General features: G+C 40.4%; 1 protein-coding gene and 1 long non-coding RNA gene across 6 annotated transcripts; both read left to right on the forward strand.

The window, feature by feature from the left end:
• The first annotated feature begins 20,844 nt into the window (after nucleotides 1-20,844).
• On the forward strand, nucleotides 20,845-23,623 carry LOC128443093 (uncharacterized). 3 transcript variants are annotated; one of them, XR_008338942.1, is made up of 6 exons: nucleotides 20,845-20,939; nucleotides 21,348-21,530; nucleotides 22,150-22,236; nucleotides 22,364-22,428; nucleotides 22,997-23,144; nucleotides 23,375-23,623. It is a non-coding gene; the product is annotated as an uncharacterized LOC128443093 (long non-coding RNA). The 3 variants fall into 3 exon arrangements; XR_008338941.1 differs by having other exon boundaries at nucleotides 22,364-23,144; XR_008338940.1 differs by having other exon boundaries at nucleotides 22,150-23,144.
• Nucleotides 23,624-32,673: 9,050 nt separating this feature from the next.
• LOC128442388 (paired box protein Pax-7-like) lies at nucleotides 32,674-95,635 on the forward strand. 3 transcript variants are annotated; one of them, XM_053424821.1, is made up of 9 exons: nucleotides 32,674-32,758; nucleotides 33,287-33,522; nucleotides 33,726-33,870; nucleotides 34,087-34,215; nucleotides 60,128-60,327; nucleotides 64,086-64,251; nucleotides 66,538-66,737; nucleotides 85,722-85,998; nucleotides 95,520-95,635. In XM_053424821.1, exons 1-9 carry the CDS (start codon nucleotides 32,674-32,676, stop codon nucleotides 95,633-95,635), a joined length of 1,554 nt encoding a protein of 517 aa, XP_053280796.1. The 3 variants fall into 3 exon arrangements, with proteins under 3 accessions (XP_053280796.1, XP_053280797.1, XP_053280798.1); XM_053424822.1 differs by having other exon boundaries at nucleotides 85,722-85,992; XM_053424823.1 differs by having other exon boundaries at nucleotides 33,726-33,855; nucleotides 85,722-85,992.
• Nucleotides 95,636-125,300: the final 29,665 nt, after the last annotated feature.

Below are 125,300 nucleotides of genomic sequence, written 5' to 3' on the forward strand. Positions count from 1 at the left end.
AATTGGATTAGGGTTTGAGCTAACGTTTGTGTTTCACTTGTTTAGTGAGACCTCCATGCTTTATGAGAAAAGCTAATTAAGCAGCATCTATGTGAGTCAGAAACAACCATTCAAATGCAAGAGAGGAGGAGAAGTCCCAACCTGACACATCTTGTTTGTGTCAAGTTCAAACTGACTCTCAGGAATACTGAGGGTACCGGAGCCCTGCAGCTCAATGGCCTGTTGCTAAGCATTGTTCCTTTTTCCATTTACTTTAAAGTGCTGCAACATATGAAAAGTAAACGTATAAACCAACACTTTTAATTCCTCCTGACTGAGAGTGTTGTAAAATTGATATAAACATTCAATGACAGACATACGTTCTCTGCTCTAAAGAAGATACTTGTTATCATTTTTCAGTTGTCTGGAGCAGACTGGACTGGGACTTTTAAACTGGGGCACTGTGGGGCTTCAGACACATCACTTTTCATGGCTCAGTTACAAAGCACGATTAAGTGAAACCAATCGACACACTCTGCGGTAAATGGGGGCTGCTACTTTCAAGTTGATCACACTGACTCTTTTCTTTTTGACATTTGTGAAGGCAAGCCTCATCTAACTGATTAAGACAAAAACAAGCAGCCAGCCCATCACATGATATGGAGGCTGCAGGACAGTACACTCTGCTGTCAGCTGAATCTCATCAGTGTTTACTGTTCAACTTTGTAACCTTTAGGTTGTAGAGAGAAACATCTGTTTTAAAGTTGAAAATTATATTGTACTTTCTAAAAATCTCCTCACCATTATTTTCTGCTTTTGTGTTTCTTATAGTGGTAGTGCTTTGTCTTCACCACACACCTTTAAACTGAACGTTGCTGCTGTCAGGATATACCAATAAGAAAATACAGAGAGTTCTCAGCCTCTGTGGTTTCTCAAAGTAAAATCCTATTGTCAACAGTTACATACACCTGTTATATACTTTTTTTTATATTTCAACTAGTTATCTGAAGAAACATTATTGTTTAACAAATAAACAATGGTAGAGGAACATTAGAATTGAATGCAGTAAATGTTTATTTACCAATTTTTGTAAACAAACTGATGTAGCCTGCATTAAAAATGTAGCCTCATTGTAACTGACAACTTTCATTTCGTTTGCATTTTCAGTGAGTTGTTTTAGGTCTCGCACCCCTGTCGTTTTCCACAGTACCTCCATGCTGAGACTTAGAAATAACAAAACAGGGGAAGCAGTAAAAAACCTAACTAACACCTTATCCATTTAGTGAACTCTTTTTCTCATAACAAGCGAGAGAAACTCCTGGTGTAAGCTCGTCCTCATCACTTGCTGCTGAATCTGTAAATCAGATCGGCCCAGACGAAATTCCTTTATCCTCTTTATTTATTGTTAAGGTGTTGTTGTAAAGAAATCTCCGGATTTGCCCCAGGTCCTCCTGAAGCCGGTCAGCGCGCAGCGGACGTAACTCTGTGAGTTTCAGGACCCAAATTCACCTCCACTTGGCCAGCGCCCTGCACCAGGAATTATTATGTATTTAGACAGAAATTAACAAAATACAATTTGAAAACAACTTATTTTGAATGCTCATAGGCACTTACGGTCTACCAGGAGCATCGTAAGTGTCTATTTTTATATAATTAAATTATGTTTAACACATTTATACAGGGGGCAATGCACAGCATGCCATTTTAAGCAGCTGCTACTGGTCAAGGTAATGAAACACTCTGTGTCCACAAGATATAACTTCCAAACGGCAGTAGTCTGCTGGATTTGTCAGATGATCCATATCACGATCAACAGAAGTTGTCCAAGTGTACGTAGGCAACTGGCGTTGCTTGTGTTTCTTGAAGACGTTTCACCTCTCATCCAAGAGACTTCTTGGGGGCGCTGGCTGCACTGTATGAATGTGTGTGAATCACACACACACATATATTGTGGATGAATGGCAAAAATGGCAAAAATTTGTACTGTAAAGTGCGTTGAGCGGTCATCAAGAATAGAAAAGGGCTATTTAAATACAGACAATTTACCATTCTCCATTTCTGACTGATTAATGGTAAGTTTATCAACTCTCAACACAGGTAAGGTATGAAAAAGCTCACTAAACAATCGGACATGTTTCCAGCAAGGCCCACTTTTTTGCTGACTTTTTTCATGGGGGCTGTACACCTGGGACTGGTCTGCGTCCCAAAATGTATTTGGTGAAGTATACTGAAAAAAGAGAGGAATTCATCACTACCTGGGTCACCTGTTCGACAGCCCATCCTCTGATTGGTGTTCCCTATTTACAACTACTCTCTAGAACGCAGTTGCAGAGAACCTGGTGAATGGTAGCATTACTGCATACCACCTTAAAGGTCAGTGGCTTGTGTGAAGGGTTTCAACCCTTCATGAAGGCCTTTTAGGAGATTTTGCCTGCAACACCACAGCTCCCAAGTCTGAAACACATCTAGAGACCACACTCCTCTTTCGATTGGTGGATCAGGAACTAAACAGTATTTGATTTGTTTGTGTCAGTCCAGCCCCTTGCATTTCGCCTCTGAGGGAGCTTTCACTAACCAGTGACAGGTCGTCTGTCCCTTTGCGTCCCCCCTGGAGAGTGTCCGCACCCACCCAGGACACTCACTTTGAGAAGCATTGGTATAGGGGAATGACCTATTCAATTTAAGTGTAGCTCAAAGGCCTGTAAAGGCATGTTTTATCACCTTCTTTAACATTGGATGAAAGTTTTTCTTACATTTTCACAAATTTCTTAGTGAATCATTCATAGATCTTGATAAACCAACAGACAGAGTACTCAACAGTGCGACACAAAGTCTCAAAATGCAGCACAGAAAACAGTTAAGGCTAAGGTATCCAAATTAGTAAGCAAAGATGAAGTTGAAAAACAGAACATAATTAAAAAACACAAAGTAGGGGAGAGCGGGGTAATGTGAGACATTTTTTACATTTGCTCCTCTCTAGGCGAGCTAAAATGATATATCAGTAAATTTACACATTTCCCATTAATTCAGGATGTTTTCTTGCAATGGAAATGATCAGAATGTCTTCAGGACAAAGGGCAGTGAAAATATGATTGTTTAAAAAAAAAGTGGTCTTGTGTCTCACTTTACCCCAGCTACGGGGTAAAAAAAAACGATATATATATATATATATATATGTGGGGCAGTTTCCACCTTCCTTCTTTCATAAAATATTTAAAAGAAACACTGTTTCCCTCTTGTTCTTTCCTTCAAATTGTCTGTGTGGAAAGGTTTAAAGATCTGTCACCCTCTAGTGTCAAACTCAGCACTTATCATGCATATTCTTACAGTGCTGCAACATTTGCATGTCTGAAAAAGCAGCTCACTTAACAAGGTGTGACATCTTCTGCCCTTAAGACTCAAAAAGAGTTTGGAAAACTACAAAACAAATCCCTTTTAACGGGTTAAAAAGAACGTAGAAACCACATGTGAGGGATCCCTCTCCCAGGACGGACAGAAGTGCAATAGATGCCACGTGTAATGGAGAACATGAATACCATTTACAACATTGTATAAAAAAAAAACATTTTGTAGCATAATGGAAGGTAATTGAATTGATGAATTAATGTCAGTAATCAGAGTATCTGAGCAGACATAAATTGTAATCTAAGTCCATGGTCAGCAGCCACCACGATCAGGATCCACCATCACAATCGGATGCCACTACAGTCCACAATCATGATCCCCTGCCTCCACCGGGATCCACCATCAGCTGCCACCTTGATCGTGGTCCACCACCACTATCAGATGACAACACGATACAGGATCCACCATTACGATCACGATCTCTGATATGTGATCCACCATCGTAATCCACAATGACAATTAGGCAAAGGAGCTCTGGGGAACTCCGGGGAAGTATCGAACTGCCAACCTGAAGGTTGGCAGTTCGATCCCCAGTCATCCCCATCTGCATGCCGAAGTGTCCTTGGGCTAGATGCTGAACCCCGAATTGCCCCTCATAGAACAAGAAAGTGCTGCTTATAGATGCGATGTATGAATGAATGAGATGTGTGAATTAAAAAATTGTACTGGAAAGAGCTTTGAGTTGTCATCAAGACTAGAAAAGCGCTATATAAATACTTATATATAGCGCTAAAAAATGTTTTTACCATTTAACCAGAAGCCAGTTAGGTGAAGCTATACAGAAAAATGTGGTCTCTTTTCCCTGTTATTGTCAGGACAACCCAGTCTCATCAGAAAACGTGGAGTGGCAACGTTGGTCAACTTGGAAAGACGTTCCCATCTCACAATCTTGCCTCTCAGATTGTGAGATGGGAAGGTCTCTGTCCGCCCATTGTTTTGCATTGCCGTGTTCTCACGTCACGTGACTCCCAAGTTCCCGTCTGCGGAAAGGAAAACATGGCGGAGATGCCTTGTTATTTCAGATAAAAATATAATTTTGTAACTTAGTTTGGTCATAAAAAAATATATATTATATTATATATTATTATTAAAATATTTTAATAGTTATCACAAATGTTTTTAACGTTGCTATGATGGTTGCTATGAACGCTGCCATGTTGAAAACCATGTCGTAGCGTGCTGTTTAAATCATCGTTCCTGCGTTGTGTCATTCAGTGATCTTGAATGTAATTCACGTTATATAAATTTAATATTTGATGATAGATTAAACCTCTAACTCGAAAGATTCCAGAAATCCGTGCGACTCCGTTCATTTAATACACAGCTGCGTCATAAAGCTGGAGCGCTTGGAAGACAAAGACGTTATCTTCCATCTGTCAGGTAAGTAGTTTATTGTTTTTAAAGATTGTTACGATCTAGGTTTACAGTCCGAGTGCTGAGACAGCGAATCCGGAGTCCGTCGATACACACAATGGACGCTATTCATCAGCTAATATTCCGTTGTTTTCAGGCTGCAGCCCGAGGTAGACTGTGTTACCTGGGATTTTAATAAATGGTTCATGAAACTAGTTCAAGATGCTTAGCTCATTATTGATTTCGTTTTCTCAAATTAAGGATGGTTTATGATTTAACTTTGATTTATGAATGCTTTAGATTAACAAGGAGTGTATTTGTCTACCATTACTCCACAATATCAGATCAATATGGTTTAAATTTATAGTATGCAATATGACAAAAATGTTTTCATGTTAGGGAGTTGCGATTCATTTCATAAAACAATTGCTATGTTCTGTTTTTTAATCAAGGAGGATCCAAATGAAGCTACAGGAGTTTCAGCAACATCAAAAACTTGGACCGAACAGTTTGTTTTGCTTGATGAGGAGCAGGAAGGGCAGACTGGAGAGAAAGAGAAGCCGGGTTGAGCCCACTACCACCATCCACATACATCGAGGAAGATGAGGGAGAGAAATTATCCTACCATTAAAGAGGTACTTTTAAGTTACATACCAGAAACACCATTTTATATAATATATCAAATAGAAATTGTATTAAATCCCCAAAGTACGCTCGGTGAAATAAAAGTTAATATCACACTGAAAGAATTTTGATCAATCAAAAATAACTTTCTCCAGAGCTGCCCCATCCCTCTGAAACCCCCCTCTCCCAAACACTATTTGTGTCGTTTTTTAAGTCTTTTTTGCATGAGAATTGTTGATCATATCATTTCCAGCAGATGCCTTAATGTAATGTTTATGCACAATAAATGACATTGATCATAACATATTTGGATTTCCTTGCACTTCTACACCATGTTATTGGCTGATAAGATGCTGATTACATTAAAGCAGTGAATGCTCTGCTTTAAACTAAATAAACACACAGTGATCCAATCGATTTGAAGTAGAATGGGCACAGTACATTCTGTAGAGAGTACCTCAGTTATGGTAGTCAGAAAATTACTTTCTTTATCTGAGGTTCCAGTCATTTATAGTCACACCAAAGCACACAGGTCTGGTTGTCTAAGTGGCGCCCATATAAGTTCTGTCACTCCAGGTCTGCTGCTTGGTGTGATGGAGACAGGAGCTTAGAATCAGGAGCGGAGAATGCAGGAGGGAATGTGGAGCTGGAGCACAGTGGTACAGCTTCACTTGAGAAGAACTGAAGGACACAAACAAAGCATAGAGTTAAATAGTGAAGATGGTTCCCTCTGATTTAAAAAAAAAAAAAACATAAACGTCAGAAAGGCCGCTAAAGACTAAATATGTTAAAGCTAACAGCTACCCAACACCAAGCTAATGCCTTCCTTAGGCTGCCAGGGAGTAGCAACAGTAGCAGTACAGCAACAGAGTTTACCTAAGCACAGTTCTTCATCAGTGGAGAAGTACCTCGCCATGTTTTCCTCTTCAGAGGAGGAGTCATCCAAAGACATTGTTGACGTTCCGGAATGGGTCAGACCTGCTGCAGCCTGCAGAGCTTGAACTCTGTGCAATCTTCTCTTTAGCATGCAGAGTAGGCCCTCACGTCCCGTCTCCGTAAATGCCTCAGTACTCCCTGAGAATATATGATAAAAAACAAAAAGTTTTAATAGTGCGTTTGTGTGTATGTATATATATACACATACAAGGCTTTCTTTTCTACAGAAATCTTTTTCCTGAGTTGATGTCTCTGCTTATTGCCATCTAGAATGTGAAACCAAATATATTTTTTTGTGTACCCATACAAGATGTCCAATGTAACACCAATAAAATCCAGTCTACTACACTAACATTTTAATGCCTCTGCAATAGCAAGTCGCCGGAGGCCTTACTGTATGTTTTCGGGTTGTCCAAATGACTATTTGCCTTAAAGTCAAACGTTCAAGGCCACACTGACCTCATCTTATGGTTTCAGTTGTCAAGAGGTTACAGTGACATTTATATGAGAGAAAATATGTAGAAATATGTAGACAGACACTGCACTGGTTAGCGGAGTCATACAACGCAGTGCGGTAATTCTAGTGTAGTTTTTTAATAAATGGGTTATCTATTTTTACAATCTACAAAAAGTTATCGATACATTTGGTCACAGAATGTAACACAAAGAAATTGGCATTAAAGTTGGCATCTTGCTGTCTCACCAGTCTGACGATGCAGCTGAAGCGTCCATCAAGGGTGTTCTGCAGGTAATTTGGATTGTTTGTTTCTTGTGAAGAGGAGAATAACATGAATTCATACCAATATCAGTTTACAATCAAACATTTTTGTGTTGACCTTGTGTAAACAGAGTCAAAGGACATTGTGCAACAATGACACACATTATTTCCACAGTACCTGTCGTCCACTACTGAACTTCTGACACCCATTACTGGACTGTGTCTTCCTGTAGAGTGGTGATGTTCTCAAGGTCCTTGCACAGTTTGTGGAAACAAAATTAGAGTTACAAAATGTTAATGCCCCACAACCCATTGCAGATATGGTTAGTATTTGCACACCACATCGGAGAAAAACAAAACTGCAGTCTGTGAAACAAGCAGTTTTTGTAGATATAAGGGAAATGCAAATATTTCTGCATGAAACATATTCAGTCCCTTAAGCAAAATAATATTGATGGCAGATGGCAACCTCAACGCCTTCGTCTACTTTGGTTACAGACTAGTTTGCGGAGTCTCCTGCTGCCGCCCACTGACCGATACATCATCGCTCTTTTCTGAAACTAATGAAGGCAAATTCACACACAATTAAAAGGTGTAAATATTGCTAACATTATGTTTGATGGGGGGTCATCATTATACATAACAGAGGAAAACTTTGCACATGTATTTCGTGAGACAGGCGACAGGTGCGTTGGCTCTTAAAGCCACATAGTTTACGGATCCCATCCACTGCAAAAGCTAACATGGAGGGTGTGCACGCAGTGCACTGAATGCTGCACCTGAAACAGCCCCTCAACTTCAAATATGGCATGGATCTATTCCAGTAATGCATTTAGCATGGTATCCCCGCATATCTTAACAATCTGCTAGAAAAAGACATAAAAATCAAACACTATATTACAGTAAATATATGGGAAACATATTGCACGCAGTGGGTAATTACTTCCATTTTATACTCACCGGCCTAAGACTTTTGTGCGATGTTCAGGCATTCTAACAAAAGCTTGACATGACATTCCAGAGCTGCAGTCTTGAGATCCTCATATATAGTGAACCATCCACAGCATACAAGATTTTCAACGAGACCAGCAATGTCCACTGAAAAGTATATGATTGTATCACCCTGAAATTCAAAGACAAAAGCAATTCTTTCAATGCACAAGCAATCTTAAATGATAATACTGCATACATGTTTTTCCCAAAGAACATTTAGATTCCTTCGAATCAAATTTACTTGCCTTCCTGTGGAAAAAGTTGTTTTCCCAGTTGAACAATCACAGTAGGGAAGGATGATTGATAAAAATTCTTTCAGTGTGATATTAACTTGTATTTCACCCAGCGTACTTTGGGGATTTAATAAAAAATTATATTTGGTATATTATATAAAATGCTGTTTCTGGTATGTAACTTAAAAGTACCTCTTTAATGGTAGGATAATTTCTCTCCATCATCTTCCTCGATGTATGTGGATGGTGGAGTGGCCTAAACCCGGCTTCTCTTTCTCTCCAGTCTGCCCTTCCTGCTCCTCATCAAGCAAAACAAACTGTTCGGTCCAAGATTTTGACGTTGCTGAAACTCTTGTAGCTTCACTTGACTCCTCCTTGATTAAAAAACAGAACATAGCAATTGTTTTATGAAATGAATCGCAATTAATTTGCATACTATAAATTAAACCAAATTGATCTGATATTGTGGAGTAATGGTAGACAAATACACTACTTGTTAATCCAAAGCATTCATAAATCAAAGTTAAATCATAAACCATCCTTAATTTGAGAAAACGAAATCAAACTAAATAGAATCAATGATGAGCTAAGGGTTTTGAACTGGTTTCACGAAAAATGTATTCACATCCCAGGTAACACAGGCTACCGTGGGCCGCAGCCGGAAAACAACAGAATATTAGCTGATGAATAGCGTCCATTGTGTGTATCGACGGACTCCGGATTCGCTGTCTCAGCACTCAGACTGTAAACCTAGATCGTAACATCTTTAAAAACAATAAGCTACTTACCTGACAGATGGAAGATAACATCGTCGTCTTCAAAACGGTCCAGCTTTATGACGCAGCTGTGTGTTAAATGGACAGGATGTTTGCAAAAACTTTTTTTATGACAGCCACAAGGCAGGTCCACTCGTGCATTCCCACTCGGGCACGCCTCGTTATGAACGGAGTCGCACGGACTTCTGGAATCCTTCGAATTAGAGGTGTAATCTATCATCAAATATTAATTTTATATAACGTGAATAACATTCACGATCACTGAACGACACAACGCAGGGACGATGATTTAAACACCACGCTACGACATGGTTTTCGGCATGGCAGCGTTCATACCAACCATCATAGCAACGGTAAAAACATTCGTGATAACTATTAAAATATATATCATAAGCATGAACTGGCTGAAGACTGTGGAAGCAAAGAGCACATTTCTTGCTAGAAATGGTGTCAGAATGTATTTTTTATGCCCAAACTGAGTTACAAAATTACATTTTTATCTGAAAAAAAAAGGAATTTCCGCCATGTTTTCCTTTCCGCAGACGTGACTTGAGAACACGCCAATGCAAAACAATGGTCGGACAGAAACGTTCCCATCTCACAATCTGAGAAGACAGATTGTGAGATGGGAATGTCTCTCCAAGTGGACCAACGTTGCCACTACACGTGTTTGATGAGACTGGGTTGGTTAGGACACTGTATTTATCAGCAGTAAGTCGTTGAAGACTCTACAGGTCTTTCCACCGGAAACAGTTAAGCTCACCCCGCATACCGGGAAGTTGAGAGACGCCATCTTGTGCACCGGGCACATTGGCAGCTACTCATTCACCCAGTTACCAACAGTCATGGGCATAAGTTAAAATATTAACGTTGTTGTTTTTATAAAGGATTTAAGTGATTGCTGTCATGTCAAAGAGAAAGGCTGCCGGGGATATTCTGAGGTCTTTGGGCCTCTAAAAACAAGAAATATGAGTTGAGAACAGTGTGGAAATGAGTACCAGTATGATTCTTGATGTAACTTTAACAATCATTGCTATTCAGATCAGAAATTTTAAATGATTCATTCCGGAACATAATTGCAAAAAACACCACATCTTTACTCATAAATAAATATTTCTTTCATGTTCAATGTGTTGCGTTCAGAGTAAAAAGAGAGAGAGAGAGAATGACAGAATGAGGATGCTGTTAAGGCAGGGAGAGCCGGTGACATGGAGGTGAGTGAGAAAAGGTTCCTGTTGATGATTATAACCAAACAAGGACACCATACTAGTCTAATCCGAATGTACACACTTCGCCCACATGTATTTGTATTTCAATATTTTATGTAGTTAGTAGTTTTTAATAACAGCCAGTACACAATTACAGTAGGGGAGAGCGGGGTAATGTGGGACATTTTTTACATTTGCTCCCCTCTAGGCGAGCTAAACTGATATATCAGTAAAATTTACACATTTCCCATTAATTCAGGATGTCTTCAGGACAAAGGGCAGTGAAAATATGATTATTTTAAAAAAAGTGGTCTTGTGTCCCACTTTACCCCAGCTACGGGGTAAAGTGGTCCACTTACTTTTTCCACGTCAAAACTACCATAACAACACATGTTGTAATAGTTAAAATCCCGACAGCTAGATTGACAACCACTAATATCGGACTAGTAACAGAATCATGGGGATTGGTCAATTAAGCACATTTATGATTATTATGATTCATGTGATCTCTTGCACACACCAGCTTACCTGCACATTGTTTCTCTGTCCAATTGGTAGGGACAGGGATATTGATTTTCTCTGCGTATTCAAATGCCAGTTCATCTACTGCACCCCAGGCTACTGATTTTACTTCCCCTTTCTCTTTTTTCTTTATGAATCTTTTGAGGGTTGTCTTATCAATATTTCTATCCCTTCCAGCTTTTCTTAAGGAGGTCTTTCCTTGCATGACCTCAGCGGCTGCACTCTCCATCTCTGCGAGGGGTGTTTGGCCCCAGGTTGTCTTCCTGGTGTAGTTTCTTGGCATGATGGCTTTTCTACAATTTTCATGACATTAAAAATAAAACATATATAATAATAATAATAATAATACATTTTATTTATAAGGCGCCTTTCAGGATACTCAAGGTCGCCGTACAACAGTCAACAATACAGTTAATTTAAAAAATTTAAATGCACAAAGCAGAGCAGCAGCAGAACAACAGCTTCAGCGGACAGGAACATTAAAAGTTATATGCCTGCCTAAACAGGTGGGTTTTAATGCAAGATTTAAAAAGAGTGATTGAATTTGGTATAATGTTCCTGATGTCAGGGGGGAGGGAGTTCCAGAGGTGAGGGTCAGAGTGGCTGAAGGCTCTAGATCCCATGGTGGACAGATGGACTCGGGGGACGGTCAGGCTGATGGAGGAAGCAGACCTGAGCGACCGGGTAGGGGCATTGATATGGAGGAGGGCCGAAAGGTATGGAGGAGCGAGGTTATGGATGGCCTTAAATGTATGGAGGAGGATTTTATAGTCAATGCGGTGTTTAATAGGAAGCCAGTGAAGTTGATGTAGAACGGAGGTGATGTGACTGATGGATGGTGTTCTAGTGACGATACGGGCAGCAGCATTCTGTACCAGTTGAAGTTTATGGAGGAGTTTGTGTGGGAGACCAAAGAGAAGGGAATTGCAGTAATCCAAATAATAATAATGTAATATAACACTAAAATATATTTAAGACTAAACAACTTATGCTTCATGGTGGGGTAAAGTGAGACACTGTCCCACTTTACCCCACAGCATTTGTCCCACTTTACCCCGAAGCCACAATTTTAGAAAAACAACATCTTTTATCATTTCAGGCTAATCTTCAGCTAGCATCAATCACATGGTTTTATATGTTGGAACTTGGAAGTTCATCAACATGTATGATATAATTTTTTCTACCTGAATCAATTTGTTTTGACACAACAGTTGATTAAGTTCAAAGCAAGAAAATTTACTTTTACATGCAAAAAACACATTTTTGTGAAAAAACATACTTTCCACAGCACCTGCACCAACTTCTCCTTCATGGCAAGGGGGGAATGGGAGGGTCTTTTAAACATAATAGTCACATGACCACAAATGTGTTCCGTTGCCTAGATACATTGGGTGTTTCACATCACCCGATGTCCCACATTACCCCGCTCTCCCCTACCAGTCAAAAGTTTGGACACACCTTCTCATTCAATGGTTATTCCTTCTTTCTACATTGCAGATTAATATTGAAGACATCAAAACTATGAAGGAACACATACGGAATTATGCGGTAAACATTTTTTTTTTTAAATAAACCAGATTATGTTTCATTTAGATTCTTCAAAGTAGCCAGCTTTTGGTTTGATGACAGCTTTGCTGCTCTTGGCCTTCTTTCAATCAGCTTCATGAGGTAGTCACCTGGAATGGTTTACAATTAACAGGTTTGCCTTGTCAAGAGTTAATTTGTGGAATTCCTTAGCTTCTTAATGTGTTTGAGACCATCAGTTGTGTTGTGCAGAGGCAGGGTTGGTGCACAGTTCTATACAGTGAAAAGGCCTATTCGACTACAGTTCTAATCCATATTATGGCAAGAACCACTCAACTAAGTAAAGAGAAACGACAGTCCATCATTACTTCAATACAGGAAGGTCAGTAAATCTGGAAAATTTCAAGAAGTTTGAATGTTTCCTCAAGTTCAGTCCAAATTTTTTATTTTTGGTTCCAACCGCCATGTCTTTGTAAGACGCGGAAAAGGTGAGTGGATGGTCTCTACATGTGTGGTTCCCACCGTGAAGCATGGCGGAGGATGTGTGATGGTGTGGGGGGGCTTTGCTGGTGATAGGGGAGAGCGGGGTAATGTGGGACATTTTTTACATTTGCTCCCCTCTAGGCGAGCATAAATTATATATCAGTAAAATGTACACATTTTCCATTAATTCAGGATGTTTTCAAGAAATGGAAATGAACAGAATGTCTTCAGGACAAAGGGCAGTGAAAATATGATTGTTTTTAAAAAAGTGGTCTTTTGTCCCACGGGGTAAAGTGATCCACTTACTTTTTCCACTTTAAAACTACCATAACAACACATGTTTTAATAGTTAAAATCCCGACAGCTAGATTGACAACTACTAATATCGGACTAGTAACAGAATCATGGGGATTGGTCAATTAAGCACATTTATGATTATTATGATTCATGTGATCTCTTGCACACCCTAGCTTATCTGCACATTGTTTCTCTGTCCAATCGGCAGGGTCAGGGATATTGTTTTTCTCTGCGTATTCAAATGCCAGTTCGCGGCTCTTAACTGGAGCAAGGCCATGGAACTGGTCAGCTAGTTGTTTCAAGTGTTTGGCAAGCTCCTCCTCCATCTCATCTGTGAATATTCTCTTTACCTCAGCTACTGCACCCCAGGCTACTGATTTTACTTTCCCTTTCTCTTTTTTCTTTATGAATCTTTTGAGGGTTGTCTTATCAATATTTCGATCCCTTCCAACTTTGCTTAAGGACTTCTTTCCTTCCTACTTCTTTGACCTTAGCGGCTGCACTCTCCATCTCGTCTTCCTGGTGTATAGTTATGATGGTTTTTCTACAATGTTTATGACATTAAAAATAAAACATATATAATGTAACACTAAAATATGTTTAAGACTAAACTTAACTTACGCTTCATGGTTGGGTAAAGTGAGACACTGTCCCACTTTACCCCACAGCATTTGTCCCACTTTACCCCACAGCCACCGTTTTAGATAAAACAACATCTCTTAGCAATTCAGGCTAATCTTCAGCTAGCATCAATCACATGGTTTTATATGTTGGAAGTTCACCAACATGTATGATATAAGTTTTTCTACCTGATTCAATTTGTTTTGACACAACAGATGATTAAGTTCAATGCAAGAAAACATTTTTGTGAAAAAACATACTTTCCACAGCACCAGCACCAACTTCTCCTTCATGGCAAGGGGGGAATGGGAGGGGCTTGAAAACCTAATGGTCACATGACCACAAATGTGTTCCATTGCCTAGATGTCACATTACCCGATGTCCCACATTACCCCACTCTCCCCTACTGTTGGTGATTTATTCAAAATTCAAGGCATACTTAACCATCATGGCTACCAGAGCATTCTGCAGAGACATGCAGTGTTGCCAACCTCGCTAAATCTGGCGACTTTCCAAACCCTCATGGCGACTTTTTTTGTCCAAATCTAGTGACTTTTTCTGGTGACATTGGAGACTTTCTGGTGTTTGGAGACTGACGTGAAAGCACGTATCGTTCTTCACAAACTGTCTTCAACGAGCAGCGGGTGCTGCCGTGAGCCCCTTCGCCGTCCCAACGCACTCACAGGCGGTCAGTCTCCCTTGCGCAGGAGTCCCAGCTGCAGTCAGAGCAGAGAAGAGACCCACGCTCCACGTCCTCCAGACTGCAAATGAATCGCGAGTGCGCAAAGCCACCGCTGATCTGGCAATTCCGCCCCACTTAACAGCCTTTTGATTAAATTTGATATTCTTACATTTAACAATACAGGACAAAATTGATTTATGTATGTGGGTCTAGATACAGCATTAAAGTCATGAAGTTATTTTGAGAAGTGATGGCCTATTTCAGGGGTCTTCAACGTTTTTCAGGCCAAGGACCCCAAAACTGCTGGAGAGATGGAGCAGGGACCCCAAACTATATATATTGTATGAAATTGTGTTTTATATTAAACTGGGCCTAGTGCCATGTATAAACATAGCTACCAGGTTATTGTGCATTCAATACTAAACTATTCAAATATAACACGGGTTCATATATTCATATTTTTTATTTAAACACGTGCAAGGTACAGGGTGACCATGCCAAAAAAATTGGTTGATAATTTTCTTTTGTCAACCTAAAATTTCGCGACCCCCCTGCAGTACCTCCACGGACCCCCTAGGGGTCGCGGACCCCCTGTTGAAGACCTCTGGCCTATTTAAATGGCAATATAAAAAAAAAAAAAAAGAATCAACAGAAGAATACGGAAGCGTATTGCATTCACTAGAAAAAAAAAAGTTATGGTTTTTTAATTTATTGAAACAACAGAAATACACTGTTCAAATGAACAGATTTTGTTTCTCAAGTGAATGCAATACGCTTCAGTAGAAGAAAGCTCATTTTTAGTTCTAAACATATTTAGGGTGTTTTTTTCTCACTTTTTGTACGTCCTACAGTGACCATTACATTATGCAAATTATGCGATGATGTCAACCAGCGACTTCTAGCAACTTTGAGGACAGCCAATAGCTACTTTCCTTACTGAGGAGTTGGCAACACTGGCGACATGCCATCCCACCTGGTTTGCGCTTATTGGGACCAGCATTTGGATTTCAACAGGACAATGACCCCAAACACACCTCCAGGCTATGTAAGGGCTATTTGACCGAGAAGCAGAGTGATGGAGTGCTGCGTCAGATGACCTGGCCTCCACAACCACCCGACCTAAACCGAAATTATATGATCTGGGATGAGTTGGACTGCAGATTGAAGGCAAAGCAGCCATCAACTGCTCAGCACCTCTGGGAACACTTCAAGACTGTTGGAAAACCATTTCAGGGGAATAGCTGATGAAGCTGATTGAAAGGCCAAGAGTGTGCAAAGACGTCATCAAAGCAAAAGGTGGCTACTTTGAAGAATATAAAATATAAAACTAGAGCTGTGAAAAATAACGCGTTAACGCGTTATGATTAAATTACAGGATTAATTCGGTTTTTTTTTTTAACGCATTTAACGCATGCGCAGAAGGACCTTCCAATTCCGCCGCCTCTGCACTAGTTGCCGCTCTAACGCCGGGTTCACACCAGACGCGGAAGCGACGCCGAAGCGTGGCGTAAAGGCAGAATAGTCCCGCGACTGCAACCGCGGAAGGCAACGCAGCTGCATCGACGGACTCGTTTTGGTTTATACTTCTCTAACGTGCTCTCTTTTTATCTTTATGACTGCTTGTGTGGCTGTAGTGGATGGGCAGAGGGGGACATTAAACAGAGCTGCCACCTCTCACGCTTCCGCCATGTGACACACGCTTTTGCATGTTTTCACACGCACTCACGCCACACATCCAATTTCTCACGCCAAAAAAAAACTGGATCTTTTAAGTGAAGCGCATGACTAAATCTATTTTAACTTGTTGACGAGACGAGACGAAAATGTTGGTGGTTGACTAAGTCACGATCATTTTTTAAAACATCATCGTATCAGGCCGTCATGAAGTACCAGGAGCGGGCGAGTGTGTGTGTGTGTGTGTGCCCCAGATAGCGCACCGGTCCCGAGGCTCCGCCCCCCGCCCCGCGCACTCGCTCAGAGACACAAGACCAGAGCTCCTTCACGTGAAGGAGCTGGTCACTGACTCACCGGCTGCTCAGTGGAAACAGTGAAAACACAGAGTTTCTCTGGTCTCAGCTGATCAGAGCTCAGCGTCTTGATCAGAGCAGAAGCTGCAGTTGGTTTCTACCGAGCTGCAGTTTCTGTGTCCGCCTCCAGCCTGACCTGCTCTCACTTTTCGTTTAAATATTTCGCCAACTAAAATATATATGTTTAAGCTATTAGGCTGCAGCTATATGTTTTTATTTATTTAAAAATAGGGTACTTCTTATTTCATACATTTTCCACAAATACGGGGAGGACTCAAATAACCCTACAAAGGTCTGTGTTTAATTTATTTCAAAGTAGGCCGACACTTGCCTGTGTATTTTCTTCTCTTCATAAGCGTTTGGTTTTTCCTTTGTTGTAACAGGTAAAAATATCAATCAAATGTCAACAGTTTTCTTTATTGTTGTTCGATAATTTCATAAATGCAACAAACCATAGTTTAGTATAGTATAACTTTATATAAAACTTTATTAGCTTTGTTATCAAATATGTTTTGCGGCTCCAGACAAATTTTATTTTGGGGAAGAGGGTCCATTGTGTTGCTTAAAAAGGCTACTGTTTAAGCACTTTATTTGTTGCACTTTTTTGTCTGATGGAAAGTGTGGTGGGAGGCGAACATAAATCATTAACTGCTCTTAAGAATACAATTATTTAAAATATAGGTTAGGTTTCAGTTCAGAATTAGTTGAAAACCATTGTAATCAAAATGTCAATCAACCTACCTTGGTCAAATCTTAAACAAAGGTCTATTAATTAGGCTATATTGTGGTCATTGAGGCACAACAATAGTTTTCTGGTTGAATGTTCAGCTCAAGGCTAGAAGGCCCTACAAGTCATGATCAGAGAAACATGAATCAGAAGAAGTTCAGGTATTGCACATCTTTAGCATACCACCCAAAAATCCACTAGAATGCAGGAAACAACATCTACTTAAACCAACATTTCCTGGGGGCGGACCTTCAGCTATGTCTTTGCGTCACAAAATGTAACCAATGTTGTCCATCTCCAGTCGGCCGCTCCTATCAACGACTTCGGGCCCCAAAGGCCACCAGAATGCAGCGAACAACATGGATACAACGCCAAATTCCAACAATTCCCTGATATTTGAGCCACCAACGTGTGTGGCTGTGTGCGCGGCAAAATGTTGGTCACCCCCGACAAAATCTCACTCCAAGGTTTTTTGAAAAGTTGGCAGCTCTGCATTAAATAATGTGGTTGGTAAAAGTGGTAAAATTAAAACTCCAAGACAACAGAACGTGAATACAAAGTATGGGATGCATATTTGATCATTTATATCATATAAAATATGTCATCTATATCGTTTAAAATCATTTTTCAGTGTGTTTCCTGTCGCGATACGCTCGCGTCAAGCTGAAAAAATAGACTCGACGCCGAAACGATCGCTTCACGGCGCTAGGCAGCCGCGGCACAACGCTACGCTTCAGCCTCCGGTGTGTTCAGCGCTGCGGTTTAACATTGGAGTGGATGGGAGCCAGAGGATTGGCGCTGCGCTTATGCCTCGCTTCGGCGTCGCTTCCGCGTCCGGTGTGAACCCGGCGTAATGCAGTCAGACGGCAGCTGCCATTCAAACAAACAAACAACATGGATAATTCTGATGAACCTGAGGACCTTCTGGACGGGAAGATCGTGTTCCAAAAAAACAAAGATCGAACATTCAGTAAAACCAAGGTGATATGCACACTCTGCGAGAAGTTATCGTTTCGACGTAGCAATACCCGCCTAACCACCGCAACGCGAAGCATGTGTTGGTCGGCGAGGGGCGTTCAAGTGGAATGCGCCAAACCGGACTCACTCGCCGGACACATTGTGCAAAAGAAGCGGTCAGCTTTACTGTCAGAGAATTTGAACAAGTTAGTTTGCCTCACCAACTGGCTAAAGAACGAGTAGCTAAGAGGGCCTTTATAGGCATTAGATTGTATCATGGTGTGGTTAATGGTTGTGTGACAAAAACTATAAAAAATGTCAACCATCCTATGGCTAAGAAGCTCAAATAATTTCTGTTTGATTTAAAAAAAAAAGTTTTATTCAACCACACAATGGCTAAGGAGACCGAATATTGTTTAGGATGAAGATTATATTAATGTTCCATATGGAAAAGCAATGATAACTGCTGAAGAACTGTTGAGTTGCAGCACAAAAGAAAAGTTAAATGTCATAAATCTTGTTTTCACAAAAATATTCCGAGAAAATCGGTAATGTGATTAATCATGATTAATCCATAGAAACCTGTGATTAATTTGATTAAAAATTTTAATCATTTCACAGCTCTATATAAAACATATTTTGGTTTGTTGAGCATTTTTTGTTTACCACATAATTCCATATGTGTTCCTACATAGTTTTGATGTCTTCAATATTAATCTGCAATGCAGAAAGAAAGAAAAATAAAGAAAAACAATTGAATGAGAAGGTGTGTCCAAACTTTTGACTGGTACTGAATATATTCTAGTGAAGCCCAACAACCCTAAAAACCTGTCCCATTTAGTTAACTGTCAACAGATATTAAATACTGAATGTCAAATAATTTCTTTCAATTGAACTCTGACAAAACTGAAGTCACATTATTGGCCTAGATCACTTACATTCCCAAATACAATCGTCTCTGAGTCCGCTATCCAACAATGTTAGGTCATAGGCCAAAAACCTTGGTGTCATATTTAATCCCAGCCTACGCTTTGAAAGCCATGTTAACAAACTTGTTCAGACATGTTTTTACCATTTCAGGAATATATCAAGGATCAGATCAATCTTGAGTTATAAAGACACTGAAATCCTCGTATATGCTTTTATTTCTTCACAGCTTGATTATTGTAATGTTGTTTTAACATGTCTTAAGTAAAACAACTCCAAATTGTTCAGAACACTTCTGTTACTAAATCCAGGAGAAGAGAGCATATCACTCTGTTTAAGGATTGATTTTAAGATTTTATTGATAACTTTCAGCAAGCTCAGGCTTGCTAAATCAGTGTCTTCTTTTAAAACACTTCTTTAAATGCATTTTATTCGTAAGCGATTCCATAATTTAAATATTTGATGTTGTCTTTAATTTTCTTGGTGTTTTAATTTCAACTGCATTTTAAATGTTTTATTCTGTCGCCAATTTTTTGGTTATTTTTTCTCTCTTTTATGTAAAGCAGTTTTGAAAGGTGCTTTATAAAGAAAGTTTATTATTATTATTGTATTCCATTCATATTCACTGTAGTGCGTTCAGAGTAAAGAGAGAGAGGAAGCGGGAGATAACTTGGTTGCTGCAGGGAGAGCAGGTGACATGGAGGTGAGTGAGACAAGGAACCAATGTTGATGATTATAACCAGATCACACCAGTATAATCCAAATATACAGACTTGGCCTACATGTATTTGTATTAGGGTTGTCAACTGATTAAAATATTTAATCGCGATTAATCACATGATTGTCCATAGTTAACTTGGTATTAATCGCAAATTAATTAAAATGTTTGTATCTGTTCTAAATGTACCTTAAAGGGATATTTTTCTAGTTTGTAATACCCTTATCAACATGGTAGTGGATAAATACAACATGTATGTATATTATTTTTGTTACAATCCAAAACAAATACAAATACTCCAGAGTATTCTACAGAATACCCTAAAAGGTACTGCATGCTCAAAAAAACTATTCTGAATGCATAACATGGCAAACTCAAGCCCAACAAGAAACAACAGATGGGAATATTGACAATGTTAATCATTCTGCAAGCTGAGGCAACCCATTTAGCTATCGCTGTTAAAAGTTTGTTGCTTCTGGAGTTGTCTATGCGTCTCCGTTGCAAACAACCCAGTCTCATCAGAAAATGTTCAATGGCAACGTTGGTCCACTTGGACCGACGTTACCATCTCACAATCTGGCCTCTCAGATTGTGAGATGGTAACATTTAGTCCTCCCATTGTTTTGCATTGGCGTGTTCTCACGTCACGTGACTCTCAAGCTCCCGTCTGCGGAGAGGAAAACATGGCGGAGATTCCTTGTTTTTTCAGATAAAAATATAATTTTGTAACTTAGTTTGGGCATAAAAATACATTCTGACACCATTTCTAGCGAGAAATGTGGTCTTTGCTTCCACAGTCTTCAGCCAGTTCGTGCTTATGATAAATATTTTAATAGTTATCACGCATGTTTTTATCGTTGCTATGATGGTTGCCATGGCACCACGGGCGCAGCTTGGTGTTTAAATCACAGTCCCTGCGTAGTGTCCTTCAGTGATCGTGAATGTTATTCATGTTATATAATAGTAATATTTGAGGCTAGATTACATCTCTAATGAGAAGGATCATGCGAGTCTGTTTATACCGAGGCCGGCCCGAGTGCGCGACCGGCCCGAGTCCGCGAGCCGAGCGGCCCGAGCGGCGCGAGCGCGCGAGCGGCCCGAGCGCGCGAGCGGACATGACGTGTGGCTGTCGTAAAAACCCTATTTGTAAACAACCAGACCTTTAACTCAGCGCTACGTCATAAACACGGCGCGCTTGGAAGACCACGATGTCATCTTCCTTCTGTCAGGTAAGTCGTTTATTGTTTTTAAAGATCGTTACGATCTAGGTTTACAGTCCGAGTGCGGAGAGAGTCCGTCAATCCACACTATGGACGCTGTTCATCAGCTAATACGCCATTGTTAGCCACATGCTTCAGCCCACGGTAGCCTGTGCTACCTGGGAGGTGAATACATGGTTGTTGAAAGCAGTTCAAGACGCTTAGCTCATCATTGAGGGACGCTACAATATAAATATAAACATGAATTTGATTTATGAATGCTTTAGATTAATAAGGAGTGTATTTGTCTACCATTACTCCACAATATCAGGTCAATTTGGTTTAATGTATAGTATGCACTATGACAATAATGTTTCCATGTTATGGAGTTGCGATTCATTTTATAAAACAATTGCTATGTTCTGTTTTTTAATCAAGGAGGATCAAAGTGAAGCTACAGGAGTTTCATTAACGTCAACAACTTGGACCAAACAGTTTGTTTTGCTTGATGAAGAGCAGGAAGGGCAGCCTGGAGAGAAAGAGAAACCGGGTTGAGCCCACTACCATCATCCACGTACCACGAGGAAGATGAGGGAGAGAAATGATCCTACCATTAAAGAGGTACTTTTAAGTTACATACCAGAAAAAACATTTTATATAATTTGCCAAATATACATTTTTATTAAATCCCCAAAGTACACTTGCTGAAATACAAGTTAATATCACACTGAAAGAATTTTGATCAATCATGCTTCCCTGCTGTGATTGTTTAACTAGGAAAACAACTTTTTCCACAGGAAGGCAAGTAAATTTAAGGAATACATGTGCAAAGTTTTCCTCTGTTATGTATAATGATGACCCCCATCAAACATAATGTTAGCAATATTTACACCTTTTAATTTATACTGTTTATTTCTGTCTACATGTGTGAATTTGCCTTCATTAGTTTCAGAAAAGAGCGATGATGTATCGGTCAGTGGGCGGCAGCACGAGACTCCGCAAACTAGTCTGTAAGCAAAGCAGACGAAGGCATCGAGGTTGCGGCCTGCCATCATTGTTATTTTGCTTAAGGGACTGAATATGTTTCATGTAGAAATATTAGCATTTCCCTTATATCTACCAAAACTGCTTGTTTCACAGACTGCAGTTTTGTTTTGATCCGATGTGGTGTGCAAATACAACCGTATCTGCAATGGGTTGTGGGGCATTAACATTTGTAACTCTAATTTTGTTTTGACAGACTGTGAAAAGAACGTTGAGAACATCACCACTCTACAGGAAGACACAGTCCAGTAATGGGTGTCAGAAGTTCAGTAGTGAACGACAGGTACTGTGGAAAAATATGTGTCATTGTTGTACAATGTCCTTTGACTCTGTTTAAACAAGGTCAACACAAAAAGGTTTGATTGTAAACTGATATCGGTATGAATTCATGTTATTCTCCTCGTCAAAAGAAACAAACAATCCAAATTACCTGCAGAAAGCCCTTGATGGACGCTTCAGCTGCATCGTCAGACTGGTGAGACAGCAAGATGCCAACTTTAATGCCAATTTATTTGTGTAACATTCTGTGACCAAATGTATAGATAACTTTTTGTAGATTGTAAAAATAGATAACCCATTTATTACAAAAAAACTACACTAGAATTACCGCACTGCGTTGTATGACTCCGCTAACCAGTGCAGTGTCCGTCTACATATTTCTACATATTTTCTCTCATATAAATGACACTGTATCTCTTGACAACTGAAACCATAAGATGAGGTCAGTGTGGCCTTGACCTTTTTACTTTAAGACAAATACAAAGTTAGACAATCCGAAAACATGCAGTTATGCCTCCGGCGACTCGCTATTGCAGAGGCATTAAAACCGTAGTGTAGTAGATTGGATTTTATTGGTGTTACATTGGACATCTTGTATGGGTACACCAAAAAATATATTTGGTTTCACATTCTAGATGGCAATAAGCAGAGTCATCAACTCAGGAAAAATATTTCTGTAGAAAAGAAAGCCTTGTATGTGTGTATGTATACATACACACAAACGCACAATTGAGACGTTTTTGTCTTTTATCATATATTCTCAGGCAGTACTGATGCATTTACTGAGAGGGGACGTGAGGGCCTACTCTGCGTGCTCAGAGTTCAAGCCCAGCAGGCTGCAGCGGGCCTGACATATTCTGGAACAGCAGCACAGTCTTTGGATGACTCCTCTGAAGATGAAAACATGGCGAGGTACTTCTCCACTGATGAAGAACTGTGAGGGCTGTGATTAGCTACACTCTCTTGCTACAATGCTACTCATGCTACTCCCTGGCAGCCTTAGGAAGGCATTAGCTTGCTGTGTGGTAGCTGTTAGCTTCAGCATTTTTAGTTTTTAGTGGCCTGTCTGACGTTTATGTTAAAAAAAAATCAGAGGGAACCATCTTCATAATTTAACACTATGGTTTGTTTGTGTCCTTCAGTTCTTCTCAAGAGAAGCAGTACAGGTGTGCCTCAGCTCCACGGTCCCTCCTGCAGCCTCCGCTCCTGATGCTAACCTCATGTCTCCATCACACCAAGCAGCAGACCTGGATTGACAGACCTTTCTCCAGAGCTGCCCCCTCCCTCTGAAACCCCCCTCTCCAAAACACTATTTGTGTAGTTTTTAAAGTATTTTTTGCATGAGAATTGTTGATCATAACATTTCCAGCAGATGCCTTAATATAATGTTTGTGCACAATAAATGACATTGATCATAACATAATGGTATTTCCTTGCACTTCTACACCATGATATTGTCAGATAAGATGCTGATTACATTAAAGCAGTGAATGCTCTGCTTTAAGCAACATAAACACACAATGATTCAATGGATCTGAAGTAGAATGGGCACATTACATTCTGTAGAGAATGCCTCAGTTATGGAAGTCAGAAAATAACTTTCTTTATCTGAGGTTCCAGTCATTTATAGTCACAGCAAAGCACACAGGTCTGGTTGTCTAAGTGGCGCCCATATCATTGTTTAAGATGTGTAACATCAAGTTTGTGTTTCAGTGCAAAATTAGTCATTAGTCAAGAGTTCACCATCTTGTTTACACTAAAATTAGGTGACCCAGATGTTTCACAATGCAATCTGATAAGGTCTTATGAGAAACATTCTTAACATTAAAGAAATCAACACAGAGGATAGCAATATCTGTTGACTTTAATCAGTAGCTGGTAATCGGCAGCCTGACTTATTCAAACACATTAATACTACAATGAATGAGGCAGGGCCTTCTATCAGAAATCAACTATATCGTCACGTTATGTTTCTCTTGAGCACATGGAAATTACCTTCAGCTTCCACTTACTGTCACCTGAACCATACTGTTATTTCTGTATCTACAGTGACTTTTAGGAAAACATATACTAGAGGGCAATATATAAACATTAATACATCTTATTTATATAGAGCTTTTCAAGAAGTGCAAGTACTAAACTGAGGGAAAGCTAATACAAACAATATATATATATCTTATTTCCATGTGCCAGGACAGCCTCACACTTGGATATAAACCAATTTTAGAATACATTCGCTTATACTGGAGATCTTTTAAATTAATGTCCCAGAAATGATTTCTGATGGAAAACCCCTGCCTTATTCATTGTAGTATTAATGTGTTTGAATAAGTCAGGCCGCTGATTATCAGCTACGGATTAAAGTCAAACAGATATTGCTATCCTCTGTGTTGATTTCTTTAATGTTAAGAATGTTTCTCATAAGACCTTATCAGATTGCATTGTGAAACATCTGGGTCACCTAATTTTAGTGTAAAGAAGAAGGTGAACTCTTGACTAATGACTAATTTTGCACTGAAACACAAACTTGAAGTTACACATCTTAAACAATATGATATGGGCGCCACTTAGACAACCAGACCTGTGTGCTTTGCTGTGACTATAAATGACTGGAACCTCAGATAAAGAAAGTTATTTTCTGACTTCCATAACTGAGGCATTCTCTACAGAATGTAATGTGCCCATTCTACTTCAGATCCATTGAATCATTGTGTGTTTATGTTGCTTAAAGCAGAGCATTCACTGCTTTAATGTAATCAGCATCTTATCTGACAATATCATGGTGTAGAAGTGCAAGGAAATACCATTATGTTATGATCAATGTCATTTATTGTGCACAAACATTATATTAAGGCATCTGCTGGAAATGTTATGATCAACAATTCTCATGCAAAAAATACTTTAAAAACTACACAAATAGTGTTTTGGAGAGGGGGGTTTCAGAGGGAGGGGGCAGCTCTGGAGAAAGGTCTGTCAATCCAGGTCTGCTGCTTGGTGTGGTGGAGACATGAGGTTAGCATCAGGAGCGGAGGCTGCAGGAGGGACCGTGGAGCTGAGGCACACCTGTACTGCTTCTCTTGAGAAGAACTGAAGGACACAAACAAACCATAGTGTTAAATTATGAAGATGGTTCCCTCTGATTTTTTTTTAACATAAACGTCAGACAGGCCACTAAAAACTAAAAATGCTGAAGCTAACAGCTACCACACAGCAAGCTAATGCCTTCCTAAGGCTGCCAGGGAGTAGCATGAGTAGCCTTGTAGCAAGAGAGTGTAGCTAATCACAGCCCTCACAGTTCTTCATCAGTGGAGAAGTACCTCGCCATGTTTTCATCTTCAGAGGAGTCATCCAAAGACTGTGCTGCTGTTCCAGAATATGTCAGGCCCGCTGCAGCCTGCTGGGCTTGAACTCTGAGCACGCAGAGTAGGCCCTCACGTCCCGTCTCAGTAAATGCATCAGTACTGCCTGAGAATATATGATAAAAGACAAAAACGTCTCAATTGTGCGTTTGTGTGTATGTATACATACACACATACAAGGCTTTCTTTTCTACAGAAATATTTTTCCTGAGTTGATGACTCTGCTTATTGCCATCTAGAATGTGAAACCAAATATATTTTTTGGTGTACCCATACAAGATGTCCAATGTAACACCAATAAAATCCAATCTACTACACTACGGTTTTAATGCCTCTGCAATAGCGAGTCGCCGGAGGCATAACTGCATGTTTTCGGATTGTCTAACTTTGTATTTGTCTTAAAGTAAAAAGGTCAAGGCCACACTGACCTCATCTTATGGTTTCAGTTGTCAAGAGATACAGTGTCATTTATATGAGAGAAAATATGTAGAAATATGTAGACGGACACTGCTCTGGTTAGCGGAGTCATACAACGCAGTGCGATAATTCTAGTGTAGTTTTTTTGTAATAAATGGGTTATCTATTTTTACAATCTACAAAAAGTTATCTATACATTTGGTCACAGAATGTTACACAAATAAATTGGCATTAAAGTTGGCATCTTGCTGTCTCACCAGTCTGACGATGCAGCTGAAGCGTCCAGCAAGGGCTTTCTGCAGGTAATTTGGATTGTTTGTTTCTTTTGACGAGGAGAATAACATGAATTCATACCGATATCAGTTTACAATCAAACCTTTTTGTGTTAACCTTGTTTAAACAGAGTCAAAGGACATTGTACAACAATGACACATATTTTTCCACAGTACCTGTCGTTCACTACTGAACTTCTGACACCCATTACTGGACTGTGTCTTCCTGTAGAGTGGTGATGTTCTCAACGTTCTTTTCACAGTCTGTCAAAACAAAATTAGAGTTACAAATGTTAATGCCCCACAACCCATTGCAGATACGGTTGTATTTGCACACCACATCGGATCAAAACAAAACTGCAGTCTGGGAAACAAGCAGTTTTGGTAGATATAAGGGAAATGCTAATATTTCTACATGAAACATATTCAGTCCCTTAAGCAAAATAACAATGATGGCAGGCCGCAACCTCGATGCCTTCGTCTGCTTTGCTTACAGACTAGTTTGCGGAGTCTCGTGCTGCCGCCCACTGACCGATACATCATCGCTCTTTTCTGAAACTAATGAAGGCAAATTCACACATGTAGACAGAAATAAACAGTATAAATTAAAAGGTGTAAATATTGCTAACATTATGTTTGATGGGGGTCATCATTATACATAACAGAGGAAAACTTTGCACATGTATTCCTTAAATTTACTTGCCTTCCTGTGGAAAAAGTTGTTTTCCTAGTTAAACAATCACAGCAGGGAAGCATGATTGATCAAAATTCTTTCAGTGTGATATTAACTTGTATTTCAGCAAGTGTACTTTGGGGATTTAATAAAAATGTATATTTGGCAAATTATATAAAATGTTTTTTCTGGTATGTAACTTAAAAGTACCTCTTTAATGGTAGGATCATTTCTCTCCCTCATCTTCCTCGTGGTACGTGGATGATGGTAGTGGGCTCAACCCGGCTTCTCTTTCTCTCCAGGCTGCCCTTCCTGCTCTTCATCAAGCAAAACAAACTGTTTGGTCCAAGTTGTTGACGTTAATGAAACTCCTGTAGCTTCACTTTGATCCTCCTTGATTAAAAAACAGAACATAGCAATTGTTTTATAAAATGAATCGCAACTCCATAACATGGAAACATTATTGTCATAGTGCATACTATACATTAAACCAAATTGACCTGATATTGTGGAGTAATGGTAGACAAATACACTCCTTATTAATCTAAAGCATTCATAAATCAAATTCATGTTTATATTTATATTGTAGCGTCCCTCAATGATGAGCTAAGCGTCTTGAACTGCTTTCAACAACCATGTATTCACCTCCCAGGTAGCACAGGCTACCGTGGGCTGAAGCATGTGGCTAACAATGGCGTATTAGCTGATGAACAGCGTCCATAGTGTGGATTGACGGACTCTCTCCGCACTCGGACTGTAAACCTAGATCGTAACGATCTTTAAAAACAATAAACTACTTACCTGACAGAAGGAAGATGACATCGTGGTCTTCCAAGCGCGCCGTGTTTATGACGCAGCCCCGAGTTAAAGGGCTGGTTGTTTACAAATAGGGTTTTTACGACAGCCACACGTCATGTCCGCTCGCGCACTCGGTCCGCTCGCGCACTCGGGCCGCTCGGCTCGCGCCGCTCGGGCCGCTCGGCTCGCGGACTCGGGCCGGTCGCGCACTCGGGCCGGCCTCGGTATAAACAGACTCGCATGATCCTTCTCATTAGAGATGTAATCTAGCCTCAAATATTACTATTATATAACATGAATAACATTCACGATCACTGAAGGACACTACGCAGGGACTGTGATTTAAACACCAAGCTGCGCCCGTGGTGCCATGGCAACCATCATAGCAACGATAAAAACATGCGTGATAACTATTAAAATATTTATCATAAGCACGAACTGGCTGAAGACTGTGGAAGCAAAGACCACATTTCTCGCTAGAAATGGTGTCAGAATGTATTTTTATGCCCAAACTCAGTTACAAAATTATATTTTTATCTGAAAAAACAAGGAATCTCCGCCATGTTTTCCTCTCCGCAGACGGGAGCTTGAGAGTCACGTGACGTGAGAACACGCCAATGCAAAACAATGGGAGGACTAAATGTTACCATCTCACAATCTGAGAGGCCAGATTGTGAGATGGTAACGTCGGTCCAAGTGGACCAACGTTACCATTGAACATTTTCTGATGAGACTGGGTTGGTTGCAAACTATCCAGCGTGGTCTGCCTTTGGCGAGGGGGAGGAGGGCTCTCTGCATCAGCTCTATGCTTGGCCAGCAAGTGATATCTAAGACTCGACATACTCCGGTGGTAACTAATTTCACATCAACAGTAAATACATATAACTTTGGTTGTGTTGAGAGAACCATCTGGCTTGGCTTTGACGCTGAACTTGCTATTCAAAAGACCCTTTGTATTTATCCAGTTGAGGCTTGTTTCTGCTTGTGTTTCACAACATTACAGCTCCATCGCTTCCTAATTTCACAAACTACAAAAAGGGACGAGGGTCATGATCACAGAATGTGTGCTCATTAATTGGCCATCGGAAAATATTGTGTCGTTAAAGGAATTTGCATAAATCGTTATTATAGTGTTAACTTTGACAGCCCTGATTTGTATCTCAGTATTTAAGATATTTATGTATATTTTATATAATTTGATAATTGTATTTTAAAAATACAGAAAATTAATTTATAAAGTTATATACAATCCACATAAACATGTTTATATTACCAAGCACTAGACTTACAATACAGTATTAAACATTATTTTAAATAGAAAAATACATACAAAATGTATCTTGTGTGTTAATAAGTTGTTAGATTTTGGTCCCACCCCCAATGTTCACTTCATGACTACGGCCTTGGTTTGTACACTTCAGCTTCGCATTCACGGGTCAAGGAAGATGGTCACCCTCATGAGTCTGGCTCTGCTAGAGGTTTCTTCCAGTTATTGAGGAAGTTTGTTCTCTCCACAGTCTCCAAAGTCGCCAAAGTGCTGCTCGGATCCACCATCCCCCAAGACCAGTGGTGCACTACCACCATCACAAGAAGGCTCCCAGAGGACGTACCTCCTGCCTCAGCTCATGAATTTCAAGCTGCCACAACAGCCTCTTATTCAGTTCTACAAAGCTGTCATCCAGTCCTTTCTCTGCTAATCTAAAATCATCTGGTTTGGGTTGGCCATGGTACAGGATAGGAACTGACATCAACAGACCATCATGACTGTAGAAAAGTCATTGGTGCCAACCTTCCCTCCGTTCAGGACTTATACACATCTAGACTGAAGAAACAGTCCCATCTTGGAGGCACTACAGAATGCTGAACAGTAAGATAACCAGACATAAGAGTGTACTCTTTTCACATGCTGTCACCCTGTTGAACACTTTACCAAATCAGTTGCATCATTTCAGAATTGTATATGTTTATGCAAGTACATGGTCACAATATCCTGTACACTTTAAATAACATACACATGTTATTTAAACAAATAATATACACATGTCCATATCATACTTATATTTAATATAACTTGTACAGTGTAAACATACAGAGCAGCTGGTATATTAATTTCCCATTCATTGCTTTTTGTATATATTTTTCATGGTTTATTTTTTGCACTACGCAAATATTTTGTTAAATTCTCTATACGTGCACATACATACTTGATTTTGTTTTTGTATAATCACTGGGGGGTGCATGTCTTTAATGTGTAGATTCTTCTCTGTGATGCCCCAAACTAAAGCCCTGTTCCAAATTGTAAATGGGACATAATTACTGTGTCCCAGTAGCATTCGAAAACTCCCCAAATGTCAGGAAAAGCAGAAGAGAGATTGATCTTCCAGGACAGATATGCAATAGAGTAGGCTTTTTGGTCTTAGTAAGGGAGGCTGGCTGATTATAAGGGGAAGCTGTGACAAATTGCCCGGATGGCGGTGCTGTTCTCAAATGTGCTGCCCATAAACTGAAAGTTTGTATGAATGGCAAAAAACTACTGTAAAGCTCTTTGAGTGATTATCAGAACTAGAAAAAGACTATGTAAATATATGAAAGCACTATATACATATTTACTGTAATCCAAACTTAAGAAACCTACTGTGACATAATAAGTAATCTCCAGACAACAGGAGCATGAGGTCAGACTGTGTAGATAAATTGACAAAGAGGACTGCAAGCACAGAGACTAAATAAGCAGGGAAGGCAAAAAATATCTGGACAGAAGTGAATCATCAGACACATAGAAACACAAAGACAGGAAGAAAAACAACAAATAGACACAGAAGGTAAGTAACTTCAAAGTAAAATAGCCAATAATAACTAATAAAAAAGTAAAAGGTCCAGTGGTTCAAAAATCATTTGAGAGGTGGCAGATCATGAGGGAGGACAACAAGCAAGTTTTAGGCACCATGAAGGTTCAATGAAGACCTGGAAAGGGGGACAACTACACAACCAAAAAACCAAGCCCTATGAGATCAATTGTTTGTTGTGAATATGGGCTATACAATTACAATTTCATTGATTGATTTGGTGTCAGATGTAAGTCAATCAATCATTACAATTTTGTTTTGTAAAATACGGGGGGGGGGGGGGGGGTTACAACTGGAGAAGTTACAAATAAAAAAAGCTAACTTTGCATTCAGAATATTTTACTGCAGAAAAAGTGTCCAAAAATATGAGCCGTAAAGAGCGATCAGCTAAGAGAGGGCCGCTCATGGGTGAGTTAAGCTAACCTACGTAGCTACTGAGTGAGAGAAAAGCAGCTCCAGCACTGCAGAGAGCATATTTGTAATTCAATCCATCCTTGTGCAGCTGGATGGATTTCTGCAGAAAAAGATGTGTATTTCTGTTGTTACAGCCACTCATGTACTGTGTACATGTATTGTATTTTATTCAAGTAGCATGTTACTGACATTTTCATTCCGATACAGTGTTCTACTGTGATATACACAATAACAAAACAGGGTCAGAGATTAGATTGGGAGTGGTAAAGTGCTGTCCATTGGCCAAAGTGAAGTGTATTATAATTATTATAATTATTATTATTACTATTATAATTATTGTTATTATTAATATTAATAATAATATAACTACTACAGACATATATTTCATTTAATTAATTTAAAATTATTTAGGCTTTTATTATGTAATGGCACTGCTGTTTACTGCATATTTAGCCTGTGTGATCCAATGGCCTGCATTCCCTGAATAACCACTGTCTGCACTTTATTAGTGTGCTGTTGAAGAACTACTGCTATTCACTAATGTACTACTACCTACAAGTTGTACGCTACATTACATCGTATTTTAAATTAATTTTGAAGTTTATTTTGGTCTTTCACAGAATGCATATTCATAATCTGTTCTGGTTTTCATATGGTTCAACATTTTATATCCTGTATGTTCTACAGCCATTAACTTGCCTCATTTCCTTTTCTGCCTAGTGAATATTGTATTTTCTTTACTAATGTTTTTTATTTGCTCTGTATATTTTGTTCGATTTTCTATATTGTGTTATATTTTACACATATTACATAGTTTTTCCTTCCTGAAACTGCACCATATAGACCCAGAGGAAAAAACAATAAACACAAAGGTCTATCTCTCAACTCTCAGCTACTGAACACAAGTCAGTCAAAGTGACTGTCTCTAGCCCCCCTCAGTTGATATTAGATTGCACCCTTTGCTTATTTATTACGATGCTGAGTAGCATCAACTGAAGAGAAATACCACAGGCCTGCATCAACACGCTCATCGCATGCATGGCTGCTTTGCATTGGATAGCCTATGACAGCGGTTTGTGTGTCCAGTTTGTTAGGTGAACTGTTATCGAGGCTGTGTAGTGTGTTTCAGTCTGACTGTATTGTGTAGGCTCCGTGCTGTTCTGACGGCGTGTGTGTGTGTGTGTGTGTGTGTGTGTGTGTTTGTATGTGTGTGTGTGTGTGTGTAAATCTTCATCCATTCGTTCCAATTGGCTGCTGAAACTTGTTGGAGCTTTTCCCTATCGAATAAGAGAAGGCTCCGTGAACCTATCGGTGCTCGAAGTCCGTCCCCCCCTCCTCCAGCCTGCATGGCCCAGACTTGTCCTGGAGACTGAGACAGAGTCCAGCCTTCACAGCGGTTAAATAAGCTGGTGTCAGAGACGGAGCAGCTGTGTAGTGTGAACACATTAACAGTGTAAGGACTGGCTCACTCTGCTTCGGGGCTTTCACACTCACATTAAACCTCCCTCTCCTTTTGCACCTCTCTCTGGATCTGTCTTTTTATTTTTCTATCTCCTTAAATACTTGACCAACAAGACTGCACATCTGACAGACCTGGACATCTAGAAACTTTTTTTAATTTTGTTTTATATTTTTGTATATTTTCGTTTTGTTAATGGTGCAATGTCGTCTTTGCCAGGAACGGTACCGCGGATGATGCGCCCGGCTCCCGGACAGAACTATCCCCGCACTGGATTCCCTCTGGAAGGTAGGCCGCACACAGCCTCAGTGAGAGGAGGCTGGACATCAGGTCAAAGAGGAAATTAACATTTACCTGGAAAGGGAATCTTCTGATTAAATACGTACTTTGCTGGGAGGAAACTCCATCATCTCCTCCTATTGAAAATTATTTTATTACTGTACAAAAATGTGATAATCTGCAGTAATATCATCTTAATATTGGCTATATGCTATTTAACGTATGGGTGCTCTTCATTGATTAATTGTCCACTGGCTATTTGGCCAAGAAATGAACAGTTTCAATTCCCAGAAAAGCGTCTTTAAAGAAAACATATGGGATTTGTTCGAGTGTCTGGAAATTCAAATCAAACACAAAAGGAGAAGCAGATGATCTCATCAGTATTTGGACGACGTGATGTGAATAATAAAGACGGTATAAATGTATCTTCACCTCCGCAGGGTCATAATAATAATAACAGCAGGGCCACTTTCATATGTTAGGCCTTCAGCCAGATCAGCCCGACACAGTCCAACTGTCTGTCTGTCCCCCCAACAGTGTCCACTCCTCTGGGCCAGGGACGTGTCAACCAGCTCGGAGGGGTCTTCATCAACGGCCGCCCGCTACCCAACCACATCCGACACAAGATCGTGGAGATGGCCCATCACGGGATCCGGCCCTGCGTCATCTCACGCCAGCTGCGCGTCTCCCATGGCTGCGTCTCCAAGATTCTGTGCCGCTACCAAGAGACCGGCTCCATCCGGCCCGGAGCTATCGGAGGCAGCAAGCCCAGGGTGAGAGGAGCCGGCAATAATATTAATTTAAAAAAGAATATATACAAAAACAAAAACAACAACAATAATAATAAGAAGAAGAAGAAATGTTGAATAAGTTGAATGTTCATATTTAATTGTTTTCTTTCTTTCTCCCTATCTCTCTCATTCTCTCTTTCGTATCATTATACTGATATTCGTTCCGGTCTCTGTCCGATCTACAGCAGTTAGCCACGCCGGACGTGGAGAAGCGGATAGAGGAGTACAAGCGGGACAACCCCGGCATGTTCAGCTGGGAGATCAGGGATAAACTGCTGAAGGACGGAGTGTGTGACAGAAGCACAGTCCCTTCAGGTGAGGCCTCCCCTGGTAAGCCCCATTTAATTATACTTTTGACTTGTACTGTTTCCCAATATGGATTCTAAACAAATAAGGCCATCGCCTGTACGCCTGTAGAGAAACGAGGGGTTATTAGTATTATCATTAGAATGATTCTAATTATTATAATCATTATTAGTATTATTAGTATTAGTATTAGTATTATTATCATTATTAGTGTGACTGAAGATGCTCTTTTGTTGGCAGTGAGTTCAATCAGCCGTGTGCTTCGAGCTCGCTTCGGGAAGAAGGACGAGGAGGATGAGTGTGATACAAAGGATGAAGATGGGGAGAAGAAAACGAAACACAGTATCGACGGTATTCTCGGGGACAAAGGTACGTGCTGCTTTCAGCGCTCATACAAATTGGCCTGTAAATGGTCGTTTAGTCGCCGCGGTTCTCCTGCTGTAAGCGGCTCTCCCAGCAGACACAGCAGCACCTTAATTATTTATGACGGGGAGCGGGAGTGGATGCAGCTCCCGTGGTGCTGGTTAAACGCTCTGTTGAAAGCGGCACTGACACATGACCGATGTGCCCGTCAATATCAATTACAGGCGGCCTGACAGCAACACCAGGACCACTGCGGAGCGGGGGGCTAGCCGCCTCACTGCGGCCTGTGTGGGAGCTGTGCGTCCGCCACGTGAAATATATGCACCGCGAAAATCCTGTTTTGGATTTATAAAGGAAAAAACAAGAATTAAAACAATCCACACTTGGCAGGGCCTTTATATAAAAATCAAGATATGTGCAGTTAAATTTTGGCTCATGTATTATAGACCTACATTTTAAATAAGCAAGTCAAATTAATTATATATATATGAAGCATTAATAATGAAAGTAAATTAAGATTCATTTAAGGTAATTTCTTGACGATACATTTTTTCTATAAAATAGAGATACATATTTAGTGTCTAGTATTGAGTTATATGTATTACGAGATCATAATGACATAATTTATACACCCGTTTCTCACAGTGAATTCAAATTTTCATATATATATTTTTGTTGATGAATCAAATTAAATTTGTACAGCCCATATTCACAAATCACAATTTGCCTCATTTACAAAACAACCAAAACACGTAAAGCTTGCTCGGTGACATTGTAGAAGCTGTTTTTTGTTGTGGGCCTGCCAGTAGCAGCTACCTCCTGACCACTGGCTCAACTGGAGACGTGTTCTCTTTTCAAATCAAAAATAACTCACAACTCTCCTCTTTTCCTTCTTCCACCCTTCCCTCTTCCTTCTTCAGCCTTCTTCATGTCTTTCTGTCATCTTGGCCTGGCATTTAATAATTTGAAGACTTAGCCTATTACAGCTGGTAATGAAACTGGTGTCTGTTGAATAGGTGTCTGTGTTGGAGAGGGGTGTAATAGCTCAAAGGCATGGTAAGAAATATATTTATCCCCTATCAGCCCTCACTCTCACAGTTCCAGGCACATGCGTTCAGTTGAAGAGCTTTAAAGCAGATTAAATTGAGCCTTTTATTTCTTTTCACTTTCATCTTTCAGTGGCTGACTTCGTGGTGTAAAGCCTGCAGCGCAAATTCATGAGATTTTAAGGTTTCCCCTCGTGTTGTTAGATTGTATTTTTGAATATTCATTTAATTTGTTTTTGTGGGATTGCTATTGGTGGCATGTTGGCAGAATGTGAGGGAGAGGGTGTGTATTTTAGCTGCAGTGTTAGTCTGGATATGTGACAATCACATTTAGTCTCATTTTTATCAGATGTGATACCGCTTTTTACCAGCACTAATGTACAGCAGGGGCAGGCTGCATATATAAATTAGTCCAATTTATATTTTTTTAAACCCATCACAAACTGCTTATACACAAAAATCCATATACATTATAGCAGATTTATCATAAAATGTTTACAATTAGCCAATTTATAATTGGCTCATATCACAAATACATGCTGCTCATCCATCTTGATGTACTTACTCATATTTGCATAAAAGAAATGACTCCAGATATGTTACATCTACTATACGTGTTGTAAAGTACAGGCCTGCACTGCACATAATTGTAATTCTCATCTCACGCTTTATTGTTTTCTCTCGATTTTTGATAGAAGTCAGTGTTTATGCATATATATATAACACATATAGTAACATTTTATTATATTACTCCTATGCATATGGAAGATATATTTCATTCCATATAGGGTCCCATACAACGGAGCTGTCTTCTTTTGGTCAAACCACACACTGTATCTGTTTTGATGTCTCCATTGACAGTGACTGCTATATAATCTATTCATTTGCACTTTAAGGCAGCACTGAATCAATATGCTGTATACCAAAGAAATGCATACATGTACTGTAGAACTATGAATTTTGGAGTCCAGAGTAAGCCCCTGAAAGAAAAAAAAGGTCGGGGAGGACTTCAAACAAATTCAGTTGAAGTGACAAGAGGCAGCTTTAAGGAAAGCGCAGGCTGTGGGAAGTTCTATTGCAGCTATTAATAACACTTTCCCCCGGGCATCCACACATTTTCTCTTCCATCTGCACTTTCTGCCAGCTATTTTGCCGGGTTGAAATTGAGGGGGACCCAAATGTTGGCTGGAGATAACACAATCATCACAACCTTGGTCCTGGGCTGTGCATCTGTGTATTAAACTGGGATTAACCTCCCCTTTCCTCCCTGCTGCCTTGCACCAACAACTCACATTATAAGGGACATATTAAAAAAGAGATGAGGGAATTGGAAGCCAATGTGCAGTACAGATGAGTCGTATAAGCATTAATAATTATGTCATCGTTTTCATGATAATCATGCTGACATGCTTATCTCCTTTGCTAGTGTAAAGTGTTTGGACTATGGGTTGGACTAAATGAGCAGTTTAGACACATAAAAAACATGAATGTCTTATTTTGACCTAACTAAACAAATAATTAGAATAAACAGATGAAACGTTATTTAATATCATTTTTATTTTTCACCTGCAATCTTGGGCTCATTTTTTTCAGACCGAAAGTTATTTAAATGTAAAGGTGATTCCAGTCATTTAGTGATTGAAAGACTAATACATTTTTTTTTTTAATATTACAGTAATATTAACGTATTATAACGTCAAATGTCATTGAAATTTTCTATAAAAATGGAAAATCTGATTGAAAATCACACATCATGCACAATGGCCAAATATAACCAGAAATAACACTAACACCTTTGTATAAATGTTGATAGAGACACCTAACTATAACATCATATAGCACACATTATATTCATAAGATGAAAGTTTGGTGGTCTGCAATGGTTTTCTAATTATCACTGATCATGTTCTTACAACTAATAATTCTTGAACATGACAAAATTGTTGTAGCTATACATGCATATTATTGCTTCCTAAAGCTGTCTGATTTAAAGTCTGTTCAAATAACCTTTAAAATAAATATTTTTTTATATTTGTGACGAATAAATTGTAGCGGAAGTGTGCTCGGTCACTGTAGGTGCAGAGGTTTAGTGTTTAGCAAATGGGATTGTACCCCCTCTGGAGACATCAGTTCTAAAAGTGGCTTCCATGGAATGAATGCAAAATAATTCTCTCCAATAAGGATATTGTGTCATGAAAACCAAGTGAAATATGGTTTGGAAACGCTGCATCAAGACTAAAGTACAGAGATGTTTTTTATTAGTGAGCGTGATGAACGCTATGTTTCTGTTGTGTTCATGCAGCAGCATGTGGTGATGTGCTGACCTGAGGACAGTATTCATGTGCTGTCTCCAGGTTCGCCTCAACACACAGTCTTAGAGCACAGGAGCAAAAAGTAGGTGAGGAGAGGAGGAAGCTGTTGGAGAAAAGTGAGCAGCTTAAAGGCTTTGATCCTCTCCTGCTTTTGCTTATCAGAGACATTTGAGGTGACACTGCCACAATGAGAGTTCATCATATTAGCTGGTGCCAGTGCTGCTTTCAGGCTTGCCTGTCTATTAATTAAAGCCTATTTACCACATGAGACAGGATCTGTCTGGGCTCCCGATGTAAAAGTATGAGAACAAGGTTTTAGTTTTAGGTTTCAACATATGAAACATTACATTAAAAACACAATGGAAATGTTCAGATGGCATAGACAGTTAATAATTTGTATTAAATATGTAATATATTCTCATTCATAGAACTCCATGGGAACCATTTAACATGTGTTTCCCACATGTCAATTTCTATTAATTACACATTAATTAAAGCATATATATATATATATATATATATATATATATCGCTAACACACTGCCAACACAACGGTAAGGGGCAATTTGGGGTTCAATATCTTGCCCAAGAACACTTTAGCAGGCAATATGGAGTAGACTGGGATTGAACCGCCGACCATCTGGTTAATTAGAAAATGATCCTAATAATAATAATAATGATAATAATAATAATAACAATACTACTACTACTACTACTAATAATAATAATAGTTATAGTGATAGTGATAACAATAATCGGTTTATTAACTGATAATTCAACTAATGAAATGATTCAGCCCTATGTGATGCTTTAAAAGAAAATACTTACTTCACAGCTGTAATAGTTGTAATTACAACCTTGAATATGGTTTCCGCTGTTTGACAACATCCATTAGCATTTTTGTCAGGTCTGACCTACTTGTTGATTTTCCTTTATTTCTTGTAGGACTCTGGACTTCTCAGTGATATGTTTTAGAAAACAAACATGTATAAAGGCTAGCTGCTGAACAGAGAGGGAGCTTTGAATAGGAGAATAGCAGCCCAATCTTTGCTATGGAGTGTTCAGTAGCCATCCCTTAATCCTCCTTTCATTTCGCCGACAAATGCCAAGAATCTTGTCTGGCGACCCATTGGGAAGCTGATCAGCCAACAAAAGAGGAGCCGCGCACAAAGAGCAAACAGGCAAAATGGGGTTGAGGGCAGTCAAAAGCATTGGGCATCCCATTAACATCCCATTTGCAAAGGATACACACAGGATAAAAGCAAACAGAGAAACACAACGCATAAAATAAACAATATGGCAACAGCAAATTAATAAAATGTCAACACTTTGGTTGGTCTTTAAATGAGCTGAGCCCTCACTGCATGCTGTGGTGAAGCCCCAGTTGTGGAGAGCTCATGAACTGCAGCTGTGCCACTCCAGTGTGAAATACATGCTGTTTTTCTACACACACACTACTAGATGGTGTCAGTGGAGCAGTTTTTAACAAAAACATTTCATGGTAAAGGTTTGTTCAAACACATGGAACTTATTTTAAATGAGCAGAGATCTTATAGCTTCCAACCTTATCAAATATGTCAACCAGAAAAATGCTGCCTGAGTCGGAATATTTTCAATTGATAGAATGGTGCCATTATATACATTTTAGGGTTTGAATGTTTTTCTTGAAGGTAAAAATAGAGGTTTTAAGAGGTTATTTTAATGTCTTGTGCTTGATTGGTTTGTTAGCTGCCACTGTGTCGGGATCTGCTTTCATCCAACTAATTTGATCCAAGAGCACATTACAGACAAACCACTGAGAGGTTCCTTCCTCATACTTTGCTGCAGGATCAAACAGAGCTGACCACAGGATTCGGCACTACACCACTTCACCATGTTCTTTTAGGTAGGTTCTTTCATCCACACATTCATTTATTTTCACATATGCGACATGTCTTTCAAATCATATAATGGATCATATAATGGGCATATTGTTAATATCTACTTTAGATTATCTTGATTATTGATTTGCTTTCAATTAGGACAACACAATATAGTCTTTGATCATTTAAAAGTTTATTGAAAGATGATAGTCAGAGTTTAAAAAGATCGAATTGTATATTATACAATCATTTATAATATTAAGTCCCAAACTTAGCCAATCAGAATATGACCTCAGCGCCCTCAGTGACCTGATAACATTAGGCAAACAAGTATTATATCAGTAACTGATATTATTATAATTTATTTAAAGGTTACAGCCGTATATTGTATTTTCTTTTTTAATCCTATTATTATCAGCTTTTTTCTGTTTTTCTTTTTCAAAGAAATGACCAAACATATTGAGAGAGTGATAATAAAGTGTGTATAACTGATTATTCATGTTAGCGTTTCCTGTTTTTGGGAAATGGATGAAGGAATTATTTTCAGAGTGGCCTAATTCATTTCTGAATCCTGATTGAATTTTCCATACAGAGGTCTGTGTGCTTGGATCTATTAGATGGCTTATTCATGGTTTTCTCCATCAATCCATGTAAGAAATCACATTCACCAAATGCAGCCATCCAGTGTAATTGGCTAGAAAATGACCTTAAATATACAGAGATTACTGGGGCATAAAAGCCTGGTATATATTTTTTTCTCGAGGTAGGGGGTAAATGTTCAAGCTGCTGAAAGGTATGAAAGTGGATTAATGGCCATGTCTCCGTCACTGCATTGAAATAATTTGAGGCACATTTTCAAATATTTGCGACACACACAAGATATGAACATTGTTCACAGTGCATCTTCAGGAAAATAAATCAGGCAGCGCACTCTTAACAGAAGCACTGGATTAATAAGCTGCTGATCATATTTGATTAATATAATGTATACTTTTATTGTATGAATAAGGTACCATCAAAATTAAAGGGTTAATGCTGATACTGACAGCTATGTAAAATATAATATTACAGGATACAAAAATAGAAAATGTTGAGTATCGATCTTAAAAATGCACACCACATCTGTCACTGACAGACTTTATTGCAGTTTGTAGACAATTTAACAGCGGAGCTCAGTCAAAGGGATTTATTATATTGTCTGTTAATTCATTTGAAATTAGATCTGTGCTTTTAATAAGTTGCTCTAAATTGTTCAAATGGTCCTAAATTGTCTAAATTGACTTTAATTGATAAATAATACATTACTAGTCAAATCAAATTATATTAGTCTAATGACCTGCTTTCTCCTTCTCTAATTACACTGTAAGAAATGTTTCAATTTAATTAAATTTTATTCGTATAGTGCCAAATTATAATATACATTATCTCAAGGCACTTTGCATTGAAGGTCGAGATCTTAAAAATTAGCTTGCTTATTGCAAGATGATTTTATAACAACTGAATCAATTGTATTGCATTTGTCTGTGTGGAGGTAAGCTGGTTTCTTTCCTATTAAACTAAAAATATCTAAATCGATACAAAAAAATATGTTTTGAAGTGTAGAACAGATAGATAGAGGTATTACTATTATCGTAACTGTTATTATTATTATTGTTGTTGATATTTTTATTATACAGGCCATAGTAATCAGCTTTGATATTCAATGATATTGCCTGCATTTAAAAAAACAATTGACAATGATGTATAGTAAGAAAACATAGGTTTGCTACCTGAGGTTTTTGTTGTGTTATGTTACTTTGTGGAAAAACATATCTAGCAAAATGATATTTCAGATTTTATGAGCAATGCGGTAGAGTAGAACTTTCAAATGGATTTAAAGATTTACATTTTTATGGCATCACTGTGTTCAAGTAGCGTACTTTTATTTTTCAGCTTTTATCTCATTGCGCCACAACAACAGGCCTGCCTTTTCAATGCATTAATTTCACAACTTTGCAAAATAAAATTACAAGCACAGTTATCAGGATTTTATTCTAATTTCATACTTAAAATTTATTCTAAGATGTTATCAGAGCCTTCTCCTCAGTATGATGAAGCTTAGTGTGTGTGTGAGAATCATATACAAAATTATGTTTGAAAAGTGATACAGTTCTAAACAGAAAAGTACCAAAGTCCAATTTCAAAACTTGATCTCTGTACAAAGAACGTGTTTATTTTCAATAAGTTAATAAATGGTATCACTCCTTATTCATTCACTTAATTTATCAGAACTTATTATTGATATAGTTACATTTTGTGTGATGTTCTGTGGAAGGACTTTCCTCAGCGTGATCATGTGATTTTAGCAGGAATAATCACAGAAAAATTGAAAAGATTTTGATCTAAGAAACTTACCTTTACACAAATGACAGTCTCAACATCAGCATTGTGGAATATTTTTAGCCCCAATCAGGCAGCTACAGATAATAGGCATGCATGTGTGCTTTTAGATGTGGCCCTCTGATACACAAATAAGAGAAAAAAAGCTCATACTGTTATGTCTGTTATTTTGTGCCTGGGCTGGCTGTTGAAGGAGCTGATGAACTCCTCCAAGTTTATTAAGGAAAAGGAAACAATATAAACCAAAGACTTCAGGCAAGTAGGCTGACAGTTTATAAAGTGGCAGCCATTGTGGCCTGAAGGCAGATGCATGAATACCTCTGAATAGACTCCCTCAAAGTGACACGATTGAGCTAGACAACACCAAAACGCTGAAAGGAAAGCTTCTCCTCTGTGCCGCTGAGCTGATTTCTAATGCTCCGGCTTTGAATGAACATACATCTGCAGGGGGAGGCTATGCAGGGGTCCACTCACCACACTGCTGTTCTGACTCCTGTTTTGGCTGGAGGTAAAAAAAAACGTTGTTACAGAGTCCAATGTAACATTTCCTAATGTTGAAATGGTTTCAGTTGTTTTGATGAGAAAATGTGGTTTAACAGTGTACTGTAACATTTTGAGCTCTGTATGGAAAGATGAAGTTGAAAGTGGCAGCTCAAATTGAAGAGCTAGAAGGAGATTCAGTTATGTCTATAGTCTGTTCAGTCAGTCTTTTGTTTGTTGAAGTCATGTGTTTTCTCACACCTGTTTATTTAATGCTGTTACAAAATAGTGACAGTGTACTACAGACGAAAGGGAAATAAGCAAAAACAATAACATGTTTGTAAGTAGTTTGAATATTTATATTCAAAACACTTACAGCATATTAGTGTAGAATTATGATTCAATGTTGAAATGGTTGCATTATTTTAATCTAAAATATGACTACTTGAACATTTTGAGGCTTTGAGGCCTTGATTTTGTGAATTGGCTGGGAACAGAATAATTTTACCTCGAAGGAAACTCCTGCTGGACAAAAGCAAAAAAAAGTGCCCATAGGGGAGACAGCAGGGAAGGTCATGGGGCCATTCATAACGACTATGAATGTAAATTTGATATCAATTTAACTTTTATGTGCTTCTCAGATATTGAACTGACTTCCAATGCTGCACCAACTATATCGGTACATTTCAAATATTTGAAACCTGAATTCAGAATGAGAGTCAACAAGCACAAGTCACTTCATTTTATTTGCACTGCTTTGATTGTTGATCTACTTTCTCCCAAAGAAAGACTATTCTATTGCTCTTTAAAACTTTCTCCAATTGCTTTCTTTAAGCCTGCAGCTATCCAGTGAGGGCTTTGCTGTGTTGAGTATATCTTAAGAGTGCTTCTTATTATTATATTTGCTCCCAGCTCTAATCTTTATCAGTATTTATATTGACAGTCAGCAGTTTTTGTTTATGGCTTATGTTTTTATCTACAAAATAAAGACACATGCATGCCAGTGCCTGCGGTGGAAAGAAGATAAAGACTTTGCATTAATAGTTTGCTAAGACATAATGCCCTGATAAAGCCAACATCTTTGTGTGGGCTGGATTGAGTTCAGTGCCAGTTCTATCCAGAGCACACAACTCGCCTAACAGCTCCATATAGTTCTCTTTGAGATTGTGTGTTTGTGGCTGCACTCAAATGTTTTTTATAGGAAACCAACAATAGTTTGGATTTCTCAGCACAGTTCCTCCATCTGCTGGAAAATATTTTCCATCATTGTGAAACTGCCTACGTTGCAATCACTCCACTCCTGCTGCTTACTGTACACTTTTTCTGCATTAGTTGTGACTAAATACCATTATGTGGGGCTGTATTGGAACAAAGGCGGGAACAATGCTGAACTGTATGAATGGGAGCATGTGCAGAGGCATCAACGTTGTTGCAGCGCTGGTCTCAGCGTCGTCTCAGTTTTGCCCATTTGGGCTTGAATTTGAGGCCATTGTTGATTGAGGAGCTTCTCTTGCCAACTGGCAGATTTTATTTTACGTTCTTTTGTGTTCTTGGAATCATTTTCAAATGTTCAAACCTACAATTTAAGGCCCTGTATTGTACACGAATAAACAAATCTGCAATTTAAATGAAAATATACTGTTGCAGCAAAAAATGTATGAACCTATAGCTGATATGATATTATTATGGTATTACAAAATACAACGTTATTAAATATAAACCACCCGGACTTAGCTACAGAAAACAATTTGTCGAGACACTATTAATTTATTCATATTCCAATATCAATAGGTGACATAAATACTAGATGATTGGCATATTGTGTGTTTATCGTAATTCACAGATATTATGGGAGAAATGTATGAGAAAAGCAAGATTAATGCTGAGATATGACAACTACTCCAGTCTGGGCATTGTTAAGACTCTTTATAAACTAGATAATCTGTGTTGGAATGGGATTTTTTTTTTTTTAATTCAGCAATAGTGAGAAAAAAAAAATCTGAATCATGTCCCAACAACCTCCCCCATCTGTCAGTTCCATGTCATGCCTCTTCATAGTTTGACCTCTATAATGCTTACACTGCTTGGCTGCTTAGCTTTAGGGACTCCGTCTGCAAGTGTTTGCTGTAGTCTTTTAGAGTGCAGCAGAGCAGTTTGTGGTCTTTCATGTCCAAAGGCCTCCTGGGGGACTTCCTCTGTTGGCCCTGAAAGGCCCGGGGAGGCTCCTGGGCCTCCGTTATTTGAAGTGAGTCAACTTTGTCACTGAGGCAGCTGACCAATAAGAGGTGTAAAAGGACCTGTAGTGCCAAGACAAGATGTCTAAAAGTGCCACAGCTTCCACTTCAGTCTGTCCACATTGTTTCTCATGCTTCTATTCGAAACTCTTCAGCTGCTTAAGAGAGAAAAGACCTTTTACACACTGTTTATCTGGTCTGTTAAATTTGGTTTTTGGAATGAATGGTAAATATAATGGAAGTAATAAGCAAGCATGTTGAGTGAAGTGTTTATGCAGCTTCTGAGATCTTAGTGCTGTGGAGTTAAATATAGTTTAGTTTTATAATCATCCAGATTATAAAAGTATGTAGAGTAAGTATACATGTGTGTACCACATGTGTAGTGATATTTATTTATGTACAATAGCCCAACTATGATACACATACACAGTTAAGTTTTGGCTAATTATGAAGGTTATAACCTCTGTTCATACAGAGGCGGGTTTACATGCATTAGTCCAATATAAGCATAGATCAAATGTTAGATTACTCTGTGAATATTCATCATGTTGACAATATGATGCAGCTCTCAGCTCTGTATTAGACCATGTTGTAGTAGGTTGTGTACAATGCTGCAGAGCAGCAGAGGTGAAGCTCATTTAACAGGGAAGGCTGAGGATATGTAGCTGCTAGCTTTCATTCCCAACAGCATTGTGACTCAGCCACAGCATTTGAACAGGCTTAGTGTTGTTTCTACTGGCAACTTTTAAGGTGAAATGTTTTTTGTGTGTTATCCACTATAATAATTGATGTTGAATGGTCTTGAATGTGACTAAAGCAACTTTGACCTTTCCATTAGTTTATTAATTGCTCTCTTGCCGAGTACACTTTAATGAATTGCACTTTAAACGTTCAAGGGATTTCAACGCCTTTTTCTTTGACTACAGTATACGTAATGTTCAGTACAATATATACAGTACATTGTCATAACATACATCAAAATCATGAATGAATGAATGATGAAAACATTTAAGGACCATGTCTGCAAGTCACAAAATGTTTACTACATCTGCATAATGTGCAATGTTAATGTGCAGAGAGGGTTGCTAATTCAGTCTTTGTTCTATGAAAAGTAAACTAAGAAAATTGTCTTAACACCATCACACAGCATTGTATACAATAAAACTGTAATGATATTTTGCATGACATGTCAGCACATGCTTCATTTAACACCATTAGGGTTAGGATTTAAGTACAGAAATGATGTGGTGTGAAATAACATGCAAAAAGCAAAATGTGAGGAAATAACAAGCAAAATGTCATATTGTGTTTGACATGTTATTCATAAACTCTATGCTTAGGAAATCACGTTTCCTAAATGCAGAGTATAAACTTGTGCATCGTGTTAAAGATTCTCTTGACTGGACTTTGCAGTCTGTCATGTTGAAGGGAGGTGTGTACAGTTATGGTGTGAAAAAGAAGAGTGTCAGTGGTGATGAGAGCAGACAGGTTGGTTAAATCATGCCCTAAAGCTGAGCAGAAAGAGATCCTTATCACAGACTGCACACAGGAAAAAAACCTTTACGACAACACACATTGCTGCCATTCTGGTGTGTGGTGTCCCAGGTGGGGACTTTTTCTGGGGGGACAGCTACAACCTCTGTATTTCTAGAATTACAGTTCTATTATCATGAAGACATAAAGAGAGTGAATTAGAGGAGAGATTGTTTGCATCTCCACTGACTTTATAAAGCTCATTTTTATCAGCAGAGTTGGACAGTGGAGTCGCAGTAATTTCAACAATTTTTTTAATGTAGAAACTATTATTAGCAGCCATTTGGTTATTCTTAAAACATATCTGCAGCATTAAAAAACGTTTCAGTAATTTTTGTGTGTAAATTTGATCTGAATCAAGCCCCTTAAATTAGTCACATGTCACTATGTTTTGTCCCCTTATGGTTGTAATTCACTCTACAGGGCCCTTTTTATTAACAATGCAATAAACAAATTAATCTGAGGGGTATATTACATAATTTAAATTGACCCAATGTGTTATTTTATTTACATTGAATACCTTGTGTCTTGGGAAGCTACCTCTATTGCAATTACTGCTTATAGGTTTCTAACATTTTCACCCTGCTATCAGAATTATCCTATTGAGGAAGAGCAATTGTTATATCACAACCAAACTAAAGCACTATGTTTCAATTGTTTTCATTTGAGATTTTTCAAGTTAAATAAAAGCCTGACTCTGAGGGACACAGCAGGCTTTGTGATCTCAGTGCACATTCTGAAAAACATAATAGGGTGGTAATTTGGTGATAAATGACTCTCCCTGGAACAGGAAAATTGAATTACAGCTATCGCTATTAAGTAATCAGAATGTCCATACTTGTTTAATTAGACATGTCTTTTTAGAGGGAGACTGTGTGTGTGTGTGTGTAGTTGCTGCACATGATGCCAGCGATCTGAGCGTGGATGTGTTTCTATATAAATGTATTCACTCTGTAACAAAACCAGGCTGTTGTGTTAAACCAAAGCATACTGTTTGTTATTTATACCACAGCACATTTGCAAACCCCCTCTCTCTCTCTCTGTGTGTGTGAGGAGCTGCACCATGCTCCCATTCTCCTGATAAGAAGTAGCATGCCAATCGAGCGATCTGCTTGAGACAAAGATGAAGTCCAGGTTTAGCCCCTCTATCGGCTCTAGGCGTCTGTCTCATTACCATAATCTCTGCTATGTGGCTGACCTTCCTGATCCAGCGGCCTGTCAAACTTTATTCTGCTCCATCCTGGGATCCTTATTGTGCTGCCATCCAAAGCAAGTGTGAGGCTGCTGCTACCATGTGATACCAAACCACCAGTGCAGCTGCCCGCGCACTGCCGGCAACATTAGACCGGTTGTGCACTGTCATAATTTTATAGTCTCCACTATGGCAAAGCAACCCCAGGAGAAAACTCATATAAGTGAAAATTATGCAGAAACACAAATTCTCACAAACCTGTGCAGATGCTTCTGCAGAGAGCGTATTATTAAATGATGTATGATCCAAAAATACTGAATCACGCTGGCCTACTTCTGGAAAATTGAATAAACAAACATAATAACTGACACATTTTATGCTGTGCATTGTTATTATCATTAAATAATGTAATTTTAGGCTGCCATGTGACTTTCTCATTGAAAAAGCTGATTTTATTTAGATTTTCAAAATATCTGTATCTGTATTTTGGAAACTTTCAAAAATAATTCACATCTAGAACAATGTGGGTATATAAATCAGATAAAATTATTATGGTTTCCTTGGTGTATATACTTTAAGTGTAGGCTACATAATTCAATTAAGTGATATAGCATGAGAGCTTGTCTGCACCTTTCCACGTATTTAAGGTTGGGAACCGAAACACTGTTCCAAATTAAACCAAATCCAAAATGCCAAGTACAGTGTACCCGTAAAAAAAAATATGCAAGGACGCCGTATGTATCTGCCAGGACCTGCATATGTGAGTACGTCATGTACTACGCAACACCCCGCCCATTTGTTTAGACGCGAACTAGCATGCATGGCTAAGGTGGCTAAGATGTGCCGCGATAAAATTGTAAAAAATACAATGAGGACAAGGCAAAGTGCAACGCCTGTGGGAAGCTCACCAAACATTTAAGGCAGCAAGACTATAAAGTGTTTAATGTCCTGCGGTCTCCGAGCCCGAGTACTTCATCTTCAACTAGCGCTAGTAGCACCTCGCTAGCACCTCCAGTAGAGCTCGGGAGAGCGAACTGCGATGGTTGTGTGGGTTTTCTTTTGTAATCTTGCCTGTCTACCACAGGGCTTTACCACTGCTGCTCCGTTGTAACATGAAGCACAGGTACTGTGCATAGGACCAGTCCAATAAAGATATTTTTGTCATCTAAACATTTTACCTCTTGTTTTTACCATTTTGGAATCGAAATGGGGAATCGTTAAGAACCGGCATTGATAATCGGAATCGGAATCAATAAAATTTAGACGATTCCCAACCCTACTTGTATTGGAGCCAAACACTCTTTGTTGTCAACTCTTCTGCAGTGTGAGTTTGTTGGCTGCTGATGTCACTCCTAAAACTGCCATGAGATGATTCAAAAGAAAGAACAAAGGCAAACAAAAAATATCAAGCCTCAAAGAAGTTGCCTAAGGTGGAGGCCAAATTCATGTGTGTGGGCTGACAGAGACAGAGAGGAAGACAGAAAATACCGTGAGGCGTGGAAGCCCCATTTTCACTCATATCCCTCCCTCTCCTCCACCTCTGCGCCTCTCCTCCCCAAAATCCAGCGACATGTGGAGGGAAAACAAATAGAATCCATCCCATTGCAGCTGCACCCAGAGGATTGGTGATACCTTTTGGAAACTGATCCCACCCTACTGCAGCCGCCTCAAGTGTTGTCACGCTGAGTTAGTGCCAAATTGCTCTGCAAGCTAACACCATCACCCCCAAGCTCCCCAACCGACAATGCCTGCACCAACCTACCAGCAAAATACAAGACATAGATTGAATATATAAATATATATACAGTATTTTTTTTACATTGGTGTATATGAGAACAAATCTTTGCATTCTAAAAGAATTGAGTTAATTAATGCAGCAGCGTGTCCTGCGGCCACATGTAATCCATTGAGAATTCTCAAGTGGGAGCTTTCAAGGGGTGCAGCTAGGGGGGAATACAAAAAGATATTCTCCCTGAGTCTCTTCCAGTGGCCTGTAATGGGAGTATTGCACTAATCCTATAATTCCTTGTTTAATTAAACTACAGAGCCGACCCTCTAGTTGTCTCAGCCAGTTTGACCGGGCTTTTCTTTCCTTCCTTCACCAGCACATGACTGACGTCTGTAGTGAATAAAATACATTCATGAAGATAAACTAATACACGGTAGAAGAATATCCATGTCCGCCCTCTACTTTTCACTGTCAACAACCCAGTGTCAATGCACTGCAACCAAACACTTTCATATTAAACATATTTAAAACAAATACTGGACTTCACATTCGCAAAACTGTGATCCTCTGAAGAACCCTTCACTGTACAAACAGATTTTATATGCCTGTGATCCATGAAAAGCAAAGTCCGCTATTCAGGTTCATTATACTGTATGTCACATACTTGAAATTTTGCCATAAATATGTTTTTTCCACTCTGTATGCTTTCCTTCACCAACATATTTTTATTGTTGTTGTTTTTAAACTTTAAAACAGTGGCGTATAGTGATTCAGTGGTGTAAGAAATAGCGGCAAGAAGAAAAAGTGCCCTATTGACGAGAACTCATGCCGAGACTGTTGAAAATCAAACGACGAAGAATGACAACTGCCAGGACTGCTAACTAAACAACAGAGTTCCAATCAACAGGTGACAAGCCCATGGCTTTGATTCGCAAGGTGGCTCGAAACATTAACGACATAAAATGGTAAATGGTTTTGTATTTATATAGCACTTTTCTAGTCTTGATGACCACTCAAACTACTTTACACTAGAGTTTTACATTCACCCATTCAAACTCCAATCATACAGTGCATCTATTCGCAGCACTTTGTTATTCTATGGGGGGCCATTCGGGGTTCAGCATCTTGCCCAAGGATACTTCGGCAGGCCGATGGGTCAGACTGGGGATCGAACTGCCGACCTTCAGGTTGGAGGACGACCACTCTACCCCTCAGCCACAGCTGCCCCGGCAGGAAGAGAAACTCTCCAAGTTCACAGAGACTTTGGAAAGAATATCCAGGATGTTGGAAAGCAAGTAGAGCTGGAGCAGGAGGGTTAACTTTTGTGTTCTTAATCTGAAAGAAGGCATGGAGGGAAAGCACACTTTGTTTGGCTTATAAGCGCAACGGCGGTTGGGGCCGCGGGTCGTAGGTCCCTGCCCGGTGATTATCAAACTTCACAACACCAAGGATAAAGCGTTGATAATGGCAGCATTGAGGGTGATGCCTAATCTGGAGTATGAAGGATAAAGGATCTTCATACATCAAGATTTATATTCTGCGGTTGGAGAGAGGCAGTAGGCCTTAAACAATGTGTGTCAGGCTCTGATAGACAAGGTATTCGGCTTTAACATCCGCTTTAATATGCGCTTCAACAAGCGCTTCCCGGCTACACTGATTGTGAACCAAAACAAGACTGTTGTGGAACACTAAGTTTGAAATACAGACATGCAGAAAATGTTCTCAACACACTTGAATAAAGTCGAACAGGAGATGCTGTGACTTTCGTCTTATTTGATCTGGAAGATTACCCGGACACGGCTCCTTAGACTATACTATTACGATCCTCTGGTACTTTTCTGTTTCTGTTTATTTGATTCATTTCCAGCTGTTACTCTCTGATCACATTCAGCAGAGAGAAACTTTTAAACATCGGACAATCCACTTGTCAAACCTTTTTACCATTTTTTATTGAACTGGGAAGTTTTACAGAGCATTTAGTTGGAGAAGCAATGGCTCTCCATGGGATTTGCCAGAGACAGCGACGGGGGAAGCGAGCAGGTGTGCTTGATAATTTGCGAGAGTGTGGATCTCGAACTGCACTCCCATCAATCCATCTGGTGAATGTTCACTATCTGACCAACAAGATGGATGAACTGCTGCGCCTAAACAGACCAAACACAGATTTGAGCAGATCTGCCATCCTGTGCTTCAATGAAACCTGGCTTGGTGAGCACATCCCGGACAGCACACTACATCTGCCTGACTTTCCACTCCTCCGAGCAGACCGCGTAACGGCGTTATCGGGAAAAACTAAGGGAGGCAGAATCTGCTTCTACATTAACAAAGGTTTGTGTACAGATGTCACAGTGTTAAAGAAATCAATCAGCCCTCAGCTAGAACCCCTCTTCATAAACTGTAAACCATTTTATTCACCGTAGGAGTTTTGCTCATTTATTTTGGTTGGTGTTTACATCTCACCTCAGCTGTGTGTTAGTGAGGCGCTACAACTCCTGGCTGACCAGATGGACTTAAATGGAGCACAAACATCTAGACTTCCTGCTTATTGTTCTTAAACAATTAAGCAAACCTCAGTAAAGAACTGCCAAAATACAGACATTAAGTGTCCAACCAGGGACAAAAACCCACTAGACAACTGCTACACTCTAATAAAGGATGCCTATCGAACTGTCCTCTGTGCAGCTTTGGGACTCTCTGATCATTGTCTGGTTCATCTTCTCCCATCCTACAGGCAGAAACTAAAATCTGCAAAGCCTGTGTTCAAGACTGTGAGGAGATGGACCAAAGAGGCAGAGCTGGAATTACAAGCCTGCTTTCACTGCATTGATTGGAGTGTTTTTGAGGCTGCTGCTATAGACCTGAATGAGCTCACCGACACTGTGACATTGTACATCAGTTTTTGTGAGGACATGTGTGTACTGTAAAAAAAACCTTCTGCACATACAACAACAATAAATCCCCAGATAAATCCAATAGAGCCCCCACCTGCCTGAGGATCTGCGAAGAAGATGTGAGTAGACAGAAGATCAGGAAGGCCCAGACGGTGTGTCACCCTCCTGCCTGAAAGTCTGTGCTGACCAGCTTGCCCCCATCTTCACACAGATCTTCAACTGATCAATGGAGCTGTGTGAAGTCCCCTCCTGCTTCAAACGCCCCACCATCATCTTAGTGCCCAAGGAATCCTTCATAACAGGATTAAATGACTACAGCCCCCTTGCCCTGTTATCTGTGGTCATGAAATCATCACAGGCCCCCTGCTGGACCCCTGCAGTTTGCCTACCGGGCTAACAGGTTGGTGGATGATGCAATCAACATGGGACGCAAGGGTTAAGGCTGAAATATGCTACTCCGACTCCGTTACGGACAGACGGATATGACAGACTATTTTTCATTATGGTTTTCCGAAGGCTGTGAGTGCTGAAAACAATTCACCGCCAGAACAGTAGGTGGCGCAACGTTTTTTTTTTCTCGAAGACGAGCTTAGAGAAGCCTACCTCATGATGTCTTTGTATGTAGAAGTCGTCAATTGTTTATTTACCTCCTCCCGGCTTTTCTCACACACAGTGAACAATCATCTGTGGGTCTTTGTGCGTACTCATAGACGGGTTGTATAGGTGCTAGTACCTCCGGACCTCTTCCACTAGGCGCTCTTCAATGTTGTTTTCCATATTAGAATCGTAGTTATGTTTGGGTTTATTGTGATATAGGAAATGAAACAGGAAGTGTGAAGTCCGGAAATGTGAGATTCCGGAAATGATGTCGTTAGCGGACCAATCACAGCCAATGGGTATCCGTAGGCTCTCCGACATTCCGACGTATAGTTAGAAAAATCAGAGGTGTACGTAGAGCTCTCCGAGGGCTCTCCGAGGTGCTCGGAGAGGGCGTTCCACGTCGGAGAAGGCGTTCCCATGTATCCGTGTCCGTCAAAACGGGGAAGAATATATCGGCCTTAAGCCTGACCTGCTGCCTCCTATCTGTCAGAAAATTAGTGATCAACTGACATGTGGAGGCTGGTGCAGAGAACTGGGAGGGTTTGGGAAAGATCACAACCAGCCCCCGGAGTATCAGCACCGACGCCCCCCCAGGGAAGTGTGCTCTCCCCACTGGTCTTCTCCCTCCACACTACCGACTGCACCTCAGGAGACCCGTCTGTTAAACACCTGAAGTTCGCAGACAGCACAGCGGTCATCGGCCTCACAGGGACGGTGATGAGTCTGGGTACAGATGGGAGATTGAACCGCTGGCCCTCTGTTGTGGTCAGAACAACTGGAGCTGAACAAGCTCAAAACTGTGGAGATAACAGTGGACTTGATTCTGATTCTGATTCTGATTTGATTCTGTTTGTTTTTGTTATAGCAACTATCCTGTCTTGAGAGAACACTTAAACAAAAGACATTTAAAGGCGTAAATGGTGACCTGGCTCTACTATGTTTTTTCTTTTTCAAAATATGTATGTTTGATATAGTCAACTCTTTAAAATGCTCACTCTAATATCTTAATAATTAATGAGTGGCCTCTTTTGTTGTTGATAATATCAGCTGTAGAAGCTTTATGTTGATAGGTGGCCAGAATAATAACAGGCAGGTAATAACGTTAGGTTGTGGGAGAGGGATATGGAGGGGAAACTCCTTCTAAATTGTCTGTATTTACAGTATATAGCGCTTTTCTATTCTTGATGACCACTCAAAGTGCTGTTCAGTACAGTTTCACTCATTCACACACACATTCATACAGTATATCTAGGTGATTTTCTATGAGGGGAAATTCAGGGTGTCCAAGGACACTTTGGCATACAGATGGGAAAGACCGTGATTGAACTGCTGACGTTCTGGTTGGAGGATGAGCGCTCTTCGGCTCAAATATAACTGCATTGTACTAATGGTTCACTTCTGTTTGGTCTGGATCTTTTTTATTTGATGGCTGACCAATCAACAACTTAATGAGTAACAGAAGTTCACTTCGCTACCTCTGGTACTGGAGTTAAAACATGGTGTAAATAACCTAGTTACGAGTCAAATATAATTGCAGGGGGTGCAGACATTTGGATGACACCACATGAGCAGTCAAAGTAATTCAATTAAATTGTATTTGTATAGCGCCAAATCAAAATATAAATTATCTCAAGGCACTTTACATAGAAAGTTAATACCTTCAAAATTATAGAGGGAACTCTGTTCAGAATTGTTTTTAATGTCAGAAATGTGAAATATGGCTCATTATGAAATCTTGTCCCATGTCCCAGCTGATGTGTTTTTATCTGTAAAATGACATCATACCACAGTCTAGATTAACATACACTATATATCAAATTATAAATACTCTCCAATCCTGGTAAGAATTTAGTAGCTTTATTGGAAAGGGATATCTGCATGTATATAATGTAGATGATATGTTGATTATCTCCAATGGCTGCTCATGAACAGCAGTGTGGACACATTGTGTGTGAGTGAAATCAGCTGTGCAGTTAATGTTTTTGGACTATTTTCAGCCTGCCAGTGTGCTTGTCTGGGCTGCCCTCGGGCACACAGTGCAAGAATGGTGTTACACACATCACCAAGGTGGTCTGGAGAGATTAGCACCCCTCATTACACGTCATCTCTTGGCAATGTGCCCTGGGGGATGCTGGGATCCGCAGGTTTTGATATAATACTGTACTTATCAGTCAAAAGAAAAGTGTTCTGTCATATAAATAACCACACTAAGAAATCATTGGAGATTGTAGCATACGAAGCACCGTTTGATCCTCTTCCATCTGATCCCCCTGTAAGAGTTGGAAGTTGTGAACATGTCTATTGCTTCTTGCTGTGCCACACAATGTCACATCTCTCTCTCTCTCACTCTCTCTCTCTCTATCTCACTATGACTTTTGTATTATACTCCTGTGTAAGATAGCCGTTCCCAATTAACTCCTAACAGAGTTTATATGAATATAATGTAGATATAATTAATGAAATGTATTTCATTGGTAAATTAATATGTTTTACATTGTTTAAGCCAATAACAGGATGTTCTTCAGAAATAGCAACCTATTAGATTATAGAACTACAATTCAGATCTCATATCTTCTGAATGTTGATTAACAATCCGATGGAGTGGTATAAGGGGCGAATCTTTTAATTTACTGGGAAGGTTTTTTACCTGTTGCGCATTGTCCCTTTGTTTTTGGTCATTGTGTGTGAGAGAGAGAGAGAGAGAGAGAGAGAGAGAGAGAGAGAGAGAGAGAGAGAGAGAGAGAGAGAGAGAGACTACAGCCCATTAACTGTTCTTAACGTGAATGTTTAATATAACAACAGCCTTTGTGAGGTTTCTGCTGTGATCACTGTATTTCCAAAGTAACAATATGGACTCAAATAAATACTAGTAGGAGACAGCGGGGTAATGTGAGACATTTTTAGGGCCCGAGCACCGAAATCGGTGAGAGGCCCTATTGAATCTGTAAGGATTTTTATTTACATTTGCTCCCCTCTGGGCGAGTTAAAATGATATATCAGTAAAATTTACACATTTACATTTAATGGATGTGTAAACATCCATTAATTCAGGATGTTTTCTAGCAATGGAAATGATCAGAATGTCTTCAGGACAAGGGCAGTGAAAATATGATTGTTTTAAAAAAGTGGTCTTGTGTCTAACTTTACCCCGTAGCTGGGGTAAAGTGAGACAGACCAGATAAATCAAGGGGGTAAAGTGATCCACTTACTTTTTCGACTTTAAAACTACCATAACAACACATGTTGTAATAGTTGAAATCCCAAAACTAATAGACTAGTAACAGAATCATGATGGGGATTGGTCAATTAAGCACATTTATGATTATTATGATTCATGTGATCTCTTGCACACTCTAGCTTACCTGCACATTGTTTCTCTGTCCAATTGGCAGGGACAGGGATATTGTTTTTTCTGCGTATTCAAATGCCAGTTCACAGCACTTAACTGGAGCAAGGCCATGGAACTGGTCAGTCAGTTGTTTCAAGTGTTTGGCAAGCTCCTCCTCCATCTCATCTGTGAATATTCTCTTTACCTCAGCTACTGTACCCCAGGCTACTGATTTTACTTTCCCTTTCTCTTTTTTCTTTATGAATCTTTGGAGGGTTGTCTTGTCAATATTTCTATCCCTTCCAGGTTTTCTTAAGGACTTCTTTCCTTGCATGACCTCGGCGGCTGCACTCTCCATCTCTTCGAGGGGTGTTTGGCCCCAGGTTGTCTTCCTGGTGTAGTTTCTTGGCATGATGGCTTTTCTACAATGTTTATGAAATTAAAAATAAAACATATATAATGTAATATAACACTAAAATATGTTTAAGACTGAACTTAACTTAACAATGTCTCCCACTTTACTCCACAGCCACCGTTTAAGAAAAAACTACATCTCTTAGCAATTCAGGCTAATCGTCAGCTAGCATCAATCACATGGTTTTATATGTTGGAAGTTCACCAACATGTATGATATAAGATTTTTTACCTGATTCAATTTGTTTTGACACAACAGTTGATTAAGTTCAAAGCAAGACAATTTACTTTTAAATGGAGAAAACACATTTTTGTGAAAAAACTTTCCACAGCAGCAGCACCAACGTCTCCTTCATGGCAAGGGGGGAATGGAAGGGGCTTGAAAACATAATGGTCAAATGACCACAAATGTGTTCCGTTGCCTAGATAGAGAGGGTGTCTCACATTACCCGATTTCTCACATTACCCCCTTCTCTCCTACTCTACTGTCTAAAGCTGGGCATTTCCGTTCCTCAAAATAAAACAACTTTTCAAAACTAACGAATGGATTCAGTGAGCAGATATGCAGGAGTGTTTTTATTTTAAGAAACAGATACAGAAAGTGTTGACATATTCATCAGACAGTAAATATTTGTCTAAAGTAATATTTGACAGAGCACTAAAACTGTGTTTCAGACCTGCAATCTGTCAAAGGTTAAGAATGCTTTATTTTATGCTGCCAAATTCTGTACTCACATGCAAAATCAAGCTCTCTCTAGGGATTTCAAATATAACCATGAAAAATTAGATCTTTTAACTCTAAATTAAGATCATCTCAGTGTGACACATGAGAAATCCAAAAATAAATCACAGACTGACTTAATGCCATGGAAGAATGACTGAATGCGTCTGCTAAAGAGGAAATCCTGTAGAGCTGAGAGAATGTGGAGAAAAAGCTAATTAACAACCCACAGAGATCGCTCCACCTCTACAGCAAAGCTCTGAATACACATGTCCTGCTTCACAATAAGTTATCTTTCCAGATGCACTTCAAACTGCTCTTGTAAAGCCCCTTCTTAAAAAAGCAAATCTTGATTCCTCTATGCGGAACAGCTACAGACTCGTTTCCAACCTGCCTTTCCTTCGTTCAATCAGGATAAACTTAAAATTAACGCTTTAACAAGTTTAAGAGTTTAAGACCCCTATGTGATGTCATCAGGAGATGGGGGTTAAGCAGAACGTTGTACAGGAATTCCCCCTGGGGTCTAGACACTGGTGGTGGTTGAGGATCCAGATAAAGTGATGAGTATTCTGCAGTAGACAGGAGGAGATTGGAGTGGAGATGGTGTTTTGCACATCACTGAATGACAGCTGACCACGGAAAGCGGAGAAGGGATTTAAAGTTAGACCGCAGGCACATGATTGGCTGTAAGAGACTTTGGCATAATTTGATTGGCCATTTAGAATCTGATTGGCCATTTAGAAACGCCCACAGTGAACTGATCAATAAGCATAGAGAGAGTGAGAGATTTGAGATTGATTGAATAGAGATAAAGTCTTCCTGCCTGAACTTTGAAAATTCTTGAAAAGGTCAAATCTAAACAGTTGGATGAGTTCCTACATATGAACCATATATATAACCGATTTCAGTCTTAGAAAGGGACACAGCACCAAAATAGCACTGCTCAGAATAATAAATGAGTGCGGACTGAGTGCAGATAACAAAGATGCATCTGCCGCATTTTACACAGTAGATCACAAGATTATTTTACACAGACTCGATTGTTGGACTGGTATCAAAGGCACAGCTCTAAACTGATTCAAAATATACCTTACTGGCAGAACAGTTGACTCGTTTTTATTCTTTCTCGCCTGGACTACTGTAATGCAACATATTCAGAATTACCCCAAAAATCCATTGTCCAACTCCAGCTTGTACAAAATTCAGGAGCCAGGGTTTTAATGAGAAATAGGACCACATTACTCTGGATTTAGCATCTTTACACTGGCTTCCAGTATCACTGAGGACTGATTTTGACTTGTTTTCAAGTCTCTTAATGGTACAGCACCCTCATACATCCTGAATGTTTAATTATTGGAGTATGTTCCAAACATTCCTCAAGGTCTTCTACCACAGGATTGCTCAATATCCCAAAAATGAAGTAGAAAAAGCGTATCAACAGCTACTTCTGTTGATAGTTTTAACATAACAACTGAAGATCTATTTCTATGATATTGCTTTTAATAAATTTTAATAAAACTAATGAATCTTCTTTTTTAACATTATTGTCTTTATTCTATTTTGTTTTACGTCTTTTTATCAATCAATCAATCAATCAAATTTGATTTGTATAACCCAATGCTGCTAAAAACTTTAATCTGGATGATGTTTTCCTACACGTGGCATCTCTTGCACTTCTGTCTGTACTGGGAGAGGGATCCCTCACATGTGGCTCTCTCTGAGGTTTCTACGTATTTTTTACCCTGTTAAAAGGGTTTTTAGTAGTTTTTCCTTACTCTTGCTGAGGGTTAAGGACAGAGGATGTCACACCCTGTTAAAGCCCTATGAGACGAATTGTAATTTGTGAATATGGGCTATACAAATAAAATTTGATTGATTGATTGATTGATTGAAGGTAAATCTGACTGGGTACTGGTTTGTATGGTAGGACTATGAAAACCATGTGGCCCACTCAGTAGATCAGACATCAATACCTCTGTGCCTTTTTAAACTAAACGCTTCTTATTTTAGAACATAGGACGAGTTACGTTCTGCCGCACTAGTTAGCTCTAACTATAAGCTTTATCACAAAGGAAGGTTTTAAGCCTACTCTTAAACGTACAAATGGTGTGTGCCTCCCGATCTGAAAGTGATAGATTATTCCACAGCAGAGGGGCTTCATGGCTGAAAGCTCTGGCTCCTACTCTACTTTTCAAGGCTTTAGGGACGAAAAGTAGGCCTGAATTCTGGGAGCGGAGTGCTCTAGTGGGTTGATAGGGTACTAACAGCTCTTTAAGGTAAAATGGCGATATATTATTAAGGGCCTTGAATTTTAAATTCTATTCTTGATTTAACCAGAAGCCAGTGTAGCGATGCTAATACTGGAGAAATGTGCTCTCTTTTCTTGGTTCTCGTCAGGACACATGCTGCAGCATTTTGGACAAGCTGCAGAGTCTTTAACGGCTTACTGCTGGAGCCTGATAATAATGAATTACAATAGTCCAGACTGGATGTAACAAAGGCGTGGACTAGTTTTTCTGCATCTTTTTGTGAACGGAAATTTTTGAGATATTTCGCAGGTGGAAAAAGGCGGTCCTAGAAATTTGTTTTAAGTGACTATTGAAGGATAAATCAGGATCAAAGATCACTCCCAAGTTCCTGACTGTAGCATTGGAAACAAGGGCAATGTCTTCTAGCGCAGCTAAATCATTAGATAATGTATCTCTAAGGTGTTTAGGGCCAAGTATTATAACCTCTGTTTTATCTGAGATTAATAGGAGAAAATTGCGGGTCATCCAGGTTTGTATGTCCTTGAGACATGCTCGAAGTTTAGATAATTGATTACTTTGTTCAGGTTGCATTGACAAGTATAACTGGGTTTCATTTGCATAGTAGTGGAACGTAAAACTGTATTGTAAAGCCCTTTGAATGGTTATCAGGACTAGAAAAGCGCTATATAAATACGGACCATTACCATTTGCCATGTATCTGGTAGTTGGTATTCTGCAGTGAATGTGAGTGCCTGGTTGAAAAAATAATTTTGTGGAGCATGTTGTGAGTGCGAACAAATATAATACAAAGGCAGGAAACAGGATACTAGCAAACTGGTGTCAGGGTAGGTGGGTTTAAGTAACTGGTAACACACATTAATAACATCATTATATGTTCACAGCTAAAATCATGCTGACATAATATGCCCTTTCCATGTGTTTGTCCAGGTAGTCGGATGGATGAAGTGTCTGATGTAGAGTCGGAGCCTGACCTCCCTCTGAAGAGGAAGCAGCGAAGGAGTCGCACCACGTTCACAGCGGAGCAGCTGGATGAGCTGGAGAAGGCTTTCGAAAGAACCCACTACCCTGACATCTATACCAGGGAAGAGCTGGCCCAGAGGACCAAATTGACTGAGGCCAGGGTCCAGGTAACACTGTAACATCCATCCATCAATACATCCATGATGTTGCCTGTGTCATCTGTGCGATCGTTTGACAATTCGTGCTCTAACAGCAAAGGCTTTGTCACTCTCTGGTAACAAAATGTGACCAACAGGAAAAGCTCCTTCCACTGATCAATAAGGGGTTAATAAATCATTGCTGTAATTTAGCGTGAGGCCATATATGCTTTAAAAGCGATAAGTAAAATTTCTTAATCAATGCACAATGCAAAAGCCAGTCGGTGTATGTTGGCAGCTACAAGAGTAATTTCACTTTGGCTTTGTGCCAGTTAACATTTGAGAAGCAATGTTCTCAATCAATCAATCAAATTTTATTTGTATAGCCCATATTCACAAATTACAATTTGTCTCATAGGGCTTTAACAGGGTGTGACATCCTCTGTCCTTAACCCTCAGCAAGAGTAAGGAAAAACTACTAAAAACCCTTTTAACAGGGTAAAAATACGTAGAAACCTCAGAGAGAGCCACATGTGAGGGATCCCTCTCCCAGGACGGACAGAAGTGCAATAGATGCCACGTGCAGGAAAACATCATCAAGATTAAAGTCTTCAAGATTAAAGATTAAAGTCTCTAGCAGCATTTGATGAGAGTAAGCATCCCGAAGGACAATAGCTTGTCATGTTCTGTAGCATGTCAAGATAGTGAATGTCGCTTGACCTGTTTGACTGCAATTATTTGACTACTATGTCACATGATTGTGATACTTTACAGACCATCTAGCATTCACACAAACTGGACATTTATCCAACACTCTGCCATCTCAGCTAAGGAAACTGTTTTGACAGTTCCAGTGTCCCAGTAAATCTCAGGAAAATACAGTGGAGCTCTGACAACAGCTGTTCAGCAGTGGGGTTTGGGGCACATTCCTCAAGCATGTCTCACTTCCTAACATCTTGGCTTTAGTCTGTTTTTCCCACCACTTTCAGGCGCACTTCTCACTGAAGCATTCATAGCAGATCAAGAGTCTGGGCTGTCTCATTGGAGCTTTAATCCACAGCCGCAAAAATGGATCAATCAAAAGACAGTAAAACCGAGACAGTGAGAAACCAGTGAGGCTTGAAACAGTGCACTGAACATTTAACCTGCAGACACTGTTCATCATACACTCACTGACGCTGGTTTCGGTTAGATATTTATAAAAAGAAAACAGGTAATCTAAACTTGCCAAGTCTGGTCTTGAGTCAAGGTCCACGTTCCCTCTTTCTTGAGCTATTAATCCTATCAAATGGTCGCTAGTTTGTTAGAGTTGGTCAGTCAAGTGCAAGGACTAAAGGACATGATTTAGCTATTTTCAAATTCTGATGGTTAATAGAATACATGTAGAGAGCAATGACAAGGGCTTGGCACTGATTCTCTAAGGAAACTTAAAACCTGAATGATTGTAAAAATATCTTACTGTGCAAGATGGTTGTAATAAGGTCGTGGTAACAGTTGAATGTTAAGCTTTGATTTAAACAAATTGAATTTTCAAGCAGAGACTTGTCATCAACCTGCAACACTCTCATCTTGTGAAAATGTCAGTAGTGGAATGTGTCTAAGTACTTCACTCAGTTCATATTAAAGGTACTTGTACCTGAATAAGGAATTTTCTTTTATGCAACTACTATCAGTTATTGTTCTTTTATTATTTCCCTACAATGATTAATATTATTATTGACTTGTGGCTGTACTTGTACATTTACAATAGAGACATTGTATTATATTTGTTAACATGTTTAAATTAATGAGGAGCTTTTAGAATACGATGCTTTGTTAGTAAAACAGTAAATGCAGCACAAGTAAATATCAATCAATCAAATCAAATTTTATTTGTATAGCCCATATTCACAAATTACAATTCATCTCATAGGGCTTTAACAGGGTGTGACATCCTCTGTCCTTAACCCTCAGCAAGAGTAAGGAAAAACTACTAAAAACCCTTTTAACAGGCTAAAAATACGTAGAAACCTCAGAGAGAGCCACATGTGAGGGATCCCTCTCCCAGGACGGACAGAAATGCAATAGATGCCACGTGTAAATAGGATTTTATCATTGCATTGTATTAACTATTCAATACTGCCAAACACTGTATGTGTCTGCAAACAGAAGAATACCCCATTGAAATGTATTTTTGATCATTTTTAAAGGTTTGGACTATGTGTGACTTACTTAACATCTGTGCACCTACCCATTTCAAAAAAGAAATATATTGTGTTTATATTTCCATGAAGGGAGCTAAACACAATGGTTCTGCAGTTCCTATTTTCCATTTGCTACACACTAATAAGTTATGGGTCTACTAAGACTATGGGATAATACATTAAATAATTAAGTATATTCAAATCTTTACTTTGCATCAAATTCCTATCACACACACACACACAGTCCTATCATTGCTCTGCAGAAGGAATTGGACTGGTGAGTTGATCAGACTCTACTTCTTCTGCCTTTTTTACAGAAGTACCTCTGGGCAACAACACCTGTTCTAATTATTTGAGTCTCCTGTACAGAAATAGGAGTCCAAATGATGTTCTCCACTTGAAAGGCATAATTTCATTTGCTTCAAATGAAAAAGGCTGATTCCTGGAGAAAGTGAGCGGGTAGAGAGCTGGAGGCAATACAGATTCGTGCAACGACTCTGGATGTTTGCTATGTGCATGTATTAACTCGTGAGTGATATTGTATGGACTGATTCAAATAGCATAAATGAAAAAGAATCACGTGCCTGTATTTTGTAATGTGGGACAGTGTGTGTGAGGAGCACACGGTGCAACAGAGACACATTTGGGCTGTGTAAGTGTGATTTCTGCAGAGTGCCAGACTGTTAGCATAAATAATAAAATTGGAAATAAGTGCACTGCTGAGTTAAGATGAACACAGTTTAGCTTTTGGTTGTAGACACACCTTTGTCCTTTCACAATCTGCCTGATTTGGCTCACATTACTGGACTTAGATGTAGATTTGTGTGTGCCTGAACTATTGACCAGATAATCAACTCACATCTGTAAAACCATGTTGAGCTATCAGCTACTGCTGTTATCTTTCATAACGAGACAATCTATCCACTCTGTTACATATTCCATATGTTCAGGTCTCTTGCTTTAATTGCTAAAATGTTCTTATTGATCTTTTATTTTGTGTCTTTTATTTTATTGATTTTATTGTCAAGCACTTTGAGCAGCATTTTATGAATGAAAGGTGCTGTATAAAGAAATATATTAGTATTTTAGAGATACAAGATACATTTATTGTCCCACACACATGCACACATGCACACACACATGACATGCAAGGGGGGAAATTTGTTTTCTGCTACGACCCATGTGGTGTACACAGGAGGACACACAGAGCAGTTGGCAGCCATGCACGGCGCTCCGGGGAGCAGGTGTTAGGGGAGTAAGGTGCCTTGCTCAGGGGCACTTAGACAGTAGGGTGGGGTAGGCATTTTGACAGTGTGGAACAGATCCAGGTGTTGTCCTTCCAGGTATGTTGTTTTTGTTGTCACTCCGTGGATTCTAACCAGAGACCACCGTCGCATTTTCTGCCCACAGTCCAACTTTCTGCCATTAGTCCACACGCTGTATACAAATTAAATTCACAATTACAATACAAATCTGTCCATGCAGGGGAGATTGATTGAGACAATGAAAACTATGTGTCGCTGTCACTGTATGTCACTGTGTAAGCTAATTTATAATTTTTAAAATGAGTAATATGAGTGACTCATTCTTTCGTTTTCTTTTTAGGTCTGGTTCAGCAATCGAAGAGCCAGATGGCGAAAACAAGCAGGAGCCAATCAGCTAGCAGCATTCAACCATCTGTTGCCAGGTGGATTTCCTCCTACAGGGATGCCAACACTTCAGACTTACCAGCTTCCAGAATCTAGCTACCAAAACAACACTCTGTCTCAAGGTAGAGCACATAACACTTTGACACTAGTTATATGAGTTACAAATACAAATTTTGAAAAGGTGTTGCTCCTTGTTATAGTTTGTTAAGTGTGTGGGACTCGTGAACTAGTGAAAAATATGGGTTGGAAGCTATGCACTGTTGATTAGTATCTTGGTGGACTATATTTTTTACAGGCTACATATTGTAAATAAAGAAGGTTCTGGTTCTGGACCGTTTAATACTCATTACATTATTAAACTCATGGAAATGGTTGGTTCAGATTCCTGAAATTTACGATCATAGAGAAGATGCTCCATGATGTTGGATTTTGTAAACAGCTAAATTAGTGTTGCAAATGATAAATGATAGCAGAGTACACAGGTTAAAAAAAAGAGGCTGCTTGCTAAATATTTTTGTACACTTCTGCAGTTTTAGTTAATTGGTGATTTCTCACGTTGACACAAATTGTAATAATAATTTTCTCTTGCATACTGTATATATAGCTAAAATAGTATAGTGCTCATCATACTTGCTATTCACAGAGAATGCAGCCCTTGTGACTCACACTGATATTGCAGTGCAGATACGCTGTGTTCACTTTGCTTACAATTTCAAGAAGTGTTGGCTCGCTACAAGCCTGAAGAGGACAAACTGTCCCCTCCAACAAAAATGTCTTTTTCACAAAGTAGTGGCCAAATTCACTCAACTGGGTTCCCTTATCAACAATCAAGATCCTCTCGCTTAATGTCAAACTTGACAGGCAGCTTCGGAATTCAAACACCTTCATGGCTACACTGACAAAAAGGTTGTGGGAAAGTAAAGCACTGTCAGAAGACACAAACTTTGGAAATAACTTTGGAGTTTTCTCAGCATCTTACTGTATGGAAATCAGTATCTATAGGAGGCAAAAGCCTAATGTCTTTTTATATAAAGTGCCTCCAGTGCATCCACAAAAATCAGTTGGGACTTCTCAACTTCTCAGCATGTAGTCCCTGTTTAGTCAATGCCACCACTGATGTATAAGTCGTGTCTGATGCAAAGCGGATGAGAGGCTAAAAGACATTGTGTATGGACAGCTAAACAATGGCAACTGACAGATCACTGCATCACACACTTTTATGTTTAACAGTTTTTTATAGTTTTTTTGGGTAATCAATACAATACAATACAATTATACAATTACAGCCTACCCATCACACACTTTTAAATGGACTGACAACATATACTGTGTAGGATGCAAACATAGCAGACCACAGTTTAAAGTGGTTTTGACTGTTGATTTAATCAGGAAATCTCCTACACTCACACGGTGAAGCAAATAGAATATAACAGATTTCTTGTTTCCAACATGAAAAGTTAACAATCAGCTATTGATTTAATTCAGCTTTATTGCCATAAAATCTTATAGCTAGTGGACCCACATACTCATACACTCCTACATAGTCTCAGTAATTTCTGTCCGCCCAACTGGACCAAACGACACATACCAGGAAAAGGCACCAGATTTCTTTCAAACCAAACCAAAGACATGAGTTGTAAAAGAATCCTAATAACACAAACAAATAATTTTGTTATAGTTCTACACTCTATTGGTACATTCTTCTTTTGTCCACATATATCCTTGTTTTCATCATTGTGGTGCAATGTCAGTGTCAAAACCATATGTCTTGCCCTTCTACTCACCTGAAAAATGTAGCATAGCATAATATTAGGCAGGTGACGAAGTCGATCTCAGCCACAATTCAGTCCATCAACTGACAGCAACAGATCTGTTTGCCTGATGACTCAGATTATCTTTCAATTTGTAAAACTTATATTGCGGTCTATTTAAGCTACTGACCATCAGCACCTACATTTCATTCTGATTCTGACCTAATCATTGGTATATATTGAAATTGCTGCTCTGTTCTGTGCCACAGTCTTTAAGCTGCTGCTTTGTGCGTCACTTCCCATGAAGGCTCATTGAAGGGTAGGAAGGTGTGCTCTTCCAACCTTAAGTTTTCCAATTATGCATATGGAAGAGCAGGGAAGTCCCAGAACAGACTCGTACTGCCAAATAAAAATGTTCAATTGTTGAAATCAATTAAATTTTGAAGAGAGTGTTTCTTACAAAACTATGCTGTTTACTGATAAATCAACAATTTGTTTGGTTCAGTTGAGCGCACAGACAACGGACGTTGCATGCTTGAGCAATTAAAGAAAGAGATCTGTGTTAAAAACACTGACTAGAGCATAGGGAGTTTTTAGATGGTATACAGTATCTTTAAGTACTAAGCTATGTATGCACTGTTATGTTTTGCTCTTTAGATGGTGTTGGTACAGTTCACCGTCCCCAGCCGTTACCTCCATGTACCATGCACCAGAGTAGTCTGTCTAGCACTGACAACAGCTCAGCCTACGGTCTGGCCTCAAACCGCCACAGCTTCTCCACCTACTCTGACACTTTTATGACCTCCGCAGCACCAAGCAGCCACGTCAACCCTGTCAGCAATGGACTCGCCCCACAGGTAAGAACTAATGGACTCAACATTAGAGCATGAGGATTTGAGCTCTTGTTAACATTAACTCCTGAATCGACCTGTACATTATCCTGATCACTTGTGGGCTGTAATTTATTTCTGTAATTTCAGTCATGCTCTGTTATTGCGACACTGGTAGATTTGCTTGTGAGCTTCCTTGCTAGAAGTTAGAAAGGACTGTCCATATCATTTTCTTCTGTGTTTATGTTTTGTGTAGAGTCTGGCATAGAATATGTTCACTGTCAAGAGGGCTGGAGGTGCCTAAAGGTAGCTAGCAACTAATAGCAGATGTATTGACCTTCTGGCAACCTTGTTACAAGTTGTATCTTGTCACGGGTATGTCCCTAATATTCTCTGGCTGTTTTCATTGTTATAGTATGTGTGTAAGGTTGTTAGCTAAGTTGAGACTTAATGAGAATCATGGTAAGTAAAAAAATCTACTGCACTGATATCACCTATGGTAGACCTCTGCCTCGCTGATGTTGATTCTCTCGAGTTAATGTCTATATTTGGATGAACCTTTATGTCCAGAATAACGATATTATAAATGGTATTTGAATGTACTATGATGACTGTGTTGTTGAAATGAGTAGATATGACCTCACACATCCCAGTGCTAATGGGTTAATTAGAGTAATACAATGTTACAATACATTTTATCCTCCATCCCTTTGCAATTAGCCAGATCGTAGACCATATGGCCTCTAATGGATTTTGGCTTGAGTTATCAACCAGAAAGATGTCCATTTGAAGAAAAAATTAATTTTATTCTTTAGGGGAAAAGGTAAAAAAGACTATTGACTGTGATATATCAGTGTGCCACCTTGTGTAATGAACAGATGCTGCTGTCACTGCAGGCTGCCCTATTGAAATGTACCTGACATCCGAAAAACATATCCTGTAGTTCTAATATAAGTGACATTTGCTTTGATTTTCATCTGAACAATGACACCTTGCGTGTTAACATGGAGCTCCTTGAAGAATATGATTGCAGCTGACCTTGTGTTATCGAAACATAACTTTTGATATTCAATTTCTATGGTAATACAACTGATGAGTTATCTGTGTTTAACAAAATCTCTTTGCATCACAGCAATACAATAAGATTTTATATTTTAGACATTAAATAAGTGGTTTACAACATTAGGAGTGAGACAAGCTGTCACCCCTCAAATAACACTTTAGAATCTGTAATATACTAAAATAAACCTTAACTCATTTGTTTGTGATTGAAAGCACATATTAGAGAAGTAACCACAGTATTTCACTAATAAGTAAAATAACCAAGGAGGTAATGTTTTCCCTGTGTGACTGTCCGTTAGTTTCCAGGATTATGCAGTAACTAATGGCTAATTACCATGACATTTGGTAGAAGTGGGGGTCAAGAAAGAATTCCTAAAAATTTGATATGGATCCAAATAAATGAGTGGATCAAGGAATTTTGTTTAACTTTCTCTGCAGCATTTCCCAAAGAATTAATTAAATATATGATCTTACACGCAACAGATTCCAAGAGAACACAGACTAAAGTGGGAAAGGCGAGTTAGAGAGAGAACTGTATTTCATGCCTTTTACAGGTATGTTACAGGTACTATCCCAGTCTTCCCCATTTCTGTGTTCTTGGGCAAGTTTCTGAACCCCAAATTACCCCTGACGATATTGCTGGCAGTCTGTGAGTGATGCATGATAGAAAAAGTGACATCTTGACTTGACACAAACTTAAAATGTATTTAAAAATATATAACCATGATATATTTGTAACCACAACCAACCAATAGCTGCCTTGTAAAGATAACGAGTATTTTTTGCAGCAGCAGCAATCTTTTGTCATTGTGTTTGTGTCCACACTGTTATGGAAGGTTTCTGGAAGCTGGTGAAAGGAGAACTTAGGCAGCAGCTGATGTCTTATGCAGAAGTTTTAATGTAGACTTGATGCATCAAGGAGACCAGAGGGTGGAACAATATACCAATGCCAACAGAGTAACATGAGCAATTGTCACCCCCAAGTCTGAAGATGTCTCCCACCCCCATAGCATCCCTCTACTTTTGTCACCCATTCTATCAGCACATCCTTGATTGGCTATAATTGCTGTCACTCTAAGTTACATGTAGCTGTTCGCATCATATTGGATAGTTAAAGTTAGTTCCTAAATCAAATGTCTCCTTACATCTTGCCACTGATGAATTATGCAAAAAATAGTTAAAGTTGGTGAGAGTTGAAGTTGGTGCTTCTCTGTCTGGAGATCTGAGTTAGATATGAAAGTCCCTCAAAGAGGATGCACTGTTGGTTGGCCCTTTATCTATAACCTGGCCTTGGGTACTGCTTAGAGAGCGAATGGAGTATCTGTGGAATTAGATGGGCACTATTCTACTGCACAGATATTGTGTGTAATAAACAATATCCATAATATATATTGGCCTATACAGTTATGTGTGAGCTTGATCAAAAAACACATACTACATTCAACCATTCATACATACATACCTATTTCTTATATGCACAATTTTCTAAATTTGATTTCTTTAACATTTCTTTAACATTTTCGGGCTAAATGCTTATAAATTCTTGTTTTCATTCATTTACTTCTGGTTTTGCGCTCATTGATGGCTCTTTCCCTACTTGGAGAAACAATTGACCATTCAAAGCTTTGTAGGTGGGCTGAAGAAAATACGGCACTGAAATAAAAGGGACAAAAACAAGATTTTACTGTTGTGGGTCAGAAAGGAGCACCAGTACATGAGATGATGAAAAAAATGGATAAAAATCTCATCACTTTTGAATCGAAATAGCTCCATTGGGTCTATCTGACTGAAATTGTTTATCTGACTGAAATTGTTTTTCATCGATGACATGCAGTGGGTATGTAGCATTCTGTGTTTATTGTCCTTTCGGCCTATTCTTAATCCCTCCAAGTCATAGTTGAAGCTTTTTTCATTATGGGTTCACTGCCGTTGACCCTTTCATCATGTTCTCAGGCATTTACATGAGATAACAATGTGGGTGTATTTCTTTTTCAAAATTTCAGGAAGACCACATGCTGTATGTCTCACAGGCAATAATTCAATTTGAAACAGCTAGTTTGCATTTGAAATGTAATTCATACGAGCCTTATCTGCACCTCCTCTTCTCAATTTGAATGGGAATGAATTAGTGGCTGACTCAGTGTGCAGCAAATTCCTAGTCTTATTGACAGAAAGACAAAATTACAGAATGAAAAGCCATCCCTGTGATGGCAGTGCATGTGTAAATAGAAACCCTTTTTCACAGCTTCACCCTCAGAATTTTGACAAGCCCCCTCTCCCAAAGAAAGCCTGCAAAGTGAAGCTTTTTATTTTCAACCACACTTTTTTTTTTTTACAAATTCCCACATATCTTTTCTGCTTTGGAGCTCTCTTAGTGGGGAGGAGTTATTTTCTCCACTTAGACAGACAGTGATGCTGGACCACTAATCCCTTTCCGTCAGGTCAGACAACTCAGTGACCTGCCACTGAGAATGAAATTATTACTTCCCACAGTGACCTCAACACATCACACAACTAAAAGCAGAAAACATTTCTCCTCTTGCACTCTCATTTCCTCTCTGATTTGTTGTGAGAGGAAGATTTAGCCTGCTTTGGAATGGTGGAGCTCTCTGGCTCACTATTTGATGTCAGGGTGAGAGATAGAGAGAGAGAGGCGGGCGAGTAAGGATAGAATAGAGTGGGTTTCAGTGTTGAGGGATCAGAGCTGCTTTGGTTCTCCAGCTCTGTCTCTTTGATCCATATCCCCAGGCCTGCCTGCCTGCCTTGCTAACTCAGGCCTCTGCTCGTGATTCCTGACAACTGTCGGCCTGAGATAAGGAAGTGGGGTGGGGGGATGTGGGAGGCCTCTTCTACTAACCCCCACCTCCATCCCCTGCATCCCCCACCCTACCCTGCACCACTACTCTTTATACACTTCTTTTTACATTAACAATTACCCCCCTAAAAAAAACAGTGAGGAAATGTGTTGAATTTTATTCAAAAAGGCTGAGCAGAGAGGGACATACCCCCAACCCCCTCCCATAACAAAATAGACACGCTCCCCCTGTCTAGTGCCCGTTCTCATGCAGCCCCCAGTTCACAGGGTGTTGACATGGCTGCGTGCACCTGAATGTCAATGAGAGTGGTGCCTATTAGTCTCAGCTGCTATTAGAATTTGCACTAAGTACTAAGCCCTTTGACTGGGCGCATTGTCAACTGGCACACTTCCATGTCAACAAATCCAAAAGGATGAGGAGGGTATATTTACATCATTCCCATAATGAGGAATAGAGTGGTGGCAGGGGGAGATGTTAATTAGAAACTGCCTGGCAATTTTAGCAAGAAGCAAAGCAAAGAGCTTTAGCAAATAAATAAATAAACGAAAAGTCCTACTCAAGAAATCTGCCAGAAAAGCAGAGGATTTTAAATCATTCCTACTGATGGAATGTTTGTAGGATATATTTCTCAGTGTGCTCTCCTCCAAACAGAGCACAGGGTGTTGTCTGACTGACTGACTGACTGAGTGAGTAGAGAAGTGTAAAGCCCCTCTATTTCCTGTAGTGTGATTGTAGGCATTGACTGGCTGCAGTACAACGTGAAACTTACATCTGCTGTTTCATAAGATCAGTTTTTACAAACACTTGACTTCATGACTACAGAGACTCCGTGTTTCAGGTAGTGTCTGGCTTAGTGTTGAACATGCATTTCTCTGCTTTTATCTGTAACCAGGCTGCAGCTAGCCTGGCTGGACATATCTGAAGCTGCTTTCAGACGTGCACTGAACGAAGAACATGCAGACATTCTCCAGAGGGGTCATCAGAGTGAGACCGTCATGAGTGTCTGTGAAGTTTCTGTGGCTAGCCTCCAAGTAAAAACTATGCAGAATGTCCGAAGGAGCATTGTGACCAAACTGCAACCTCTACGCGACAGACAAACATGAAAAAAACTAAAAGGAAAGAAATATCTGAGGATGAAAAATGGTAAATGGTCTGTATTTATATAGCGCTTTTCTAGTCTTGATGACCAGTCAAATCGCTTTATATTAAAGTTTATTGCTATTCACCGATTCAAACACAATCATACAGTGCATCTATTAGCAGCGATTTTTCTATGATGGCGAACTTTGGGATCAGTATCTTGCCCAAGAACACTTCGGCATGCAGATGGGTAGGGCTGCCACTAACGACTATTTTTCTATCGATTAATCTGTAGACTATTTTACAGATTCGTCGATTAATCTAAACGATTAATTTTCCTCCTATTGGTCCACAACATACCAACATAGGGGCTTCCTATTGGCTAAACCTACATGTCAATCAATTGTTGTGAATCACATTGAAAGATACCACAGTCTATTTTTTTCGCTCGCTGCGAGCGTATCGCGCCAGGAAACACACTGGAAAATGATTTTAAACGATATTAATGACATATTCCATACTTTGCATTCCCCTTCTGTTGTCCTGGAGTTTTAATTTTCACAGTGCAACTCAACCGCGTCATTACCAGCTGTCCCTCAGAACGCCGCCACGTCCCTCTGAGGGACAGCTGGCAAGTCAGGGCTGAGAAGTGCAATATAGTGGGCCATAATCCATTATATTACATTACATTTCATTTAGCTGACGCTTTTATCCAAAGTGAATTACAATAAAGGCCGGCACATGGTTTTGCAACTGCGGCTGCAACTTTTCAAGCAGTTGTGTCGATGAACTCGTTTTAATTTATGGTTCTCCAAGGGTTGCGCGTGTTGCAAAGCAATTCACCGCCAGAACACTAGGTGGAGTAACGTTTTTTGTCGAAGACGACCTTAGAGGCCTTCTTTGTGTGTGACAGTCGTCGTCGACTGTTTATTACTTTATCACTTTTCTGGAGGACAAATTTGTCCCTGATCTTTCGCCACAGCTTCGTACCTTCGTCGACCTGCAAACCGACGTTAGCCGAGATGCCCTTCCAGGAATTGCAGGCCATCTGCGTGTCTTTGTATTCCGTCAATGAGGGTTATACAAGTGGTCATACTTTCGGACCTCTTCTGCCAAACACTCTTCTATTTCGTCCATATTCGTTCTTCTAAATCTTCCGTGGTTTCTGCCGGTATTATGAGGCATGAAACCGGAAATGTGACTCCGGAAAGGATGTAGTTAGCAGACCAATCACAGCTTTGCGGGCTGAGTGAGGCTTGCATAGCTTTGTCGTATAGTTACAAAAATTGGGCAACGCATGCAAGCACGCAAGTGGCATGCAAGGGGTTCTTGAGCGTACCCCTTTTTGCATGTCTCTGAAAACGCAGAAGCATGCGCCGGCCTTCAGTGCCTTAACCCAGAGGGTACAAACCGAGAACAACAAGAATCAGGAAAGTAAAATTTCTTCAAAAATAAAGCAAAACAAAGTGCTATAAGTAAGTGGCATTTAAGTGCTACTAAATTGTTGGTTTAAAAAAAATATATATATAATTTTATATATTATATTTTAAGACATTGATGCGGGCCAATTAAAAATGGATGGTGGGCTGCAGTTGGCCCACGGGGCGTAGTTTGGACACCCCTGCATTACATCTTGCCTTTCTGCCTGCTGCACCAACTCTAACCTGAATGCTCTCTAGATTTATGTGTGGTTGTGAATGAAAGCGGAGAACCTCCAGTGTTGAATATTATGTTTGAAGAGCAGAGTCCAGACCCAATGCTTGGGACATCCTCTGGAGTTCATGTCTGAAAATGGCTTGAGTTGCTGCTTACGTCTCTGATCCACTTACGGTTCAGTTCAGTTATTTAGTCAGCCTGATGTGACTAGTAGCCAAGAATGTTGCAGCTACGGTCACTGTCACTCCTGGGTGGCAAACAGAAAGTTGTTAACATCAACCATGATGAAATATGAACATTATCTGTGATAAAAAAAATTGAATGATATAATGAATGATAGATCGAGGACATGTTGCAGTTAAATTAAAGCAAATTTAAATGTCCTCTATCCTAATTTTTAAAGGTCTTGACCTTCTAGGTAAAGTGCCTTGAGATAATGTATATTATGATTTTGTGCAATACAAATAAAAATGTATACAATTCAATTGAAAAAGGTGCTTTGACCATATCACATGTAGTAACCAGTAGTTAAAGTTGTTGAGTTGTTCAGTTGTCATGGACAAACCTCACTTCACCATCAGGTGAAGGAAAGCACCACATGTTTGTTTGACGTGTGAAAGCCACATAACATTTGAGTAACTAGACCTTTGATTATTTTGTCACATGCATCGATTCAGAATCTACTAACCACCAAAACTGTCAATTTTTTCATATTTTGCTGTGGTAGTACACCACTCTGTCATTTTGTCAGATAAGTTTAATAATTTCTGAATGCATTTGTTTGGTGTTACAGCTCTGAATGTTCATATATTCCTTCTACATGTCGTTGAATCACTGATGGAGGAGTTGTCTTTTTCAGGATTGTCGCCTGTGACCAAAAACATATCTACTCATAATAAAACAGCATAAGCTGATCACAGAATTACCTCGGATTGCATTAGATATTCTGCATTCAAAGCTGATATACTCAAAGGGCTTTCCAATTTAGTGTCTGATTTAAGATTTCATTGAAGAAAGTGAATCCTGTCTGACATCAGCAACATCTCAACATCAGCCTTAATCAAATAATCTGTATCCACCCACAACACAAACTCAATCTGAAACTGTTAGGTTGATAATAACCAAGAAACATTGGCTCAAAATGCAAATATAATACATAGCGGCGAAAGTCAACATCAAAATTCTGCACACTGCTCTGTTACGAACGTCTCATGCAACAGTCCGGTCTCAAAAATCATGTATGCTCGATAAAATGTGGTCTGAGGCTAGAATGCAGACTCTGAATGTGACTAGTGCTGCTCGATTAATCATAATCACGATTATTTTGATTCATATTGAAATCTTGATTATTAACAACTGATTGATTTGTTAACATATGCGTTAATTGAACTTTAACACTGGTGCTTTATTCTAAAACAATGTCTTTGAACTTTAAGTATAATTGAAATGACTATTTATTTTATTAGAAATACAATAAAATAAATAAAGTGAATTATATACAAATAAAAACAATATATACAAATAATAAATATAAATACATATCACCAACTACGTTGAAGTTTATGATCATCATCATAATCTTCATCAAAATATAATAGGCTGTGGAAAAGGAATTATTAAGATTTGAAATATCTTAATTACATAATTTGTTATTAATGTCACACACAATCAGGAGGAAGGAAGCCTTCCCCAAAGGTGACTATGGCCAAGTGGAGTCTTTGCCCAAAGCACTACAGCCCCATCCACCTATTAACCTTAGCCACTAGCCTGAAGTTTGAGGCTCTCCCCTTTAAATCCCATGCAGCCATAACTTGCCTCAGGCCATCTGCAATGTTTTGGCCCGTATGGTCTTCGGGAAAAAGGCAGTTCAGGGAGCCATCTTGTCTTCACAGAGAAATCCCGTCAATATAATGTAGCTAGAGGGCTCCATAGCTTGGTAGTTGTCGGCTTTAGCCATCTGAAATAGAAGTCAACCATAGTTCAATACAATACTGTGCAGAGCTTTATTGTCCTCTAGATGTAGAAACTGTGGAGAGACCTGTCTGCTGGGGTGTGCATGTGTTTTAGGGCTGAATGTGAGTCGACTGTATGAACAAAAATAATTCCGTGCCCTATTATTATATCTTAATAATCTCAGCTCACAACTGCTCACACTCAGATTGGAACTAAGCACCAATAAATGTATATGTGGGGTGATATGGGGTTTAGATTTTGAAAGATATGCAGAGGAAAATATATGTGGATGTAGAGCAGTCGTAACCAACCTTTTTAAGCTCAAGATCCCTGACCTTGGCCTAGTTAAAAGGTAAGATCTACCTATAGTAGCACTGAGAGAAGAAGATGGCCAGATTGAACTTCCTCCTTGCAGCCTTTTATTTGGGCTAATTGTATTTGAATTACATGGAATGCTTTGGTCCAACTTTAAAATTGATGCAACCAAGAATGTCCTAATTTTGTATAAGAACATTATTAAGTTCATTGTAGAAAGCAAAGAAAATAAAATCAACACAATTACAGTGAGCATGTAGGGGGAGAGCGGGGTAATGTGAGACATTTTTTACATTTGCTCCCCTCTAGGCTAGCTAAAATGATATATCAGTAAAATTTACAAATTTTCCATTAATTCAGGATGTTTGCTAGCAATTGAAATTATCAGAATGTCTTCAGGACAAAGGGCAGTGAAAATATGATTGTTTTTTAAAAAGTGGTCTTGTGTCTCACTTTACCCCAGCTAAGGGGTAAAGTGAGACAGACCAGAGAAATCAAGGGGGTAAAGTGATTAAATTACTTTTTCCACTTTAAAACTACAATAACAACACATGTTGTAATAGTTAAAATCCTGACAGCTAGATTGACAACCACACATTCCAAAACTAATATCGGACTAGTAACAGAATCATTATTATGATTCATGTGATCTCTTGCACACCCTAGCTTACCTGCACATTGTCTATCTGTCCAATTGGCAGGGACAGGGATATTGTTTTTCTCTGCGTAGTCAAATGCCAGTTCACGGCACTTAACTGGAGCAAGGCCATGGAACTGGTTAGCTAGTTGTTTCAAGTGTTTGGCAAGCTCCTCCTCCATCTCATCTGTGAATATTCTCTTTACCTCAGCTACTGCACCCTAGGCTACTGATTTTACTTCCCCTTTCTCTTTTTTCTTTATTAATCTTTTGAGGGTTGTCTTGTCAATATTTCTATCCCTTCCAGCTTTTCTTAAGGACTTCTTTCCTTGCATGACATCAGCGGCTACACTCTCCATCTCTGTGAGGGGTGTTTGGCCCCAGGTTGTCTTCCTGGTGTAGTTTCTTGACACGATGGCTTCTCTACAATGTTTATGACATTAAATATGAAACATCTATAATGTAATATTACACTAAAATATGTTTAAGACTAAACTTAAGTTGTCTCACTTTACCCCACAGTCAACATTTTAGAAAAAACAACATCCCTTAGCAATTCAGGCTAATCTTCAGCTAGCATCAATCACATGGTTTTATATGTTGGAAGTTCATCAACATGTATGATATAAGTTTTTCTTCCTGAATCAGTTTTTTTTGACACAACAGTTGATTAAGTTCAAAGCAATTTATTTTACTTTTACATGCAAAAAATTTTTTGGGGTGAAAAAACATAATTACCACAGTACCAGCACCAACTTCTCCTTCATGGCAAGGGGGGAATGGGAGGGGCTTGAAAACATAATGGTCACATGACCACAAATGTGTTTCGTTGCCTAGATACAGGGGATGTCTCACATTATCCGATGTCTCACATTACCCCGCTCCCCCATATTTTCAGGTGCCATTGTTAACTGTAAATGTTTATCCTCAGATTTTTATGCAAATTACTACTTTTTAAATTACCATTTTAGAAAGTGGAAATGTAATGTGCACAAAGAACAACAAAATTCTCAGTCAGTTCTATGAACCGAAGTGCAGTTGTATGTCCCATCTTATGCAGCCTCACTTTTCACAATGCCACAATGACATCAGAAGGCAAAACTGTTGCAGTCATGTTACTCACTCAGGTCAATGTGATGGCTATGAGTGCTTTGTAGTTTTGCTCATAGTTTTTTTTTTTTTTAAATGTGTTACAAATGTGTTTTTTTTTCTTTCAAGGAAGAACAAGTTACAAATACAGTAAACATAAGAACGAAGCAACCAGACAAAAAAACAACCTCCCAAATTATGTTTAATATACTAAAATAAATTTGCTTCACTGAAGAAAGATTGATCATTTAATGAACACAGAGAGGTCAGATTTTGGCAAGACAAAAGTGTTGTCGCCTACAGAGAGTAATGTGAAAATTGAACAAACAATTTACTACAAATACAAAAATATGTTGCTTAACATCAGTGAATTAAGTAGTGTTGCGGTGAGATCCATATTTAATATCTTGTATGACTTCCATGAGCTTGAAGGACTGCATCCATGCAGTTCGACAATGATTCATACAATTTATTGATGAAGTCATCAGGAATAACAAAGAAAGCAGTCTTACATGCCTCCCAGAGTTCATCAAGATTCTTTGGTTTCATCTTCCATGCTTCCTCTTTCATTCTACCCAAGACAGGCTCAATGATGTTCATGTCTGGTGACTGGGCTGGCCAGTCCTGGAGCACCTTGATCTTCTTCGCCTTGAGGAACTTTGATGTAGAGATGGAAGTATGCAATGGAGCACCATCCTGCTGCAAAATTTGACCCCTTTTATGGTTGGGAATTTAAGAGGTAGCTAATACTTCTTGATATTTTAGGCTATTTTAGGCCTTCCACCCTGCAATCTCTTGCACACCCCCATACTGGATGTAACCCCAGACCATGATTTTTCCGCCACCAAACTTAACTGTTTTCTGGGTGAATCTCGGATCCATGTGGGCTCCAGTAGGTCTCCTGAAATATTTGCGGCGGCTGAGATGTAATTCAACCGAAGATTCATCTGAGAAATCCACCTTCTGCCACTTTTCCAGCATCCATCCTTTTAGCAGGTTTCTGGTACTGATTCGACCATGGAGGCCATTTCGAGACAGAATTCTACAAACTGTCCTGGTTGACACAGGGACTTGAGGTGACCAGGCCTGGTGGAGCTCTGCTGCAGTGGAGAACGGGCTGGCCTTGGATTTTCTAGCCAACAAACGGTCCTCCGGAGCAGTTGTCTTGCGGGGTCTGCCTGACCTGGGTTTTTGTCAAAAACATCTCCAGTCTCTTCAAATCTGTTTCTTATTCTTTGTACTTGACGCTGAGACACATTGAAGGTGTCAGCCACCTCAGCAGTGCATCTGGTCTTCAGCCTCTTGATAATCAACGCTTTGGTCTCAGGGTGAATCTTAGGCATGTTGTCAGAGGTCAAGTTGCAGTTGATGTGAAGGTCTGGTGTGCTTGGGTTCTTTTTATACACACCCACTAATTGATTGATCAATTATTGATCACAGGTGAGGATGTAATCTAGGATTGGGTGCATCATATGACAAGGCGACAAGAGTTTTGTCTTTGCAAAAACTGACTCAGTGGGCTTTACCAAGCTGTGCACGTTAAAATGCTTTTCAGCAGTTTCGTTGGCACCAAAACATTATTTCAAAAGCTGTTGGGATTGATATTAGCCATTTCTTGTAAACATTTTTTTATTACAAATATATTTGAGGGGCACTTAAGGTCAACTTGTACCCAAGCGACAGGACTTTTGTCAGGGACTGTATGGTCAATTTAGAGCCCTAAGAAATTGAGGGCCCTTTACAAAGTCCAAGAAGGAAGTCCACATCTCTTCAAACTGTGCATATTTTCCTTTCAGTGAATATGTAATTTTTTCCATGGCTATAACTTGTACAAAGTCCTCTAGCCAGCCTTTGCTGGTCGGCCTCTGTACAGATTTCAAACCTTTTGCAATAGTCCGTCTGGCTTGTAGTAGGCACCTCTGATGTATTTGAGAGCGTCTCAACAACCTCACTCCAAAACTCTTGTACTTATGAACAGGACCATAAACAATGGAAAAGCGTCCCTTTATGTGTTTCACATTTAATACATACATCAGGAATATTATCATTGAAATGATTAAAAAGCTCTGGAGTGATATACAGCCTCATTGACCATTTATACTGTAACAGTCTGAAACCTGAATTAGATGTTTGTGTTTGTGATTGGGTACCAATATTTTGCCATTCAGACCCAGTTATCTCCTCCCCTATGTCTGTGCACCAAGCAAGTCTCTTGTCCTCTCATAACTCTGGTGACCCAGATGACTAAATCTTATAAAAGATGGAAATAAGTCTTCTCTGGTGAGGGCTTACCATAATTTTTTCTACTGCTGAGAGGTCAGGTATTGAGAGCTTTTTTTGGGTCATATAGATGCAGTCTCTGACTTGTAGGTATTTGAAGAAATGTTTAGCTGGTATGTAAAATTGTCTTCTGATATCTTCAAATGGCATGAGAACATCCTCCTTAAAGAGATCTGCTATTTGGCCAATACCTTTGTCCGCCCATAGTTTAAATCCCTTGTCTTTTGCCCCTGGATGAAAATTGTTGTTTCCCAAACTGGGTGTGAACTGTGATAGCTTAAGGGGAACCTTTAGGTAGCTATGAACTTCATGCCAAACATGAATGGAGTTGGAAACAAATGAACCAACCTGTGAATTTCTTTAGTTTATCAGGTTTATCTTAGTATAGATACATATGAAGAGGTATGTTGGCTGAAGTTTCTCTTTCCATGGCCACCCATGAGAGGGATGAACTGGATCTGAACCAGATGGAGGTTGTCCAAAGCTGGCATGCCCAGTAGTACCATTTGAGGTTGGGGAGTTTCAACCTTCCCCTGTCGTATGGCAGATATAGTAGAGAGAGGCGTAATCTTGCTCGTCTGTTACTCCATATGAAATTTCTGAAGACTTTAGTCATATTTGGGAAGAAGTTTGTTGGTGGTGGAAGTGGTGTGCATTGGAATAAGTAAAGAAATTTGGGTAGGACATTCATTTTGAGGATATTAATCCCGCCAATGATTGAAATTGGCATGGTTGTCCATCTGTTAATAAGGTTAGTCACTCCTGATATCACTGGGCTATAGCTAGTGGATACAAGGTCCTCTGTTGAATGAGTAATTTTGATCCCCAAATAAGTAAAACTAGATGTATTCTTAAATGTGGTTTGTATTGGGGGGCAACTTCTCTCTGATTGTTTAAGAATAGATATTTGACTTGGATTCATTCAGTTTATATCCTGAAATTGATCCAAAAGTATTTATTAATCTAAGGAGATTTGGAATAGAGCTCTTTAGCTGAGTCAGGAATAAAACTGTCGTCTGCGAATTGTCCTATTTTATTCTCCACATTCCCTATTCTGATACCTGTTATACTGCTGTTTTGTCTAATTGCCATTGCAAATGGCTCGATTGATAATGCAAACAGAAGGGGCGAAAGGAGGCACCCCTGTCTGGTCCCGTGTTGGAGTTTGAAGGGTTGGGAGGTTACAAAGTTTGTCATGACTGATGCGCTAGAGGAGTGATATAACATTTTCACGCACTTACAGATGTATTCACCAAACCCAAACCTCATAATTGTGTTCCACCCTGTCAAACGCTTTTTCGGCGTCCAGGGAGACTATTGCTGTGTCTGGGCTTTCCTTCCTCACATCTATAATATTTAGTAGTCTTCGAATATTATGAAAACCTTGACGACCCTTTATGAAACCATTTTGGTCAGAGGCGTTCAGAGACGTAAGATGGTTTTCAAGATGTCTCGCAAACACCTTTGCTATAATCTTAGCATCTGAGTTTATTAGTGAAATAGGACGATATGACCCACATTTTATGAGGGGTTTATATGGCTTTAAAATCAGTGTTATTAAGGCATTGGATAGGGAGGGTGGTAAATGTTCGGCTTCAATTGATTCGACTAACATATCAAAGAGCGTAGGCACATGCATCTCCTTAAAGCGTTTGTAGATGTCAATGGGTAGTCCAGAAGGACCTGATGCTTTCCCACCATTCATATGGGACAGCGCTTCAAACAATTCCTCCTTTGTAATGGGAGAGTCTAGCTCCTCTTTAACCATTTCCTATGAAGTTGGAAAGAAGAGCTGATCCAAAAAGGGGTGTAGGACATTACTATCCGGGGTCTCTGACGTATAAAGTATAATATTTTTGAAAAGCTCTGTTAATTTCTGTTGGATTAGTTGTTGTCCCGCTTTCAGTTTCAATCTCAGTGATAGCCCTTTCATTTTGCAGTGTTTAATCCGCCAAGCTAGTAATTTACCCGCTGATTCTCCCTGATCATAAGTCTGCTTTAGCCGAGTGATACTGTTTCAGGCCTTACTTGCTGTAACATCATTATATTTAGCCCTTAATTCTGAGAGCCTCTGCACATTCTCCGGTGTATTATTCACTGAGAGCTTCCTTTCTAGGTCTTTAATATCTCGCTCAAGTTCAGTTATAAGGAGATGCGTCTTATTTGTATTGCTACTAGTATAAGAAATCATTACACCTCTAATATAGGCTTTAAAGGCTTCCCATCTAATAGATGCTGAGGTTTCAGCTGTATTTGTAGCAAAGAAAAACTCAATATTCCTTTCCACAAAGTATAGAAAATTATGATCATGGAGCCATCTCGGGCTAAGCCTCCACACTGTTTGGCCCCTGGCATGTGAAGTAAGGCGGTAATGCAAAAACAGTAGTTCATGATCTGAAATAACTATGCCTTTGTGTCCACAGTCCTGTACATTGGCCGCCAGAGTCCCAGAGATAAAAAAATTATCTATTCGGGATTGTGTTTGGTGTGTGTTTCAGTGGCATGAATATTCTAGTGTGGTGGGATTTCTAATTCTCCAGATATCACAAAGATGCAGCTCTGACATGAAGTGGCCTATCACCTTCGGGTGTTTGTATGGGAGGAGTCATTTCTCGATGAGCGCTCCAGAAGGGGGTTAGGAGCACAAATAAAATCTCCACCCATAATTATTTCACCTCTAAAAGAGGAAATGGTCATGAAGAGGTTACTAAAGAATGTGGCATTGTCATTGTTGGGTCCATAAATGTTTACAAGAATAATTTCTTGATTCAAAAGAGTTCCCCAACCACCACAAATCTACCCGCAGGATCCTGGAGAAGTTTGGGAATCCTAAAGGGGACTGATTTATGGATAAGGATTGCTACTCCGCTTGCCTGTGAGGAGCAGCAAGAAGGTCGAATTTGCCCAGGCCATCTCTTCCTTATGCGCACAATCTCCTCTGATAATAAATTAGTTTCTTTGAGGAATATGACTTTTGCTTGGAGGTATCACCTCCAAGCAAGAAGAAGATTTGAGAAGAAGATTTGACTGTAAATAAAGATGGAGGTTGCATCTTCCTCCCATTGTACAAACATTTTATCAAAATATACCGAAGCCGCTATCTTGCAAGGTTATGTGGAGTCAGACTCTGCACATTAATGATTGTGGTGTGTTAATCTCAACTGTCAGGGGCTGAATAGACTGAATTAAAACGTCTTCAAAACACATTAGAGGTATGACAGCTGTTATTATTATCTGTGCATCATATTCCTTCAGTTTCAGGTATGAAGTGGGGAAGTACTGAATAATATCTAAAATAATGAAAACCAAAACCCCAGAAATATTACCCACCTCATATCACCTTGTCCTGCCTACTTACCGTTTATGTTACCAAACAGGGCATTTACTGTAAATGAACACACTACAACAATGAATAATGTCTTCTTGTGTCTTCATAAAAACATGTATATATATATATATCATTGATTTATGTTAGAGTGGCAGCAAAGTAATCTGACAAAGAAAATAATAGTAATAATAATAAAAATGATAATCATCATAATACATTTGATGACAATGTAGCACACTGCAAAGCTGTACAAGCTAGGGAACCAACTTGACTCTGGTGCTGCTGCTGCTTATAGCAGCTCCTCTACATGTGGTGTATGTGTGTTCTGTTTGCTGATACCTCAGCTCTCAGGACTTCTGTAAGGTACAGGCAGAAAGATGGACCAGATCTCAGTTAAAAAAAACACATTATGTTTAAGGTAGGCTCATACGTAAACTCTTCACCAGACTGTGCAAGTGAACACCAGCCTCCAGAGTTGTGTATTTATTTTGTTTTGCCGTGATGCCAGCCTTGCACCAAGAACAAGTATTTTGTAACATACATGCCTTGTACTGAAATGCTTATAGTCTGCATTAAAATGTCATGTAATTTTCATTGGAAAGGCTCAGTAATGATGTAGTGATGGGTCTGTCTGATCATTTCACTCTGAAAGAGAGTGAACAAGGATAGTATTGTTTAACTCATTCTATTACAAGTGACTGAAAAATCATATTGTACATCTAATCTAAAAACTGTCTCACTAGACCAGCACACAATTCACATTTTCAACAGATTATTACTGAATTTAGGTAATCGTGTTACTGTTAAACAAAGGTGAAAATATTATCAACTATAATATCAATACAAACCTACATACATATAGTAAGTAAGGCCACTGTTTATAGTAGCTAAGCACAGAAGCAAACTGTTTCAGGACACACCTTAACTCTGAAGATTTTAAGCTATTCTCCAACAGTAGCAGGAACCCTGGTGCTTTCTTTATTATGGTCGCCCAAATATTTCACCCCCTAATCCAGGCGCCTTTAATTGATGTGTGTGAGTTTATGCTAAATATGAACATTTGAATAATTTCCACTTACAAGCACCACAATGTGCTGCTATGCAGTGACAGACCACCTCCATGTTAACCTCAATAGAAGTGCCAGGCTGCTGAATACTTCTCACTTCTCTACCTGTGTCTCTCTGCCACGCTTCCCCCAACAACACTTACTCTTTTTACTCTAAAGCAAAACCACCATTACCGGATCAACCAGGCAACATACCAGCATTCCCATTACAAACAAAACAAGGTTGAAAAAAGCTGTCAAAGTTGTATTATCTACAACTGAATCTCTATAACTAAATAATTTATTTAAAAAATCGAATTGCTTGATTAACTCAGTTATGCTGCTGACAGTAACTCAACAGAAGACACTTAACAGGTGGCTACGAAATCGGCAACAATAAGCAAGGTTACCTTTGTGTCGTAAAATAAAACCTACAACTCTACAGTAAACACATTAACGTTAAATCATGTCATGTATTGATAATCTTAAATTGTACAGCAGCCTCATTTGTACTCTATAAGACCTCTTTAAAACAGGTAGTAAATCAGAGGAGATTAGCTCCATGGCATTCACCAACACATGCTGTAAGATTTTAGTGATATCAGCAACAGTTAATATAATAATAATACAAGCAATAATTGCTCAGTGCATGTTCTGAGCTGTGGCTCAAGGATAAGAGCTGTCGCGCTCAAACCAGAAAGTTGGCGGTTTGATCCCAGTCTTCGAACCGCCAAGTGTGCTTGGGTAAGATCCTGGACCAGTAAAGCACGTTATGCATCAAGACTAGAAAAGTGCTATATAAATACACACCATATACCATTACCCGAGCAGTCTAGACCTATAACAGCATAACTAAGGGATGGTTCAGGACTAACCAGAACCAACTATAGGTTTGATCAAAAAGGAAGGTTTTAAATCTAACCTTAAATGTAGAGATGGTGTCTGCCTCCTGAACCCTGAGTGGGAGCTGGTTCCACTCGCGAGGAGCCTGGTAGCTGAAGGCTCTACCTCCCATTCTACTCTTACAGACTCTAGGAACCACAAGAGAGCCTGTGTTTAAAGAGAGAAGTGATCTGTTGGGACAATACAGTGTTATGAGCTCTTTGACATATGAGGGGGCTTGATTGTTTAGGGTTTTACATGTCGCAGGATCTTTAATTCTATTCTGAATTTTATAGGGAGCCAATGAAAAGAAGCTAAGACAGGGGTAATATGATCTCTCCTTCTAGTTCCTGTCAGCACTCTTGCTGCAGCATTTTGTAACAACTGGAGGCTTTTCACAGACTTACTGGGACATCCTGATAATAAAGTATTCATCTTCTTTTTAATTAATTCCAAATTGTCTTAATATTACGCAGGTGGAAGAAAGCTGTCTTAGTCGTTTTGCTATTAATGTTATGTTAACACCAGATGTTGATAATTAAAGAGGTATTTATAATATAATTGTCAGTTTTTCTTCCAAATAAGTTTGTCCAAGCTATTGGTTTTTGTTGAATCTGACAGATTGTCTGACTACACGTGGCTGTATCCTGTAACTACAGAGTTGTCAGATATTATCATTAAAGCCCAAAGTTCACTACATTTGAAAGGGTTCCTCTTCTAAGAATGATTATGGAATATTTTGCGACCATTGTTAACATGTTGCTTATAGTTTTCAAAATAATCTGACTATTGTTTTTTGCTGTGTAAAAAGTGATCAGAAGAAGCCTGATGAAAATCTTACTGAAAGCCTATTCTTTGTCTTTGCAGGTGATGAGCATTCTGAGTAACCCAAGTGGAGTCTCCTCACAACCACAACATGACTTCTCCATTTCACCACTCCATAGCGCCACCTTGGACTGCTCTCCATCCAACGTCATCTCAGGGAGCTGCAGCCAGCGTTCAGCCGAGGCCTCTATTAAGACGGTGGACAGCCCTCCCTCATCCCAGTCCTACTGCCCTCCTACATATGGCACCACCAGCTACAGCATGGACTCAGCTGTGGCAGCTGCCGGCTACCAGTACAGTCAGTATGGCCAGAGTGAGTGCTGCTATCCGAGGTTAAGCACATTTTTTATATGAAACATGCCCTTTTTTAAAGCTCTCTGTCATTAATTGATACCGCACAGTTATTCCACTCAGTAAATGATTCCAATAAATAATAATTCCACATTTATTCAGAGTTAGACAAAGTATTGCTGCTAGCAGTCAAGCATAGTCTACAGTACAGAATGACACAAATCACTGAGAGAAAACTAAGCTAAATAAACAATCACACGCACATAAACTGTGCTGATAATGGAAATAAAAAAAGTGTTTCGTTCGTGGACGCTTCATGGTGTATTTTTGACAAGAACAATCAACGGCAGTGTAAAATATCACTTTAGCATGGTGGGACACTACATCCCAAGACACAGTGCTGCAGTGGGGTTACCTGGAAAAAATAGTGTGTAAGCAACAACACTTATGAAGAAGATCAGAAATTTATGGAGTTGTGGATTATGATAAGGTTTGGAGTTTCAGCACCATGGAGAGCACCACTGATTTATTAGTAGACAGTGACCAACTCATATTTAAGAAGCACAACTCCAAATACGCTATCCAATAAAAGATGAGTCGAGGGCAAATGGACTTTGTTGTAGACTTTTAAAAATACTCTCATCCAAGAGGTCTCTTCAGTTATTACTGGCTGGTGGGAAAACTTGTGCTTTTAACTTCTGTGGGGTCGTTTTTAAAGTCATCAATGTTAAATGGTTCATTATTGCTCCTTACAATCTTTAGACTTGTTGGAGTCAATTTAGGCCAAGTGTGAATGCTTGTTAAAGAAGTGAAACATTGTGGGTGAGCGACAAGTGATGTTTTAGACCCTCCACATCTAATGGGAAATAATTTCTCTACTTTGACATAAATAGCTTCCCTCTCTACTCTTTCAAGCCACATGTCCTCCCTATCTAAAATGTGTATTGTTGTTGCCATCAAGGGAATGTCCCTCCTTCCTCATTTTTAAGTAAAATGTTGAGGCCTGAACTTGGTAACTGACACTACTGATTAACGCCATGATTTTGGCTTTTTTGATTACACCAATAGCTCTACTGTCGATCTGTTCATAACTCACATGGCTTACATTGCTTTAATGGGTGTCCATTCTTTCAGATGTCCCAATTTTGTATGTTACTGTATTGGTGGGTTTCACATTGTTGGTGCTCTTCAAGGTTCTTGCAACCTTTTTCACAAAGGTCAAGCCGTCATTGAATCCAACCCAGCAACAAAATAACATGGAAACCAATGGAACCCTAATAAAGAGTTACCATGAGGCCACAAGATTCTACCTCTGCTCTTTTTTTCTCCTATTTTAGCCAACAAATATACAATAGCTATCGTATTTATTTAAATATCACTAACATTATTTAAAATACTGAGTTAAAAGTGATAATAGATCTGGTTTGACTCAAGTCAGTGTTTGAGATGTGTCATAAAAGGCTGGTACACTCAAGCAAATGATAGCACACGAAGGGAACAAACCACAGCACAGCAGGTGGCAGAAGCAATACTACATAGGAGTTTATTCACAGCAGAGCTGGTTTGAGCCGAGAATGTCAAGGGAGAGTAAACTAAGGGTATATTGAGAAACAATGACTGGTAGCCCAGCTGGTGGTTGTGTAATTGGGCTAATGTCCGCCATTAATTGTGGGCAATGATTAAATTATATTTCACCAGCCAATGATAGTAATATCACAATTGATCAAATGGCCTAGGGGATAGAGCGGGTGTTCTGCAACAAGAAGGTTGCCGGTTTGAATCCCACTCTTTCCCATCTGCATGCCTAAGTGTCCTTGGCAAGATACTGAACCCCTAAATGGCCCCTCATAAATGTTGAGTGTACTAAAAATGTAAGTCGCTTTGGACAAAAGTGTCAGCTAAATGACATGTAATGTAATGGGTATCTCCTTTCACATGTTTGATGGCACTTTAGCATATCCACTGTAGCTTAGAGAAGAAACGCTGTTGGTTCTTCAGCACTGGGTGCTTGACCCCGGTTTTCTTTTATAAAATAATATCATACTAACTGGAAAAATAATGCAGTGGACCAGACTCAAGAGGTTGAGCAGGTTAACCAGAAGATCTGTGGTTCACTGCTGCAGTCTATATGTCGTTAAAGTTGGGCAAGTAAGTGAACCCCCCAAATGCTGCTGACATGGAGACTACACAAACATACACACTATTCAAGTGAAAGAGACAACACTCATACGCCCGAACTTCAGAGTCTGAGGTAATGTTCTATCAAAGGACAAACACATACCCACATGCATTTTGAAACCAATAATGATCAATTCACATCCCTCAAATGACAAACAAAGAGAGAGACAGAACTACAATGGACAGGCATAACTCCGAATGAATCAGAGCAGCAGGGGATCTATTATACTAAGGGTGGAATCAATCGCTGCTTTCATACTTGCACTGAACCCCAGAGATCCTCTGTAGTTTCTCCGGAGAAGAAGAATGTGTGGGCAGATTTTCCGCACCTGGCCCCCTAGTATAAAGTTCAGAGAAACTCAGTGCCACAATGCTTCTGCTGGTCCTATTTGCCGCATGAGACAGGATCACTTTGGTTGGGGTATTTTTCATTTTTGATGTGGTCTGGGTCTGACTTTTTAATTGTTTTAACACAATCAAGACACATAGATACAATTTTATAAATTGGGAGACCTGTGAATCTGCTCCCCCACTCACTCCGCAGCAGATGACATTATATCATGTGCAAACTGCATTAAAGGGGGTGGAAATGCGATACCACTAGCCTGACGTTGTCAGACTCACAATTCTAGTCAGAATGTGAGTCTGAGACCGCTCCATTGGGCTGTGATTATGGGGCGTGTTTCAACTGACCAGGAAGTAAAATTCCTCTTCGCTCAATTGGATAGACCTACAACCAATCAGAGCAACGTAGTATGTGACGTATGCTAAGCAACGCATTGTGAGTTATTTACTAACCCGGGTTCACACCGGATGCTTCAGCGCAGCGCCAAGCCTTAAATAACAGCTGGCTCCCATCCACTCCCATGTTAAAACTTTGTGCCGGTCACACCGGAGGCTGAAGCACCGCGAGGCAGCCTTGGCGCAGAGCGGTGCTTCAGCCTCCGGTGTGACTGGCACAAAGCCGTGCAGCGATCTACTGGATCAACGGGTGATATTATTAGCGCTGCCCGGCGGTTCAGCGTCGCTTCAGTGTCCGTTGTGAACAGCCAAGCGCCGGGGCGATAGGGATTAGCGCGGTGCTTTGGCGTCGCCTCCACGTTCTGTGTTCCTCTTTCAAAATGAATGCGCTGTCGATGTCTTTTAAAACAGACTCAATGGCAGCATCTACACATCTCAGCTCGCCAGCGGCAGGCATGTTTGTTGAAAACGAATTCAACCCAAGGGCACTTTGAGGACGTGGTTGATTACGTTACCGTTGATCATCTGTCAATCATCGTATAAAGCCCGCCCTGACAATCTGATTGGCCCGGTCGGGCATAATTTTTCCTCAACGGAGCGACTCCAGACCGAACTGCCCGACCAAAAATGTTGTGGGCGGGGCTAAATTCGTCTGGCATCCAGGCTACGATACCACTGTATTATGGTTAAAAGCAGGATTTTCAGATTATAACAACTTGATAACTAGCTATATACTAAATCATTTCTATTGCAAAGTCTCTCTTATGCTATGACTGATCCTCTGTGATGCAAAGTTCGTGGTTGGGCTGTACTCCCACCCCACCCCACCCCCTTCCCGCAGACAGATTTAACAGTTTACTTGAGACATTTGACTCCTCTCTTGTTCTAATTCAGAAAGCTCCTGACAGATTAAAGTATATAGTGTCAAAATAGCTGAGGCTAGAGTGTGTGCCTGCACCTGTATTTGTACATGTGTGCATATGTTTTAGTGTGTATTATCAGATGAGCTGTATCTTGGTGGCAGAGGACTCTCGGTGTGACTGCTCAACAGGGATTTAAGGTATAAACCTGGCTGACAGGAAAAACAGCTTCCTTTACAGGGCCTACTAAACCCTTGTGAAACATACACACACATGCACACACACACACACTGCTCCCCCACTAGCTGTCTGGCTGACTGGCATCTTGGCAGACAGACCTACCCACCCATAGGTGCTCTTCTTTCTCTCATTCCTCAGCATCGAGTGACAGCTTCCTTTTTGTGCACACTAACATCCTAACTGACATGTCTTACTTATTGCCCCCAATAGCCTAAACACACACACATGCACACCATGTCACATCCCTTCTGCTGTCAGCCCCCCTCTCTTCAGCCCTATTAAAGAGAAGTTATCGCTAGCTAAACCAGGGAGGGGCAACATCCACCACTCCAAGAGAAAAATATACTTTGCATTAATGCCAGGTTTTTCGAAGAAAGTGACTACCTGTCTCTATCTTTGTTTGTGGAAGCAGAACTGTTGGCTGTTTTTGTCTCTCTGTCAGTGTTATGTTGTCAGTCAGTGTGAATGAACAAACAATTCTGCAACTATACAATGTAAGTATGTTTTGTGGATTAGGTTCTATTTATGTGTGTGAATGTGAACATCAACACCTTTTATCTCTTAATTATCTGTGCCATAGAACTCCATTGTCTGCAAAAAGTATTAAAAACACATCAGTGAGACACACTGGGTCACAGGTTCCTTTATTTTCACGTTTAATTCCCTGTCCCAATATTTCTCCCTTGGCCCTACCCCTAGTAATGAAGTCGCTTGGAGTGTACCCCTTCAAACTGAGCCACAAGGGGTAGGCTTAGAAAATATTTCCTAGGAATAGGGACACCACTCGCTACTTCCTCAGCAGCCAATCAACGTTATTACAGTGACAAACAAAATCAACTATCAGCTGTTATCATCCAACGTTATAATAGTGACACATCTGACAACTGCAGGAGAGATGGGACAGATTGATATATTGATCAATAAAGTCAGTGTTTACATTGGTTATTTCAAAGTTATTTCAATTCCAACACACATGAATTAAAACAAGCATCAAGAAAAATAGAAAGGAAATGGCTCTCCAACAACCGTGTTGAAAATCTCCTTGCCTGGAAAAATATTGTTAAAGCAAATAAGAAGGCCCTCCACAAAGCAAGAGCTGCCTACTACTCCAAATTAATAGAAGGAAATAAAAACAACCCCAGGTTTCTCTTCAGCACTGTAGCCAGGCTGACAGTCACACCTCCACCGAACCCAGTATTCCTCGATCCCTAAATAGCATTATCTTTATGATAAAATTATAACTATAAGAAATAAAATCAACCATCTCCTGCCCTCAGTTTGCACTAATTCCCTATCAAGAATAGAAATCTCAGAAACAGCTGAGCATCTTACCAATTATTTAGACAGCTTCTCTCTGATCACCCTAGATCAGCTGACAAAAATAATATCATTTTGTAAAGCCACAACTTGTATCTTCGATTCTATTAATTCAAAATTACTTAAAGAAATTTTGCCCCAAATTGATATTACGTTACTGAGGATAGTCAGTCTCTCATTATCATCAGCATATGTACCACAGTCCTTTAAACTAGCTGTAATCAAACCCCTTCTCAAAAAACCAACCCTGCACCCGGAGGTTTACCTGAACAGTGTAATCAAATAACTAAACTCCAAGCATGTCTCAAGACCTAAAAACCTGGATGACCCGCAATTTTCCTTTATTAAACTCAGATAAAACAGAGGTTCTAATACTTGGCCCTAAACACCTGAGAGATACATTATCTAATGATATAGCTGCACTAGATGACATTGCCCTTGCTTCCAATGAAACAGTCATCAACAACTTGGGAGGGATCTTCGATCCTGATTTGTCCCTTAATTCTAACTTAAAACAAATGTCTCTAACCACCTTCTCCCACTTGCGTTACATCTTTAAAAAATCAGACATGTCCTTTCTTAAAAAGATGCAGAAAAACTAGTCCACGCCTTTGTTACATCCAGACTGGACTATTTAAATTCCTTATTATCAGGCTCCAGCAGTAAGTCGTTAAAGACTCTACAGCTTGTCCAAAATGCTGCAGCACGTTTCCTGACAAGAACTAAGAAAAGAGACCACATTTCCCCTGTATTAGCTTCGCTACATTGGCTTCTGGTTAAATCTAGAATAGAATTTAAAATTATCCCCCACACCTTCAAGGCCCTTAATAATATAGTGCCTTTTTACCTTAAAGAGCTGATAGTACCTTATCATCCCACTAGAGCAGGGGTCTTCAACGTTTTTCAGGCCAAGGACCCCCAAACTGATGGAGAGATGGAGCTCTATATATATAATATATATAGTATATATATATATATTGTATAAAATTGTGTTTTATACTAAACTGGGCCTAGTGCCATGTATAAACATAGCTACCCTGTTATTGTGCATTGAAATCTAAGCTATTCAAATAATAAACAGGTAAATTTATTCATGTTTTTATTATTGTTTGTTGCTGAATGTGTGCATTGCTGACTGAAAGATAACGTCTTCTGCCTCCATTGATCTGTCCGATTCAATATGTTGGATTCATGTTAATGTGTATTTAAAGACATTTAAATTTGTGGGGAAAAATTGGTTTGAAAAAAAGTGGTTGAAATTTGATTTTTTGAATATAAAAAATATAAAAAATTGTCTCATCAACCAAAAATTTCGCAACCACCCTGTAGTACCTCCATGGACCACCTGTTAAATACCTCTGCACTAGAGCACTGCGCTTCCAGAATTCAGGCTTACTTGTCGTCCCTAAAGTCTCTAAAAGTAGAGTAGGAGCCAGAGCTTTCAGCTATCAAGCTCCTCTCCTGTGGAATCAACTCTCACTTTCAGTTCGGGAGGCAGACACCATCTGTACGTCTAAGAGTAGATTAAAACCTTCCTTTACGATAAAGCTTATAGCGAGAGCCGGTCCAGGCTTGTCTTAAATCTGCTCTTAGTTATGCTGCTATAGATCTAGAATGTCAGGGGACATATGACACACAGAGTTTCTCTTCCCAGCTTCTCCTTCCTCTTCTCCCTCCTTATCACATCAAAGAAATGAATATCTCAATACATGTTACTGGCTTGACTTCTTCCTGGAGACCCTTTGCCTTATAGTCTGCGGATCCAGGGCCTTGGCTACGGCCACATCGTGGATTATGATGGTGGATCGAGTATCAGAGATCCTGATCGTAATGGTGGATCCTGTATCGTGCTGGCTGATCGTGATAATAAGGGCAGATCCTGTATCATGTTGGCATCTGATAATGGTGGTGGACCACGATTGAGGTGGCAGCTGATGGTGGATCCTGATGGCGGCAGTGGACAATGACTGTGGACTATAGTTGCATCCGATCTTGGTGGTGGATAACGATCGTGGTGGCTGCTGACCATGGACTATGATTATAACAAGACTGCTTGCTATACAATATTTCTCCTCAGATACATTACTGAAATAATCAATCAATTAAATTACCTTTCATTATGCTACAAACTGTTTATTCTAATCAAGGCTGCAGATACCCTTATCTTTCTGATGCTCTCCATTTAACGTGGCATCTATTGCACCTTCCTGGGAGAGTGATCCCTCACATGTGGCTCTCTCTGAGGTTTCTATGTTCTTGTTAAAAGGTTGCTATTTTTTGTAGTTTTCCTTACTCTTGTTGAGGGTTAAGGGCAGAGGATGTCACACCTTGTTAAAGCTCTATGAGAAAAATTGTGATTTGTGAATATGGGCTTTAAAATTAAATTTGATTGATTGAAAGTAACGTTAGTCCCGTCCATAGAAACTTCTGTCCCGCACTGAAAACTTGATCACATCAGCACGGAAGGTTATTCAAACTTCATATAAGGACATGAAGAAGCATTACTTATTATTCTCAATCAGACATCCTTTTTTGATGCCGCGATTAGCGATTTTCCTGAAATACTTGTTACAGCAATTCAATTACATATGAATTTGTTAATGGATTAGACCAGGGGTTCTCAAACTTTTACAAGCTTGGCCCCCCCAAAGCTGGTTAGGGGTAGTTGGGGCGCCACCGCCCTCAATACACCACAATATATAGATAGATAGATAGCTTGGAGACAGTGCTATGCTTGGAGATGGTGGATTGTTACTGCTGGAGGCCATCACGTTTACCTTTTAAAGAAGTCCACAGGCTTCTCTTTCAAGTCAGGGTGTTTGGTGTCGAGGTGCCTTTTTAATTTTCATGGCTTCATGCTGACATCTGCCAGCACCTCGGCACACAAAACACAATGAGGACGCTGCTTAGTCGAGCCAGTGACGGTGAAACCAAACTGCAAATAGCTCTCGTCATATTTGCGAAGCTTTGGCTTCTTCGCAACTGGCGCATCGGTTGCCTGACTTTTACGAATCAGAAACTTGTCCATGGTAGTGTTTGTTTGCTGATACAGTGTGTGTGATGTTAATACAGTTCTAAATGCAACGTCGTGGTCTTGTGAGTGTGTTTGTATGTGTGGCTGTGAGCGACTTGCACACGAAAAATGAATAAGGCTGTGCTAGGCAATGGTTCCTAACAAAATGAACAGTACACAATGTAGACAGGGACACAGAATAGTATTCAAGTGCTGGTGTTTTATTTGTTGCAACACAGTGGATAATGATTGAAGATGTAAAGGTAGGTGTTACGGAGAAAAGGGCTAGCTGCAGTTGGAAGAAGTTAGTTCTTGGGGCTATGAGCTTTCTAAAAAAGAATGTGGAGCAAATTACTCCTTAGATTAGGCTACGAATAGGCCTACTGCAAGTGCAGGAAGGTATTACTAAGGAAGGAGTGAGTCTTTAAAAAGACTGTTTATAAAGCAATGAATATCTGAATTATAGAGGAAACTCTGCAGGGTGTCGTCTCAGTGAGGGTGAGCGCTGACCATGCCTGCAGTTACTTTTATACTCGGTAGTGTACGTGCAACTCGCATTCAAATGATAACACTCCTCTTTTGATTGGTAGTATTTGATTTGTTTGTGTCAGTCCAGCCCCTAGCATTTCGCCCCCTTTTTTTTTTTTTTTTTTCTCTGTGACATTGCGCCCCCCCTGGAGAGTGTCTGCGCCCCCCATTTTGAGAACCACTGGATTAGACTAAGAATCGGAGTTACTTTGCAGAATTTCTTACATTTATGAACATTTTACCATCAGCCGTTGCCATGTAGATGCACTTGGTCCGTTCGTAAAGCATTAGGGAATTTTCATCTACCCTTTCATATTCAGAGAGTTCCTGAATACAATATGATTAAAGGGGTGTTTAAAGGGCTAGATGGTGACCAACCCCTATGTCACACAGAGATATTGGACAAAACTATTCCCTTCACACCCACACGAAAAAAGAAGAGGTAGGGGTAGATAATACCTGACAAGGTCAACTGTGTATATTGTACTGTATATACATTGCACCAATTCCATCAAAACAACAAAACAGTCATATTTGACTCACCTCTCTACTGCTGAGTTTGTCTTTAACCAGAGTCACTACATATTCTTCTTCAAGATGTCACAATGTTGAGTGTCTGAGTAGCAGCTGAAGAGGATATTAACTCTTGCTCCTGTCTCTCATCCTCTCCAGCTGCTGTGGATTACCTGGCAAAGAATGTCAGCCTGTCCAGTCAGCGCAGGATGAAGCTGGCCGACCACACAGCTGTACTGGGACTGCTGCAGGTCGAAACTGGCCCGGCCTACTAGTGCTTGCCTGACATGTTTAAACAACATGATATCTGGTCACCAGCACAACCTGCACCTCCTGCTGCCATCCATACAAATAAATCTGTGTGTGTGTGTGTGTGTGTGTGTGTACGTGTGTGTGTCATAGACTGACTTCATGGGGCTGATATTTAGATGTTTTATACTTTATGTAAGTGCTTGTTTAAGGATCGAATTATGCAGCTGTCCAAGCTTTAAACATTCCCCATGGTACCAATCAAATCCACAATAAGGATTTCCACTTTTAGTAATATAGTTGTCATTTGTTCCTCACATTTTGAAAAAAAGTTTACTGTATAGCTTTAAACAAGTGAAAAAAAACAATAGTTGTGATCCCTGAGCCAACCAGTTAAGGGTGTCATCTAAAATATTACTCACAAAACTCATAAAACCTCAAAGAGAAAGTTCACTGAAAAATGAAAATCCCCTCATTACCTAGCCACCACTATGCCAATGGAGGGGTGGATAAAGTGTTTGAGTCCACAAGACACTTGAGGCGTTTCAGGGGTAAACAGCATTGCAGCGAAATCCAATAAAATTGAATAGAGTGGAGACCACGTCTTCAAATATAAATTTAAGAGACAGAAAAGTGTCCATAAGCCCCGATATTCAAATTTGACTTGAAACAGCGTCAGTTACACCATGTTTCTAGCCTAAATGTCCTCTGATATCCTCCTCCGGTGCTGCGTTCACTTTCGCACGTACACACACATGTGCTCACGCGGGGTTCGCGGTAGCGTCAATACTTTTGGTAGCATTGCTGCAGTTAGTGCTGAGTATCACTGATGTTGTCACGTGCCCCTTGGACAAGAGCATACAAGCGCAAGCCTGTGCGGTGTGCATGCGCACGAACGTGAACACACAATGGCGAATATACATTTTTCGGTGAAATAACCCTTTAAGAAAGCACAGTCACCTCTTGACTGCTGCCTCAAATTCAAGTGTTCGTCTTCTGATAGCACACTTTCACAGATATTTTGGTGCTTACACTGGATGTGAGATTTTCTGCCAAAATAGACAGATCAGTATAAGATGCCCATATTTTGGCCATTTACAGTGTACATTTACAAATTTAATCTGAGGGTGTACTGAAAAGGTGCTGTAATGGTAAAACACAATTATAATTTAAATGTTTTGCTTTATAAGCAAGCACTTATCTTAAGCGCCTCTTTTCTTCCTCTGTTTTAGTTCTTGGTCCAGTCTGCTGTGATCGAACAGCTGCCTGCCACAAGCATGTTCTGCAAATGGCATGGCCCTTGCCCAGAGGCTTTCTTGATCAGCAATGTTGAAGCCAGCTTCTACTTCTACTTTATAGCCCTGTTACAAGTTACATGTCACTTGTTGATGTAGTTGCTTTATGAAAAAAGCCAGAAGTGCAAAGATGCGTTTCAGGATTTTCTGTGGAAGAGAAGGATTCCCTTTGCGGCAGACATTTAGTCAACGTAGCAGAACTTTTACATGCACAAAAACTATGACACAGGAAATGAGAAAGGGGACAAAATATGGGCACTTTGAAATGAGTGGGTTTGGTTTTTCTTTTTACCTTTTGAAGAAATATATTCTAGAGTCTAAATAATTTCAATGTCTTGAGTCAAACTTGACAAACACTGAATATCGGCACAAAATAATGGCAGCTTACAGAAAAAAAAAAATTCATCAGGAATCCAGGTGTGCATGTGTGTTTTCCGAAGGAGATAACACCCCTGTAGCAGACTGATATGGTATTATTCAGCCATTCCTCAACAGATGTTTCTATTCAGACATTAGAGTCCCTCTCATCACTGGGACCTCCCAAAGGGCACTGTGGATATTCGGAAGTCAAACATTCAGAGATAGTCACTGCTGGCAATTTCAACATGTATACACTCGGAGCATATTTAAAAAAACAGCTGTTATTTCTTATTTCCCCTTAAAACTTTTTTTATACTTTAGCAGAAGAAGCCTGTGTTTTCTGATGTGCTCCTGTCTTAATTTACTGTTGATGAAAACTCCTACCTATTATCTTGATACATTTAATATAGGCACATCAATTGCGCACACCGTCCAGTAAACCCAGTACATCTATCAGTTTACGACTTACTGTTGTTTAGCTATGTCAGTTTAGTGCTTCCTGCAAACAGTAATATGTTTCTGTATTATTATTACTATTATTACTATGTCTTTCTTTTTTTCTTCTATATTTAATTCCATTCCAGATTGATGGTGTGTTTAGTCATGGGTTTATGTGAGGATGATGCCATGTAATTACCGTCACCATAGGGCACTGGTGTCCTTGTAAACCCAGTCATCACATTATAAGAGCATCCTTCTTCATCTCCACAAGAGCCATGGAAACTGTTTCGACACTGACTGTGTTAACCTTCTACCTTGTGTATATATATTTTTTCACTGATAGCATACCAAGGAGAACATTTAGGATCAAATGTACAGATATGTTTATTCACCTGACCTCTTCTGTTTACCTCTTGGTCCTTGCTCTGCTTGTTTAGTTTTGCTTTCTGTTTGGCATGCGTGTAATATAATTTATTCTACCTGTATGATGTATTAGACTAGTACGAATTTTCTATTGGCATTTATTCCCCTCAGCCTCTTGGTGTGTACACTGTAACACTGGCGTAACTGTTCATTAAAGCTCTACAATTGGACCAAGATCAGAGGGCTGTGCTAGCTTCCTGCTGTACACTGAAGTTGATGTTTGTATGTAATGTAGAAATAACTACTACATACTCCCATACTAATGTGGTATTGACCACTGCATAATCACTGAGAACTAACCATGCAACAATTTAGAACTGTTTTCCAACTCAGACAAATACACATGTAATTTTAATGTAGGCTGTGTAATTATTTATTATTGACAACTAAGTACTTATGTAATAATGTACTACTCAAATTACAACTTAGTAATGACTTTTGAGCGCTCACTTAAAATACTATTGACAATGGTGTACACGTGTATAAATATAGTATTGACTTTATAGTACTCATATGATATTGTAGTCTATGACTACTTAGTAATAATGATAACTACTAAATAAACATGTAATAATGTATTATCGTCTACTGAGTGCTCAGGTAATAATGTAGTGATGACTACTAAGGTAATGGAGTAATAGATACTGAGGACTCATGCAATTATGCCATATTGACTACTGAGTAATAATGTAGTCATAAATAATGAGTACTAACTTAACACTGTCGTATTGACAACTGATGCAAAACATAGTAATGAATACCGAGTTCTAACTTAATAATGTAGTAAAGAATGAGTTCTCGTATAATAGTAGGTAGTTTGTCATATAAATGAGCTGTAAATGTAATTGAAATCTATATAGTTAGTTACTTTATAAAAATGTTTAATATAAAACTTACGGTTAGGTACATAAAGTTTCATGGTTGTGTAAATGTATGATTTTGTAATGTTCACACATTAACCCTAGAACACTAACGTCGGGTGTTATTTACGTTCGCTTGAGTGTGGTCATGGGATTTTCATTGTGCTGTCTGAGTGGCGTGGGTCCCTGGGTAGCTTCAGTCTGCTCACTGACGTCATAGAAGGTCGGCTAGTTTCCCTGCTCCTATCCCTGTTTTTTTCAATAGGCACGTGTCCGGGTAATTTTTACCCGACGTTAGTGATAGAGGGTAAAATATTTGTTAAATATGATATAAGTTGAAAATGATGCAGGGAGACTGTCCCTTCACCGGACATGTCCCAGGAACGGCTGGACCGAAGAACAAGGTTCCAGCTCTATTATTTATTTATTTTGACATTTTTCTTTAACGACTCCCTAATTTTTCACAAATTTTGTGAAATTTTCTAGCCTTTTTTAGAGCCTTTTTAAAGGAGATGTATCGGGAAAATAAAAGAAGAGTACTTCAAATTGCCATGTATTGTTGTACATTAATATATTTTGATGAGAAGTATTTTTTATCGGGTTTATTATATCGGGTATCATGTTAGTGATGATGTAACTCATTTTATGTTAGTGTTCTAGGGTTAATAGTTATACGCTTCTGTTGAAGAAAGCGTAAACTTTTAAACTTTTTAATTTCTTATGTAAAGCTTCAGCTAAATGAAATGTAATGTAAAAATCCTGCAACTTCTATCTTCCATCTATCTATTTGCAAAATGAAATCAGGGCTCTTCTTTTGCAATGCACTTTTTACATGCCTCAGTCAAACCTTGGTAACTCGTTTGCAGCTTATTTAAAAATGATGCTGCTCATATTTTAACTAAACAAACCATAGGTCTCATATCATGTCAATAATGCATTCCATTCAGTAGTTGCTAGTTAAATTCAGGATTGATTTTAAGATTCTTTTAATAACTTTCAAAGCTCAACATGGGCTGGCCCCCACTTACATTTCACAGCTCTTGACTCCCTACAGTCTAGTCACAACCTGAGATTGGCCAGCATATCCTCGTTGGCTGGCTGTCCCTTGTTCAAGGCTGGTGTGACAACCCTGGAGTTGTCTGCTGTGTTTGTGTTCTGTTTCAGGCTCCTTTAGGCGGAGTCAGCCCTCAGTCATCAGCAGTGATGTGGCGCACCTGGGGGACCACTACTTAAGAGACCTGCAGACTGGGCTCTGGTCTCTCTCACTCAACGGGTCGATCTCCATATGGACATGTAGAGGAGTTCTCTTTGTATTTTTGGTGTTTGTAATATTAGTTATGTAAAATAAATGCTATATCTTCAGAACTTGTGCTATTCAGGGTTTTCTTGTTGCACACCTGAGCCAAGGTGTAACAAGTGGGGGCTCGTCCGAAAGCCAGTTGTACCAGGTTGGTTTCTCACTTTTTTCTGTACTGAGTAAGTATTCATTATCAGGCACTACTTAGAAGGATTTACCTTTGGAGTTACCTTTCCTGGTAGGAATAAGCAACAGTATCTCTCTCGGGAGTCTGTTGGTTTGATATTTTTGTTTGTTATTTTTGTGCATAAACATGATTTGACCTTGTATCTTGGGTACAGGTCCATGTCCGTCTGGTGAGTATCAGAATAGCTGGGGCTTTACCTGGTCATTGGTTTTGTGTTTAAAACACCTGTCATGAAATGCATGAAGATTAGGGTCTAGAGAAGATGGTGAGCATTGGTTAGGCAGATAGTCAGGGGAGAGGTATTCCAAAGGTGATCAAATATATATAAATTGAATATAGAGGAGGGTTATCTGGGTTGGTTCTTTTGACACGATGGCTACCATGGAGGATTTTGTGCTGTGTCCTAGTGTCGAGGTGCTAGGAAAATGTACCAGGGAGCAGCTGCTAAAAATTGCAGAGCATTATGAAATAGAGCTTCCAAAAACTGTTCGCAAGGAGGTAATGTACTCTACTTTAAAGGCCCAGTTAGGACAGGTTGGTGTTTTGCCAGTGTTTCCCCCTTCTGATTTTTCCAGAGATGAGGTTGTTGCTGATGAGGAAGTAGCTGCCAGTTCAAGGGTAAAGGGCATTACAAGTTTTTTTCCTTTCTGAATTTGGTGACATAACATTTGAACAGAAAAAAGAAATTATGTTGCTACATCACAAACAGGAAAGTGAAGCACGTACCCATGAAGAGCGGGTTCAGGCCAGGAAGCAAGAATTGGAGTTTGAACGATTAAAGGTAACTACAAGGCTTCGTGAGGTTGAACTGGAGCTGACTAAAGAATGTAAGTTGTCTCCAGCTTCGCCAGCAGTGTCCACAGATACTTTTGATGTAGTTTATAATTTAAGGTTAGTCCCAAAATTTTGTGAGAAGGATGTGGATACTTTCTTTGGTCTTTTTGAGAGGTTAAGTCAAGCACGCCAGTGGACAGATGTAGAGAAGACGTTGCTCTTACAATGTGTGCTCACAGGTAGGGCTCAGGAGGCATTCTCTGCCCTAAGTGTAGCAGATAGCCAGAACTATTTCAAGGTTAAGGCTGCAGTACTTGGGGCCTATGAACTTGTCCCGGAGGCATATCGCCAGCAGTTCAGGAAACTGAGAAGATCAGAAGGGCAAACGTATGTAGAGGTGGTGCGAGGACTTACCACCCAATTTAATCGCTGGCTTTTAGCTTCTGAGGTACATGAAATGGAAGATCTTAAGGAATTGGTTAGAGCAGTTCAAAGATATTCTTCCAGACCGAGTAACTACTTACCTCAATGAGCATCAAGTTAGAAAGGTAAGAGGCTGCAGTGTTGGCTGATGAATACTCCTTAACCCATAAAATGTATGGCTGGGGGCACAGGGAAGATCTATCTAGTAGTCGTCAGGTTAAAATGAGTGGCGAGGTTTTGAGTCCAGGGTATGGTTGGAGGGATAAAGGGGATCAAAGTGGAACCTGTAACTATTGTCTAGGTAAGGGACACTGGAAGAACGATTGTCCTGCACTCGGGTTACAGAACAAGGCTCCCCAAAATAGCCGGGGACCTAAGCCTGCGGCCCTTGTTGCTCGTGCCCACCAGATGGACAGGGAGAAGGCCCTGTCAGCTGTAAAACTCCATACTAACCCAAAACTAAATGCAGGAGGATGTGATCTGGGTTATGCACCTTATCTACATGAAGGTTATGTGTCTCTGCTGGGGAGTGACACACAATTTCCGGTTAGGATACTGAGGGACACGGGTGCTTTAGAGTCCTTTGTTGTTGAGTCGGTTCTTCCCTTTTCTTCTGAAACTGACACAGGGAGTTGTGTGCTGTTTAAGGGAATGGGTATGCAACCGTTTTCGGCTCCTTTGCATCGTTTTGTTATCTTGTGCTTTAGTTAAGGGACAGGTGTCCATGGGAGTCCGGCCATCATTACCGGTTCCAGGAGTGGCGATCATCCTAGGGAATGATCTGGCTGGAAACAAAGTATGGCCTGATCTACTGCCTTCTCTGGTAGTTTGTTCTACCCCAGTGGTGAGGGAACCGGTTGATCCAGAGTTATTTCCAGCATGTGCAGTAACCCGAGCACAGACTGTTAAAGAGAAAAAAAATTGAAGTTATTTCTGACTATGTTGTGTCGCTGCCTATTGTTCCTTTGTCTGTTTCTCGTAGTGATTTGATTAACCAGCAGCAAGCGGATCCATCTCTATCAGAGCTTCTCTCTCAGCTACGCCCATCGAGTGAAATGTCCAGTTCAGCCCACGGGTATTTCCTATAAGAGGGGGTGTTGGTAAGAAAATGGGTGCCTCAAGGTGAAGGGTTTTCTGGTGAGGAAATATTTCAAATTGTAATACCTAGGCCCCTAAAAGCAGTTGTGTTGCAAACTGCCCATGATGATGTTGCAGGTCACCTGGGAGTAGAAAAAACATACAAAAGAGTGCTTCGGTATTTTTATTGGCCTCGGTTAAAAAGGATATTTCGGTGTACATCAAAATGTGTCACACTTGCCAGTTAACAGGTAAACCTAACCAAACTATCAAGCTTGTTCCGCTGTCACCTATTCCTGCAGTGTCCTCCCCATTTGAGCGTTTGTTGATAGACTGTGTAGGTCCTTTGCCAAAGTCTAAGAATGGGAGTTTCTACCTGCTGACGGTGATGTGTCAATCCACCAGATACCCGGCTGCCTATCCTTTGCGAAACATTACAGCAAAGTCTGTGGTGAAGGCGTTGAGTCAGTTTGTGTCAGTGTTCAGCATTCCTAAGATAATACAAACAGACCGGGGTACAAATTTCACATCACAGCTGTTTGGGGAAGTGTTGAGACAACTTCATGTGAGACATGCAACCTCTACTGCGTATCATCCGCAAAGCCAGGGGGCTCTTGAGAGGTTCCATCAAACTCTAAAATCCTTGTTACGGTCGTACTGTACTGAGTTAAATCGGGATTGGGAAGAAGGGTTACCTTGGTTGCTGTTGGCTGCCAGGGAAGTTGTTCAGTAAAGTATAGGTTTTAGTCCAAATGATTTGGTTTTTGGACACAATGTCAGAGGCCCGCCAGCTGTCCTACAGGAGGACTGGGAGGTACCTGACCCTCCCGTCAACCTGTTGGATTACGTGAACGGTTTCAAGCGACGTCTTTTTGCGGTGGTTAGACTGGCCAAGGAAAACTTGGAGGGGACACCCAAAAAAAATGAAACTACTATATGATAGGCGAACAGAGACCCGGCTGTTTAGTCCAGGTGATCAGGTACTAGCTCTGTTGCCTGTGGTTACCTCTCCTTTTCAGGCTAAATTTGTGGGGCCCTATACGGTGGTGCGGCAAGTGTCAGACCAGAATTATGTCATTTCCACCCCACATAGGAAAAGGTCCACCCAGCTTTGCCATATTAATCTTTTGAAACCTTATTTTTCTCGTGCTTCGACAGGAGCAGTGGTCAAACCGGCAGCAGTGGCAGTTCCTTTTGAAGTAGCAGATTCTTCCCCAGTCCGGGAGGATGAGAAGGCTGATGAAATTGATGTCACCTGCTGCATGACACAAGGCCGTTTGAAAAATTCAGAGGCTCTGAGTAAACTTGAGTCCTTAAATGGCCACCTCTCAGCAGAGAGAATAGTTGAACTTTGTACTTTAATCAGATCATATTACAATCTTTTCTCGGATGTTCCTCCGCAGACATATCTGGTAAAGCATGATATTGAGGTGGGAGATTCTGCGCCTATCCGCCAACGTTTTTATAGGTCTTTCCTTGAAAAACGTGAGCAGTTAGAGTCCGAGGTCAAGTACATGTTGGAGCATGGTATTGCAGTACCCTCATATTCAAGTTGGGCCTCACCATGTTTGTTAGTTGCTAAGCCAGATCAAACATTCAGACCTTGTATGGACTTCCGAAAAGTAAATGCTGTCACCAAGCCAGACAGTTATCCCCTTCCTCGGATGGAGGATTGCGTGGACCAGGTGGGATCAGCACGGTTCGTCAGTAAATTCGATCTTCTCAAAGGTTATTGGTAAATTCCTCTGACACCACGGGCTCAAGAGATTGCATCCTTTATTACACCTACTGGGTTGTATTCGTACACGGTTATGCCGTTTGGGCTAAGAAACGCACCTGCTACGTTCCAACGCCTAATGAACCGAGTGGTTTCTGGGCTGCAGGGGTGTGCTGTGTATTTAGATGATGTAGTGGTGTATAGTGACTCATGGCAAGAACATTTGCAGCACATTCAGGAGTTGTTTGATCGCTTGACCTGGGCGAACCTCACTGTAAACTTGGCCAAGTGTGAGTTTGCCAAAGCTACGGTAACATACCTTGGTAAAGTGGTTGGGCAGGGGGCGGTGGGCCCTATAACAGCAAAGGTGGAGGCCATTGAGAAGTTTCCTTCTCCCACTACAAAGAGGGAGCTTGCCAGGTTTCTTGGTATGGTGGGTTATTATCGGGGGTTCTGTCCAAACTTTTCATCGGTTGTTGCTCCTTTGACTGACCTGATGAGCCCAAAGGTTAAATTCCAGTGGTCAGATCGGTGTCAGGAGGCCTTTAATGATGTGAAAACTTTGCTAACTTGTGCTCCTGTGCTTGCAGTTCCACAGTTGGAGAAACCTGTCCAGCTGAAAGTGGATGCCAGCAATTTGGGTGCTGGTGCTGTATTGTTGCAGCAAGATGCAACAGAGAGAGGCCAGTCAGTTTTTTCTCTCGCAAGTTTAACTCTTACCAGTTGAATTACTCTGTTATAGAGAAAGAAGCTCTAGCATTAATTTGGGCCTTGCAGCACTTTGAGGTGTACATCGGTCAAGGATGTAGGCCTTTAGTCGTGTATACTGACCACAATCCTTTAACTTTTCTGCATTCGCTACAGAACCCAAACCAACGCTTAATGAGATGGTGTTTGTTTTTACAGCCATATCATCTGGAGATGCATCATATTAAGGGTTCTGAAAATGTGATGGTTGATGCCTTGTCAAGAGCCTTACCTTAAGGACATAAGCTGTTTGTCCCCTCGTTTCCTTCTCCCAAAGCTTTAAAATGGCTGTCTAGGTACCAAGTTGCTGATTGGGAGTCTGTGAAAGGGGGAGTAGGTACTCTAGCATTCCGGTAAGCAATTTAAAATTGCAATTGGTATAAATTGTCATAGTTGTTGTAATGTGGTGTAAAGTTGTTGGTTTTGGGACTTCACTAGACTGAGGGACCTTTGCACTCCACCTGTAGGAATCCTGTTCTTATGGGGGGGGAATGTGACAACCTGGAGTTGTCTGCTGTGTTTGTGTTGCAGTAGGCGTAGTCAGTCATCAGCAGTGATGTGGCGCACCTGGGGGACCACTACTTAAGAGACCTGCAGACTGAGCTCTGGTCCCTCTCACTCACCGGGTCGATCTCCATATGGACATGTGGAGGAGTTCTCTTTGTATTTTTGGTGTTTGTAATATTAGTTATGTAAAATAAATGCTATATCTTCAGAACTTGTGCTATTCAGGGTTTTCTTGTTGCACACCTGAGCCAAGGTGTAACACTGGCTACTCAAGATGACCGGGCTTTCTCTGTCAGGGCCCCGAGGCTCTGGAACTCCCTGTCTAACTGAACTGTAAATCACTGCTCAAAAAAATATTTTTTTTATAGGAAAGCATTTAACATGAGATTTATAACTCTGCTACTACTGTGTTTAAACTCCTTTGTTCCTTTATATCTTACTTTTATTGCAACCACATATGATGTAGTTTCTTCAATATGAAGGCTTAGGACTCTGCTGCCTATGAGAGTAGTTGCCTTAGGCATGGCCATAAATATGACTATTTCCTTGTATAAAAGTAGACCTGTTTGCTCAAATAAATACCAGTACTTTACAGGATGAGGCCATGCATCTTTTGTTCGTGCAAATATTTCACAATAAAAAAAACTTTTTAAACAACAGAATGGATTGCTATCAACAGAAAGGCTGTATTGCTTTTATTTTGTAACATATACAGAAAATATTGCATCCATGTTTGTGACATAAATTCACCAGATAAACATTAAAATTCAAGTGAAAGATAATTCTCTGTTTATTCTGCTGTGGTGTTTCACAGCAGAATAGAAGAGAAAATTCTGATTTTATCTTGTCTATGAAACCAACGTTTTTATAACACTTCCCGAACCCGTTTCAAAGTAAAAACAATTGATGGGTTGGAGACCACTGTGCTAGAGGTTTCTTCCAGTTTATGAGTTTTTTCTCTCAACAGTCATTATGCTGATTGTGGGAACTGTTGGGTTTCTCTACACATTTTAAGGTTTTGACCTTATGTTTTGATTTGGCCCTTAAAATTGTACTGAATTTATTGTAATTCATTCATCTTTTCACATTCATCAGAATCGCTCCACTCAGCGACCCACCCGCTGATAAACAAACTCTGATTATTGGCGACTCGTTTTGAGAAATGTCAGGTTAGCGACACCAGCGACCATAGTAAATTGTATCCCAGGGGCCAGAGCCGGCGACATCGCATCTTAACTGAAGTTGCTGGCTAAAACTAAACGTAAATACAATAAAATTGTAATTCACGTCGGCAGCAATGACTCCCGGCTTCGTATGTCGGAGGTCACTAAAGTGAATGTTGAGTCGGTGTGTGCTTTCGCAAAAACGATGTTGGACACAGTCGTTTTCTCTGGCCCGCTCCCTAATATAACAGATGATGACATGTTTAGCCGCATGTTATCTTTTAACCGCTGGCTGTCGAGGTGGTGTCCTGTAAATGGTGTGGGCTTTGTAGATAATTGGCAAACTTTTTGGAGAAAACCTGGTCTTCTTAGGAGAGACGGCGTTCATCCCACTTGGGATGGAGCAGCTCTCTTATCTAGGAATATTACTCAGTCTATTACATGACAACCCATAGTTGGGACCAGGAAGCAGAGCTGCAGTGCTAAACACTTCTCTGCGCTCCCTCTGGATCAGTCACAAAACCCATAGAGATTGTCTGTCCACCGTCATTATTGTTATTGTTTAAATTATTTAAATTAAACAATAACAGAGCGAGAACTCCACACAAAAATCTAATACAAATTAAAACAACCTCTGAAACAACACAGGGAACTAAAACTTTTAAAAGTTGTCTTTTTAACATTAGATCACTGTCAACTAAGGCTATTTTAGTTAATGAACTAGTCTCCAATTACAACATAGATTTATTATCCCTCACTGAGATGTGGCTGCATCCTGATGAATATGTCAGTCTAAATTAATCTACTCCCCCAGTCATATAAATTCACAGGTTCCCAGAGAATTTGGGCGAGGAGGTGGAGTTGCTGCTATTTTTAACTCCAGTCTATCAATCTAAACCTAAACTCAGCTACAAATCATGTTCTTAGTCTTCCACGCCAATCCAGGAAACACCAACAGCCAATCATATTTGCTGTAGTTTACCGTGCTCCGGGGGCTTGTACCGAATTTTTAACAGAATTCCCTGAGTTTTTATCAAACCTAGTCCTAAAGACCAATAAAATTATTATTGTTGGTGACTTTAATATTCATATTGACAATAATAAAGATTGCCTTAGCGTAGCATTTATTTCAATACTAGACTCTATTGGTTTTCAGTCGGTGTGTGCACAAACCTACTCATTGTTGTAACCACACACTTGACCTTGTATTATCGTACAGTGTCGGAATTTAACATTTAACAGTACTTCCGCACAATCCAGTTCTATCAGAACATATTTTAATAACCTTCGACTTTTCAATAACTGAATATATGCCACTAATAAAAAACTCATTTTCTAGATGTCTACCTGATAGGCCTGTAGCTAAATTTAAGGAAATAATTCCAATTACATTTAAACCCGTATTATCCGTAGATATAAACATCAAATTCTTTAAAAACCTGAGCTCCACTGAGATCGACCACCTCGTCGATAGCTCTGCAGACTCATTACGATTAACATTAGACTCAATAGCGCCTCTAAAAAAGAACAATGTCAAACATAGTAAATTAGCTCCGTGGTATAATTCCCAGACAAATGAGTTAAAACAATTATCAAGAAAACTAGAAGGGAAGTGGAGCTCCAGCAACCATGTTGAAAACCTCAGACTGGAAGAATAGTGTTAAAGAATATAAAAAGGCTCTGCACAAAACAAGAGCTGCCTACTATTCAAAACTAAAAGAAGAGAATAAAAACAACCCCAGGTTTCTCTTCAGCACTGTAGCCAGGCTGACAGTGAGTCACACCTCCACCAAACCCAGTATTCCTCGATCCCTAAATAGCAATATCGTTATGACCCTTTTTAATGATAAAATTCGAACTATTACAAATAAAATCAACCATCTCCTGCCCTCAATTGGCACTAATACCCTCCCAACTACAGAGATCTCAGAAACGGCTGAGAATCCTACCCATTACTTAGAGAGCTTCTCTCTGATCAGCCGTGATCAGTTTACCAAAAATAATCTCAGGTTCTAAACCAACAACCTGTATCTAAGATCACATTCCTACAAAATTACTTAAAGAAATTCTGCCCCTAATTGATAGTTCGTTACTTAACACAATCAATCTGTCATTATCATCAGGTTATGAACCACAGTCTTTTAAAATAGCAGTAATCAAACCCCTTCTCAAAAACCCACCCTAGACCCAGATGTTTTAGCCAATTACAGGCCAATATCTAATCTCCCCTTCATGTCTAAAATCTTAGAAAAAGTTGTAGCCAATCAGCTGTGTGAGTTTCTCCAGGAAAATAATATATAAGAAGATTTTCAGTCGGGGTTTAGAGCCAATCACAGTACAGAGACCGCTTTGGCAAAAGTCACTACTGACCTTTTAATAGCCTCAGATCAGGGACTTGTGTCTGTCCTCGTTCTGTTAACTCTCAGTGCAGCATTCGACACAATTGACCATCAAATTTTATTACAATGACTCAAACAGTTAATTAACATTAATGGAACCACCCTTAACTGGTTTAAATCGTATTTTTGTAATCGCTCCCAATTCGTGCAAATTAATGAGTCATCTGTGTGCACAAAAGTTAACCATGGTGTTCCACAGGGCTCTGTGCTCGGCTCACAGAGGGCTAATTTATTCTCATTATATATGCTTCCACTAGGAAACATTATCAGGACACACTCGGTAAATTTCCACTGCTATGCGGATGACACCCAGTTATACTTGTCAATAAAACCTGAACAAAGTAATCAATTAACTAAACTTAGAGCATGTCTCAAGGACATAAAAACCTGGATGACCCGCAATTTTCTCTTATTAATCTCAGACAAAACAGAGGTTATAATACTTGGCCCCAAACACCTTAGAGATACATTATCTAATGATATAGCTGCGCTAGACGACATTGCCCTTGCTTCCAACGAAACAGTCAGGAACTTGGGAGTGATCTTCGATCCTGATTTATCCTTTAATAGTCACTTAAAACAAATTTTTAGGACCGCCTTTTTCCACCTAAAAATCAGACGTGTCCTTTCGCAAAAAGATGCAGAAAAACTAGTCCACGCCTTTTTTACATCGAGACTGGACTATTGTAATTCATAACTATCAGGCTCCAGTAGTAAGTCGTTAAAGACTCTACAGTTTGTCCAAAATGCCACAGCACGTGTCCTGACGAGAACAAAGAAAAGAGAGCACATTTCTCCAGTATTCGCATAGCTACACTGGCTTCCAGTTACATCTAGAATAGAATTTAAAATTCTCCTCCTCACCTTCAAGGCCCTTAATAATATAGTGCCTTTTTACCTTAAAGAGCTGTTAGTACCTTATCAACCCACTAGAGCACTCCGCTCCCAGAATTCAGGCCTACCTGTCATCCCTAAAGTCTCTTAAAGTAGAGTAGGAGCCAGAGCTCTTAGCCATCAAGCCCCTCTGCTGTGGAATAATCTACCACTTTCAGTTCGGGAGGCAGACACTATCTGTTCGTTTAAGAGTAGGCTCAAAACCTTCCTTTTTGATAAAGCTTATAGTTAGAGCTAATTAGTGCGGCAGAACGTAACTTGTTCTATTTTATGACACACGGAGCTTCTTTTTCCAGCTTCTCCTTCCTCTTCTCCATCCCTATCCCCCTTCCCCAGAATCCCTTTGCTTTATCACCCGCAGATCCAGGGCCTCTGTGGCCGCACCATGGATTGCGGTTTTTGGATCGCGCATCAGGGGTCGCGGTGGTGAATCCAGTGTGGCGGATTCTGTGTCATGTGGGCTGATCGTGGTGCTGGTGGCGGACCCTGTGTCGCGTTGGCATTGGGTACGGGCGGTGGACCAGGACCGCGGCTCGTGGTGGGTCCTGGTGGGCGGCGATGGACGGTGACTGAGGACTGAGGTGGCGTCTGGTCTGGATGGTGGATCGTGGTCCTGCTGGTTGCTGACCATGGACTGTGATTGCAGCGGGACTGCTTGGCATGCCATGTTGGGGTTATCCTTCGGGATGTTTACCCTCATCAATGCTGCTAAAAGCTTTAATCTGGATGATGTTTTCCTACACGTGGCATCTATTGCACTTCTGTCCGTCCTGGGAGAGGGATCCCTCACATGTGGCTCTCTCTGAGGTTTCTACGTATTTTTAGCCTGTTAAAAGGGTTTTTAGTAGTTTTTCCTTACTCTTGCTGAGGGTTAAGGACAGAGGATGACACACCCTGTTAAAGCCCTATGAGACAAATTGTAATTTGTGAATATGGGCTATACAAATCAAATTTGAGAGTGGGAGAACTGCTTTGTCAGACACTCCACACTGTCACAATGAAAGGACTTACAAAGCCTAATATCTCCCTAAATCCCATAATTATTCCAGGATATATTATGTACCTGGGCTCCAGCTGTCTGATCACCACTGTGAGGGGATTGCACCTTCTACAATCAGCTTACAGGAGACAGATTGTTATGATTGGCTAATAATATAAGCTTGTAAGTAGTGTGCTTAAGCAGTGCAAAACAGACGTGTGAAATAAATTGCTAGATCCTCTCTCTGCTCCACTGTCCTTCCCGCTGTTCCTTCAGATTACAATTTCTACAACAAAAGAAAGTGAGATGTACTGTAATTTTGTAACCACTTCACCCCCCCACCACCACCATCCCTAGCCACCGTCTGCTGATGCTATCACATTCCGTGTCTTTGATTGAGTGTCAGGGTTTTCCTTAAATCCCGGGTCTTTATTGTGTTATTGCAGCAGCCCCCTGAATGTACGATTACTAAGATCCGCCGTTGTTGCGAGCCCTGCTCTCACACCCTGCCCCCTCACTTCCACTACCCCTCTCATTCTAATCTCATCATTGTAGTAGCACTTTGAAATGAAGCCAGGAGGAGGCTCCGTGTCTTCCTAACCTTTATGCCCCTACACAAGGACCTCAATCAGCCTCACCGTGGAAGAGGATTTTGGAGCTGACAGTCACACTGAAAACCTATGTTTTAAAAGACTGAATGGAGACACTGGTCATGGACATTCATTATTGACTGCATATATTAAAACAATAGCATAGGTTTAATTTAGCTGAACACAGAATGACAAGATCAATATCACAGGTAGGGGAGAGCGGTGTAATGTGAGAAATCGGGTAATTTGAGCCACCCCTTGTATCTAGGCAACGGAACACATTTGTGGTCATGTGACCATTATGTTTTCAAGCCCCTCCCATTCTCCCCTTGCCATGAAGGAGAAGTTGGGCGCTGGTGCTGTGGTAATTATGTTTTTTCACAAAAATGCATGTAAAAGTAAAAAAAATTGCTTTGAACTTCAATCAATCAATCAAATTGTACTTGTATAGCCCATATTCACAAATTACAATTCATCTCATAGGGCTTTAACAGGGTGTGACATCCTCTGTCCTTAACCCTCAGCAAGAGTAAGGAAAAACTACTAAAAACCCTTTTAACAGGGTAAAAATATGTGGAAACCTCAGAGAGAGCCACATGTGAGGGATCCCTCTCCCAGGACGGACAGAAGTGCAATAGATGCCACGTGCAGGAGAACATCATCAATAATCAAAGTCTCTAGCAGCATTTGATGAGGGTAGACATCCCGAAGGACAACCCCAATATGACATGCCAAGCAGTCCCACTGCAAGCACAGTCCATGCTCAGCAACCATCTAGACCACGATCCACCATCCAGACCAGACGCCACTCCAGTCCTCAGTCACCGTCCACCGCCGCCCACCAGGACCCATCACAAGCCACCACCGCGGTCCTGGTCCACCGCCTGTGCCCAATGCCAACGCGACACAGGGTCCGCCACCAGCACCACGATCAGCCCACATGACTCAGAATCCGCCACACTGGATCCAACACCGCGACCCCCGGTGCGCGATCCACAAACCGCAATCCATGGTGCGGCCACAGAGGCCCTGGATCTGCGGGTGATAAAGCAAAGGGATTCCGGGGAAGGGGGATAGGGATGGAGAAGAGGAAGGAGAAGCTGGAAAGAGAAGCTCCGTGTGTCATGTGTCATAAAATAGAACAAGTAACGTTCTGACGCACTAATTAGCTCTAACTATAAGCTTTATCAAAAAGGAAGGTTTTGAGCCTACTTTTAAACGAAAAGATGGTGACTGCCTCCCGAACTGAAAGTGGTAGATTATTCCACAGCCGAGGGGCTTGATGGCTAAAAGCTCTGGCTCCTACTCTACTTTTAGAGAATTTAGGGACGACAAGTAAGCTTGAATTCTGGGAGCGGAGTGCTCTAGCGGGTTTATAAGGTACTAACAGCTCTTTAAGGTAAAAAGGTGCTATATTATTAAGGGCTTTGAAGGTGAGGAGGAGAATTTTAAATTCTATTCTAGATTTAACTGGAAGCCAGTGTAGCGATGCTAATACTGGAGAAATGTGCTCTCTTCTCTTTGTTCTCGTCAGGACACGTGCTGCGGCATTTTGGACAAGCTGTAGAGTCTTTAACGTCTTACTGCTGGAGCCAGATAATAATGAATTACAATAGTCCAGTCACGATGTAACAAAGGCGTGTACTAGTTTTTCTGCATCTTTTTGGGAAAGGACATGTCAAATTTTTGAAATATTACGCAAGTGGAAAAAAGCGGTCCTAGAAATTTGTTTTAAGTGACTATTAAAGGATAAATCAGGATCGAAGATCACTCCCAAGTTCCTGACTGTTTCATTGGAAGCAAGGGCAATGTCGTCTAGCGCAGCTATATCATTAGATAATGTATCTCTAAGGTGTTTGGGGCCAAGTATTATAACCTCTGTTTTGTCTGAGTTTAATAAGAGAAAATTGCGGGTCATCCAGGTTTTTATGTCCTTGAGACATGTTCGAAGTTTAGTTAATTGATTACTTTGTTCAGGTTTTATTGACAAATATAATTGGGTGTCATCCGCATAGCAGTGGAAATTTACCGAGTGTGTCCTGATAATGTTTCCTAGTGGAAGCATATATAATGAGAATAAAATTGGGCCGAGCACAGAGCCCTGTGGAACACCATGGTTAACTTTGATGCGCACAGATGACTCATCATTAATTTGCACAAATTGGGAGCGATCAGAAAAATACGATTTAAACCAGTTAAGGGCGGTTCCATTAATGTTAATTAACTGTTTGAGTCTTTGTAATAAAATTTGATGGTCAATTGTGTCGAATGCTGCACTGAGATCTAACAGAACGAGGACAGTCACAAGTCCCTGATCTGAGGCTATTAAAAGGTCATTAGTGACTTTGGCCAAGGCTGTCTCTGTACTGTGATTGGCTCTAAACCCCGATTGAAAGTCTTCATATATATTATTTTCCCGGAGAAACTCACACAGCTGATTGGCAACAACTTTTTCTAAGATTTTAGAAATGAAGGGGAGATTAGATATTGGCCTGTAATTGGCTAAAACCTCTGGGTCTAGGGTGGGTTTTTTGAGTAGGGGTTTGATGACAGCTATTTTAAAAGACTGTGGTACATAACCTGACGATAATGACAGATTGATAATGTTAAGTAACGAACTATCAATTAGGGGCAGAATTTCTTTAAGTAATTTGGTAGGAATGGGATCTAAGATACAGGTTGTCGGTTTAGAACCTGAGATTAATTTGGTAAACTGATCACGGGTGATCAGAGAGAAGCTGTCTAATGGGTAGGATTCTCAGCCGTTTCTGAGATCTCTGTTGTTGGGAGGGTATTAGTGCCAATTGAGGGCAGGAGATGGTTGATTTTATTTCTAATAGTTTGAATTTTATCATTAAAAAAGGTCATAAAGATATTGCTATTTAGGGATCGAGGAATACTGTGTTCGGTGGAGGTGTGACTCTCTGTCAACCTGGCTACAGTGCTGAAGAGAAACCTGGGGTTGTTTTTATTCTCTTCTATTAGTTTTGAATAGTAGGCGGCTCTTGCTTTGTGGAGAGCCTTTTTATATTCTTTAACACTATTCTTCCAGTCTATTAGATTTTCAACATTGTTGCTGGAGCGCCACTTCCTTTCTAGTTTTCTTGATAATTGTTTTAACTCATTTGTCTGGGAATTATACCACGGAGCTAATTTACTATGTTTGACATTGTTCTTTTTTAGAGGCGCTATTGAGTCTAATGTTAATCGTAATGAGTCTGCAGAGCTATCGACGAGGTGGTCGATCTCAATGGAGCTCAGGGTTTTAAAGAATTTGTTGTTTATATCTACTGCTAATACGGGTTTAAATGTAATTGGGATTATTTCCTTAAATTTAGCTACAGCACTATCAGGTAGACATCTAGAAAATGAATTTTTTATTAGTGGCATATATTCAGTTATTGAAAAATCAAAGGTTATTAAATTATGGTCTGATAGAACTGGATTGCGCGGAAGTACTGTTAAATTTTCAATTCCGACACCGTACGATAATACAAGGTCAAGTGTGTGGTTACAACAATGAGTAGGTTTGTGCACACACTGACTGAAACCAATAGAGTCTAGTATTGAAATAAATGCTACGCTAAGGCAATCTTTATTATTATCAACATGAATATTAAAGTCACCAACAATAATAATTTTATCGGTCTTTAGGACTAAATTTGATAAAAACTCAGGGAATTCCTTTAAAAATTCAGTATAAGCCCTGGGAGCACGGTAAACTACGGCAAATATGATTGGCTGTTGGTGGTTCCTGGATTGGCGTGGAAGACTAAGAACCAGACATTCAAATTATTGGTAGCTGAGTTTAGGTTTAGGATTAATTGATAGACTGGAGTTAAAAATAGCAGCAACTCCACCCCCTCGCCCAATTTCTCTAGGAACCTGTGAATTGATATGACTGGGGGGAGTAGATTCATTTAGACTGACATATTCATCAGGATGCAGCCACGTCTCAGTGAGGGACAATAAATCTATGTTGTAATCTGAGACTATTTCATTAACTAAAAGAGCCTTTTTTTCCAGTGATCTAATGTTTAAAAGACCACATTTAAAAGTCTGGGTTTCCTGTATTGTTTCAGAGGTTGTTTTAATTTGTATAAAATTTTTGTGTGGAGTTCTCGCTCTGTTATTGTTTAATTTCAATAATTTAATCGGATGGTGAACAGACACAATCTCTATGTGGTTTTGTGACTGATCCAGAGGGAGCGCAGAGAAGTGTTTAGCACTGCAGCTCTGCTTCCTGGTCCCAACTATGGGTTGTCATGTTATAGACTTAGTAATATTCCTAGATAAGAGAGCTGCTCCATCCCAAGTGGGATGAACGCCGTCTCTCCTAACAAGACCAGGTTTTCTCAAAAAAGTTAGCCAATTATCTATAAAGCCCACACCGTTTACAGGACACCACCTCGACAGCCAGCGGTTAAAAGACAACATGCTCATCACCTGTTGTATTAGGGAGCGGGCCAGAGAAAACTACTGTGTCCGACATCGTTTTAGTAAACGCACACACCGACTCAACATTCAATTTAGTGACCTCCGACATACGAAGCCGGGAGTCTTTGCTGCCGACGTGAATTACGATTTTATTGTATTTACCTTTTTTAGTTTTAGCCATTAACTTAAGTTTAGATTCGATGTCGCCGGCTCTGGCCCCTGGGATACAATTAACTATAGTCGCTGGTGTCGCTAACCTGACGTTTCTCAGAACCGAGTCGCCAATAATCAGAGTTTGTTTATCAGCGGGTGCCTCGCTGAGAGGAGCGAATCTATTTGAAACGTGAGCTGGTGGCTCTTTAATCGTGGGCTTTTTAAGTCTAGCACTATGCCCCCTCCGGGTTGTCACCCAGCTGCCCTGGGCTCCCGGTTGCACGGGACTAGTCTGGGGACTGCTCGTTAAGGCTAAGCTACGTGCTAAACAACGTGGCTCCGCGGCTAGCGGGAGCTGGCTAATTATAGCTAACAGAGTTTCTAAGCTGCTGAGCCGAGCTTCTAAGTCGCTAAGCCGAGCCTCCATCGCTATCAACACACTACATTTATTACATGTACCACTACTGTTAAGGGAGGCAGAGGAGTAGGTAAACATTAGACACTCGGAGCAAGAGAGAGCAGTGGAGCAACAGGGAGAGAGAGAAGACATCGCTGCTATAGAGCTGCGAGGGTGAGCTCAGACAGAACACAGAATCACTAAGAACGATAGAGTAAGGGTTGGTATGTGCGAGTGTTTAACTACAGACCGGTGATTTTAGCCGTAGTGCTACAGAGAAACAGTTGTGTTTTAGCAGCGGAGCTAATTCGCAGAGCGACCACCACCAGTGGCAAGAAAACAGGAAATGACGCAGCACGCTTACCGTAATGACGTCAGGTCGTTGCCTCAAGTAAACCTAAATTTAAGCAGGTAACAATCGTTAACAACTACAGATCCAACTACAGTTGATTGAGAACTTAATCAACTGTTGTGTCAAAACAAATTGATTAAGGTAGAAGAACGTATATCATACATGTGGATGAACTTCCAACATATATGTGATTGATGCTAGCTGAAGATTAGCCTGAATTGCTAAGAGATGTTTTTTCAAAAATGTTGGCTGTGGGGTAAAGTGAGACAAATGCTGTGGGGTAAAGTGAGACAACTTAAGTTTAGTCTTAAACATATTTTAGTGTAATATTACATAATATATGTTTCATATTTAATGTCATAAACATCGTACAGTCCCTGACAAAAGTCTTGTCACTTATTCATTTTGTAGAAACAACAGCTTATAACCTGACTTTTAATTAATCCATTGGTTTTAGAAATGGCTCATATGAAAGCTAAAACCCTCCCATATTATGTCTAATATATTCAAATAAATTTGCTTCACTGAAGAAGAGTGATCATTTAACGAACTCAGAAAGGTCAGATTTTGGCAAGACAAAAGATTTGTCGCCTACAGAGAGTAATGTGAAAATTGAACAAATAATTTACTTCAAATACAAAAATATGTTGCATAACATCAGTGAATTAAGTAGTGGTGCTGTGAGATCCATATTTAATATCTTCTTTGAGCTTGAATGACTGCATCCATGCGGTTCGACAATGATTCATACAATTTATTGATGAAGTCATCAGGAATAGCAAAGAAAGCAGTCTTACATGCTTCCCAGAGTTCATCGAGATTCTTTGGTTTCGTCTTCCATGCTTCCTCTTTCATTCTACCCCAGACATGCTCAATGATGTTCATGTCTGGTGACTGGGATGGCCAGTCCTGGAGTGCCTTGATCATCTTCGCCTTGATGAACTTTGATGTAGAGATGGAAGTATGCGATGGAGCACCATCCTGCTGCAAAATTTGACCCCTTTTATGGTTGGGAATTTAAGAGGTAGCTAATACTTCTTGATATTTTAGGCTATTGATATTGCCTTCCACCCTGTAAATCTCTCGCACACCCCCATACTGGATTTTACCCCAGACCATGATTTTTCCGCCACCAAACTTATTTGTTTTCTGGGTGAATCTCGGATCCATGGGGGCTCCAGTAGGTCTCCTGAAATATTTGCGGCGGCTGTGATGTAATTCAACCGAAGATTCATCTGAGAAATCCACCTTCTGCCACTTTTCCAGCGTCCATCCTCTTAGCACGCTGTGGGCCTTGGCAAATGCCACACATTTTTTTTAATTGCCTTTTGTTTAGTGCTGGTTTCTGGGCACTGATTCGACCATGGAGGCCATTTCGAGACAGAATTCTTCAAACTCTCCTCGTTGACACGGGGACTTGAGTTGACCAGGCCTGGTGGAGCTCTGCTGCAGTGGAAAAGGGGCTGGCCTTGGATTTTCGAGCCAACAAACGGTCCTCCCGAGCAGTTGTCTTGCGGGGTCTGCCTGACCTGGGCTTGTCAAAAACATCTCCAGTCTCTTCAAATCTTTTTCTTATTCTTTCTACTTGATGCTGAGACACATTGAAGGTTTCTGCCACCTCAGCAGTGGATCTGGTCTTCAGCCTCTTGATAATCAACGCTTTGGTCTCAGGGTGAATCTTAGGCATGTTGTCAGAGGTCAAGTTGCAGTTGATGTGAAGGTCTGGTGTGCTTGGGTTCTTTTTATACACACCCACTAATTGATTGATCAATTATTGATCACAGGTGAGGCTGTAATCTAGGATTGGGTGCATATTATGACAAGGCGACAAGACTTTTGTCTTTGCAAAAACTGACTCAGTGGGTTTTACCAAGCTGTGAACGTTAGAATGCTTTTCAGCAGTTTTGTTTGGCACCAAAACATTACTTAAAAAGAAATTAGCCATTTCTTGTAAAAAAAAAATGATTACAAATATATTAAAGGGCCACTTAAGGTCAACTTGTACCCAAGCGACAATACTTTTGTCAGGGACTGTAGAGAAGCCATCATGTCAAGAAACTATACACCAGGAAGACAACATGAGGCCAAACACCCCTCACAGAGATGGAGAGTGCAGCCGCTGAGGTCATGCAAGGAAAGAAGTCCTTCAGAAAAGCTGGAAGGGATAGAAATATTGACAAGACAACCCTCAAAAGATTCATAAAGAAAAAAGAGAAAGTGAAAGTAAAATCAGTAGCCTGGGGTGCAGTAGCTGAGGCAAAGAGAATATTCACAGATGAGATGGAGGAGGAGCTTGTCAAACACTTGAAACAACTAGCTGACCAGTTCCATGGCCTTGCTCCAGTTAAGTGCCGTGAACTGGCATTTGAATACGCAGAGAAAAACAATATCCCTGTCCCTGTGCAGGTAAGCTAGGGTGTGCAAGAGATCACATGAATCATAATAATCATAAATGTGCTTAATTGACCAATCCCCATGATTCTGTTACTAGTCCAATATTAGTTTTGGAATGTGTGGTTGTCAGGATGTGTCAACATGTGTTGTTATGGTAGTTTTAAAGTGGAAAAAGTAAGTGGACCACTTTACCCCGTAGCTGGGGTAAAGTGGGACACAAGACCACTTTTTTTAAAACAATCATATTTTCACTGCCCTTTTTTCCTGAAGACATTCTGATCATTTCCATTGCTAGAAAACATCCTGAATTAATTGGAAATGTGTACATTTTACTGATATATCATTTAAGCTCGCCTACAGGGGACCAAATGTAAAAAATCCCCTACAGATGTTTAGCTTCTCTCATCTCCTTGCTAAACCTGTATTTTGACTCCATAAACCTGATTCTGACTCCACTCCTGAACGCCTCTTCCATCTCCAACCTTAACTTTTTGAGTTTGGCTGTGAACCAGGGTTTGTCATTATTGTAAATCACCCTGGTGCGTGATGGAACACAGCTGTCCTCACAGAAGCTGATATAAGAAGTCACAGCCTCTCTGTACTCATCCAGACTATTAGTAGCGGTCCTGAACACATCCCAATCTTTACAGTCAAAGCACGCCTGAAGATCCTCCACAGCTTCACTGGTCCACTGCTTTGAAGTCCTCACAACAGGTTTACAGAGTTTTAATTTCTGCCTGTATGCAGGAATCAAATGGACCATGACATTGTCCGAGAGTCCCAGTGCAGCCCGGGAGACGGCGTGATAAGCACTGCTTGCTTTGGTGTAACAGTGATCCAGAATGTCCTCCTCTCTGGTCGGGCATTTAATAAATTGTTTATATATATGGATGGCCACGGTGATGGATCCAGTGTGGTGGATTCTATGCCGTGCCGGCTGATCGTAGTGGGAATGGCGGATCCTTTGTCGCGTTTCGCGTCAGATAATGGTCGTGGACCACGACCGAGGTGGCAGCTGATGATGGATCCTAACTGGCAGCAGTGGACAATGACTGTGGACTATAGTGGCATCCGATCTTGATGGTGGATCATGATCTTGCTGGCTGCTGACCATGGACTATGATTGCAGCAGGACTGCTTGACATATAGTATTGAAGTTATCCTTCAAAATGTTTACCCTCATCATTGCTGCTAAAATCTTTATCCTGACGATGTTTTCCTACACGTGGCATCTATTGCACTTCTGTCCGTCCTGGGAGAGGGATCCCTCACATGTGGCTCTCTCTGAGGTTTCTACGTATTTTTACCCTGTTAAAGGGGTTTTTAGTAGTTTTTCCTTATTCATGTTGAGGGTTAAGGACAGAGGATGTCACACCATGTTAAAGCCCTATGAGACAAATTGTGATTTGTGAATATGGGCTATACAAATAAAATTTGATTCACTAACCAATGTCTTGTAGGCTTACTTGAACATGACCGATTACTCTGGCCCAAGGAGCTGAGAGACTAAGAGCGTTGCTCAATAGTGCAGAGAGGACCAGTTTAGGCTTCATCCCATGGGCCCACCACCTGTGGGAAGACCCGTTGGGGTCGGGTGCGCAGCCACATGGGTGGCAGCGAAGGTCAGGGGTCTCGACGGACCAGACCCGGGCGGCAGAAGCTGGCTCTGGGGACGTGGAACGTCACCTCGCTGTGGGCAAAGGAACCAGAGCTTGTGAGGGAGGTGGAGCGCTATCAGTTAGATCTGGTGGGGCTTACCTCCACGCACAGTCTCAGCTCTGGTACCGTACTCCTGGATAAGGGTTGGACTCTATTCTTCTCCAGAGTTGCCGAGGGCGTGAGGCGCCGGGCGGGTGTGGGGATACTCATAAATCCCCGGCTGAGCGCCGCGGTGTTGGAGTTTACCCCGGTAGACGAGAGGGTCGCCTCCCTGCACCTAAGGGTTGTAGGGGGGAAAACTCTGACTGTTGTTTGTGCGTATGCACCAAACAGCAGCTCAGAGTACTCAGCCTTCTTGGAGACCCTGAATGGAGTCCTGTATGGGGCTCCAGTAGGGGACTCCGTAGTTCTGCTGGGTGACTTCAACGCCCACGTGGGCAACGATGGAGACACCTGGAGAGGCGTGGTGGGGAGGAACGGCCTCCCTGATCTAAACCCGAGCGGTCGTTTGTTATTGGACTTCTGTGCTAGTCATGGATTATCCATAACAAACACCATGTTCGAACATAAGGGTGCTCATAAGTGTACCTGGTACCAGAGTACCCTAGGCCGAAGATCAATGATCGATTTTGTGATTGTGTCATCTGATCTGAGGCCGCATGTTTTGGACACTCGGGTAAAGAGAGGGGCGGAACTGTCAACCGACCACCATCTGGTTGTGAGTTGGATCAGGGAATGGGGGAAATTTCCGGATAGACCTGGTAAGCCCAAACGAGTAGTGCGGGTGAACTGGGAACGTCTGGAGGAGGCCCCCGTCCTAGGTATCTTCAACTCACACCTCCGGCGGAGTTTTTCTGGCATTCCTGTGGAGGTTGGGGGCATTGAGCCAGAGTGGGCGGTGTTCAAAGCCTCCATTGCTGAAGCTGCGGTGGCTAGCTGTGGCCTCAGGGTCTTAGGCTCCTCAAGGGGCGGTAACCCTCGGACACCGTGGTGGACACCGGTGGTCAGGGAAGCCGTCCGATTGAAGAAGGAGGCCTTCCGGGATATGATATCCTGGAGGACTCCGGACTCGGTTGCAGGGTACCGACAGGCCCGAAGGGCTGCAGCTGCTGCCGTGTCGGAGGCTAAGCAGCGGGTGTGGGAGAAGTTCGGAGAGGCCATGGAGAAGGACTTTCGGTCGGCACCAAAGTGTTTCTGGAAGACTATCCGGCACCTCAGGAGGGGGAAACGGGGAACCATCCAAGCTGTGTACAGTAAGGATGGGACTCTGTTGACCTCAACTGAGGAGGTCGTCGGACGTTGGAAGGAACACTTTGAGGAACTCCTGAATCCGAATAACACGCCCTCTATGTTGGAGGCAGAGCTCGAGGTTGATGGTGTTTCGTCGTCAATTTCCCTGGTGGAGGTCACTGAGGTAGTCAAACATCTCCGCAGTGGCAAAGCCCCAGGGATTGATGAGATCCAGCCAGAAATGCTAAAGGCTCTGGGTGTTGAGGGGCTGTCATGGTTGACACGCCTATTCAACATCGCGTGGGAGTCCGGTACAGTGCCAAAGGAGTGGCAAACCGGGGTGGTGGTTCCCCTGTTCAAAAAGGGGGACCAGAGAGTGTGTACCAATTATCGGGGTATCACACTTCTCAGCCTCCCTGGTAAAGTCTACTCCAAGGTGCTGGAAAGGAGGGTTCGGCCGATCGTCGAACCTCAGATTGAAGAGGAACAATGCGGTTTTCGCCCCGGACGTGGAACTACGGACCAGCTCTTCACTCTCGCAAGGATCCTGGAGGGGGCCTGGGAGTATGCCCATCCGGTCCACTTGTGTTTTGTGGATCTGGAGAAGGCGTATGACCGGGTCCCCCGGGAGAAACTGTGGGAGGTGCTGCGGGAGTATGGGGTAAGGGGGTCTCTCCTCAGGGCCATCCAATCTCTGTACTCCCAAAGCGAGAGCTGTGTTCGGGTCCTCGGCAGCCAGTCAGTTTCGTTCTCAGTGGGTGCTGGTCTCCGCCAGGGCTGCGCCTTGTCACCAATCCTGTTTGTGATATACATGGACAGGATATCGAGGCGTAGTCGTGGTGGGGAGGGGTTGCAGTTCGGTGGTCTGAGGATCTCGTCACTGCTTTTTGCGGATGATGTGGTCCTCATTGGATCATCGGCTTCTGACCTTCAGCACTCACTGGATCGGCTGGCCTGCTAAGAGGCCATGACTCTTAGCAGGAAACCGATGGATTGCTTACTCCGGGTAGGAAATGAGTCCTTAGCCCAAGTGAAGGAGTTCAAGTACCTCGGGGTCTTGTTCGCGAGTGAGGGTACTATGGAGCGTGAGATTGGCCGGAGAATCGGAGCAGCGGGGGCGGTATTGCGTTCGCTTTACCGCACCGTTGTAACGAAAAGAGAGCTGAGCCGCAAGGCAAAGATCTCGATCTACCGGTCGATCTTCGTTCCTATCCTCACCTATGGTCATGAGGGCTGGGTGATGACCGAAAGGACGAGATCGCAGGTACAAGCGGCCGAGATGAGTTTTCTCAGAAGGGTGGCTGGCCTCTCCCTTAGGGATAGGGTGAGAAGCTCAGTCATCCGTGAGGAACTCGGATTAGAGCCGCTGCTCCTTTACTTAGAAAGGAGTCAGCTGAGGTGGTTCGGGCATCTGGTAAGGATGCCCACTGGGCGCCTCCCTTGGGAGGTTTTTCAGGCACGTCCAGTGGGGAGGAGACCTCGGGGAAGACCCAGGACTAGGTGGAGAGATTATATCTCAACACTGGCCTGGGAACGCCTCGGGATCCCCCCGTCAGAGCTGGTCAATGTGGCCCGGGAAAGGGAAGTCTGGGGCCCCCTGCTTGAGCTGCTCCCCCCGCGACCCGACCCCGGATAAGCGGATGACGATGAGTGAGTGATGAGTGAGGACCAGTTTAGGTAAAGAATTTATCCAAAATTACATAACATGCAAATCAGGAATGGAGTATAAAAAAAAAGATAAACATTCAAGGAGGAGAAAGAGAAAACAGACAAAGTAAGTGAGTAGGAGAAATATGGGGACAAAGGAGGAGAGGTTGAGAAAGACAGGGACTAAGAGAAATGGTAATCATCAACAGTATATTGTTTTAATTATTTCTGTCACCACATAATTGAACTCATATTATCATGTATCTTTCATATCTTCTCACTTTAGTAAAAAAAAATATAAGACAGAGGCCCATCATTAATTTCTATCAGAGATCCTGCACGAAAACCAAAGAAGACAGATCTTCCATGTGAATGGACCATACAGAACATTCTTATTGTACAGAGATCATATTGTTAATGAAAATCCGATTCGACTGTTTATTTGATAATGTCAATATGTTTTGTTTTGTTTTGTTGGGTTGGGAAGAAATTACAAGTAGGGCTTTCTTAGATAAGGATGGAAGAAAAAGGTGGGGAACAACAGATGCAGAGAGCCACGTGCCTGTGACCCCTAAATTACTAAATCTGCCACTGCCTCCTCCCCACCTTATCTGACTAGACCAGGGGTGGGCAAACTTTTTGACTTGCGGGCCACAATGGGTTCTAAATTTTGACAGAGGGGCCGGTCCAGGAACAGATGGGTGGAGTATTTTTGTGAACTAATATAAATTACATGGAAAAATCATTACATGAAAGGATTTGGCCTTTAACAAGTAGCAAAGCATTTATTTGCAAGGCAATTTAACAAATACTCAGCCAACCTCTGAGCTGTAGCTGCCCGTTCTTGCGTTGACTGCTTGCTAGCGTAATTAGCATGCTTCGTAGCAAAGTGACGGCTGATGTTGTACTCTCGGCATATCACGCATACAGCTTTCGATTGGATTTCAGTGACAAAGTATTTTGTTGTCCACTCCGCGTTAAACAGTCTCCACTTATTGTCCACTTTTCGCTTCCTTGATCCGCTCATTTTACAGAGGGCTCACAGGGCAAAGCGAAAAAGTGAAGGGAGATCATGTGCCCTTTCCAGCCCTATACACCACACTCCCGGTCAAATTTAATTTGGCGGAGGCTTTTATCCAAAGCGTCTTACAATAAGTGCATTCAACCCCGAGGGTACAAACCCAGAACCACAAGAAGCAAGAAAGTACAATTTCTTAAAAAATAAAGCAAAACTACAAAGTGCTATAAGTAAGTGCCATTCAAGTGCTACTAAATTGTTTACTGCTAAT

The sequence above is a fragment of the Pleuronectes platessa genome, chromosome 6, assembly GCF_947347685.1.
Source record: "Pleuronectes platessa chromosome 6, fPlePla1.1, whole genome shotgun sequence".
NCBI classification, from domain to species: domain Eukaryota; kingdom Metazoa; phylum Chordata; class Actinopteri; order Pleuronectiformes; family Pleuronectidae; genus Pleuronectes; species Pleuronectes platessa.

What these genes read in the sequence shown, in the direction of transcription:
- LOC128442388 (XM_053424821.1), top strand. Translation starts at nt 32,674, where the DNA reads ATGTCGTCTTTGCCAGGAACGGTACCGCGGATGATGCGCCCGGCTCCC. An exon ending in TCGGAGGCAGCAAGCCCAGG is followed by an intron (nt 33,523 to 33,725) that starts GTGAGAGGAGCC and finishes TCCGATCTACAG; the next exon opens with CAGTTAGCCACGCCGGACGT. An exon ending in CGGTATTCTCGGGGACAAAG is followed by an intron (nt 34,216 to 60,127) that starts GTACGTGCTGCT and finishes GTGTTTGTCCAG; the next exon opens with GTAGTCGGATGGATGAAGTG.